The sequence below is a fragment of the Tamandua tetradactyla genome, chromosome 5 (genome assembly GCF_023851605.1).
Source record: "Tamandua tetradactyla isolate mTamTet1 chromosome 5, mTamTet1.pri, whole genome shotgun sequence".
In the NCBI taxonomy this organism is placed as follows: Eukaryota; Metazoa; Chordata; class Mammalia; order Pilosa; family Myrmecophagidae; genus Tamandua; species Tamandua tetradactyla.
The window spans coordinates 51450050-51594228 of NC_135331.1; the positions used below are offsets into that span (position 1 = coordinate 51450050).

The following is a 144179-nucleotide window of genomic DNA, read 5'->3' on the forward strand; positions in this document are numbered from 1 at the left end:
ATCCACAAGATCCCATGCCCTATTCAAGATTCCATGTAATCATGGTGTTCAAATAAACTGACCATACAAGTTAAATTAGGTAATGTGCTACCCAAAATATAAATTTTGCCCCAAATAAACATCTCCCCTTTTGTTCTCACACAGAAGTTGAAGTTTAAAATATGGACCATACCGTTCTTTACCCAACTTTCTGATTTACCTTAGTCCTATCCAGATCATCTTCCTTCATATCTTTAATCAAAGTCTGATCCCTTTTTTGACTTTTAAAGCTGTTCCTGCATGGGGTAATGCTGATTTTCATAGCTTCAAGAGCTCTAACTCTGCATCTCAGGTGTCATATAAATACCCGAGGTTTCTGGAAATGACCAGATTATATACAAACGACTAAGTATCTCAGATTTAGAAATAACAGTTACAACTCTGAATATAAGTGACTGCTGTAAGAGCTTACAATCTATGGCCTGTTCTATGGTATCAGGGGTTTCCCCACTGGTAAAGTTTAACAGCTCCATATTTTGTCTCCCATCCCTGGAATGACTTTTAAAAGGGGGAATGTATTAAGTTGCAAATTTACACTTCTAAGGTTGTGAAAATGTCAAAATTATGGCACCTACAAGAGGTTACCTACACTCAAGAAAGTCCAGTGAAGTTTGGGGTTTCTCTCTTAGCTGGGAGGGCTCATGGGGACTGTCTCCTGGCTTCATGTTTCATGCAGCTCTTCCAGGGCATTTTCTTTATGCATCTCCAGTGGGATCTGGCTGCGTGGGCTCTGTTGACTCTGGTGGCTCTAAAGCTTTTTTCCAAAATGGTTCTTCTTAAAGGGCCCCAGTAAGCAACCCCACCTTGAATGGGTGGAGACACATCTCCATGGGAACCAACTATATCAAAAGTTATCACCCACAATTGGGTGGGTCACATCTCCATGGAAACAGTAAAAAAACTCCCACCTGGCAATACAGAATGAGGGTTAAAGAACTTGGATTTTCTGCTGTATACAACAGATTCAAACTGGCACAGGCCCCAGCCTGATAGCCCATGCTCTCATCTTTTTTTTTTTACCAAGTTTGTATATTGAATTTAGTCCATATGAGTGAGGCATGACAATATTTAGTCTTTTTTCTTTCTGACATTTCACCTAGTTGCATGCCTCACAACTTCATTCCTTCTTGTGGCTGATCAGCAGTCCTCATTGTATGCATGCACCACAGTTCCCTCTTCCTTCCCTTAGTACTTGTACCTTTAAGCCACCTCCATCCATTGTGAATTGTGAACACTGCTGCCATAAACACCAGCATGCTAATGTCCATTCATGTCCCCACACTCAATTCCTCCAGGTATATATCACTTAATGAAGCCCTTGATCTTGAGGCTTGCTCTTATGAATTTTATTTATGTAGCGGAGAAGCTTCTCCTACCTAAGGTATGCCTAAGAATTACTTCCAGAGGACCTCTTTTGTTGCTCAGATGTGGACTCTCTCTCTATCTAAGTTCAACTCTGAAAGTGAAATCATTTCCCTCCCCCCTACATGGGACATGACCTCCAGGGGTGAAAATCTCCCTGGCAACATGGGGATATGACTCCCAGGGATGACCCTGACCCTGGCACCTTGAGATTGACAATGCCATCCTGACCAAAAGGGGGAAATAGAGTTGAGAGACTACACTGAGGCTATTCTTACAAAAGCTTCAGCTAGACATTGCTACCTATCATAGTTGCAAAACAACGACCAAAACCATTTCTGCCAACTCTAAAGAACACCTAAAGCTTTATGTGAGATTCTACAAAGGTTCCATGCACTAGGATTGCTTTCCAGAAAACTACAACCTTCAGATGGGTTCCTAGATCAGATAAATTCTGAAATGCCAGAGGGGCCAGCCTTTCCAGAACATCAATTATTTCCATCCCCCTACCCCATGTTATTGACAGCCCCTTTCAACATGAAAAAGTTAGAATGGGCATAGCCCTAATACCCCTAAAGAGTGAAAGATCAAAGAAGATGGTGTTGTTATACAGAGAAGGTAGGGTATAATAAATGAGTATGATTGCTAAATCATTATATTGATATTTCTTTCAGTCTCCAGTGTCTTGAGCAGCTAGTGATAAAAAGCTGAAAGTGTGGAATTGTAACCCATACCAAACTCTGAATGAAATCTTTTCTACAACTGATTGTTGCGGTATGTTTTGAAACTTATTCCTTTTTTGTGTATGTGTTATTTTTTACAAAAAAGAAAAAAAAGTTGATCGTGATGATGTATGCACAAATGATGATATTGTGAACCATTGATTGTACACTTTGGATGATTACATGGTATGTGAATATATAATATATATCAATAAAATGGCATTAAAAAAAAAAAGTCAATGCAAACAAATCCACAGCAGCAGAAAACATCTTTGTTTGTGAGAGGATGTATGGCATAAGGAGGCATGGGAAGAAGGCATTCTAAATTGGCACTAGGGAACTTGGAAGTGATTGATATGCTGACTAAATTGATTGTGGTGACGATCTTACAGGTGTATCCCTAAGTCAAAACTTATCAAATTGTACATCTTAAATACAGTCAAATCTCATTTTATTGTACTTTGCTTTATTGTGCTTCACAGATATTGCATTTTTTACAAATTGAAGGTTTGTAGCAACCTTGTGCCAAGAAAGTCTACTGGTGCCATTTTCCGTAAGTGAGTGTTTCCTTCGTGTCTCTGTGTCACATTTTAATTAAGATCTGTACATTGTTTTTTTTTTTTAGACCATAATGCTTTTCACACTTAATAGATTGCAGTATAGTGTAAACATAACTTTTATATGCACTGGAAAACCAAAAAATTCATGTGACTCACTGTTTTGTGTTATTTGTTTTATTTCAGTAGTCTGGAACGCAACCCGCAATATCTCTGAGATATGACTTGTATGTGCATTTCATTGTAAGTCAAATACACCTTAATAAAACTTTTTAAATTTTTTTTGCCACATTTCAGTTTAGTTAAAAACAATGGTTCTTCCAAACAATTTTTAAAGTTGTCCCTTTGTTTGGTCTCTACAGATTTTTAGTCCTATGACAATGGAGCACAGGAAGATGGGAAGAGTAAGGGTATGCCAGTCTTCTGTAAAGTGGTAGTGTGCAGTAAACCAGGCCTGTTTTCAGTATCCGTGAACTGATTTTCGCGAAACTATTTGCACATGAGTACCTCTCAGTCAATTTAAAAACTATACCTCAGTTTGAGGACCACAACTTTTAAAGCTCAGCCTGTTTAGATGTGAAGAATAGATTGGAAAATTGTAAGATGAAGCAGGAAGATCAGTTGGGAAGGGGCTGCAGTAATATAGGTAATAGAGGACGGTGCTTGAATTAAGGTAGCTATTATGATAATCAAGAGATATTTAGAGGGTAGAATTGATAAACTACATAGGGTTTATTAGAGGGTAGAACAGATAAACTAGAGGGTAAAGCTTGAGATGATTCCCAGATTTCTGACAGAGGTAACCAAGTGATGGTCGCACCAATGAGATGGGACACAGAAGTTTGGAAGAGAAAGAAAAGTTTTATTTTACACTTGTTGAGTTTAGACAACAACATGATACTGGACACCTAACTGAGGATGGAAAGTGCAGCGGATCTGGAGCTCAGAAGAGCTCCTGTAAAGAATGTCTGAAGCCAGTTCACCAGAATCACCAAGGGTACTTGTTAAAAATGCAGATTCCTGGCCCTATCCTAGGCCTACTTATCAAAAATCCATAGGAATAGCCTGGAAATCTGTAGTTAAAAAAAAGCGCCCCAGGGAAACAAAGGTGGAGTGTAAGATGAGTGAAAGTTGAGAGAGGAAATACTGAAGAAACTAGCACTTAAGTTTCATTCTAAAAACAGAAATAGAAACAAGCAAAGGCAATTAAGAAAAGAGGTGAAAAGATAACTGTAGAGTATATTATCAAAGAAGCCACGTTTACATTTAGTGATTAAAATCGTAACGTCTAGAATATATTTAAAGTAGTCATTATCTAATACAGACTGGACTTAGCCAATCCTTAACGCCGGTACATCACATTCCATTCCTGCTTAACGCTGAGGCAAGTTGAGACTCTCCTATTTGTTACCACCCTATTCTCTGGATTGTTCATTCATACTACCAAGAGAACATAGTATCCATGGCTTTGCAAAGTTCAAGCATCAAGTTTTCAGCTCAAAGAAAAGTAAGTCAAATACTTTATTTAAATTAGACCCAGTAAAGCCTTGAGCCTTTTGTTCCTGTAACTATTTTATTAATAAACTGTTATTTTCAGATTGGGTACCTCTTATCCCACTGTATCACGGGGGGCCCATTATATCACTGTCTCAGTATTTTCATTTGTAGAAAGGAGGATAAGAACATCAATACTACCTCACTACTTTGATGGAGTTGGTTAGAATTAAATTAATTTTTCGAAGGCAGGATTGATTGTCTCACTAGTTCCTTAACAATTGTGTCTAGAGTTTGACACACAGAGCATGAGTGCAGCGAATGGTAGCTGCATTATAATAACTGTTTGTTGAAATGTTTGTTAGCCCAAAAGCCGTTTTTAATTGCTATTATTTACAAACACATTCTACACTTTCCTTCCTCAATCCAGATTTAGACCCCCAAGTAACCAAATTTAAAGTAAACTTCTTGACTCAGGGCCAAGCGGTGGCTGAAGGAACTGCAGCTCTGTCCCCATATGCAATCTAAATAAAAAACATTATTTGCTGTACAAATAGCTTCACAACCAGTCCAGTGTACCGCTGCCAAACCCGTTCTTTTTAGTAATTTTGAGGGAGATGTAGAACTTTCGAGGGATCAAAGTGATCAGATCCCACGGTGACCTCCCATGACATGTGGCCACGAAACTCTCCAAAGTTGCCTTGGCCTTCCCCACGTCCGGAACCTAACATGAGACTGCGCCACCGGCTGAGAGCTCCCGCAGGCACTCAGCTCCTAGTAGGCCTCCTCTGCATTGCCACCGAAAGCCGCAACCCAGCAGGCTCACAGCTAACTCGCTCGGGCCTCAGCCACCAGCCCCTCCTCCCGAGGCGGAGGCGGGGCGGGAAAGGGCAGTTTCCGCCTCTCGGGCGGACCTCGGCGGCGGGGGCGGGCCTGGAGGGCGGGGCCTGGCGCCGCCAGTCCCGCCTTCGCGAAGGCGGGAGGGATCCGCGGCAGCTGCGGGAGACTGTCTGCGGCTCAGCTGCCAAGCGGAGCGGCCTCGGGCTCCTCCCAGTGGCCAGCCCCGGCGGAAGCAGGAGGTGGGGGTAGCTTGCGAGCTGCTGGTCTCTCCCGCGGCGTTGGGGCCCGCGTTTCGCGGCGGCTGCTCCATTCGGCGCTTCGCAGGCGGCCGGCTTTTTCTCGTGCCCGCCGGCTCCTCGACCAGGCCTCCCGCCTAGCCCCAGCGCACAGTGCCGACCCCGCCGGCGCTCTCCCGCCCCGTCTCAGACTCTCGTCGCCGCCGCCGCGGCTCCGGCCCCGGCCCCGATGGCTCTTTGCAACGGAGACTCCAAGGTCAGTCTCTGGCTTGGGGGGGTCCCTGTCTCGCCGCTTCCCGGCGGGGGCGAGGCTCTGGGGCAGGAGAGCCCCCGCGCGGGGCTCTCGCGACCCCTCCCCCCAGCCCGTCAGCGCAGCCCTGCGGCTCTGGCAGCGTCGCGTCGGAGAGTTCCCGGTCCGGGCCTGTGGCATGTTTTCTCCCCGGGAGTGGGTGCTTTGTTGATTCTGTCCGCGTGTCGGGGTTTCTGGCGCCCGCCGATCTCCGGGCTTCGGGGAGGGCGTCCTCTCCTCGCGGCCGCGCTGCTGGCCCCCGCCTCCCCCGCGCCTCAGTCGGGCGCGGAGCTGGGGGAGCGCGGCCCCAGGGTGGGGGTAGGGAGGCGAACGGATTTGCTTATGTGGCTGTGAGGGGAGCTTCCTCGGTCCCCACCCCGTGCCTCCCCGAGGCGGGGGACCTTTTGTGGAGACCGCGGGGCCCACCGCAGGCAGGGCAGGGTCGTGGGCCTCGCGTGGGGCGTTCGAGCGGTGCGGGGCTCTCACCTTCCCGCCACCCTGCTTCCCGCCTGCCGCTCGCCGAGGCCCGCTGGGTTGCCCCACGGCGGCCTTGGGGTCGGCGGCAGCTGGGCGAGCCGACGACACAGAGGGCGGCCTGAGTCGGCCCACCTCCCGGTCCGCCAGCCCCTCGCCAGGACCTGTGCCCGGCGCGTCCTCATTCTGCGCCCCTAGCTAGCCTTCTCCGAGGCAAAGGCTAGTAAGTAAAAGTGTGTCCAGGCCCGACCCCCATCCAGCCCACTCCCCATTTTTTTGTGCGGGGACCTGCACCCCCGCCGCGGGGACTCGTCTGTGGGACGCTCGCCGCTGCCACCGTGCCCGCAGGCGCGGGAGTCGGGAGTCCCCGGGTGCTGAAAAAGTTAACTTCACGTGCGGAGCGGGGAGATCTTGTTTGGGCCGCTGCTGCGTTTCTCGTCACCTCCAACTTAACTTTTTCCTTCCCTGGTCCGGCTAATTGGGCTTCGCTTTCACTTCTGCATTAACATTTTAGTTGGCCTCGTGTTCTACAGACCCTCGTAAAGACAGTTTTGTCAGGGGGAAACTGCACAGTGTTGACTTGGGATATACTTGAGCAAGATCCATCTCCTCCTGCATGTTGTTTATGGCCCGGGTTCAGGAAATCACTTAATTGAATTTCATTCGCCGGTGTGGAGTTTTACATTTCGGGTGGGAATTGGTGTTTTGTGTCAGTTAGTAGTAGTGCCTTATGCAGGCAGATTTTTAATATTCTCACACAAAGTTGGTGTCACATGTGATGGGTTCCTCAGTGTGAACGATTGTTTAGGATCTGGTAATCATTCAAAAATATTTGTTGAACAAATAAGTGAAGCTTATAAAGTATCTCTTTTAAACCAAGAAGACTAATGCTTAGACCAGTTGGCGCTTATTCTCACTATTATAAAGCTCAATGAAGACATTCAAACCTACAACTTCTGACCTCAGTGTTCAACTCTTTCCTGGACGCTATTTGACTTGCAAAGCATTTTTCTTCCCCCTTTAATTTTTGTAAAGCAGTTTTATTCACACACCAGGCTATACATCCAAAGTGTACAGTCAGTGGCTCTTGGTATAATCACAGCCTTTAATTTTGAGCTTTTCAGCTCGTTGGGAAAGATTCATCTTGGTGCTTTCTAGTAGCCATAGAGGAAGGTATGGTATTAGAAGCACTCAAACCTAATTTGCAGACTTTGAAAAATGAGTAGTACATTTGAGGTGAGTATTTTCATAAATTTAGGTGACAGCAGAAATTCATGATTCAGTTTTCAAACTACTTTGTCTCAGCATTATATAACAATTTTTTTCCTGGTTTTTTTTTTTTTGCTTTGGAATTTTAAGGAAAATTTTCATCAATTTGATGTATTTGAGCCTAAGGTGAATTACAATTGAATTATTTTTCTTTCACGGTCTTTTATGTTTTATAGCTTAACTAAGCATTAGATGTGGATCAAACTGGAAACATTTTCCAGGGGAATAATCCAGGAAATTAACATATCATCAAATCTGTGATTTTTGTGTATCCTAAGGTGAAAAAAAAAAACTTGACAATTCAACCCTAACATGCCATTGAGCATAAGAAACATTTCAAGTAAAGAGATGTTTAAATAGGAGGAAAAATTCATATTAAAATAAATGAAATAAGATTTTTTGAAGAGATCCACCTGGAAATTTGAGTGGGTGTCTGTTTTCCATAATTTAGCACTGAACCACCTTTGACCTGGGAATAAAATAAAATTTCTCAGACTTACTTTTTACCTTGATTGTGCTTTGACAGTTGTGTGTAAATTCTAATTCAGAAATTAAAGAAAGGGATGGTTTTGATTACTATTTCTGGTACATTTCAGTTCCATGGGATTCTCTAAAGCAGCATTTTTGCATGATAAAAATTAGAGACCTAAAAGCTTAAGCATTTGTACTATTTTCACTAGTTTTATACATAGTAGCATTTTAGAGCTGGAAAGGACTTTTGTGTGTTTTAACTCCCTAAACTGAAAAAATATAGCTGGGATTAGAGCCTGGCTTTTCTTTTTGTTTTGAGGCTGCTTTGGTCACCCATCCAAGGCAAATACTTGTTTTCTTACTTAAGGAACTCATTTAATATTATTTAGATAAAGAGCCCAGATGAGTACTGTTTCTTTAAAAAGTCTTATAACCTGTGTCAGAATTGTATTTGACATAGTAACTTTTTTCAGTTTTATTAAGGCAGCATTATCATAGCAATGTTCTTTAGATGATGTGTTAATTTTCCCAGGGTTTGCTTTTATCTAAGCCTCAGACTTCTTTTTTCTTTTTAGAAAAATTTTTTAATGTTTAATTTTTTAATTTCCATGATAACATAATATTTCCCATTTTAGGCAGTTCCATGTATACAGTTCAGTGGAAATGATATTACATTCATAATGTTGTACCACCATTACCACTATCCATTATGAAACCTTTTCAAAAATTACCCCAAACAGAAACTCTACACCTGCTAAGCACTAACTCCCTACTTTCTATTTCTATGCATGTGCCTATTCTGGTTATTTCATATCATTGAAATCATACCTAATCTGTTCTTCTGCATCTGTCTTATTTTGCTCAACATGATGTCTTCAAAGTTCATCCATATTGTAGCATGTATCAGAACTTCATTCTTTTTTCATTCATTTTTTTTCCATTGTATGTATATACCACTTTTTGTTTATTCATTCGTCTCTTGATGAACACTTGAGTTGTTTCCACCTTTTGGCTATTGTAAATAATGCTGCTATGAACCCTGGTATGCAAATTCTTATTGAGTCCCTGCTTTCATTTCTTTTGGGTATATACTTAGATGTGAAATTGTGGAGTCATATGGTAATTCTATACTTAGCTTTCTGAGAAACTGCCAAACTATTTTACCCAGTAGCCACACCAACAATGTACAGGGTTCCTATGTTTCTGCATCCTTGCCAACACTTATTTTCCATTGTTTTAATTCTAGGGGCGTGAAGTGGTTTTCTCATTGTGGTTTTGATTTTCATTTCCTTTATAGCTAATGATGTTGAGTTTCTTTACCTGTGTTTATTGGCTATTGTGTATCTTCTTTGGAGAAAATCTGTTTGCCCATTTTTTTTAAAAAATATTTTTATTGATGAAACAACATACAAACACAAACATTCTTAACATAAAAACATTCCATACAGGGCAGTGCGACAGTCACTCAGTGGCAGAATTCTCACTTGCCATGCCGGAGACCCGGGTTCGATTTCTGGTGCCTGCCTGTGGTAGTTAGATTCAGTTGTCAACTTGGCCAGGTGAAGGCACCTAGTTCTGTTGCTGTGGGCTTGAGCCAAAGGTATGTGAACCTCATCTGTTGCTGATTACATCTTCAGTCAGCTAGAAGGCGTGCCTGCTGCAATGAATGACGTTTGGCTTAATTGACTGGTGCTTAAATGAGAGAGTGCAATGTAGCACAGCCTAAGCAGCTCGGCATTCCTCATCTCAGCACTCACAGCTCAGCCTTTGGAGATGCAGAAAGAAATCACCCTGGGGAAAGTTGTTGGGACCCGGGGGCCTGGAGAGAAGGCCAGCAGAGACCATCCTGTGCCTTCCCACGTAAGAGAGAACCTCAGTGGAAAGTTAGCTGCCTTTCCTCTGAAGGACTAACGAAATAAATCCCCTTTTATTAAAAGCCAATCCGTCTCTGGGGGCGGGCCGCGGTGGCTCAGCGGGCAAAGTGCTTGCCTGCTATGCCGGAGGACCTCGGTTCGATTCCCGGCCCCAGCCCATGTAACAAAAACGGAGAAACAAAATACAATAAAAACAAGAAAATGTTTAAAAGATGTTTCCCTTTCTTCCTCCCTTCCTTCCTTCTATCCTTCCTTCCTTCTCTCTGTCTTTCCTTTAAAAAAAAAAAAAAAAAAAAAGCCAATCCGTCTCTGGTGTGTTGCATTCTGGCAGCTAGCAAACTAGAACACTGCCCATGTGAAAAAAAACAAAAAACAACATTCCATATATGGTGTGCAATTGATGGTTCACAATATCATCACATAGTTGTATTTTCATCACCATGATAATTTTTTAGAACATTTGCATCACTTCAGAAAAAGAAAAAACTGATACATACCATACCTGTTACCCCTCCCACTCATTGACTACTACCCAATATATTTTAACCTTTGTTCCGCCTATTCGTTTTTTAAATCCATATCTTTTACTCATCTATCCATACCCTAGGTAAGGGAAGCATCAAACACAAGGTTTTCTCAATCACCCAGTCACATTGTAAATATTACATCATTATACAGTCATCTTCAAGAAACAAGGCTACTGGAATACAGCTCTGGTTTCAGGTACTTCCCCATAGCCCCTCAAATACACCATAAACTGAAAAGGGATATCTATATAATAGGTAAGGAAACCTCCAGGATAATCTTTGACTGTTTGAAATTTCTCAGTCACTGACACTTTATTTTGTCTTATTTCTCTTTCCCCTTTTGGTCAAGGTTTCCTTAGTCCCTTGAGACTGGGTGCCAGCTCATCCCGGGATTTTTGTCCCACATTGCCAGGGATATTTACAACCCTAGGAGTCATGTCCTATGTAGGGGGGCGAGGGTAGTGGGTTCACTTGCTGTGTCTATGGCCCATTTTTTAAAATTAATTAATTTTTTATATATGATACATAACCACATGCAAACACAAGCATTCTTATTATATGATCATTGTCCTTGTTATATAATCAGTAACTCACACTATCATCACACAGTTGTATAGTCATCATCATGATCATTTCCTAGAACATCTACATCAATTCAGAAAAAGCAATAAAAAGAAAACAAGAAAATTCATACATACCATACCCCTTACCCTTCCCCGATCGCTAGTATTTCAATCTACTGAATTTATTTTAACATTTGTTCCTCCTGTTATTTATTATTAATCCATATGTTTTACTTGTCCGTTGATACGGTAGACAAAAGGAGCATCACACACAAGGCTCTCACAACCACACAGTCACACTGTGACAGCCATATCATCATAGAATTATCTTCAAGAAACATGGCCACCAGAACACAGCTCCACACTTTCAGGCAGTTCCCTCCAGCCTCTCTATTACAACTTGACTAACAAGGTTATATCTATTTAATGTGTAAGAATAACCTCCAGGATAATCTCTGGATTCTGTTTGAATTTCTCAGCCACTGACACTTTATTTTGTCTCATTTTGCTCTTCTCCCTTCTGATCGAGAAGATTTTCTCAATCCCTTGATGCTGTGTTCCAGCTCATTCTAGGATTTCTGTCCCATGTTGCCAGGAAGGTCCACACCCCTGGGAGTTGTGTCCCACTTAGAAAGGGGGAGGGTAGTGAATTTGCTTGCTGTGTCGGCTGAGAGAGAGAGTATTGCCCATTTTTAAATTGGATAGTTTCTCTTTTTGATGTTCAATTGTAAGAGTTCTTTATATATTCTAGAGACAAGACTTTTACGAGTTATATGATTTGCAAATCTTTTCTGCCATTCTGTGGATTGTCTTCATTTTCTTCATGGTGGCCTGTGAAGTACAAAGGCTTTTTTTTTGTACCAAGGCTCTTAATTTTGATGAAGTCCACAATTTATCTATTTTTTCTTTTGTTGTTATATCTGAGAAACCATTGCTTAATTCAAGATCATGAAGATTTGCATAATTGCCTATGTTTACTTTGATCTATTTTGAGTTCAGTTTTGTATATGGCTTGAGGTAAGGATCTTCATTCTTTTCCATGTGGCTGGCTATCTAGCACCATTTGTTGGAGAGACCATTCTTTATCCATTTAATGATCTTCGCATGCTTGTTGGAAATCAATTGAGCATAAATGTGAGTATTTATTTCTGGACTTTTCAGTTCTGATGCATAGGTCAGTATGCCTATCCTTATGCAAAACAAAAACACATTGTTTTGATCACTGTAGCTTTGTAGTTTGTCTTCCTCCCAACTCTTCCTAACCTGTTACTAGAATCAGCTTAATTTCTACAAAGAATCCAGGCATTGAATCTGTAGATCAATTTGAGAAGTAGTGTCATCTGAACAATATTAAACGTGGGAAATCTTCCCATCTATTTAAGTCTTCTTTAACTTCTTTCAACAATGTATTGTTAACTTTTCACATATATTTTACACTTACCTGAATGTTGTATTCTTTTTGATGCTACTATAAATGGAATTGCTTTATTTTCATTTTGAATTGTTTATTACAAGTATATAGAGATAAAATTGATTTTTGTATATTGATCTTGTATCCTGCAACCTTGCTGAACTCACATTTTTAGTTTAAAATAGATGATTAGATTTTGAGTGGATTCCTTATAAGTTTCTTTATATGCAAGATCATGTCATGTACAGTATTTTTTTTTTCCTTTCCTCTTAGGATGTCTTTTGTTTCATTTTCTTGCTGAATTGCCCTGGCTGATACCTCTAGTACAAAGTTGAAAAGAAGTGGCAAGAGCCGAAATCCTTGCTCCTGGTCTTAGTGGGGGAAGTGTTTAGTCTCTCACCATTAAGTATAGTGTTAGCTGTGAGTTTTCTGTAGATGCCTTTCATCAGGTTGAGGAAATTCCCTTATATTCATTACTAGTTTTCTGAGTATTTTTCGTCATGATGAAGTGTTAAATTTTTTCCAATGCTTTTTCTGTGTCTAATGAAATGATCATGAGGTTTTTGTCCTTTATTCTATTGATATGGTCTATTACAATAATTGGTTTTTGGATGTTAAACCAACCTTACATTCCTGAAATATGTTTCCCTTGTTCATGGTGGATAATCCTTTTTAATATTGCTAGATTTGATTTGCTGGTGTCTTATTGAGGAGTTTTCCATCTATATTTGTGTAGTAGTTTCCTTTTCTTATAATGGCTTTGTCTGATTTTGGTATCAGAACAATACTTGCCTCAGAATAAGTTGGAATTCACCTTTTACTATACTCACTTTACCTGATCAGTTTTTGGTGTGACACACTAAGTTATGTTTTGGTGGACCATGTTCATCTTGCTGCAATATTATAATGAATTGTGAAATACGTTCCTTCCAATTCCAGCATCTGATTGTGTGAAATAGGGCTCAAGGCTGAGAAGGTAACTATTTGTTAATGGTAGTTGGTACAGTTTGAGTAGGTAGAGGTTGAGTTAAGACTGAAAAATAAGAGTTCAGGCTAGTGAGTGACTAATTTATCCACTTTAAAAGATGGATTTAACCAGATTGACTTGTGGTTTTGTAATGGACTGGCTCTCAGATTTGGGTGAATGTTGGCTGTGTTATTGACACTATGGCAGTGTTTGACCATCCAGTGCACTCCTGAAAGCTGAGCCGTTTTCTGGGGTAACAGTTACTCATTGTGGCAGGGTCTTTCAGTTTATAGGGAGGGTGGTAGTTTGAAAAGCCCACTAATAGGTATTTTTGTTTTTATTGAGGTAAGATGTGTGTATAGTAAAATGCACAAATCTTTAAGTCTACAATTTAAGTTTTTGACAAATGTTTGTAACCATGTGACTACCATCTTAGTCAAGATCTAGAGCATTTTCATCACCCCAGAGTTCCTTCATGCCCTTAGGCAGTCAGTTCCTCTGCTTTCTCGGCCACAACCACAGCTTTGAGTTCTGTAATCATAGATTCAATTAGTCTCTTTTTGAATATTATATAAATAGAATCATACAGGAGTTCTGCCTTCTTTCACTCAACGTGATTTTGAGATCTATCCTTTTTGTTTTGTTCATCAGTAGTTTTTTTTAAGTTGTTAAGTGGTATTACAATGCATGCATATATCAGAATTTGTTAATCTATTCACCTGTTCATGACCATTTTGAACATTTGGTTTGTTACCAGTTTTTGTGAAACAAAAATTCTATTATTTTTCTTGGGCACACATTTAGTAGGGAAATACTGGGTCATAGGATAGCTCCTAATAAGGTTTTCAGTCTCACATTTACCACTGTGTGGAATAATTAGGCTGTGATAATAGGCTACTTGATACTTGAAGAGAGATAGTAAAAGAAACTTTTCTTTTAATATAATAGGACAAACTGCAAAGCTTTATCACAGTGGGCATGGGTATCGGGAATAGTGGCTAATTAGAGGTAATAATGCAGTCTTACATATAGAAATTTAAAAGCTTATACATAAGTAGAGATAATAGTGTAATGAGCCCTCATCCCTTTTATCATCCAGCTGTGCAATTATCAACGCGAGGTCAGTCTTATTTCATATATAGACCTCCTTACAACAAGTGGATTATTTTGACACAAATCCCAAAACATGTATTTTAAAGATGTTTTAAAGACATATTTAAAAAAAAACATAATCAAGTCTGTTATACTGTATCAAAATTTATTAGACTATCCTAAGAATGAATAATTCCTTAATACTATCTGTGCCTGTTTGAATCTGTTGTGTACCCCAGAAAAGCCGAGTTCTTTAATCCTTGTTCAATATTGCTGGGTGGGAGTTTTTTTTTTTTTATTGTTTCCATGGAGATGTGACCCATCCAATTGTGGGTGGTAACTTTTGTTTAGATGGTTTTCATGGAGTTGTGTCTCCACCCATTCAAGGTGGGGTTGCTTACTGGAGCCCTTTAAGAGGGAACCTGTGGTAGTTAGGTTCAGTTGTCAACTTGGCCAGGTGAAGGCACCTAGTTCTGTTGCGGTGGACATGAACCGATGGTACATGAACCTCATCTGTTGCTGATTACATCTGCAGTCGGCTGGGAGTGTACCTGCTGCAATGAATGACGTTTGACTTAACTGGCTGATGCGTAAATGAGAGGGATCAATGTAGCACAGCCCAAGCAGCTCAGCATACCTCATCTCAGCACTTGCAGCTCAGCCCAGGCCTTTGGAGATGCAGAAAGAACTCATCCCAGGGAAAGTTGTTGGAACCCAGAGGCCTGGAGAGAAGGCCAGCAGAGACCATCCTGTGCCTTGCCACGGAAGAAAGAGCCTCAGTTGAAAGTTAGCTGCCTTTCCTCTGAAGAACTAACAGAATAAATCCCCTTTTATTAAAAGCCAATCCAGACTTCTGAAGAAGATGGCGGCTTAGTAAGATGCGCGGGTCTTAATTCCTCCTTCAGAACAGCTACTAGGGAAGTAGAAACGGTACAGAACAGCTCCTGGAGCCACGGCAGAGACCAAGAAGACAGCATACCCCATTCTGGAACGGCTGACTGGCTGGGAGAACCCACTGCGGTGAGATCACCGAGGGGCGCGTGCTTCCCCGGGCCGGGGTGGCAGGTGGCCGCAGACCCTCCCTCCCTCCTTCCCGGGCCGGCTGGGAGAATTGGACAGGCGATCCCCTCAAGCCGCGGCGGCTGGCACCCCCCCCCCCACACGCGGCCCCCTGGACCAGCTGGGAGAATTGGATCGGCGATCCCCCAAGCCGCAGAGACCGGCGACCGGGGTCCCTTCCAAACACGTGACTTCCCGGGCCGGCTGGGAAATTTGGACAGGTGCTCCCCCAAGCCACGGAGGCCGGCGACCCTCCCCATGCGCAGATTCCCGACCGGCTGGGAGATTCGGATTGGCACTCCCCGAAGCCGCTTCGGCTGGCGGCCCTCCCCCACAGCGAGAGTTTTCCAAAGTTAAAGGAGCCACAGCATCTTTTACTGGTGGGAGCCGCAGACAGATGAGTGTCACGAGCACCGCCTACTGGGCAGGATAAGAAAAACAGAGCCCAGAGATTTCACAGAAAATCTTTCAACCTGCTGGGTCCCACACCCAGGGAAATCTAATTAAATGCCCAGATGCCAACAGAAAATAACGGATCACGCTCGGAAAATTGAAGATATGGCCCAGTCAAGGGAACAAACCAATAGTTCAAATGAGATACAGGAACTGAGACAACTAATGCTGAATATACGAACAGAAATGGAAAACCTCTTCAAAAACTAAATCAATAAATTGAGGGAGGACATGAAGAAGACATGGGCTGAACAAAAAGAAGAAATAGAAAAACTGAAAAAACAAATCACAGAACTTATGGGAGTGAAGGACAAAGTAGAAAAGATGGAAAAAAACAATGGATACCTACAATGGTAGATTTAAAGAGACAGAAGCTAGAATTAGTGAATTGGAGGATGGAACATCTGAATTCCAAAAAGAAACAGAAACTATCGGGAAAAGAATGGAAAAATTTGAGCAGGGGATCAGGGAACTGAATGAAGCGCACAAATATACGTGTTGTGGGTGTCCCAGAAGAAGAAGGGAAAAGGAGGAGAAAAACTAATGGAAGAAATTATCACTGAAAATTTCCCAACTCTTATGAAAGACCTAAAATTACAGATCCAAGAAGTGCAGCGCACCCCAAAGAGAATAGACCCAAATAGGCGTTCTCCAAGACACTTACTAGTTAGAATGTCAGAGGTCAAAGAGAAAGAGAGGATCTTGAAAGCAGCAAGAGAAAAACAATCGATCACATACAAGGGAAACACAATAAGACTATGTGTAGATTTCTCAGCAGAAACCATGGAAGCTAGAAGGCAGTGGGATGATATATTTAAATTACTAAAAGAGAAAAACTGCCAACCAAGACTCCTATATCCAGCAAAATTGTCCTTCAAAAATGAAGGAGAAATTAAAACATTTATAGACAAAAAGTCACTGAGAGAATTTGTGACCAAGAGACCAGCTCTGCAAGAAATACTAAAGGGAGCACTAGAGTCAGATACAAAAATACAGAAGAGAGAGACATGGAGAAGAGTGTAGAAAGAAGGAAAGTCAGATATGATATATATAATACAAAAGGCAAAATGGTAGAGGAAACTATTATCCAAACAGTAATAACACTAAATGTTAATGGACTGAATTCCCCAATCAAAAGACATAGACTGGCAGAATGGATTAAAAAACAGAATCCTTCTATATGCTGTCTACAGGAAACACATCTTAGACCCAAAGATAAATATAGGTTGAAAGTGAAAGGTTGGGAAAAGATATTTCATGCAAATAACAACCAGAAAAGAGCAGGAGTGGCTATACTAATATCCAACAAATTAGACTTCAAATGTAAAACAGTTAAAAGAGACAAAGAAGGACACTATCTACTAATAAAAGGAACGATTAAACAAGAAGACATAACAATCATAAATATTTACACACCGAACCAGAATTCCCCAAAATACGTGAGGAATACACTGCAAACACTGAAAAGGGAAATAGACACATATACCATAATAGTTGGAGACTTCAATTCACCACTCTCATCAATGGACAGAACATCTAGACACAGGATCAATAAAGAAATAGAGAATCTGAATATTACTATAAATGAGCTAGACTTAACAGACATTTATAGGACATTACATCCCACAACAGCAGGATACACCTTTTTTTCAAGTGCTCCGGGATCATTCTCAAAGATAGACCATATGCTGGGTCAGAAAGCAAGTCTTAACAAATTTAAAAAGATTGAAATCATACAAAACACTTTCTCAGATCATAAAGGAATGAAGTTGGAAATCAATAATAGGCAGAGTGCCAGAAAATTCACAAATACATGGAGGCTCAACAACACACTCTTAAACAACCAGTGGGTCAAAGAAGAAATTGCAAGAGAAATTAGTAAATACCTAGAGGCGAATGAAAATGAAAACACAACATATCAAAACTTATGGGACGCAGCAAAGGCAGTGCTAAGAGGGAAATTTATTGCCCTAAATGCCTATATCAGAAAAGAAGAAAAGGCAAAAATGCAGGAATTAACTGTCCACTTGGAAGAACTGGAGAAAGAACAGCAAACTAATCCCAAAGCAAGCAAAAGGAAAGAAATAACAAAGATTAGAGCAGAAATAAATGAAATTGAAAACATGAAAACAATAGAGAAAATCAATAAGACCAGAAGTTGGTTCTGTGAGAAAATCACCAAGATTGATGGGCCCTTAGCAAGATTGACAAAAAGAAGAAGAGAGAGGATGCAAATAAATAAGATCAGAAATGGAAGAGGAGACATAACTACTGACCTCACAGAAATAAAGGAGGGAATAACAGGATACTATGAACAACTTTACGCTAATAAATACAACAATTTAGATGAAATGGACGGATTCCTGGAAAGACATGAACAACCAACTTTGACTCAAGAAGAAATAGATGACCTCAACAAACCAATCACAAGTAAAGAGATTGAATTAGTCATTCAAAAGCTTCCTAAAAAGAAAAGTCCAGGACCAGACGACTTCACATGTGAATTCTATCAAACATTCCAGAAAGAATTAGTACCAACTCTCCTCAAATTCTTCAAAATAATCGAAGTGGAGGGAAAACTACCTAATTCATTCTATGAAGCCAACATCACCCTCATACCAAAACCAGGCAAAGATATTACAAAAAAAGAAAACTACAGAGCAATCTCTCTAATGAATATAGATGCAAAAATCCTCAATAAAATTCTAGCAAATCGTATCCAGCAACACATTAAAAGAATTATATATCATGACCAAGTAGGATTCATCCCAGGTATGCAAGGATGGTTCAACATAAAAAAATCAATTAATGTAATACACCACATCAACAAATCAAAGCAGAAAAATCACATGATCATCTCAATTGATGCAGAGAAGGCATTTGACAAGATTCAACATCCTTTCCTGTTGAAAACACTTCAAAAGATAGGAATACAAGGGAACTTCCTTAAAATGATAGAGGGAATGTATGAAAAGCCCACAGCTAATATCATCCTCAATGGGGAAAAATTGAAAACTTTCCCCCTAAGATCAGGAACAAGACAAGGATGTCCACTATCACCACTATTATTCAACATTGTGTTGGAAGTTCTAGCCAAAGCAATTAGACAAGAAAAATCCACAACAAAATTACTAGAGCTAATAAATGAGTACAGCAAAGTAGCAGGCTACAAGATCAACATTCAAAAATCTGTAGCTTTTCTATACACTAGTAATGAACAAGCTGAGGGGGAAATCAAGAAATGAATCCCATTTACAATCGCAACTAAAAGAATAAAATACCTAGGAATAAATTTAACCAAAGAGACAAAAAACCTATATAAAGAAAACTACAAAAAATTGCTAAAAGGAATCACAGAAGACCTAAATAGATGGAAGGGCATACCGTGTTCATGGATTGGAAGACTAAATATAATTAAAATGTCAATCCTACCTAAACTGATCTACAGATTCAATGCAATACCAATCAAAATCCCAACAACTTATTTTTTGGAATTAGAAAAACCAATAAGCAAATTTATCTGGAAGGACAGGTTGCCCCGAATTGCTAAAAACATCTTGAGGAAAAAAAACGAAGCTGGAGGTCTCGCGATGCTGGACTTTAAGGCATATTATGAAGCCACAGTGGTCAAAACAGCATGGTATTGGCATAAAGATAGATATATCGACCAATGGAATCGAATAGAGTGCTCAGATATAGACCCTCTCATCTATGGACATTTGATCTTTGATAAGGCAGTCAAGCCAACTCACCTGGGACAGAACAGTCTCTTCAATAAATGGTGCCTAGAGAACTGGATATCCATATGTAAAAGAATGAAAGAAGACCCGTATCTCACACCTTATGCAAAAGTTAACTCAAAATGGATCTAAGATCTAAACATTAGGTCTAAGACCATAAAACAGTTAGAGGAAAATGTAGGGAGATATCTTATGAATCTTACAACTGGAGGCGGTTTTATGGACCTTAAACCTAAAACAAGAGCACTGCAGAAAGAAATAAATAAATGGGAGCGCCTCAAATTAAATACTTTTGTCCATCAAAGAACTTCATCAAGAAAGTAGAAAGACAGCCTACACAATGGGAGATAATATTTGGAAATGACATATCAGATAAAGGTCTAGTATCCAGAATTTATAAAGAGATTGTTCAACTCAACAACAAAAAGACAGCCAACCCAATTACAAAATGGGAAAAAGACTTGAACAGACACCTACCAGAAGAGGAAATACGGATGGCCAAGAGGCACATGAAGAGATATGCTCAATGTCCCTGGCCATTAGAGAAATGCAAATCAAAACCACAATGAGATATCATCTCACACCCACCAGAATGGCCATTATCAACAAAACAGAAAATGACAAGTGCTGGAGAGGATGCGAAGAAAGAGGCACACTTATCCACTGTTGATGGGGATGTCAAATGGTGCAACCACTGTGGAAGGCACTTTGGCGGTTCCTCAAAAAGTTGAATATAGAATTGCCATACGACCCAGCAATACCATTGCTAGGTATCTACTCAAAGGACTTAAGGGCAAAGACACAAACGGACATTTGCACACCAATGTTTATAGCAGCATTATTTACAATTGCAAAGAGATGGAAACAGCCTAAATGTCCATCAACAGAAGAATGGCTAAACAAACTGTGGTATATACATACGATGGGATATTATGCAGCTTTAAGACAAGATAAACTTATGAAGCATGTAATAACATGGATGGACCTAGAGAATATTATGCTGAGTGAGTCCCGCCAAAAACTAAAGGACAAATACTGTATGGTCCCACCGATGTGAACGGACATTCGAGAATAAACTTGAAATATGTCATTGGTAACAGAGTCCAGCAGGAGTTAGAAACAGGATAAGATAATGGGTAATTGAAGCTGAAGGGATACAGACTGTGCAACAGGACTAGATACAAAAACTCAAAAATGGACAGCACCATAATACCTAATTGTAAAGTAATCATGTTAAAACACTGAATGAAGCTGCATCTGAGCTATAGGGTTGTTTTTTTTTTTGCTATTATTACTACTTTTATTTCTTTTCTCTATATTAACATTTTATATCTTTTTCTGTTGTGTTGCTTGTTCCTCTAAACCGATGCAGATGTACTAAGAAACGATGATCATGCATCTATGTGATGCTGTTAAGAATTACTGAGTGCATATGTAGAATGGCATGATTTCTAAATGTTGTGTTAATTTCTTTTTTTTTTCTTTCCGTTAATTAAAAAAAAAAAATTTGGTGGTCTATTTCTGCTCTCTCGATTTAATTCCACCGATCAATTCTTCTGTCTTTGTGCCAGTATCATGTTGTTTTGACCACCATGACCACCCACTTCGTTCTTTTTTAGGATGCTTTTAGCTGTTTGGGATCTCTTTGCCTTCCAGTGAATTTGGTAAGTAGTTTTTCCAAATCTTCAAAGTAGGCTGTTGGAATTTCGATTGATATTGCATTGAATCTGTAGATCTGTTTGGGTAGAATTGGCATCTTAACTGCATTTAACCTTCCTATCCATGAGCAGTAAATGTCTTTCCACCTATTTAAATCTTTTTTTTTATTTCTTTTAGCAGTGTTTGTAGTTTTCTGTGCACAAGTCCTTTACATGCCTAGTTAAGTTCATTCCTAGATACTTGATTCTTTTAGTTGTGATTTTGAAAGTTTTTTTTTCCTTAATTGGTTCCTCTGTTAGGTCATTACTTGTGTATAGAAACATTACTGATCTTTGCACATTAATTTTATATCCTGCCAGCTTACTGAATTTATTTATTAGCTCAGGTAATTGTGTTGTAGATTTCTCAGGATTTTCCAAGTACAGTATCATGTCATCTGCAAATAATGAAATTTTATTTCTTCATTTCCAATTTGGATGCCTTTTATTTATTTTTCCTGCCTGATTGCTCTCGCTAGAAGTTCTAGTACAAATGTTCAATAATAGTGGTGACTGTAGGCCTTCTTGTCTTGTTCCTCAATCTTAGCGGGAAAACTTTCAGTCTCTCTCCACTAAGTACAATTCTGGCAATGAATTTTTCATATATGCTCTTTATTTATATTGAGGAAGTTACCTTTACCTTTTTTTTTTTTTTTGGCTTAAACAAAGGAAAGTTATTGGTTCATGGATTTGAGGCTAAGGGCCAAAATCAAAGCAACAGCAAGACAATGCTTTCTCTCCAAAGTTTGTAACATTCTGGTGTTGGCTTGCCAGCAATCCTTAGGGTCCCTTGCTTTTCACTTGACAAGGTCCTCTCCTTTCCCTTCCAGGTTCCCTTGACTTCTAGCTTCTGGGTCCCATCTGTGGCTTTCTCTCTGTGTATGAATTTATTCTTCTTATAAAGGACATCAGCAATCCGGATTAAGACCCAAACTCATTGAGTTGAGCCATATAAGGAGGAAAATGGCAGGCATAATTTTACTAGGTTGTTGTGATTTGAAGTTGTATGTATGTCAGAAGAGCATATTCTTTAAATCTAATCCATTTCTATGGGTGTAGACCCATTGCAAGTAGGTGATTCCTACCTTTTGAAGTGTTTTATCAGAAAAGGATGTTGAATTTTGTTGAATGCTTTTTCAGCATCAATCGAAATGATCAGTTGATTTTTCCATTTCGATTTGTTAATGAGCTATATTACATTAATTGATTTCTTGTGTTGAACCATCCTTGCATTCCTGGTATAAACCTCACTTTGTCATGGTGTATAATTCTTTTAATGTATTGTTGGATTCAATTTGCTAGTATTTTGTTGAGAATTTTTATATCTATGTTCATTAAGGAGATTGACCTGTAGTTTTCCTTTCTTGTAGCGTCTTTACCTGGTTTTGGTATTAAAGTGTGGTAGCATCATAAGATAAGTTAGGTAATGTTCCTTTTTCTTCAATTTTTTGGAAAAGTTTGAACAGGATTGGTGTTAGTTCTTTTTGGAATATTTGATAAAATTCCACTTCACGCCATTTGGGCTTTTCTTTGTAGGAAGGTTTTTTGATGAATGTTTGGATCTCTTTACTTGTGATTGGTTTGTTGAGATCTTCTGTTTCTTCTTGAGTCAGCGTAACTTGTTCTCATGTTTCCAGGAATTTGTCCATTTCATTTAAGTTGTGTAATTTCTTGGCATATAGTTGTTCATAGTATCCTCTTATGGTTTTTTTAAAACTTCTTTGGGGTCTGTGGTAATGACCCCCCCTCTCATTTCTGATTTTGTTCATTTGCATCCTCTTTCTTTTTTTGTTTGTCAGCCTTCCTAGTGGTCCATTGATTTTATTTTGTCAAAGAACCAAGTTTTGGTTTATTGATTCTTTTCTTTTGTTCTCCTGTTTATTTAACTCTGCTTTAATCTTTGTTATTTCTCTTCTTCTGTTTGCTTTGGGTTTAGTGTGCTGTTCTTTCTCAAGTTACCCCAGGTGAGCAGTCAAGTCCTTGATTTTTGCTCTCCTTTTTTTAATGTAGGCATTTAGGACAATAAACTTCCTTCTCAGCACAGCCTTTCCAATTTGGTCGCCTTTTATTTTTCTATCCTGCCTGATTACTCTCACTAGAACTTCTAGTACAATGTTCTGATAAATTCTGATATGTCATGTTCTCATTTTCATTTGTCTCCACATAGTTACCGATTTTTCTAGCAATTTCTTCTTTGACCCACTGCTTGTTTAAGAGTATGTTATTTAATCTCCATATACTTGTGAAAGTTCTCATTCTTTCATGATTATTGATTCATAGTGTCATTCCATTGTTATCAGAGAAAGTGCTTTGCATAATTTCAGTGTTTTTAAATTTATGACTATATAGTGACCATCTATTTTGGCTGATATTAGTAATGCTGCTCCTGCTTTCTTTTGGATATAACATGAGTGGCACATCTTTTTCCGTCATTCCACCTTCAATCTATTTATGTCCTTGGATCTAAGGTGAGTATCTTGTAAGCAGCATATAGCTGGATTTTATTTATTAATCCATTCTGCCAGTCTGTATCTTCTAATTGGTAAAGTTAGTCCATTAACATCAAAGTTATTACTGTAAAGACATTTCTGGAATTCACCATCATGTCCTTTGGATTTTATTTGTCAGATCTGTGTATTCTTTTCCCTCTTTATCTTTTATCCATGATGTTATTCTTACTGGTACTTTTCAATTCTGTGCCCTCCTCCAGACCTGTTTCCTGTCTTTTTTTTTTTTTCTTTTTTCAGCCTGCAGAACTCTCTTTAGTATTTCTTGTAGGATTGGTCTCTTGTTGACAGATTCTTTCAGTATTTGTTCATCTATGAAAAAAGTTTAATCTCTCCCTCACTTTTGAAGGACAGCTTGGCTGGGTTCAGAATTCTTGGCTGGAGGATCTTAAATATATCATACCACTGCCTTCTCATCTCTGTAGTGCCAATTGAGTAGTCCAAACTCAGCCTTAGTGGTTTCCCTTAAATGTAGTAGATTGTTTTTCTCTTGCCACTTTCAGGATTTTCCGCTTCTCTTCAACATTTGACAGACTGATTAGTATTTGTCTTGGGGAAGGCCTATTTGGATTTATTCTATTCGGAGTTCTTTGGGCTTCTTTGATTTGTGTATTTATGTCCTTTTTAAGGGTTGGAAAGTTTCCCCCCATTATGTCCTGAACTAATCTTCCTAGCCCTTTACTCTTCTCTTCCCCCTCTGGGACATGATGATTCTTAATATTTGTACACTTTGCTTTGTCCATCATTTTCCTGATATGCAACTAAAAATTTTCCATCTTTTTTTCCATTTTTTATTTTACATGTTCAGAATCAGTTTTGCTGTCCTCTTGTTCTCTTATTTTTTATTCTGCCTCTTCACATTTGCTATTGTGTGTCTCTAGTATATTTTTGATTTGGTATACAGCATCTTTAATCTCTGTGACACCTGTAATTTTACCATTTATTCTTCCACATTCCTCTTTTTTGCTCTTCGTGTGTCTTCTTTATCTCCCCTATGTCATTAACTATCCCACTGATTTTATTTAGTAGAGGTGTATGAGCATCTCTGATTAGTTGTTCCAAAATCTGTGTCTCCTCAGGTGGTTTTATTTTGTCATTAGGCTGGGCTGTATTTGTCTGCATCTTATTATACTCAGTGATCTTCTGCTGCCTCAAGACAAATGAATATCTTGATAAGGTTACTTTGGAAGTTGATTTTCTTCAGTGACATAAAGTAGGTCAGGGACGCTATGCTTGTGCCTGTGAGTATGGGGTGCATGTCACTGGGTTGTAAAGGTGTGGTGTGGGGGCTATTGGGGTGAGGTGCAGTTCAAGCAGGCCTTGGAGCACAGGAGCATAGGACATGGTGGGAGGCAGATGATGGGGCTGTAGGATACACAGGGACTTGTGTGCAGGCAGGATGTGGGTGGGTGTGTTGAGCATGGGGGTTGTAGGTTCCACTGTAGGGTACAGGGCACAGAGGACGGGGAACAAGGAGGGCAGGGTGTGGGTGTGTGGACAGGGGGAGGGTCCAGGGAGCTGGTATGCAGATGCGCGAGTATGTAGGGGTGGGACACAGGCATGGGGGTTGTGGAACATGGGTCAGGGGTGGATGATGTTGGATGGGCAGGGCCCTGGTGCAAGTGCACAGGTGCAGTGAGTTGGGGCACAGGTGCATGTGTGTGCAGGGCAGGGGCTATGTAGCATAGATGTATGCTTGAGCACTTGCCGGGTGTGGGAGTCAGGTCCTTGTGCCTGGGGGTGGGGCAAGATATGCCCATGTTTGGGGCATGGGATTGGTGTGCCAGGGTCAAGACGTCAGTGCATGGATATGTGGGTGCCTAGTAGGGAGATTATGGCTATGCACGTGTGTGGGACTGGGGGGTGAGCTGCCGGAATGTGATATACCAGAACTGGAATGACTTTAAGAAAGGGAATTTATTAAATTGCAAGTTTACAGTTTTGAGGCTGTGAAAATGTCCAAATTAAGGCAAGACTATAAAAATAAAAATGTCCAAATTAAAGCATCCAGAGAAAGATACCTTGGTTCAGGAAGGCCAGTGATGTTCGGAATTTCTCTTTCAACTGGAAAGTCACATGGTGACAGCTTTCTCTCCAGGCTTCTTCAGTGGCTTTCACAGGGCTCTGTCCATTCTGTTGGCTCTATTGGTTCTGGTGGCTCTGAAGCTTTTTCCAAAATGGTTTCCTCTTAAAGGGCTCGGGTAAGCAACCCCACCTTGAATGAGTTGGGGTACATGTCCATGGAAACCGTCTAGTCAGTAATTATCATCTATAATTGGGTGGGTCATATCTCCATGGAAACAATAAAAAAAATTTCACCCAGTAATATTGAATGAGGATTAAAGGACATGGGTTTTCTGGGATACAAAATAGCTTCAAACTGGCACAGTTGTTACAATGATACTGTGGTTATGCAGGAGAATGTCTGTAGGAAGTTAGGCTGAAATGTTTCTTTGAAGGTGAAATATCTACAATTTACTTAAGTCTTTATAGATAGAAATAAAACAGATGTGGCAAAAAGTTACAAATATTGGACTTAGCTGAAGAGTTGTGCTCATTGTATCATTCATTGTACCAGTTTTTCTGCAGGTTTGAAAATTTTCAAAGTTAAAAAATGTAAGGGAGAGTAGAACATGCATGTGATTAAAGTCACAGAGGTAGAGAATCTATATGATAGTTCTGACTCAAAATTCATTCGGTATGATATGCAAGATGATGGTCTCATGAAAAATCATCAGTGACATCAGTATCTTAAAAGTAGTTGAGTATTATATTATTTCTCTAGGATTGATGTGAGATAGGTATTGTCAAACTTCCAGTGAGCCCTCATCTAATTAAAGGGTTATGGTTAGTTGAGTATCCCAGATCAAAGTTTAGTAGTGCTTGAATTCTATTTCTAAAATCGTGTTTGTGGTATAATAGTACTTTTCTCAATAATAGGACATTATTTTACTCATGTAAGCAAACTTTCTTAAGTAATAAAGCTTACCTTTTTTAAGTACCAAAATATTTTTTAAAATGACCTTGAAGGCAATATCCAAACTACATTGCATGTTTCCTCTATTTCTTTCTGTAGTGTTAATTGTTGGTGGGAACAGGGTGGAGGTGGGGGGACTTTGAAAAGATTTGTTTCATCTTCCCTTTGCTTCTGTGTTCGTGGTAAGTGACTTAATAGCTGAGCCTCATTTTCCTCATCTGTAAAATAGATATACCTGTTGTTATGAACAAAAAAATCTATGAAGCATGTGAAATAAAAGGTGTGAAATAAAGGTTAGTTTTCTTCTCTTGCCTTATTTAAAAAAAAAAATTTTTTTTTTGTAAAACAAAGGCAGAAAGCTACCCAGAAAATGTATAGTTTAGTGAAGTACTTCTTGTCTTCTTTTTATCCCAAATGTCCAAAGGTTTTCTTGAAGTCTGATTTTTTTTTAGATATGTCTTATATAGTTGGTTATTTGAGTTCATGCTCTAATTTTGATTCATGTTCTTTTATGCCTTGTGTAGTTTTCTTAATATCTTAAGATAGCTTATGGAAAAAGAATACATTCCAGTTTTCAGTATGTCTTTCTGGTTTCCTCTCTTATAAAGACATTATTCTCTTTTTTGTTTTAGTAACTTTGTATGGGATTTGGCGTTCATATTTTAAAATTTCTTTTTATGTGAATTTTGTTTTCCTAAACTTTTAGAAAGAAGCTTGGTTCAGATTGCTTTTTTTTTTTTTTTTTTTTTTTTTTAACTTTATAGGACTCCCTCTTCCGTTGTTAAAAACATGGCAGAGGTGTTTGGGAGGGTCCAATTGTGGCTTAGTGAGGTGTGAAATTTAGTTCATCCTCCAGAGCAGCTAGTAAATAGCCAGGAACAGTACAGAACAACTGCTGGGGCCACATCAGTGACAGGACACACAGTGTACATCAGTATGGACAAGCTGGACCAGGTGAGATCCCACCCAGAACCATGAGTCCCCCAACTCGTGGCGGCCAGTGCCCCTCTCCCACAGGCTGGTTCCCAGAAGGAAAGGAAAGAGACTTTACTAACATCAAGAGGCTGATCTCAACCAAGCTCCAGTTGTGGGATTAATTAATAAATTCTGACTACTAAAAATAGACTCCCAGTTCACCTAAACCTTGAATAAAAGCTGAGGTTGATGATTTTGCCCCGACATAGAGGGGACAGGGCTGACAGGAAAAATAAAAAACAACAACAACAACAAAAAAACCCTAAAAAACAGGTTTTTTTGGATCGGCCAGCACAAAATACTTGAAATAGTCTGGGCCCTGAAGGAGAGGAGTGGGCACACAGGACCTGAAGATACATAGAGCAACAGACCAGTTTAAACTCAAGAATGGCAAACCCAAGGAATGAGGATTCTGCTCTGAAAAGAATTTTTTTTCTTTACTTTTTTTGACTGTGTTTCTATGGCTTGACTGCTCTTTGGATACAACTGCAAGGCTTCTCAGGCTGCAACTGCCCCAGGCAAATGTGGAATTAAGCTTGTCTCAGAGACAAAGGGGTTGGTCAAGTGAAAGGAAGTAATTCCCTAGAAGCTGTGCCTTCCCCGGGAGAGGGGTGAGGCCCAGCTCAGGTGGAATCTCTCCCCCAAGGAATTCAGACCATAGGGTCTGGAAAACTGAAGCACTGAAGTGTTTAAAGCCAGCTTACAACCTCTCCTCTGTCTCAACCACTCCTCCAGCAGGGAGAGTCTGCTGAAGTTAAAGGTACCATATTACTTTAGGCTGGTGGGACCCGCAGGCAGATAAATGCCACATACTGGGCAGAACAGGAAAAGCAGAGTCTAGAGCCTTCAGGGGAAAAAGTCTTTCAACCCGCTGGATCTCACACTCAGGGAAAACTGATGCAGGTGACTCTTTCCTCCTGAGAGGAGGACAGTCTGATCTGGGAAAATCTGACAAGGGTCTATAATACCTAAGTAGACCCTCCTCAGGGGGGGGAAAAAGGCACCATAGAGAAGGGCAAGAAACAATAAAACAAGAACTGAAAAATTCTGATCTGTTAAACAAAACCTATGCTAGAGGTCTAGAATAAGCTGAACTGAATGTCAGAACGGATAGACAACAAAGTCGTCAAGCAAGAAAATCCTAGGTTAAAAAGTGAAAACAATCTCCAGAATAAACTAATTAAGGAAATTAAATGTATAGATGCCAGCAAAAAATAACGAATCATACCAGCAAAATTGAAGATATGGCCCAGTCAAAGGAAGAAACCCGCAATTCAAATGAGATACAGGAGTTGAAACAATTAATTTTGGATGTTGGAATAGATGTGGAAAATCTCATAAAAAATCAGTGAATTGAGGGAGGATATAAAGAAGGCACGGGATGAACAAAAAGAAGAAATCGAAAATCTGAAAAAATCACAGAAATTATGGGAATGAAAAGCAAAGCAAAGAAATGAAAAAAGCAATGGAAACCTACGATGTTAGATTTCAGGAGGTAGATGATAAGTGAACTGGAGGACAGGACATCTGAAATCTGACAAGCAAAAGAAAATATAAAAGAATGAAAAAATATGAGCAGGGACTCAGGGACATGAATGGCAACATGAAGCGCATGAATGTACATGTTGTGGGTGTCCCAGAAAGAGAAGAGAAGGGAAAGGAAAAGGAGGAGAAAAACTAATGGAGGAAATTATCACTAAAAATTTCCCAACTCTTATGAAAGACTTAAAGTTACAGATCCAAGAAGTGCAGCATACCCCAAACAGAATAGATCCAAATAGATGTACTCCAAAACACTTACTAATGAGAACAAAAAGAGAGAGAGAGAATTTTGAAAGCAGCAAGAGAAGAGCAATCTATCACATACAAAGGAAGCCTATAAGACTCTGCATAGATTTCTCAGCAGAAACCATGGAGGTGAGAAGACAGTAGTATGATATATTTAAGACACTAAAAGAGACACCTGCCAGCCAAGAATTCTATATCGAGCAGAAGTGTCCTTCAGAAATGGGGAAATTAAAACATTTTCAGCCAAAAAAATCACTGAGAGAATTTGTCACCATGAGACTAGCTCTGCAAGAAATACTATGGGAGCAGTAGAGAAAGATAGGAAAAGAAAGCAGAGAAGTGTGGAGAAGAGTGTAGAAATGAAGGCTATCAGTAAAGGTAAAAAGAAGAAAAATTAGATATGACATATAAAATCCAAAAGGCAAAATGGTAGGAGAAAGTACTGCCCTTAAGGTAATAACACTAAATATTAATGGACCAAACTCCCCAATCAAAAGATATAGACTGGCAGAATGGATTAAAAACAGGACCCATCTATATGCTGTCTACAGGAGATGCATTTTAGACCTAAGGATAAGCATAAGTTGAAAGTGAAAGGTTGGGAAAAGATATTTCATTCAAACAACAATCAGAAAAGAGCAGGAGTAGCTGTACTAATATCCAACAAATTAGACTTCAAATGTAAAACAAAAGAGACAAAGAAGGACTGTATGTATTAATAAAAGGAGCAATTCAACAAGAAGATATAACAATCATAAATATTTATGCACTGAGCCAGAGTGCTCCAAAATACATGAGGAAAACACTCAAAAGAGAAATAGACACATCACCGTAATAGTTGGAGACTTCAATTCTCCACTCTCATCAGTGGACAGAACAACTAGACAGAGGATCAATAAAGAAGCAGAGAATATGAATAATACAATAAACAAACTAGACTTAACAGACACTTATGGAACATTACACTCCACAACAGCAGGATACACCTTTTTCTCAAGTGCTCATGGATCATTCTCAAGGATAGACCATATGCTGGGCCACAAAGCCAGTCTCAGTGAATTTAAAAAGATTGAAATCATGCAAAACACTTTCTCAGATCATAAATGAATAAAGTTGGAAATCAATGATAGGCAGAGGGCCAGAAAATTCACAAATATGTGGAAGCTCAAAAACATGCTCTTAAACAACCAGTGGGTCAAGGAAGAAATTACAAGAGAAATTAGTAAATATCTCAATGCAAATGACAGTGAAAACAGGACATATCAAAATTTATGGCATGCAGTGAAGGCAGTGCTAAGAGGTAAATTTATCACCCTAAATGCCTATGTCAAAAAAGAAGAAAGAGCAAAAATCAAGAAATTAACTGTCTGCTTGGAAAACCTAGAGAAGGAACATCAAACTAACTCCAGAGAAGCAAAAGGAAAGAAATAGTAAAGATTAGAGCAGAAATAAATGAAATTGAAAACATGAAAGCAGTTGAGAAAGTGAACAAAACCAGAAGTTGGTTCTATGTGAAAATCGATAAGATTGATGAACCCTTAGCAAGGTTGATGAAAAAAAGACGAGAGAGGATGAAAATAAATAAAATCAGAAATGGCAGAGGAGACATAACCACTGACTCAGCAGAAATAAAGGAGGTAATGAAAGAATACTATGAACAACTTGATTCTAATAAACTAGACAACTTAGATGAAATGGACTACTCCCTAGGGAGGCATGAACAACCAGCATTGACTCGAGATGAAATAGATGACCTCAACAAATCAGTCGCAAGTAAAGAAATTGAATTAGTCATTAAGATGCTCCCAAAAGTGAAATGTCTAGGAACAGTTAGCTTCACATGTGAGTTCTACAAACATTCAAGAAGGAATTAGTACTAATCCTGCTCAAACGCTTCAAAAAAATTGAAGAGGAGGGAAAGCTACCTAACTCATTCAGTGAAGCCAACATCACCCTCATAACAAAGCCAGGCAAAGATATTACAAGAAAAGAAAACTACAGACCCTCTCTCTAATGAATATAGATGCAAAAATCCTCAACAAAATCTTGCAAATCGAATCCAGCAGCATATTAAAAGAGTTATACACCATGACCAAGTAGAATTCATCCCAGGTATGCAAGGATGGTTCAGCATAAGAAAATCAATTAATGTAACACACCATATCAACAGATCAAAGCAGAAAAACCACATGCTCATCTCGATTGATGCAGAAAAGGTACTTACAAAATTCAGTATCCTTTCTTGTTGAAAACTCTTCAAAGAATAAGAATAGAAGGGAACTTCCTCAACGTGATAAAGGCATTATATGAAAAACCCACAGGTAACATTATCCTCAATGGGGAAAAACTGAAAACTTTCCCCCTAAGATCAGGAACAAGACAAGGATGTCCACTATCATTGTTGTCATTGAATATTGTGTTGGGAGTTCTAGCCAGAGCAATTAGACAAGAAAAAGAAATACAAGGCATCAAAATTGGAAAGGAAGAAGTAAAACTCACACTGTTTGCAGATGATATGATACTATATGTTGAAAACCCCGAAAAATCAACAGCAAACCTACTATAGCTAATAAATGAATACAGCAAAGTGGCAGGTTAAAAGATCAACACTCAAAAATCTGTGGTGTTTCTCTATACTAATAATGAGCAATCTGAGAGGGAAATCAAGATTGAAATTCCATTTAAAACTGCAACAAAAGAATAAAATATTTAGGAGTAAATTTAAGGATATAAAAGACCTATACAAAGAAAACTACAAGAAATTGCTAAAAGAAATCACAGACAACCTAAATAAATGGAAGGATATACTGTATTCATAGATGGAGAGACTAAACATAGTTAAGATGTCAATTCAGTCTAAATTGATTTACAGATTCAATGCACTATCAATTAAAATCCCAAGAACTTACTTTTCAGGAATAAACCAATAACCGAATTTATCTGGAAGGGCAGGGTGCCTCAAATAGCTAAAAGTATCCTGAGAAAGAAAAATGAAGTTGGAGGTCTCACACTACTTGACTTTAAAGCATATTATGAAGCTACAATGGTCAAAACAGCATGGTACTGGCAGAAAGATAGATATACTGACCAATGAAATCAAATAGAGTGTTCAGATATAGACCTTCTCATCTATGGACTACTGATCTTTGATAAGGCAGTCAAGCCAACTCTTCTGGGACAGAACAGTCTCTTTAATAAATGGTACTTGGAGAACTGGATATCCACATGCAAAAGAATGAAAGAGGATCCATGTCTCAAACCCTATACAAAAATTAACTCAAAATGGATCAAAGACCTAAACATTAGATCTAAGACCATAAAACTTTTAGAAGAAAATGTAAGGAAATAGCTTATTAATTTTGTAATAGGAGATAATTTCGTAGATCTTACACCCAAGGCATGAGCATTGAAGAAAGAAAGAAAGAAATAGGAACTCCTCAAAATTAAATACCTTTGTGCATCAAAGAACTTCATCAAGAAAGTAAAAAGACAGCCTGCACAATGGGAGACAATATTTCCAAATGATATAGCAGATAAGGGTGTATTATCCAGAATATATAAAGAGATTATTCAACTCAACAACAAGAAGACAAACAGCCCAATCACAAAATGAACAAAAGACACGAATGGACACTTCTCAGAAGAGGAAATGCAAATGGCCAAAAGGCACATGAAAAGATGCTCAACTTTCCTGGCTATTAGGGAAATGCAAATCAAAACCACAGTGAGATATCCTCTCACACCCACCAGAATGTCCATTATCAAAAAAACAGAAAACAACAAATGCTGGAAAGGATGTGGAGAAAGAGACACACCTATCCACTGTGGCTGAAAATGTAAAATGGTACAAGTGCTACGGAAGGCAGTTTGGCGGTTCCTCAGGAAGCTAGGTATAGAATTGCCATATGACCCGGCAATACCATTGCTAGGTATCTATCAGAGGACAAGAGGGCAAGGACAGAAATGGACATTTGCACACCAGTGTGTATAGCAGCATTATTTACAGTTGCCAAGAGATGGAAACAGCCCAAATGTCCATCAATAGATGAGTGGCTAAACAAGCTGTGGTATATACATACGATGGAATGTTACACAGCTGTAAAATACAATAAAGTCATGAAGCATGTAACAATATGGATGGACCTTGAGGACATTATGCTGAGTGAGATTAGCCAGAAACAAAAGGACAAATACTGTATGGTCTCACTAATAACTAACATTGATGAATGAACTTGGATAATTTCAGTTAAGAACAGAGGTCATCAGAAGATAGAAATAGGGTAGATATTCGGTGATTGAAGCTGAAGGGATACAGGTTGTGCATCAGGAATGTTTGTAAAAATTCAGAAATCGATATAGCCAAGTACTACTCATTTGTAGCACAATAATGTTAGTACACTGAATGAAGCTGAATGTGAGAATGGTAGAGGAAGGAGGGCTGTGGGCACAAATGAAACCATAAGGAAAGATAGATGATGAAGACTGAGATGGTATAATCTAGGAATGCCTAGAGTGTATAATGATAGTGACTAAATGTCTAAATTAAAAAATGTTTTGTACGAGAAAGAACAGAGGAATGTCAGTATTGCAGGGCGTTTAAAATAGATGATAATTCATATTTTAAAACTTTAATTTACGTGTGAGACAAAAACAAAAAATGTTTATTTGGTACAAAATTTATATTTTGAGTAGTGCATTTCCTAATATAACTTATTTGGGCAGTTTAATTGAATACTGTAAGCACATGGAACCCTGAATAGGGCATGAAAGTTTGTAGGTTTGTCCAGCGTGATGCCCCAATAAATCCTAGAGTGATTTGAACAGTGAATGAAAAAGTATTTGTCAAATCCCCTTCAGGAAACGTCAAGAAACGGGGAGAATTCAACATCCCCATTTGGAGAATACCTGATATTTTCATAAGCAAGAGGACAACCAAATCAGTAGGTCTAGCCTTCAGTCTTGGGGTTTGTTCATATGAAACTTATACCCACAAAGGATAGGCTACTTAAAGTTAAGCCTGCTTAAAATTAGACCTAAGAGTCACCCCCAGAGAACCTGTTTTGTTGTTCAGATGTGGCCTCTCTCTTTCTCAGCGAACGCAGCAAGCAGACTCACTGCCCTTTCCCTCTCTACATGAGACATGAGCCCCAGGGGTGTAAACCTCCCTGACAAGGTGGGACAGAAATCCTAGAATGAGCTGGAACTCAGCATCAGGGGATTGAGAAAACCTTGACCGAAAGGGGGAAGAGAGAAGTGAGACAAAATAAAGTGTCAGTGTCTGAGACATTTCAGACAGAGTCAAGAAGTTTTCTTGGAGGTTATTCTTATGCATTATATAGCTATTCCCTTTTTAGTTTAAGGTGTATTAGGCTAGAGGGAAGTGCCTGAAACAGTAGAGCTGTGTTCCAGTAGTCATGTTTCTTGAAGATGATTGTATAATGATACAGCTTTTACAATGTAAATGTGATTGTGAAAACCTTGTGTCTGATGCTCCTTTTATCTACATTATGGACAAATGAATAAAACATATGGATTAAAATAAATAATTTGGGGAAGAAATGTTAAAATAAAAAAGTGTATATTGGGTAGATGGAAATACTAGTGGTCAATGAGAAGGAGGAATAGTGAGTATGACATGTATGAGCTTTTTCTTTTTATTTCTTTTTCTGGAGTGATGCAAATGTTTTACGAAATGATCATGGTGATGAATATACAACTGTGATGATATTGGGAGCCATGTCATCATATATGGAACGTCTGTATGTTCCAAGAATGTATGTGCTTGTACATTATTCTATCAATAAAAATTAAAGAAAAACAAACAAAAAACATGACAGCTTGTTTTCGGGGTTTCCTGACTCACGCCTCTTCCTTTATATTACCCTGGCTCTTCTCTTTCCTTCTCCATTATCGTGTAGTGTTTAATTTCTATTCTGCTTCCTGCAGTTGCTTCTCATTGTGGGGCCTGCCCTCAAAGAGAGCTTCTCTGGGTTAGAGGGTGTATGGGGACTAAAGCCACTCTTCACCTGTAGGCCTCAGCCATTGCAGCTCTTGTTCTCAAACTCTAATGGCTATTTTGGAATTCTCTTATTCTCAGATCCCTAACTCCAGGTTTTGTGACTATGGTGGTTTGTTCCCACCCACTTGTATTTTGGCGTTCTGTTATATATAATACATGTCTTTGGGTTTTTGGTTTTGTTATCTAGTTGTCAGAGATTATGTGGAGAGTCAGGATTCAGGAGTATCCAAAAACAATGCTTATCACAATCTTTCCGAATCTGCCATATCCTCTTCTTGCCCTATTCTTAAATTGGGTGCTGAATATGGTTTAAATTTTTCTTGGTAGTCTTTTCTTGATTTCCCAAGAGATAGCTTTATTAACATCATTTACTTTATTATGATGACCTCAGGATAGGGGAGGGGTATTAGCCTTAAACCTTTAGACTTTTATCTTTACCTTTACTTTTTAATAGATTTTATAAATAGATTTAATAGATTTTCTGTCTTGTGATGTTGACTTTCATTTGTCACTACTATTGATGTGACTGTCTAATTGCATTATCTTCTCTCATTAGGGTAGTGTTTTGGCTTGCTAATGCTGTCAGTACATAATATACCAGAAATGTATTGGCTTTTACAAAGGGGATTTCTTAGACTACAAATTTACAGTGCTAGGACCATGAAAATGTCCAAATTAAGGCATCAACAAGCGGATACCTTCACTCAAGAAAGGCCCATCACGTCTGGGCTTTCTCTGTCACATGGGAAGGCACATGGCCATGTCGACTGGCCTTTTTCTCCTGGGTTGATTTCAGAAATAGCCCTCTCAGCTCCAGTGGGTCCTTCTGGCTTCTCTTGGGGCATTTTTCCTTCTTAGCTCTCTGAACTCTGGTCTGTCTTAAAGGATCCCGCAAGCTGATTAATATCCACCCTAAATGGATGAAGTCACAGCTCTGTGGAAACAACCTAATGAAAAGGTCCCATCCTACAATAGGTCTGCTCCCACAAGATTGAATTAAAAGAACATAGCTTTTCTGGGGTACATAACGGTTTCAAACTGTTCTACATTTTATTAGCAGGTAGTTTTGCTAATCTTTCGACAGTTTAGCCGCATTATTGTCATTGTCCTATGTGGAAAGTTTCTACTACTTGGAAGTCTAATTATCAAACCTTACAACTCTGTTTGAAGTAGGAGTAAATAAATTAAGGCTTTGAGGGAAAGGAACTTTGCTTTTATTTTTGGGGGACTTTTTCTTTCCCTTGAGTTTTTGAAAGTATGTGCTGGAGAGACATGAGGCAGGGGTTTGCAGGGTGTCCTCAATGACCTTAGCTATCGTATGGTTGAATCTTTAAAAGAATTGTTATAGTATGAAAGTTTCTTTTAAAATGCCTTTATTTGAGTAAAAATAATTGATTTAAAGAAAGACAGGCAGTCTTCACTTTGCAGAATGGTACAATGACTGCAGCTGAGACAGCGCAGGGCAGTCTTCATGGGAAACTAAATGGTTTTGTGGCTCTTAAGAACTTTGTTAAAACATTAAAAACTCTTTCTCCCAGTTATAAAAGCACAGGGAAATGAACAAAAAAAACGAAAACTACTTTTTATTTAGTACTTAAAACATTGGAAGCATTAGGAGAAAATTTTTATAGATTACTACAGAACAAAAGCTGTGACTCATTTTATGTCATGAACTATAAGTTAAAGTGATCAGGTTTTTTTGAAATATTCCTTGTAGCATTTTAAGTTCAACAGAAAACTTGAAGAACCAAATTAAGAGAGCTATAGTTCATTACATAAATGTTACTTGTTATCACATTGTTCACAGCAGTTTTTGAAAAAATAAGCACCAATCATTGTTGTAAAGAACAATTTTATCTAAAAGGAATGAAAAGTGTTCAATACAAGGCTTTTAATTTACACGACAAGCAGTAAATACACTGTATGAAAACATCCTGCACACTGTTACTTTTGTACATCTAATGTACTGAACAGTGAACTGCCATGCATGTAATTGTACTTTTTTTTTTTTTTTCAAGAAACCAGTTTGAATCCCACCAATGGCTTGGTACTTTAACAAAGACCACAAACAGTACGAAACCAACAAAACGCCAAGAAGGAAACATCTAGCAAAAAAATAAAAAAGCCATAGATCATTGCTGGTGCTGGTAGCATATACTAGAACATGTTATTATGCTGGTACTATGATTTATTTTAAATTTTTGTTTAGTCATGTATTAAAGAGCCAGGGGATACTCTAATAGTTAAAAATAATTGTGTGGCCACATTATTATTGACATTGTCCTGTGTGGAAAGTTTCTACTACTGTACAGTTTTGCTTGAGCCTTTATTTTACAACAGGGCTTTACCTCTAATTCAGAATTGCATGTAAGGAGGCTATTTAAAAAGTACAAATCAGACTGAAGAAGAGTCAGTACACTGTACACTTTTTACACTATTATGCTGATAAGTGAAGAGACAAGAGAGGTGCTGCTACTAAAATGTTTCGGTTGAGAAATAATCAACTGGAATTTTTTACTTCTTTAAAAAGTTATCCTGGGTCAAGTTCAGACCAAGAATTCATGCATTAAACCTCAAAGACTGATCTTCTCTTCTCCAGGAGGAAATGTCTGTATCTATGGAGTCTTTCCCAACTATTAGCCTCGATCGCTTAGCTGGAGGAAGAAGAATGAAATCATCTTCGAAGTCATCTTCCTCGTCCTCGCCCCCTGAGGACGAGTCCTCTGTGCTTTCCTCCTCATAGTGGCTATAGTCATCAACTTCCATCTGAGACTCCAGAAGGAGAGAGTGTCACTATAGCACACTCAAGACCCTCTGCACAGGACCCCTACTTTCCTCATCCTACTTTAGCTGGATTTTTAATTTTGTAGAACTAGTGTCTGTGCCTGAGTTAAATCCATTATTAAGCCTTGCCGCAGGGAGATTATTATCATTTTCTTGGTCTTTATTTAACTTGATGCTTATTTTTGAAGAGTTCATTCCATCCTTTTCTTGGTCATTTGTCTTGCTGCTGCTATCATGACGCCTAGAGAGTCAATTTAGGAATTCCAAAATTATTTTGTAGGATTAACTGTACGTCTGTCTTGTGATCGCCTTTTCTTTTTACTTTTTAAAGTTCTGAAGTTGTCTTTTGTTTTGAAGCTATTCGATGTAACAACTGAACAGCCAACAGGCAAAGGGACACAGTCTGTATAGCCACAGGCACGTCCCCCCCCCCCCCCCATGCCACAGTGCTCACCCTGCTCAGAACGTGAGCCCCTCAAATCTGGCACCACACCATCCCTTCCAGGGGAAGTGTGCACCAGAGCAGATTCTTCTATCTTTGCAAACTGTTTCATAAGTTTTCCCTGTTGTGACTTTTTTTTTGACCTGCCATCGTCACTCTTATGATGCTTTGCTTCCCCCTTTTGTGCAGTTTCATGAGCCAGTTCTTCTTCCAGCACCGCAGCATTTGAGTGCTGGCCACTGTCTGAATGAGATGCCGTCAGGTTTTTATAAAAGCTTTCTAATGTACTTGGTTGAAGCTTAATGTCAGAGGCTTCCTTCAAATTCATTCTTGCCCCCATTGACCCCCTGGTTGTGTATGTGCAGGGTGAGCCCACACCAGGCAGATGAGCACCTTTCACAGAATGCTGTGTGTTCTCTTGCTGCATGTCTAGTTAAACACCCACTAGCAACTGCAACTTGTACTGGCCCCTTTGGCTCCTTATCTTTTTTAATGGGCAAATTTTTATACAGAACTACTTTGGGCTGTTTGAGTTTTCTTGAAGTATCCTTTTGCCCCAGCTTTTTGCAATGATTTCTTAATTTTATTTTGAAAGTAAAGGCTTTGCAGTCTTTTTCATTTTCTTTGGTACCCTGGAATTATTTATATGAGTTAAGTTAGTTGAGGTAGAGTTGGAAGAAGCTGGAATTCTTGACATAGACTGTCTGTTAATGTTCTGCTCTTGGTGTTTTTTTTTTACAATTGAAGATTTTGGTTAGAAGTTGGCCTTGTCCCTTCAGTGACTGCCTGATGCCAACAATCAAATTGTATTGTTTTTTTTCCTGAGTGGTATCTTCATCAGTGTTAGAGCTGACAGATTGTTTGAATTTTTGTTGTTGTCACCTAACTTTTTAAGCCTATTTAAACGTTTATCAGTTTCTCTTGAGTCTATATTTGCTATTAATAACAGGAACAGGCACAGACAGTCCCACTCTGGATTTAAAAGCACCAGTTCCCCAACTTTCACAAGTGTTATGTTTGCAGAACTCATTATTTTCTCCAAAGAATCCATCTCCATAATAGCAAGAAATTTCTTCTCCAGGCTCAATATCTCTCAAAGCCTTCACACATGCTGTAGCTCGACCAGTTGATGCAAGTTCACGATTAGGTCTGCATTCATGATTTATAAACGCAGCTGGACCAAGCCTGAATTGAGCTTAGTTTTTCCTTGTGGAATACATGACATTGAAGTCATATTTTCCATGTCTAAGTAGCATGTTCTCCTCAATTTCTGAAAGTTTGGCAATACAACCCACCAGTAATTCTGTTTTGTCATTTCTTTTCCACTCTTTTGTTACAACTATTTTGCCTCCACTTTGTTCTGATGAATAATGAGTATCTATTACAAGGCAGTGTTTCAAATCCACTGTCAGTTGCAAACATAAATAAATATATGTTCCTTGAATAATCTCTTGCTTTTTTTTTGTTAAGAAAATAGTGCTGCGTCCATTCGCCTGAAGTCAAACATTTGAAGTCTTTGTCCAAATGTTCATCTTTCTTAAAACGTTCAATTACTTCTTTTAGTTCTTCTTGTCTTCCTTTAATAATAAAGGAAGGTTTTAATAAAACCCTGAAATTTCACAGGGTTGTTTTGAAGAAAATTGTCAAATTTTGAAAAATACCTTGAGGTCTTTGAAGTAAAGGCGCTACTAGTCATATTGTCTGTTTGAAACCCTAAATAGGGATCAAGAATCAAACTGGGGTGGGCCATGGTGGCTCAGCAGGCAGAGTTCCTGCCTGCCATGCCAGAGACCCGGGTTCGATTCCCGGTGCCTGCCCATGAAAAAAAAAATCAAACTGATTGCAAGGTCATTATTTTCACAGTATTCCTTGGCAGGTATTTCAGAAGATGGTACATATTGACTCTGTCCCTCGAATCCTGAATGACCATTACATCTGTTTGACCTCCTCTTAGGTGCACGTTTGCTAGTCTTCAGGGCGTCTTTTCCCATGTGCTGTGATTTTGATTGGTTTTGCTGATGGTCATTAGAGGACTTGCTTCCTTTCTCCTGTCATTCACCACCATGTTCTTGGATTCTCCCAACCACTTCATATCCACAGACAGCCTGCCCTGGTGCATAGCTTAGGGAGTAATTTCAGTGTTCTCGCATGTACTTTTCTGGCCACTGGTCTGCAGATGAATGTGTGACAATTCCTCTCTAATTGCCTTATTATGGAAAATATTTCTTAAGAAAACATTAGTATGTATTATAATAAAGGGTTTTATAGCAAAGACATTTCATATCTTCAGCTCTCTCATTATTTCAAAAATAAAGATTTTAGCTGATCTGGTTCCTAAGGGAAATTCTCCACCTCACAGGCAAGCGTGGGGATCTGAAGGCATCTGCTGGATGTGGGGCCCCACGTCCTGGGTCCAATGAGCCACTGGGTGCTGCCCTGAAACAGTAGTAGGAGATGAAAAGGAGTCCACACGGCCACCCAGTGGCAGAGGGACACCCATGGGCCCATAGCCACCTTTCGTCCAGCCAGACTGTCTAGTGTCGTTCCATCTTCATCCTTTTTGTCACAACCTTTTACCAATGAATTTGCCTTCATTAAGTACCTCTGGCTGCATGCCTAAAGTCTCAAACATTGGCACTGTCAGCATCCCCACAGTCAGCTCTCTCTTCTTTTTAACCTTCAATTTGAATTTGACTTCAAGCATTAACATTTTTCATTTTTTTGCTGCACTTTCATCTTTGTTGACCAATTAATTCCCTCTTTGGATTGTCCATTTTTTGTAAAATGTTATGTGGGTTTATCACTGGAAAACAAAGAGGGAACAGAACTTTTGCTGTTTGTTGTGCAGTGATCATTTACCAATAGACTTTGAAAGAAGGGGCATGTTTGGTTTCTGATCATCATGCTTATCTGTTATGTACGTAGTAATTTGTGCCCTGGAGAGCTGGCAGTAAAGTTTGTACTTTTGAAGTTGGTCATAGTTAATATATGGTAACTGAAATTCAAGCCTTGTTTAGGGACTGGACATGATTTAGTTAGTTAGCTAAATCACGGTTTACACCAGGATAACTGATCTGTGCATGTCAGAGCTGTGCAAAGCATTAACTCTGTCTGCAATGTAAACAACAACAACAACAAAAAACAGGTTGTATTTGGATTTAGTAAAAACTGTGAAGGTGATAATGGGACTGAGTCTAAGAAATTTACACAATAATATAGTAGTCTTTCAAAACTGCTTTGACTAGTCTTTTAAAATAATAGATTACTTAAAGGAGAGTGAGTGTGTGTGTACTAAGACTACGGGAAGAAGTCTGAAAGAAGAACGTTACGGTTTTTCTTGCACTGGTAATGTTATTTAGGCTACTGCTTATTTCTATGATTTGATTTTTCTAGATTGCTGAATGTTTTTATGATTAAAACCTTCATTTTTGTGATCTGAATAATCCTATCTGGCCATTTATTAGATCTTTTTCACAGACTGTTATCTGTAGTGGGCTGTGATTGTTGTTTTTCCATTACTGCCACAGAAGTAGGAGTTGTGTTGATGGCAAAGTCTGCATTTATTTTTAGCAGATAAATGGGAAAGGGAGCATGCTTTTTTATGTGACCTATTTTACAACTGGATGGAAGAAACAAAAATGCATTTTCATTGTAAACATTTAGAAAATATTGAAGTGTATAAAGAAAGAAAGTAAAATCACCTGTTTCATCTCTTGAATATAACCTCTGTTAATATTTTGGTTAATATCCATTTATACTTTTTAATATATGCACACACACTCTTACATTTTTACCAAAATATGTTAAAATGAGATCATTTTATACATGCTTGCTCAAAGTCAATTTCCAGGGTATACACAACTTTTTAAAGCTTTTTATTGTATAAAATTTAAAATATACAAAGGTAGAGACTAGACTAATACAGTAAACACGATGTACCTATAACCCATCTTCAGTGATTTCAGTAGATGGCTAATCTTGTTTTACCTGTACCCACCTGGTCCCTCTTAAGTTTATTTCAAAGCCTATTTCAGGTAAATATTTCAGTACATATAATTAAAATTTTATGTTTTGCAAAATTGCTTTCCAGGAAAGTGCTATCAGTGTATACTTGACAGAGATAAGATTTCTATCTTGGTGGTTTGGGTTATATGTGTACATATCATATTCCTCAGGTAATGTGAAAAATCCTAATAAAGCAAATTTGGACATGCTTATACTCCAGCAATAAAACTTTGTTTCTTCTTTAGCACTTCCCTCATAAGAAGCTGTGACTGTTACATAGGGTCCTCAATGGGACACTTTTGATATTGAGAGGGAGAACTATTAATAATGCCAGAATAACAGTTACAAACTGGGGGTGTATTTTGGCAAAAGTGGGTTGTATGTTCAACCTACTCTTGGATAATGCACAAAATTCATTATGCATAAAATAATTACATCATATAATGAATAAATGATAGTTTTTAAGTTTTTATGTTTATGTGTGACTGTATGTGGATATGTACTAAACTTTTCCCTTTAAAAGAAATGTTTTGAATTGTCAACTCAGAAAGTTCTAAGTTAACAGTTTTCATTTCTGTGTGTTTCTGGAACTGATAGTGATTTGCTGTTTTTTTTTTTTTTTAAGTAGCACTTGTTCTCATAATTAAGAAAGCATTTGTCTTAATATTTGCAGCTGGAGAATGCTGGAGGAGACCTTAAGGATGGCCGCCACCACTATGAAGGAGCTGTTGTCATTTTGGATGCTGGTGCTCAGTATGGAAAAGTCATAGACCGAAGAGTGAGGGAGCTGTTTGTGCAATCTGAAATCTTCCCTTTGGAAACACCAGCATTTGCCATCAAAGAGCAAGGATTCCGGTAGGCTTTTCAATAGTGTTTTTTTTGAAGCACTTGAGCTTAGATTTTGGGATATTTTATTAGTAACTTGTTTGAGCACTGAATTTTTTTATGAAGAGATAGGGGATGGTTTTATGAGAACTTTCCTATGGCTCTGATTTTTAAAAAAAATACAGGAAAAATTTATACTTCTCAGTTAAAAAGATTAATTTTAAATGCACATTATAAGAACTTGATATTTGAATGTTTTATGTATAATAGGATTTGTGGCTCAGAGTTGGATATAGTTTTTATGGTCATTCACTTATTTATCACAAAGCACTCAATCAAGGGAAAATATGCAGGAACCTGGCTAACCTACTCAAAGGAGAAGAATTCTCTGTAAGATGAGTCTCTTTTGCTTCGTTTCTAAAGGGACTTCAATTTTTAAACTATGAAAATAGTTCTTTAACGTTAATACTTACTTTTATAGTCTCTATCCTTAGAACTACTCAGGATAACAACCAGCGTATAGTTTTTTCCTCTGACAGCTATTTTTGGTTAATGCTGTGCCTTTTCTCATGAAATAAATGTTCTTTCTTTATTAAAAGTGTTTTCTAGAAGCAGACAACTTCAGTTTGTCCTTAATTGGCTCTTAAACCTTAATATTAAACATGCTGTGCTTCTCCCCAAATTTATTTTTTTTCCCAAGAGGAAAATGGGCAGAAAGACTTTTAAAGACTTCATAGACATGTACATGTTAACCTGTGATTTCTTGGTTTTGAAATATAGTGAATTTGGAAATCAGAAAAGGAAACTAAATGAATAGGGTAGCCAGATATTTGGCAATAGAAGTCTGATTGTTTTTCCTATCATCTGATCATAAACAGTTTTTATTTCTATTATGCCTGGAACTTCTTTCTGTATTAGGGGAATAAAAGCTTTTATTACTATAGTCCTTTCTGCTCAGATATCCATTTGACTACCCTTTTTCTAGAATACTTACTAGTTTTGAGAGGTGAGAGACACTTTATCTGTTTTTAGAACCTAATCGGCCTGATACGTAAAATTGGTTTCTGGAGTATTTTATGGAATATTGGGCCTTGTAATTCTAAGTATCAAAATAGCAGGATGGAAATAGAAGACTCAGAAAGAGTGATTAGCTCTTCTCAAGATTTGTTGAGATATGAATTTTCATATTGGTTTAGGTACTACTTCAGTTTTATTCTTAAGTCTGTCACATTTTCTTATATAGCCTTAGCTTATGTAGTAGATAAATGAAGAATACTGGACCTTTTTAAAACTAAATGTAACATTCTGAAAGTCTAGAGGTTTGCTATTAAATGTACATTTGCTATTAAGTGTATCTTCTGCATTTTATAAGGAACTAGATTACAGATCAATCCTAAGAGTTAACTCCCTACCCTTTTAGAATTATCTTAAAGTTGTTATATTAATCATTTCAGTATGTAGTAGGAGATAGGCTAACAAATATATTGTGTACTGTATCTTATGTTACCTATACAAATTTCAAAGGGTGAAATTTTGGAGCTTTCTAAAAATAATATATATTTTTTTAATGCCCTAACATTCTGAGTAATTTTTATGATTTTGACTTTTTTTTGTAATTTTGACTTTTGTTATATTATTCTTTTGGGTGTATTATAAGCTGGCAATATACTTTGTATATTTTTACATGGTAGGCAGCCACTAATTAAAAAGTGAATTTGTATTCCGAATTTGTTAAATTTTGTTAGATCTTGGAATGTGTTTTCTTTTAGAAATATAGTATCAATCAGGAGTCCTGCAAACTCGAGCTTAAATTGATTTTGAGGTTACCTTAAATTGAGTAAAGGGCTACAGTATGCCTGCATTGTGTGAGTGGAGATGAATGGCAAACTAGAGAGCGTGTGCAGTCTGAAAGTACAAGCTTCTACAGTTCCACTTACTTGTAGTTAAGCCGAAGTAAAGGCCAATGTTGCCAAATATTTTTTTCCTAAAGAAATTTCAGAAATCTTAATTTTTGTGTGAAATTTCTAATATTAAAAAGTTTAAAACTATTTGTGTGTATGCTGAGATCTAAGCAAGATGCACCAGTGGCCAGGTGAGAGAAAGGCCTCAGGTTTGCAGCTTCTTTTATAGTACCCATAGAATGCTCTGTAAATTGTGATGCAGCTAAGTTATATTACTGGCTTGAGTTCTGAGAGCAGGGCATCAGGGGCAAAATTGTTGTTAGCTTCCTTTCCTAGGACTCAGAGAAAACTCTTGGTGGTATTGGGCAGGTTTTAAAAAGGTAAAGTTAGGGGATCTATACTTCGTATTCTGCCATCTTTTGATATAGATGATTTTGCCTGAGCCATGTGGACCTTCCATAATAACTTCAGTTGTCATTCTGTGCCTTCTTTACATAGTTTCCTGCATTCCCCAAAAGGCCTGTGTTCTCTCTTTCCCTTTAGAATCCCCACTTCCTTCACTGATGAAGAAAACTATTGAAATGAATTCATACTAACCTTCACAGATACATTTTTATGTATTTGGAAGTTTGTACTTACTATAAAGTGAATGTTAAAATTGAAAGACTTCCACACATTTCAGTAAAGTAGAATAAAAATTACCTATATAGGAGGATATTAATTAGTTGGATAGATTCCGGATCTGCTAAAAGGTACCAAAAATAAAGCAGAATCTCTGAATCTATATACATTGAGTCTTCTTCAGTGGAATAAGGGGTAGGGTATGATGGACTTTGTATAAAAGTCACTGGTTAGAGATTCCTCATTAATACTCTTCCTTAAATCCATAGTGCTATTATCATCTCTGGAGGACCTAATTCTGTCTATGCAGAAGATGCCCCGTGGTTTGATCCAGCAATATTTACTATTGGCAAGCCTGTCCTTGGAATTTGCTATGGCATGCAGGTACTTCCATGAATTTTCTTTGAAAGTTTGCTTAATTTTATTCTGTTTGTGACTCATACTCTATTAATGCTTTTTTGTATTTGGGAAATTGAGGATATTTAATTGGCAGAGAAAATTTATGTATATTATAACTGCTACACTAATGTGGCATAACTGACCTGATGGGAAATCTATTCTCAAAAAATAACCATACTACCTCATACAATAAAACACTATCTTTTTAAAACCTTGGACAATCAAGTTTACATAGAAGTTATAGAAATAGTACATAGGGCTACCAAATACCTTTACCAATTCCTGAATTGTATCATTTGAGAATAAGTTGCAGATGTGAGGGCCTATTTGTTACTAGTTGTATTTCCTAAGTACAGGTATAGTCTGCTATGTAACCACAGTACAAGCCTTCACAATCAGGAAGTTGATGCTGATTCACTGTTGGCATTTAATCCAAAGACTCCTTTCAAATTTCGCCGTTTGTCTTATTTAATGTCTCATATAGGTCCAGGATCCCATCCAGTACTTTGTTGCATCTAGTTGTCATTATGTCTCTTTAGATTTCTTCCATCTGGAACACTCTCTCAGTCTTTCCTTTTTTCTCATGACCTTGACAGTTTTTTTTTGAAGTGCAGGCCAGTTACTTTGTAGAATGTCCCTCAGTTTTGGTTTGTCTGATGTTTCCTCAGTGTTAGATTCAGGTTATACATTTTTGACAGTGCCATAGAATTGACACTGTGTGCTTCTCAGAGCATCTCATCTGGAGGCACACAGTGTCCATTTATGTCCTGAAGGTGGTGCTAACTTTGATCTTTTAGTTAAGAGAATGTCTGCGAGGTGTTTCCACTGAAGCGTTAATGAGTATGCATATCTTGGAGTTGTATCAAAGGCAAAAATAAATAGGAACTAATTAAGGTCTTGAGATAAGGCTCTTTTCTTTGAGCTAAATGTTTAGAAATTAATTTTGGCTGCTTCAGTGCTTTTTTGGTTACTTTATATCAAAATAGTTTAGATTTACTCAATAAGTAGAATATTATTGAGTAAGATGAAAGATAATATTGAGCCGGTAACATGCTAGATTCTCACTTATCAAAGAATGACTTTATTCAGTAAATCCTATTAATTAAGGAAGTAGGAATGTAAATAAATGCATTTTGATACAAGTTACCACTGATGGTTGTAAGCACAATGATTTTCTAGTTAAGACATACATATATATAAATATTTTTTGACATGGGCAGACACCTGGAATCGGACCCAGGTCTCCACGTGGTGGGCGAGAATTCTGCCACTGAGCCACGGTCGCACTGCCCAAGACATATTTTTAACAATGTGTCTAATTTGACCAGATCACCTGAAAATTTAATTTGCTGAATTAGTATTTCCCAAATTATAATTCATTGAAACATTATTGGATTTTCTAGTACCAGAGACATGATATTTATTTTATTCAATATTTTCTGCTGTGATGGAATAACCCAAGTAATATAGATAACTACTGATTCACTTGTTTACTTTATAAATTGTCTTGATCTTTTTTCTTTTGCCCACCTTTTGGCTTTTTAGTATATACTAAACAAAAAGGGAGGACATGGTCAGGATAGAGACCCTAATTTGACCAAAATTGAATTAGTGTTAATTAAAATATCATTTTAAATTTTCTCGTGATTTTCTCATCTTCCTTGATTACTGAGAATTACCTGTTAATTTTCAGTTTCTTATATATATGCCCCATAGTTGAGTTGTCTGAACAGATCAATGAATTTTCATCTTGTAGTTGTCTCTTAAGCTTTAGGTGGAGGACGAAAATATAAATTAATGTTCACATAATAATGTGATTGTTTTTATTATTCCTATTCTTGATACAAGAATATTACATTAGAAATCACTGATCTGACACACCTATACCAGACTTGATTTCCTGCTAATTGTTTGTTATGGTTTTCCACTTTGATTTAGAGGAAATATTGATCACTAAAAATAAGGTAAAGTACAAAGTACAAAATCTATAATAGACATTTTTTTCTGTGGGTGATAAGCATTTTAGAATAAAGGCTTTTTTTCACGTTTTAATGTTCTATGAAAAGCCTAAATGGTGACTATGAGTTTGACTGGAATAATAACTTCATCTGAACACTTACTTTTAGATTTCCCACTCAGTATCCTAATGCCTTTACTTCCTTAGAAGAGCTGGATCCCATTGAATTGAGTGTTTTATAAAACTGGCTGACTTTTTCTTTTCCCCCAGTGTGTTTTTGCCTGATAATCTGATGCATTTATGTAATTTATTGATCTCTCATGCCAGATTAGTCAGTCTTAATATATAGCACACTTGTAATTAATTTAAACGGTTTTTTATATATTGAGAAGCATTATAGCATTCTGTAAAGAAGAGTCTGGCAAGATATTTCCTTAGGACCCATTTATAGTGTGAAATAATTCTGGGAAATATCTTGTTAATTGAAGTGATGGTGGCTGAACATGTTTCCCCATTATGCCTGCCCCCCATGTAATTGTAAGGCCTTATTTTTCTGTTATTCAGTGTGAATATTTTTTTGTATGCTGTGTGGTGGGGGTCACATTTCATTCTTTTTCCATGTGAGTATTCCCTTATTGCAGCACCACTTGCTGAATTTTTGTTTGTTTGTTTGCTTGTTTGCTTGTTTGGAAAGTGCATGGGCTGGAAATTGAACCCAGGTCTCCCATGTGGCAGGTGAGAATTCTACCATTGAACTACCCTTGCACCTCAGTACGAATTTTATGATTGCAAAAATCAGGGCTGCTTATGTTAAATGCACAAAATATTTTGCCTTTACATCATCTGAACTTTCATAGTAGGATATTGGAATAGACCAAACTTGGCCTTTTGGTCAGAAATTGTTATCCTTCCATAAAATATTGATGTAGATGATGTCATCTAACTAAAAGGCTGTTTGTAAAGGCCTGTCACCCCTTAGTGACTTTTAGTTGGGTAATATTAACACCAAAGTCTAACTCTCATGTGTACCCCTTTCCTTGAATGGTGCTCTGAAATATTAGTGTTACCAGATGAAGGCCATGGATTCTTCTGCCCAGTGTGCTCAATTAGCAATTCCTGAGACACTGGAGTTTCAAAGAGAGAAAGAGTTTATCATTATGCACGTAGTAAGAGAGCAGATGTCCTAACAACCCAAAATCTGTTCCCCCAGCTGCAGCAATTTGGGTAGTTTTATTAGTGAAAAGGTAGGGAAGGTTTAGGATAATGAGCACCGTGGTTCCAGATGATGTAATTAGAGGTGATCTGATTATGGAGCATGCACAGATTGATTCCGTGCTTAGTCACAGAACATAGGAGAGAAAATGGTGAAATGAGGTAAAGGTGACTTGTAGGTTAAAGTCTAAGCTACTGCGCATGTCAGGTGGGCCCACTTAGGTGAAATCCAGTCTAGGTCATCAAGATAATTTTGGACTTGGGGTGGGTTAGTTATGGGCAGATCCAAGACCCTTCATTAACAAACACTAGGGGGCTGTCTTTAGTGATTACAAGACTCTAAAGTTGAAAAACTGGATAACTAGGTACAACAGATGGAGGTTAGTCACAAGTTTTTTATAATCACAGGAATGGAAGATAAAGACTATACAACCATTATCAGAGATCAAGGCAGCTGATTACAATTCAGAGATTTCAGGTATTTCCTTGTCTACTCCAATATACCAGAAAGCAGCAAGGAATATTTATATCAAAATCATCCTTTAAATCCTGATTTCTTGGTTACATTATTAGTTTTCAATCTGTAATGTAGCTCTTTTTACCACAAAATAGACTTTTCTGTCAGATCCTTTCTAATTGCTTCATGGTAATTCTTTGCTGAGAGAGGAGTTCGTCCTGTTCATTGCTGCCTTTATTTCTATTACCCATGTACTCACCCCCTTCCCCAGCAGAACTTTTGAAACTCCTTTTATACCCTTTTCTATTCATATTCCTCTCTTTTCCCATCAGGGGTAACCACTTTCCTGAATTTTATTATTCATCTCTTTTTGTTTTCTTTTTAACTTTATATATATGTTTAGATCCCTAAATAATATATTTAGTTTTACCCATTGACCTTTATATAAATGAAATCATACTACGTGTATTATTGTTACTATTTTTTTGCATGAGCAGGCACCGGGAAACAAACCCAGGTCTCCGGCATGGCAGGTGAGAACTCTGCCCATTGAGCCACTATTGCCTGCCCTGCACATATTCTCTTTATTCAACATGTTTTTTGAGATCCACTCATATTATTACATGTAACTAAGTTATTTTCATTATTGACTGTGTTGTTTGAATATAGGATAAATTAATCATCAGTTCTACTGTGTTAATGTTGCTGGTCTTTCTCTAGGTTTTCGCTGTTATAGACAATTCTGCCATGGACATTTTTGTACTTATCTCCAAGTGTACAGACACAAAGTTTTCTCTAGGATAACCAAGAATGGAAATGCTGGGTCATTATGCATGTCTTCAGTTTCACTAGATAATGATAATTTCCTCCCTAATTTGTATTCCCAGACCAGTATATACAAATTCCTTCCGCTCTATATCCCTGTAAACCCTTGGTGTGGTCACATTTTTTGTGTGTTTGCCTGTCTGGGAAGGCGTTAAATGGGATTACACTGTAGCCTTAATTTTCATTTTCCTCAGTATTGTATGATTTGTATGTTTATTTACCATTCGTGTCTGCTTGTTGTAAAAGCCTGTTTATGACTTATGCCCATTTTTCTATTGAATTTTTAAAATTGTGTTATGAGAGTTCTTTATAGACACTGGATACTGAACTTTTGCCAGTCATGTATTTTGCAGAAGAAGGACTAGAAGGTTCTAGTTGTGACTTGTTTCTTCACTCTTTATGGTTTTTCTTGGTTTCTTTTTACATTCCCACAGGTTTTGTCAAATTATTTTTATTAACAGACTTTCCTCCCTGTTGTAGTTTGGTAAAGCTGCCAGAATGCAACACACCAGAAATGGATCAGCTTTTAATAAGGGGATTTATTTAGTTACAAATTCATAGCTCTTCAGAGGAAAGGTAGCTGGCTTTCATCTGGGTTTCTCTGTCACATGGAAAGGCACACAGTGAACATCTGCTGAGCTTCCCTCTTTTGCTTCTGGGTTCAGATGGCTTTTCCCGGGGTGATTCCTTTTGCATCTCTAAACATCTGGGTCTGAGCTCTGAGTGCTGAGATGAGGTATGCTGAATTGCTTGGACTGTGCTGTGCCTGAGCTCTCTTCTGAGAGCTGCTTTCCTCTCTTTTAAGCCTCCAACTAATTAAATTAAATGTCACTCATTGTGGAAGGCTCTCTCCTTAAGTCAAAATAGAATATTAAACCAAAAATTTAGTAAGAAATTAAGTTGTTTTATTTTATTATATATGAAGTTTTCCCCTCCTCCCCCAAACACACACTTAGCTGGCTGTTCAATTCTTTGCCGCTTCAACCTGAGTAACATAACATAGCCAGGAACCAAAAGTAAGCACAAAAGCATTCTGAGAAATTGAGATAGCTTCAGGTTTTACTGCAAGCTATTACTTTGTAGAGGCCTTCATTTATATTATTTTTGGACTCTTAATTTGTGTGGCATTCCCACAGCTTGATCTTTTAACTGTTTTCTTAATTAAGAAACAAGTGCACGAGATTCATTGAGGATAAAGAAGAAATCATTCATATCTCATTCAATAAATTGAAATGACTGATCAAGCCACATAATTTGCTAGGCTGTGAAGAGATCTGAAGACATGGGAAAGGAGGAAAGAAAGTAGTCTATTGTGGCAATAGTACTAGTTTAGAGTGGCTGAAGTGGTGAATGAGGGGAAAGGTGAGAGGTGAAACTAAAACTTATACAGGGGCCACATAATGAAATTCTTGTGTTTGCTATGAGAGACTTGGACTGTGTCTTGAAGACTAGGGTTCAGCAAACTATGGCAAAATCTGGCCTGCTGCCTGTCTTTGTATGACTTGAACCTAAGAATGAGTTTTGTATTTTCAAATGCTGGGGCAAAAAATTTTTAATGATCTTTTGTGATGTGAAAATTATACAAAATTCAAATTTCAGTGCCCATAGATAAAGTTTATTGGAACACAGCCATGCCCATTCCTTTAAGTATTGTTTATGGTTGCTTTTCTGCTACAATGGCAGAGTTCAACAGCTGTCACAGTGACAGTATGACCATCAAAAGCTAAGATGTTTACTTCCTTGCCCTTTACAGAAAATGTTTGCCAGTTCTTGCTGTGGATGTTAAGAGAGCCACTGAAGAATTTAATCATGACTAACACAATCTTATTTGCATGTTAGCACCTAGTATTGGTAGATCTCTTGAATATCAGCTGGAAGATGGGCCAAACTAGAAGCAAGGGGACTGATTAGATTGCAGCAGTGTTTCCTGAATTGTATGTTAATAGATGTACTGCAGAAAATGTCTCTGTCTTTAGTTTGGGAAATACAGAGTTAACCAAAGGTTAGCAATTTTTTTTACTGCTGGACTTATCCAAACTTTATTTAGTGGAAAGATGAATTGTAAATGTCTAAGAGGAGAACGTGGAGGGCTACATTTTGTTGATGGTTTTAAAGAATATGCCACCATTAAAAGAATGAACAGTAATTAACTATCTCACCCTCTCTCTGTGTGTGCTTTTCTTCTGGGTGCTTAGTTAACCTGCATCATGCATTGTTATAGTACATATCTCATTACACATGTTATGGGACAAGCATACCAAGCTGAGTTGAAGTGATTATGTCAATGTAGATTTAATGTTTGCAAAAATCTCATGTGTATTTATTCGGGGGTTTTGGGGCATATGTAAATGATGAATAAGAAAATAAAATTATTGACAAAAAGAGGAACTGAATGAAGACACTATTTGAAAAAGAAGGCTGTAAGAATATAGAATTTGAGCAAATAAGCTTAATTGAAAGGCCAGGGTTTTTTTTTTTTTTTGCTTATCGTGTATCCACAGCACAGCCTACTGCAGGCTTTCAGGCTTTCAAACTTTTCCTTTGGGGCCAAAGATTAAATAGCTTGGAGAAATTTATACCTGTCTACTCTTAGTATCAAAGCTCTTTTTGTTTACTTTAGCCTTTTCTAAGGTTTTAAAAGCTCATAATGCCATTTAAAATGCTTTTCAGTTAAGCTCAGACCTAAGTATTAAATAAATCTCTAGTTTTAGCAGAAGAATTAAAGTATACTCAATGTAAAATCTGCCAATGGTTATCAGAAATTAATTTTAGATCAAATTTCTAATCCATTTTTGTTTTATAACCAGGCTTCCCTGATATCTATATAACTATATTTAATAATACTAAGTTATCTACATTTATCTAAGTCCTTTTGATTTGGGGGCAGAAACATATCATAAGTATTTTAGAAACAAGGAATATAAATTATTAAATCAGCATAACAAAATGACTAAGTATTTTTTTATTTATATTAACATCAATTTGTTCTCTCTTTGAACAGATGATGAATAAGGTATTTGGAGGTACTGTGCACAAAAAAAGTGTTAGAGAAGATGGAGTCTTCAACATTAGTGTGGATAACACTTGCTCTTTATTCAGGTATTATAGATATTTTTAGATAAACAAGAACATTAGTGGATTAAGTAATAACTTAACTTAAAGTTGGTACTATTCTTCATACTTGAAAGTTCTATAATCCGTAGACAAAATTAAGGCCACAGGAGATGATACAGGAATAATGATCGTATTTGCCTTCCAGTTGAATGTCATGGTGGTGGAAGATGGTAGTAGGAATGAAGAGAGCACTTACGAAATAACTTGAAAGCACCTGTACAGCTCTGGAACCCTGTTTGGCATTGCATATTGTGATGCCAACATTTTTAGTTTTCCCTTTTCATTCTTTGGTGCCGAGTATGATACCATACATTAGAGTGCCAAATGTGACAAATAGTTAATGTCTTAACCTGTCAACTCTACTATATATATATATGTAAATACTCTTCCCCCATAGCCCCTTTCTTGCTGAATACTTAAAGAGCCATCCAATTATTGAACTCATCACTAAGTATTTAGTGTATTTCTTTCTTTCTCACCTCTGTGTTGAGGCAGAGAAATGCACTTTGCCATGTGATCTTTCTCAAATAATGAATGTATTATATGTTTAAGATGCTGAAAGATCAGAAAATATATTTTAGTCACTTGGTTTCTTTATGTGAGAATTTTCATGCTTTGTGTAAAGCCCTTTTTAGTGTACTATTGTATGTTATTCTTTTTTAATGAAAATTTCATTTTTATTTTAAAATCACATTTTCCCCTACCTGCATGAAGTTTATGAAATGCAGGCTGAAGCATTTGTGGGTAAATAATATTACTTTTTATTATCATTTCTTTAAACTGTGCTATTTTTAGTTATAGGTTTTTTTTATTTATTTAATCTTTTTTTTTTTTTTTACATGGGTAGGCACCGGGAAGCGTATTTAGTATTTTTATTGACAAATCTTTACACACAAACATTCCATACATGGTGTGTAGTCAGTGACTCACAATATCATCACACAGTTGTGTATTCATCACCATGATCATTTTTTAGAAGATTTTGTGTCACTCCAGAAAGAGAAATAAAAAGAAAAAAACTCATGCATGCCATACCCCTTACCCCTCCATCTCACTGACTAATAGTATTTCCATCTACCTAATATATTTTACCCCTTATCTCACATATTATTTATTTATTTTTATCCATATATATATATATATTTTGTGTGTGTGTGTGTGTGTGCTTATGGCTGGGTCACATTCCATTGCTTTTCCATACAAGTATCCTGTTATTGCAGCACCATTTTCTTGAATTTTTGTTTGCTTGTTTTGTTTGGGGGAAGTGCATGGACCATAAATTCCAGGTCTCCTGCATGGCAGGTGAGAATCTACCATTGAACTACCCTTGTATCCCCTATCCATATATTTTTACTCGGTCCATACCTTGGATATCAGACACAAGGTTTTCACAATCACCCAGTCCCATTGTACATGATATATCTTTATATACAATTGTCTTCAGGAATCTAGGCTACTGGAACACAGCTCAACAGTTTCAGGTACCCTCCAGCCACTCTAACACACCATAAACTAAAAAGGGATATCTAAATAATGCATCATAATAACCTCTAGAATCACCCCTTGATTCTGTTTGAAATCTCTCAGCCATTGGAACTATTTTGTCTCATATTTCTCTTCCCCCTTTTGGGCAAGAAGGCTTTCTCAATCCCTTGATGTTGGGTCCCAGCTCATCTGGGATTTCTGTCCCACATTGCCAGGGAGATTTACACCCCTAGTATTCATATCCCATGTAGCTGGGAGGGCAGTGAGTTCACCTGCCAAGTTGGCTTAGAGAGAGAGAGAGGCCACATCTGAGCAATAAAAGAGGTTCTCTAGGGGTGAATCTTAGGCTTAATTCTAAGTAGACCTACCCTATCCATTGCAGAAATAAGTTTCATGGGGGCAAACCCCAAGATCAGGGGCTTGGCCTGTTGATTTGGTTATCCCCATTGCTTGTGAGAATGTCAGAAATTCTCCAAATGGGGAAGTTGAGGATTTCCTCCTTTCTCCCCAGCCCCCCAAGGGGACTTTGTGAATACTTGTTTGTTCACTGTGCAAATTGCTTTGGGATATATCGGGACATCACACTAACCTGGACAGACCAAAAATATCTCATGCCCTATTCAATATTCCATGTACTTATGGTGTTCAGGTAAACTGATCATACAGTTAAATTAGTTAACATACTACCCAAACTATGAATTTTGCATGCAATAAACATCTCTCCCTTTAGTCTCACACAGAAATTGAAGTTTTAAAATATGGATCACCTTCATTCATATCTCTGGTCTGTCTGATCCCTTTTCAACTTTTTGGTTTATTTTAAAAACATATATATACATATATATGTATATATATGTTTTTACATGGGCAGGCACCAGGAATCAAACCTGGGTCTACGGTATGGCAGGCTAGAACTCTGCCATTGAGCCACTGTTGCCCGCCCAATAATGTATATTTTTAAAGGCTTCATTGACTTGTGCTCAAATTCTTCATGAATAGTTTGCTCCAAATTAGACAGATTAGAAATTTGAAAATTCAAGTCTTGAACTTATTTTTATCTGAAGTGAAGATATAATCCTTCCTCAAAACCCAACTACTGGCTGTGGTAGGCTCTTGAGGAAAGGCAAAAGTAAGTTGATCTGTCTTTAAAGATTCTTATGTTTTAAAAGGAAGATGAATTAAAAAAAATCAAGATTGCTAGAAATAATTTGATCAACTGAAGGTACTCATTGCCAACTTCATTTGAAATTCAATGCTCATTTCAAGTCATGCTGAATGATGTTACTTACATTCATCTTTATTTCCAGTGACTAGTCTTTGGAACTGCATCAGGCATCTTGCTGGTGGTTAAGGAAGGCATATGATTTTACAAGAAGCTTGAGAAGTAAAGATTTAGTTAAAATTTAAAATTTTTGTCTGTATTTCTAGCTCTAAAAATCTACGACTCATTCAGAATAACAGGGAGAACACCAACAACATATCCCTAAACCATCCTTTTGGCTTTAATGTGCCTTATCATCTTGCTTTATTTTTAATTTAATCTAATATTCCTTAGTGTTTAATATCTAGTCCTCATTTAGATTTTCCCCTAATGTAAAAAATATCTTTTTTTTTATGATTGATTTGTTTGAGTCAAGATCCAGAAAATGTCCACATATTGCATTTGGTTAATGTTAACTTATGTTTGTTTTAATCTGTAATATCTTTCCTCCTCCTTTTTTTTTTTTTCATGGGCAGACAGCATGGCAGGTGGGAATTCTGCCACTGAGCCACCATTGCACCGCTCTCCTCCTCCTCCTTTCTTAAATGCCATTACTTTCTTGGGCATTTGAGTTTCACATTACTCCTAGGTTGCCATTGCTCTAGACTTTTTTAGTGGACAGAGTTTTAAAAAAAATGTGTTCTTTTATAAAGAGAAAGCAAAATCATTAGCACATATTATTTTCAATTTAAATGAAAGATTTTAGGTTTTTACCTTATTCCTTTTTTATCTCCTTACTTTTAAGCCAAAAATCTTGATTTCTAGTTACGTTATGAATTGTTTTAACCTAAAATACATGTAGCTAGACTATACATACCATAGCTGCAAAATAATATCAGTAATAGTATTATTACTACTAATATAACTACTCAGTAGAGGAATAATGTTGAAATTATTGTTTTAAAGTCTCTTGGAATAATTTCTTTCTCTGTGTGTGTGGTTATACCGCCAATTTCACATAGTGTTCCGGTTTTCAATTTTTATGGATTTCCTTTTCAGCGATTTTATTCTTTCATTTGCTTTATTTTTTATAACAGACAGAATGAACTTAAGTTCTAACAGTGTTACACTGTTATATACCTTTATCTAATTTCTTGATTTATTCATGTGACAAGCATGTATTTCTAAAGCAAAAGAACTCATTAACCATGACTTTAAGATTTCTGTGTGGCACTTTTATTTTTTGCATGTGTAGGGGCCTTCAGAAGGAAGAAATTGTTTTGCTTACACATGGAGACAGTGTAGACAAAGTAGCTGATGGATTCAAGGTTGTGGCACGTTCTGGAAACATCGTAGCAGGTGAGGATTCTAAAAATTTTGTGTATTGTACTTTTAAAAAAAAAAATTATCTGAGAGTGTAAGCGTATGTTTTGGAATGAGGTACTGTTTTTGAGTTTCCTTATTTTTTGAAAATGTTGTAAAGGTGGTAGAATCAACCTAATTATATAAATGGAATTTAATATTAGGTGGATTTTTCAGAACTCACTATTTTACTTTTTCAGAACTATTTTACTCTGAAATACTTTTAAAATATTCATCTTAATATAAGTTGATTTTTTTTTTTCTTTGGTGCATGGTCTGGGAATTGAACCTGGGTTTCCTGCCTGGAAGGCAAGCATTCTGCCACTGAACCACCCATACACCCTTAATATAAGTTTTTTAAACATAAAATAAAGCTATACTTTTACAACTCAGGAAAAATTTGAGAACAGTCTGTCTTCCTTCCATGCTATATTCATAGTTGCCTGCTTTTTGTGCCTTAGTGCATTTCTCTGAACTAGGGGTTTGCAAACTGTGGCCTGCAGGTCAAATCCAGCCTATGGTCTGTTTTTTATGTTCTGGGACTAAAAATAGTTTTTACATTATTAAAGAGTTATAAAAAAAGACATGTAGTACTCAAAACCTAAAATATTTACTATATTGCCCTTTACAGAAACTTTGCCAACTCCTCAACTAATTTGGTTCCCTACCTTTTTTTATCACTTTCCTATCACATTTAAAAAAATTTTATTAATAAAATCAATCAACATACAATATGGACATGCTTTTTTTCCTCACATAGTTGTATATTCATTATCATGATCATTTCTTAGAATATTTGCATCAATTCAGAAAAAGAAATAAAAAGAAAACAAAAAAATTCATACATACCATACCCCTTACCCCTCCCTTTCATTGATCCCAAGCATTTCAATCTACTAAATTTATTTTAACATTTGTTCCCCCTATTATTTATTTATTTTTAATCCATATGTTTTAATCATCTATCCATAAGGTAGATACAAGAAGCATCCAGACACAAGGTTTTCATAAGCACACAGTCACATTGCAAAAGTTGTATCATTATTCAATCATCTTCAAGAAACATGGCTACAGGAACACAGCTCTGCGTTTTCAGGCAGTTCTCGCCAACCTCTCTGTTACACCTTAATTAAAAAGGTGGTATCTATTTAATGTGTGAGAATAACCTCCAGGATAACCTCTCAGCTCTGTTAGGAATCTCTCAGCCATTGAACCCTACCTTTTTTAGGAAGAAAAATTGATTTTCTGGCAGCCTAAAGTTTTGGTTTGCTTACTTGAATGACTGTAAATGTAAATAATCAGTAATAGTTCTGGGAATCAGGAAAAGAAGAATTAGGATTTATCAATAAAAATTCCTTTGTTCAAGATGCCTTATGCAAATAAGTTGAAAGGCATTTACTACGAATAAACTAAATTGATAAACTGCTTCTTGTTACTTAATGAAATTTATCAAGAGTAATTTTCGTATGGAAAGGTTTTTGTTTCATATGAAAATCAGTAGCAGTAATTCATTCAGCAAATATTTGAGTACCTACTGTGTGCTAGGTAGCAAAGATACAATAATGAGCAAAATAGACCAACTCTCTGTTCAACATTCTAGATGTACATGGCCAGACAATACACAAGCAAATACAGAATATGGCAGATGTCAGGGTTTAAGCACATTGGCAAAGCAAATGGGCAAAAAGGAAAGGTATTGCGGTTGTATATTTGGTTAGGAATGTTGCTAATTTTTATATAGACTATTCAGGGAGCAAATTCCTAGAAGATGAAATTGGGCCTGAAGGCAGTAAATGGCTGACCCCATTGAATATTTGGGGAAAGAGCCTTTTAGAAATAGTAAATAAGTACAGAGCTCCTGGGATGGACCATATTTGAAGAATAGTAAGGAGACAGCTGTGGTTCTAGCAGTGTAAGCAAGGATGGGGAACATGGTAGAAGCTGAGGTCAGAGAGGTAATTGGAGTTCAGAACATAGAGACTTTGTGCCGGTGTAAAAACCTTGGCTTTACATGTAGTGAGGTGGACCTTTGAACCAAAGTGAGATATAGTTCAGTATCATCTTTGCTACAGTGAGGAGAAAAAAGACAGTCAAAGGTAGAAGCTAAAAGACTAGCTAGGAATCTATTGCAGTAAACAGGAGAGAAACAGTGGTGTCTTGGACCAGAGTGATAGAATTGGAAAGGTAAAGAATGATCAGATTCTGATATGTTTTGAAGGGAGAGACAAATAATTTACTGTTGGGTTAGAGGTGGAGTAAGAGAGAGGAGAATGAAGTTCTAACTCCCAACTTTTTGGCCCGAGCAACCAGAAGGATAAGATTTCTTTTTACCTGATGGGAAAGACTGTAGGAGTTGGGGTTTGCATACTAAATTTGAGATTCCTTAGTTGACAGTGAAATGTAGGTGTCAAGTAGGCAATTGTATGTATGAATCTACACTTTAGAGGAGAAAACTGGACTAGAAGTCTAAATTTGGGGTTTTAACAGCCAGTAAGTGGAATTTAAGGCCATGAGAGTATGAAATTACTTAGTGTGTAGACAAGAGATTTGATAGCCAAATACTGGGCCATTCCATGTGTAAAGGTGGGTGAGATGCAGAGGAGCCAGCAAAGAGGATTCAGAAGAAGCAACCAGTGAAATAAAAGTGAACCAAGTACAGAAAGTATGGGATACTCTGGTGTAGTAGAATGAGTATGAGTTTGGGAGCTTGCCAGGTCTGCTATAGCTGCTTAATTAGCTGCTAGTTTAGGCAAGTTTCTTAATATCTCAGAACCATAAAATAGAGATACTGCAGCACCTGTGTAAAATATTTAGCTTGACATTTGCTGCTTAGTAGATAATAATTGTCAGAAACACTTTATTCATGTCCATGGAATTATATTTGTGGTTAATAGTAACCAGGAAAAATTACTTAGAATATTCTGACAGGTGTGATTTATGAGATTCTTCTTATATATAAAATTGGTAGCTAACAAGCTATGCATTGCATGTGAAAGCCATGTGGGGCCTGACAACCAAAGTTGGATCATCATTACAGTAAATAGACAAGATAATTGAAACAGCCTGAATGGAAAAGTGAGGTTATTATGAAGTAATCTCTGTGCAGCATTTATTGTGCTGTTTTGTAGCTCATTAAGTACTGTATAAAGAAAGACTTTTATAAAGAAAGATTCTGACAATCTTTATAAAACAAACTTTATTTGTGTTGTGTATATTTTTTCCCTGTGACCAGAAATCTACCAAACTGTTTCAATTTTAATGGGGGGGGTGTAAAATTGCGAGGAATTAATTGACAGTATTGGCTGAGTATAACATGAAAAAAATTAATTTGTGACTTTTTTTCTCTAAAGGTATAGCAAATGAATCTAAAAAATTATATGGAGTGCAATTCCACCCTGAAGTTGGCCTTACAGAAAATGGAAAAGTAATACTGAAGAATTTCCTCTATGATATAGCTGGGTGCAGTGGGACCTTCACTGTGCAGAATAGAGAACTTGAGTGCATTCGAGAGATCAAAGAAAGCATAGGAACATCAAAAGTTTTGGTAAATAATTTTCATGTGGAGGTTTACAGAGACTTACGTCAATAATATAGAACTGGAGCAGGATTCCTCAACACAGCCCTTAAATGTTATCTGGGTTAACGTATACCTTCTGAGGAGTACTGTTTCAGAGTATTTTTTTAGTTACTAGACATACCTTTGATACAAACAGTGCTTTTAGGTAACAGTTTAGACAGATAGTTTTTAGTTTCTTTTTTGCTCATTCTGCTCAGTTTGATTTTTCTTTGCATTTCACTCTGTAGGTTTTACTCAGTGGTGGAGTAGATTCAACAGTTTGCACGGCCTTGCTGAATCGTGCTTTGAATCAAGATCAAGTCATTGCTGTGCACATTGATAATGGCTTTATGAGAAAACGAGAGAGCCAGTCTGTAGAAGAGGCCCTCAAAAAGCTTGGAATTCAGGTCAAAGGTATTGATGAATTCCAGAAAAGTTCATTTACATGGCAGCAGTTGTTTAATCAAATCCAGCCTTATACTTTAAGTGAGCACATTGCCTTAACCAATTACAATTTTCCTCAAAGGTCAAGGTTGAAAGTGTTTTTTATTTTTATGTTATACTTACTTTGGGTTCAAGAGAGTTCCTAACATAAATTTTAAAACTCTTGATTACTGCTGCTGTACTTAAGTCAATAAATTACCATTTTCCATCTTCCACTTTGTTCTCTTCTAGTTATTTTTTCTCTTCCTATTATTTTTTCACACTCTGCTCCATAGTATTATTTATACATAAGGATGCCCAAGTCTTCTTATTACTGATTTGGATGTAAAGATTATTTTGCAAACAGAAAGGTTTACACAGAGAGGGGGGTGGGGGAAAACTATTCACTTTTTTTTTTTTTTTAAGTTCACTTAGTAAACTTTTTAAGCTTTTGTATTTGTGGATATCTTTGTACTTTTTAAATAGAATATGTAATCAATAGTTATAGTGAAAAGAGGTCAGTAATTTAATGATGAAAATTGTGCATGTTATTGAATTAATTGGAATTGATACCATAAAGCTGAATAAAGAGTATAGAAGACTTACGGTTAAATGTGAAGTGAGCATGAATCTATTCCTCTAGTAGGAAAGGGATAAAACAAATGTAATGGCCCAAGAATAAGGAGTAGATGAGATAATAGCAAACTAATGGTTTCAGTGAAATGGAAGGTGGAAGATGGATAAAGTGACTTTTCTCTGATAAGCTGATGAAGGTTAAATTTTAGAGCCCCCAATTCTTCCCAAGTTCTGAGAAGGTCCCTAGCATTGAGTTCACATGGTCATATGCTTTTGTGAAATTTGCAAGTAAGTTATTTTAATGTGCAATTGATTTAAGTTCGCTGTCTCTTACTACTTACTCTGGCTTGCCCTCTGCTGGGTGGTGTTGGAGTTGTGTGGGCGTTTCTGGATCTGTCTAAGAGAGAATTGAGTTGGGGATACAAAAAGTTTGGATTTCATGATATATGTGATTTGCAGACATTTCTATGTACAGTTAAGTTACTGTTATCGATCGCAGTATACTCTGTGGTTTTTTAACGACCTAATTTGTTATTCTTTTCCTTGAAGGGTGCCTCTTAATTGTAAAAATTTCAGGCCCCACAAAATACTTGCATCTGTTTCTGGTAAATGACATAGTAGAAAGTAGAGGAAATGGAAACTGCATGGCAGGGCATCTAACAAAAAGCAAATGAATTTGTGCTGCAGACTTCTGAGAAACTCAGGAGATTTGAGGCAGTGGTTTGTGTGTGTATGTGTGTGTCAGGGGGAGTCATGCATGTATGGAGGACCTAAAACAGAGAAGCAGATCCTTTTCCATAACATAGGAGCAAACTGCTGCTCTGTCTTCCTGGTAGATGACAGCAGGTTTATTCTCTAGAGAGACTAGACAAGGGAGGGCCTAGATTTGGGTCTATCAGTACCAGGCAGGTGTTGAGGACGGGGTAAGGTTCTACATTAGGAATGATAGGATTAAGTAAAAATGTACATACTGAATGATTATCCACCCATACCCCCCCACTCCCCACTCCTCCTTCCCCACACGCTACTTTGATTCAACTGCCAGAATACTGATAGGCAGGAGATTTGAGGCATTCTCCTCTGGGATAATTGACCAATTTAAGAGAAATACCTAAACATTTGTGGAGGTGTGTCAATCAAACAGCCAGCTGCCTTATTTTACAGTGAAGCCCACCCGTTGTTAAGCCTTATGTTCTAGTTTTCTAGTTCCTGGAATACAATATACCAGAAATGGAACAGCTTTTAAAAGGGGAATTTAATAAATTTCTAGTTTACAGTTGTGAGGCTGTAGAAATGTTCTAATTAAAGCAAGTCTGTAGAAATGCCTGATCTAAGGCATCCAGGGAAAAATACCTTGATTCAGGAAGGCCGATGAGATTCAGGGTTTCTCTCCCAACAGGAAAGGTACATGGTGAACTTGGCGACATCTGCTAGCTTTCCTCCCAGCCTCTTGTTCATGACGCTCCCCTGGGGACATATTCCTTCTTCATCTCCAAAGGTCTCTGGCAGTGGCGTGGGCTCTGTGCTTCGTGGCTTTCGTCATTCTCTGCTCTTTCAGAATCTCAAGCCTTTTCCAAAATGCTTCCTCTTTTAAAGGATTCCAGTAAAGTAATCAAGACCCACCTGGAATGGGTGGAGACACATCTCCATCTAATCAAGTTTAATACCCACAATTGATCGAATCACAGTTCTGTGGAGATGATCTGATCTAGCCTCCAACGTATAGTGCTCGATGGGGATTAGAAGAAATGGCTGCATTTACAAAATGGGATTAGGATTAAAATATAGCTTTTCTGGGGTACATAAATCCTTTCACACTGACATACTACCAAATTAAACTCTTAGTTCAGCACCTTGCTCTTAAATATAAAAGAACATCAAAGATTGCTAGTATGTTCATAAATATCAGTACTTTACGAAACTAATCAATATGCAATTCTGAGGACTTTGATTCCCTGTGTACCAACCAGTGCTTTTGACCCTTCAGGTCATGCTTCTTGTTGTGACTTTTGCTTATTGCTCTTGTAGAGCAGTGAACACAAAAAAAAGCAGCCAGTGTAATTTGTGATATCATGGCTGTAGATCATTACAGGCCCAGGATTTTCAAAAGAGCAAATGTTTTGAAAGCTCCAGTACGGAACTCTATTAATCATAACTTACTGTTCAGGAATATGTAGGCGAACTTGGGAGAGATCAAATAATCTATTTAGGTTTTCCTTCTGTAGTTTGACTTAACGCGTTTTAAAAAATCCTCTGTTAATTTCAAGCATATGCTTTCCCCTTCCCCCAGTGATAAATGCTGCTCATTCTTTCTACAATGGAACAACAACTCTTCCAATATCAGATGAAGACAGGACCCCAAGAAAAAGGATTAGCAAAACGTTAAATATGACTACAAGTCCTGAGGAGAAAAGAAAAATCATTGGGGATACTTTTGTTAAGGTGGCTTTCTTTCTAATATCCTTATGTCTGTTATTTTTTATATGAATTTTAGTATTTGGTTTTCCTTGTCATTATATCAAATGATCAAATTTTCTGACTTATTTTGATTCTTATTTGGCAAAGAATTTTACTGTATTTTGTTATTAAACTGGCCATTAGAAACTATTGTGTTTTCAAAAAATGTGTTTCTAGGCTATTGTTTTAACTGTTTAAAAACAGGGATTTGCAGAAAGTTGAAGCTGATAAAGTTTAAAGTCCTTCCTGCTCTTTTATCTTGAAAGAGCTTTACAAGGTCTCCTTGTTGCCCAAAGCTGGACAGTAAGATTAGAAAACTGACTGGGATTAGAAAAGGATGTGGTTTATGTGTAGCATTATAGTCCACATGCACAGAGCCTAGGTCTGCTTCAGGTTATATGAACCAAAGAATGGAGTTTGGTGCCACTGAAGACCAGATCACATCAAAAACATTTCTAGAGTAGGTTCAAAGATGCATGGGTTTTCTAAAGAGTGGGAGAAAGATCAAAGATGATGGTGGAGTTCTACAGAGAAGGTAAAGTTTAACAAATGAGTATGAGTGCTGAATCATTATACTGATATTTCTTTTAGCCTCCGGTAGCTTTAAAATTGTGGAATTATAATCCATACCAAACTCTGAAATCTGTTCTACAACTAATTGTTGTGATGTACTTAGAAATTTATCGCTTTCATGTATGTATGTTCTTTAAAGAGAGGGAGTATAACAGAGAGGTTAGGATTTAATAAATTAGTGTGACTGCTGAATCATTATATTAATAGTTGTGTTGGTCTCCAGTGTCTTGGAGTAACGTGTAGAAAAAATGTAAAATCGTGGAACTATAATCCATACCAAACTTTAAAATCTGTCCTGTAACTGCTTGTTAAAATGTACTTGGAAATTTATTGCTTTTTTGTATATAAGTCATATTTCACAATAAAAAAAAAAGACGCCTGGGTTTTAAGATAAAAAAAAAATAAAAACGGGGATTTGCAATTGACATTGGACTTTAATTCTTTGGGCATCTCAGTGGCTAGATTTAAAACCCTTTAATTGCAAAAGCGCTCTGAGAAATTTAGCTGAAAGTATAAAATGTTGCTGTCTTTTTCTAAGATTTGTCTGTTGAAAGGCTGTTTTGCTCCCCTTCGTTATAGATTGCTAATGAAGTAATTGGAGAAATGAACCTGAAACCAGAGGAGGTTTTCCTTGCCCAAGGTACTTTACGGCCTGATTTAATTGAAAGTGCATCCCTTGTTGCAAGTGGCAAAGCTGAACTCATCAAGACCCATCATAATGACACAGAGCTTATCAGAAAATTGAGAGAAGAGGTAAAAATTTATGAGATTTTTTTCATATAGTAGATACATGGAGAGTTTCCTTCCCTCATTTCCTTCTTACAGCTTTACACATACATAATATTCACAAGGTTGTGCAACTATCACCACAATCTAAATTGGAGCATTTTTGTTACCCTGAAAGGAAACCTCATTGACAATCACTCCTTGTTCTACAAACCCCCTCAGACCCCTTTCTCCCCACCCCCTCCTTAAGTTACTGCTAACTGCTAATCTATTTTCTATTTCTATAGATTGCTTATTCTGAACATTTTACATTAAGCTTACCATACAGTATGTGCTCTTTTGTGACTGGCTTCTTTCATTTAGCATAATGTTTTCAGGGTTCATCCGTGTTGTAGCATGTATCAGTACTTCATTTTTATGGCCAAATGGTATTCTGTTATATGTCTATACCACATTTTTTATCCATTCATCAAGTAATAGACATTTAGGTTGTTACCACTTTTGGGTTATTAGGAGTAATGCTGCTGTGAACATTTGTTGCAAGTTTTTTGGATGTACTCATTTCTTTTGGGTATATATCTAGAAATGGAATTGCTGGATCACATGGTAACTGTATGCTGAACATTCTGATGAACTGCCAAACTGCAAAATAGCTAACCATTTTATATTTCTCCCAACAGTGTACAAGGGTTCCAATTTCTCCACATCCATGTCAACATGTATTACTAGCTGTCTTTTTGTTTTAATTACCATGGTGGATAAGAAAGTAGTATTGCATGGTGGTTTGGTTTGCATTTCCCCTGTGGCTTAGTGATACTGAGCATCTTTTCTTGTGATTGTTAGCCAAGTGTATATCTTCCTTGGAGAAATAGCTCTTCAAATCCTTTGCCCATTTTTTAATTGGCTTGTTTATTTTTAATTGATTTGTAAGGGTTCTTTATACATTTTGGATTCAAGCCCCTTATCAGATAGATGATTTACAAATATTTTCTTCCATTCCGTGGCTTATCTTTTCACTTTATTGAAGATATCATTTGAAGAGTTTTAATTTTTAAACACTAATATGATATTTTCTAATTGCCTTGTATTCTGATGGGATCTAGATCAGAGGTGATGGAGATAGATTTACCCTCATCTATTTCTATTTAAAAGGTTTATATTTAAATTTTTTTTTGTGGGGGTGAGGTTGGGGGTGCATGGGCCAGGAATTGAACACAGGTCTCCTGCATGGCTGGAGAGCATTCGACCACTGAAGCATTAAATAGTATTTTAAAGAGCAATAAGAAGACCACTAAAATATTCATCTACTTCTTCATAACTACATAGGGGGAATTTTAAAAATTTTTAAACAGATCCCATGTATAATACCTTACTGCTTTTTCCAATTTTATCGTACTGGAAATTGCTTTTAGTATTCTTATATTTCTTATGAAATACTGTATATCTTTGAATTAACTTCTCAGGATGTTCTGATGTTATAGTGGCTATGTTTATATTTTGGCAATTACTGATTTTTATTTTTAAAAAAGCTGTTTAGTTGAAGCAGTCATAGTCGTTTTGTTTTGTTTTTAATTCAAGGAAAAAGAAAACAGAATAAAGCCAGTAATGTATTATTCTAACTTTATTATGTTATGTTGGTTGATAATTTGTATTGATTTGTTTTTCCCCCCTTGTAGGGAAAAGTAATAGAACCTTTGAAAGATTTTCATAAAGATGAAGTGAGAATTTTAGGCAGAGAACTTGGACTTCCAGAAGAGTTAGTTTCCAGGCATCCATTTCCAGGTAAAGAATAGAATTGAATTCTGTTTGATTTGTTATTAGATCTTCCTGTTGAAGAAAAATCAGTTTAGATGATTTTGAAGCAACTTGTCATCTCAGGGAATATGTGACTTGAGAGAAAGAAAAGAATAGATGAGGAATAAACAAATTCTTTTGAATTCCTACTGTACATACTTTATTTTATTAAGTACTTATTTTCGTAGTATTTTAGGTAAATGTTATACTATCCCTGGGGTTCTGGTATATAGTGTTATCATCAGATGAGAAAACCAAGGCACAGAAATATATATATATATATATTTTTTTTAACATGGGCAGGCACCGGTAATCGAACCTGGGTCCTCTGGCATTGCAGACAAGCATTCCTGCCTGCTGAGCCACCGTGGCCCTCCCAGCACAGAAATATTTTAATAATATTGCCATACAATTCTTAATGATAGAGTTAGGATTTATATGTTCCTTCTACCATACCATGATGCATTTCATGGAAGAAGTGGGTATAAAGACTATTCTCTTAACTTCTTATCCTATGGCTGACTTGTCTAAATGGATGACCCACTTACTTGTTAATGCTATATGTAACCATTTCATGAAGAAAAAGAGAATACTCAACTTGAATAGTCATTTGCTCTCATATGGAAAAAATTAAATAGAGATCATAGTTGTTTAAAGTTAGGACTGAGAATCTTAACATGTTTTTATTACTGGTTCTTGAGCTTACTCAAGTCTTATACTTTATTTTCTAGTTCTCTATGTTAGTGATTATGTGATGAGTTGAGAGAATGATCTGATTAAATTAAAAAACATAGTAATAGTGATGCTTCTTGCATACTTTTTATATGCCAGACACTCTGCTAAACACTTTAAATGTATTGTCTTATTTGATTATCACAGTGTAAACTACTATACTGTTTTACATATGATGAAGCTTAGGCACAGCAACTAATTTGCCAGAAGTTAACGCAGTTTAGAATTCTAGCCCCAATAATCTCACCTCCTAAATTGTACTCTTAAGCACCATATACTGCCTTCATAAACAATATTATACATGTACAGCCTCTGTGTGGTTAACATTTGTCTTATCCATAAATTTCAGAACTATCTGTGTAAGATGTTTATCCGCTAAACTGTGTGCTGGCAGAGGATGAGTTCTGAATGTAATGGAGGAAGGCCAAGTGGTTTTTGGGTCCTAGCTCATCATTTCAGCTAGACTCACTTGATTTTATTTTACATATCAGGTTTTCTTCATGTCGCATTTCATTGGCCAAAAGGGTTTTGCTGCTTTAAAGAAGAATTATATAAACTACTTAGCTTAAAGTAGCTAAAGATAATGAATGAGTCTGAGAAATTAATGGGCATGGCTTAAGGTTTTGTCTGTGATCCAGGCATCTCAAGTGATATTTTAAATTATAGTAGTAAATATGTCTTTTTTGCTTTTCTTCAATACATGCGTACCTTTTACCCTTATTCTTTTAGTGTCTGGTAAAATAGAAATGCCAGTCTACATGTTTTGAAATGAAAAAAATCCTTGCATTATTTGTTTGATCATTTCTTTTTCTTAAATAGCATACTACTTTTACGAAAATGGTAGCTGAAGCTGGATGACAAATATAAAGTGGTTCATTATACTGTCCTCCTTACTTTTGTGTGTGTTTGAAAATTTCCTTAATAAAATTAAAAAAAAAATAAACTAACATGCATGTCGTGATTTAAAAATAATTTATTTGTAAATTCTGTGACACTTGATACATAGACTATTAAAATAGGAGCTAGAAATCATTGATATAGATAGAATTAATGCATTCTGAAAGAAATTATGAGTTAGATAAGAAACTAATACTACATTTAAAATTAAACTATTTTAAAAACTCAACTATGAAAGCAGATGGATTTTACTTGTTAGAAGGATTTTATATTTTGAAAGTGTCAGCATTTTAATATTAGATTTTTATACTGAATATAAAATTTACATTAAATCCTGTTGTTACTTTTGTCTTTAGGTCCTGGTCTGGCAATCAGAGTTATATGTGCTGAAGACCCTTATATTTGTAAGGACTTTCCTGAAACCAACAATATTTTGAAAATAGTAGCAGATTTTTCTGCAAGTGTTAAGAAGGTAATAATTTGCATTGAACTTATACATCCTAGGAGCTTTAAATAGACATAGTTGACCATTCTGAAGAATTGAATGGATTCTTTTTTTACTCCAGTACTTAAATTGAATGTATTTTTGTTTTACTCCAGTACTTATATTGAATGTATTAGGATTTTATTATTTGAAATTTCAGAATAATTTAACTATGGACATGACTATGAAGAAAGTATGAAATCTTTTATATAGACTCTTAAATGACAACATCTCTTTCTAGCTGTGTAACAGACTGGATATCCTAAATCCCTAAAAACACTAGATTACTAGATATAAAGTATTAAAAAAAACCTTTAATAAATTTTGCTAGGAATTTAGGGAAATCCTTTGAGCCAGGAAAGAATTAGAAGCTTTAGTTCAATAAGCTAAAGTTGTCTGCTGCTGTGGGGACAACTGCTAATTCCGTGAGGTCTAGAGTTTTGTTTTTAACAATACCATTCATACCCACGTGTCTGAATATGAGACCTTGGATCCATGAAGAACTGGGAGTTGAATCAGCGGTCTTTACCATCTTGGCTAAAAATTGATGATGAGTGGAAAAATGTTCTTTAGATTTGGGCCTCAAATCATAATCTCTGTGATCTGAAAATCCACAAAGTAAAAATTTTAATTTTAAGTGGACCTTGGTTGGCATAGTGTCCAGGAGTTAGGCAGGAAGTAATGTAAATCTTATTAATAATAAGACTAAGGTATAAGAAATGATCAAAGATGTCAGGCAGATGTGGAACTTAATCTAGAAGCTAAATTCTAGAAATGAAAATAATAATTGAAATTTTAACAGCCAGAGAGAGCATCAGTGAACTTGAAAACAGATATAATAAATTTTCCAGTTATTGGGACAAAGCTCCAAAGAGAAAACATGGATTGAACAGGGTAAGCAATGTGAGCAACAGTTTGATTTACTTTAAGATATTCCAGAGGAGACAATATACAAAATACTTGATTTTATCCAGACTGGTGAGAGATGTGATGCCTCAGATTAAGACAAAAAAAAAAAACGCATCCCCAACAGGCTAAAGGAAAAAGAATTCAGTACCTGTGTGCTGACATTGTGAAACTGCAGACTGTCAAAAATAATGCAGCCACAGGGAAAAGATCAATGACCTACAAAGGATAGACTATTATATTGAAAGCGTCAGTAAAAGCAAGACTTCAGGTGTCAAGAGAAAATTATTGTCAAGTGTAATTAGATTTCTGACTAAACTGTCTTTTAAGAACTAGGGCAAAATAACAATTTTAATATAAAAAGAATTTAGCAGCATCAGTTCCTTACTTAAGTAACTAAAAGCAGTGGTTCTCAACTCTAGCTGTGTATTCAAATCATCTGTGGAGCTTTTGAAGTAGACTATGCCTAAGCACCATCTCCCTACAAATTGCTATTTTACTGGTCTGGGATTGGACCTGAGCATCCCAGGTAATTCAAGTGCTAGTGTTGAGGGCTACTATTTTAAAGGATTGACTTTAGGAGAAGCGAAAGAATCCCAGGAAGAAGGTCTGAGATAGAAGAATAGATGATAAGCAAAGAAAGAGTAAAATTGAAACAAACATGGACGGTATAAAATAATAAAAATAATGATTTTTAATTTTTGATGTTGGCTAAAAAATAGCAAGATATAGCTAGAATAGCATGTAAAGCACTGTTTTAGTTTTTCAGCTGCTAAAACAAATATATTGAATTATGGGTTTGCTGAAACAATAAGAATTTATTGACCCACATTTTTTTAAAGCTTTTTTTTAACATGGGCAGGCACCGGGAATCGAACCCGGGTCATCTGGCATCGCAGGCAAGCATTCCTGCCTGCTGAACCACCGTGGCCTGCCCTAAAGCTTTTTTTTTTTAATTGTAAAATACAACTTTTATACAAAGCAAAGAAAGAAAAAAGCAATAGTTTTCAAAGCACACTTTACCTGGTAGTTACAGAACAGATCCCAGAGTTTGTCATGGGGTACCATTCTGCTATCTCAGATTTTTCCTTCTAGCAGCTCCAAATCAGTGTAGGCAAGAAGGAATATTAATGAAGTGATTCAACAGTCATACTCACTGTTAATTCCATTTTCTCTGTTATACCTTCTCCTTCTCTTTTAATCCTTCTCCCAGTCTATAGGGATCTTTGGACAATGCCTGTGCTGACTTTTTCATATCGAGAAGGGGTATCAACAACAAAGGATAAGAAATTGTAATTGATTGATAATCTTGGAGAGGCTGGTCCCTCTTAGTTTCAGAATATATCTGACCTAGAAAGCCTCCGTTAATTATAGGTTCCAGGAAGGCATGAAACCCCCATAGTATTTCAGTTTGAGTCCCTCCGTGTTCTTAAGAGTCAGTGGGAGTCATGTTGATTGGGATTTAGCAAACCATGGCAATTAGCACTATCTAACTGAAGCTTGTATAAGAGTAGCCTCTTAATTCCATTTAATCTCTCCTGGCCACTGATGTCGTATTCTATTACACTTCTTTTTTCTCTTTTGGTCCAGAACACATTGCTGATCCCATGGTACCAGAGCCAGACTCATCCTGGGAGTCACCACATGGTCAGGGAGATTTATACCCCTGAATGGCTTGTCACGCGTAGTGGGGAGGGCAGCGATTTTCCTTGCAGAATTGGACTAAGAGAGAGAGTCCACATCTGAGCAACAAAGAGGCTTCCTGGAAGCAATTCTTAGTTCTCTTATGGGTAGTCTTAGGTTCTCTCCTGCAGAAATAAATTTCATAAGAGCAAGCCTCAAAATCCAGGCTTGGCCTATTTTCTTGGGAGTCCCCCAGTTGTTGAGATGGAAAAGTTTAATAGTTCCATGTATATATATATTTTTACCCCCTCCTCTTCCTTCGGACCCTCAAGGAACTCTACCAAAATTTTTCTTTTTTAATTTTTTAAACACTTTTTTTTTAACTTTTTAACTTTTAGAAAAATATAGTAACGAACAGACACAAACATTCTTTTTTTTTTTTTTTTATGAATTAACGGAAAAAAAGAAATTAACCCAACATTTAGAAATCATACCATTCTACATATGCAATCAGTAATTCTTAACATCATTACATAGATGCATGATCATCATTTCTTAGTACATTTGCATCGGTTTAGAAGAAATAGCAACACAACAGAAAAAGATATAGAATGTTAATATAGAGAAAAAAATAAAAGTAATAATAATAGTAAAAAAAAAAAACACAAAAACCTATAGCTCACATGCAGCTTCATTCAGTGTTTTAACATGATTACTTTACAATTAGGTATTATTGTGCTGTCCATTTTCGGGTTTTTGTATCTAGTCCTGTTGCACAGTCTGTATACCTTCAGCTCCAATTACCCATTATCTTACCCTGTTTCTAACTCCTGCTGGACTCTGTTACCAATGACATACTCCAAGTTTATTCTTGAATGTCGGTTCACATCAGTGGGACCATACAGTATTTGTCCTTTAGTTTTTGGCTAGACTCACTCAGCATAATGTTCTCTAGGTCCATCCATGTTATTACATGCTTCATAAGTTTATCCTGTCTTAAAGCTGCATAATATCCCATCGTATGTATATACCACAGTTTGTTTAGCCACTCGTCTGTTGATGGACATTTTGGCTGTTTCCATCTCTTTGCAATTGTAAATAATGCTGCTATAAACATTGGTGTGCAAATGTCCGTTTGTGTCTTTGCCCTTAAGTCCTTTGAGTAGATACCTAGCAATGGTATTGCTGGGTCGTATGGCAATTCTATATTCAGTTTTTTGAGGAACCGCCAAACTGCCTTCCACAGTGGTTGCACCATTTGACATTCCCACCAACAGTGGATAAGTGTGCCTCTTTCTCCGCATCCTCTCCAGCCCTTGTCATTTTCTGTTTTGTTGATAATGGCCATTCTGGTGGGTGTGAGATGATATATCATTGTGGTTTTGATTTGCATTTCTCTAATGGCCAAGTATATTGAGCATCTCTTCATGTGCCTTTTGGCCATTTGTATTTCCTCTTCTGAGAGGTGTCTGTTCAAGTCTTTTTCCCATTTTGTAATTGGGTTGGCTGTCTTTTTATTGTTGAGTTGAACAATCTCTTTATAAATTCTGGATACTAGACCTTTATCTGATATGTCGTTTCCAAATATTGTCTCCCATTGTGTATGCTGTCTTTCTACTTTCTTGATGAAGTTCTTTGATGCACAAAAGTGTTTAATTTTGAGGAGCTCCCATTTATTTATTTCCTTCTTCAGTGCTCTTGCTTTAAGTTTAAGGTACATAAAACCGCCTCCAATTGTAAGTTTCATGAGATATCTCCCTACATTTTCCTCTAACTGTTTTATGGTCTTAGACCTAATGTTTAGATCTTTGATCCATTTTGAGTTAACTTTTGTGTAGGGTGTGAGATATGGGTCTTCTTTCATTCTTTTGCATATGGATATCCAGTTCTCTAGGCACCATTTATTGAAGAGACTGTTCTGTCCCAGGTGAGTTGGCTTGACTGCCTTATCAAAGATCAAATGTCCATAGATGAGAGGGTCTATATCTGAGCACTCTATTCGATTCCATTGGTCGATATATCTATCTTTATGCCACTACCATGCTGTTTTGACCACTGTGGCTTCATAATATGCCTGAAAGTCCGGCATCGCGAGACCTCCAGCTTCGTTTTTTTTCCTCAAGATGTTTTTAGCAATTCGGGGCACCCTGCCCTTCCAGATAAATTTGCTTGTTGGTTTTTCTAATTCTGAAAAATAAGTTGTTGGGATTTTGATTGGTATTGCATTGAATCTGTAGATGAGTTTAGGTAGGATTGACATCTTAATTATATTTAGTCTTCCAATCCATGAACACGGTATGCCCTTCCATCTATTTAGGTCTTCTGTGATTTCTTTTAACAGTTTTTTATAGTTTTCTTTATATAGGTTTTTTGTCTCTTTAGTTAAATTTATTCCTAGATATTTTATTCTTTTAGTTGCGATTGTAAATGGGATTCGTTTCTTGATTTCCCCCTCAGCTTGTTCATTACTAGTGTATAGAAATGCTACAGATTTTTGAATGTTGATCTTGTAGACTGCTACTTTGCTGTACTCATTTATTAGCTCTAGTAGTTTTGTTGTGGATTTTCGACGTATAGTATCATATCATCTGCAAACAGTGATAGTTTTACTTCTTCCTTTCCAATTTTGATGCCTTGTATTTCTTTTTCTTGTCTAATTGCTCTGGCTAGAACCTCCAACACAATGTTGAATAATAGCGGTGATAGTGGACATCCTTGTCTTGTTCCTGATCTTAGGGGGAAAGTTTTCAATTTTTCCCCAATGAGGATGATATTACCTGTGGGTTTTTCATATATTCCCTCTATCGTTTTAAGGAAGTTCCCTTGTATTCCTACTTTTGAAGTGTTTTCAACAGGAAAGGATGTTGAATCTTGTCAAATGCCTTCTCTGCATCAATTGAGATGATCATGTGATTTTTCTGCTTTGATTTGTTGATGTGGTGTATTACATTAATTGATTTTCTTATGTTGAACCATCCGTGCATACCTGGGGTGAATCCTACTTGGTCATGATGTATAATTCTTTTAATGTGTTGTTGGATACGATTTGCTAGAATTTTATTGAGGATTTTTGCATCTGTATTCATTAGAGAGATTGGTGTGTAGTTTTCTTTTTTTGTAATATCTTTGCCTGGTTTTGGTACGAGGGTGATGTTGGCTTCATAGAATGAATTAGGTAGTTTTCCCTCCACTTCGAATTTTTTGAAGAGTTTGAGGAGAGTTGGTACTAATTCTTTCTGGAATGTTTGATAGAATTCACATGTGAAGTCGTCTGGTCCTGGACTTTTCTTTTTAGGAAGCTTTTGAATGACTAATTCAATTTCTTTACTTGTGATTGGTTTGTTGAGGTCATCTATTTCTTCTTGAGTCAAAGTTGGTTGTTCATGTCTTTCCAGGAACCTGTCCATTTCATCTAAATTGTTGTATTTATTAGCGTAAAGTTGTTCATAGTATCCTGTTATTACTTCCTTTATTTCTGTGAGGTCAGCAGTTATGTCTCCTCTTCCATTTCTGATCTTATTTATTTGCATCCTCTCTCTTCATCTTTTTGTCAATCTTGCTAAGGGCCCATCAATCTTATTGATTTTCTCATAGAACCAACTTCTGGTCTTAATTGATTTTCTCTATTGTTTTCATGTTTTCAATTTCATTTATTTCTGCTCTGATCTTTGTTATTTCTTTCCTTTTTTTTTGCTTTGGGATTAGTTTGCTGTTCTTTCTCCAGTTCTTCCAAGTGGACAGTTAATTCCTGCATTTTTGCCTTTTCTTCTTTTCTGATATAGGCATTTAGGGCAATAAATTTCCCTCTTAGCCCTGCCTTTGCTGTGTCCCATAAGTTTTGATATGTTGTGTTTTCATTTTCATTCGCCTCGAGGTATTTGCTAATTTCTCTTGCAATTTCTTCTTTGACCCACTCGTTGTTTAAGAGTGTGTTGTTGAGCCTCCACGTATTTGTGAATTTTCTGGCACTCCACCTATTATTGATTTCCAACTTCATTCCTTTATGATCCGAGAAAGTGTTGTGTATGATTTCAGTCTTTTTAAATTTGTTAAGACTTGCTTTCTGACCCAGCATATGGTCTATCTTTGAGAATGATCCCTGAGCACTTGAGAAAAAGGTGTATCCTGCTGTTGTGGGATGTGATGTCCTATAAATGTCTGTTAGGTCTAGCTCATTTATAGTAATATTCAGATTCTCTATTTCTTTATTGATCCTCTGTCAAGATGTTCTGTCCATTGATGAGAGTCGTGAATTGAAGTCTCCAACTATTATGGTGTATGTGTCTATTTCCCTTTTCAGTGTTTGCGGTGTATTCCTCACGTATTTTGGGACATTCTGGTTCGGTGCATAAATATTTATGATTGTTATGTCTTCTTGTTTAATTGTTCCTTTTATTAGTAGATAGTGTCCTTCTTTGTCTCTTTTAACTGTTTTACATTTGAAGTCTAATTTGTTGGATATTAGTATAGCCACTCCTGCTCTTTTCTGGTTGTTATTTGCTTGAAATATCTTTTCCCAACCTTTCACTTTCAACCTATGTTTATCTTTGGGTCTAAGATGTGTTTCCTGTAGACAGCATATGGAAGGATCCTGTTTTTTAATCCATTCTGCCAGCCTATGTCTTTTGATTGGGGAATTCAGTCCATTAACATTTATTGTTATTACTGTTTGAATAATATTTTCCTCTAACATTTTGCCTTTTGTGTTATATATATCATATCTGACTTTCCTTCTTTCTACACTCTTCTCCATACCTCTCTCTTCTGTCTTTTCGTATCTGACTCTAATGCTCCCTTTAGTATTTCTTGCAGAGCTGGTCTCTTGGTCACAAATTCTCTCAGTGACTTTTTGTCTGAGAATGTTTTAATTTCTCCCTCATTTTAGAAGGACAATTTTGCTGTATGTAGGAGTCTTGGTTGGCAGTTTTTCTCTTTTAGTATTTAAATATATCATCCCACTGTCTTCTAGCCTCCATGGTATCTGCTGAGAAATCTACATATAGTCTTATTGGGTTTCCCTTGTATGTGATGGATTGTTTTTCTCTTGCTTCTTTCAAGATCCTCTCTTTCTCTTTGACCTCTGACATTCTAACTAGTAAGTGTCTTGGAGAACGCCTATTTGGGTCTAATCTCTTTGGGGTGCCCTGCACTTCTTGGATCTGTAATTTTAGGTCTTTCATAAGAGTTGGGAAATTTTCAGTGATAATTTCTTCCATTAGTTTTTCTCCTCCTTTTCCCTTCTCTTCTCCTTCTGGGACACCCACAACGCGTATATTTGTGTGGTTCATATTGTCCTTGACTTCCCTGATACCCTGTTCAAATTTTTCCATTCTTTTCCCGATAGTTTCTGTTTCTTTTTGGAATTCAGATGTTCCATCCCCCAAATCACTAATTCTGTCTTCTGTCTCTTTACATCTATCATTGTAGGCATCCATTGTTTTTTCCATCTTTTCTACTTTATCCTTCACTTCCATAAGCTCTGTGATTTGTTTTTTCAGTTTTTCTATTTCTTCTTTTTGTTCAGCCCATGTCTTCTTCATGTCCTCCCTCAATTTATCGATTTCGTTTTTGAAGAGGTTTTCCATTTCTGTTCGTATATTCAGCATTAGTTGTCTCAGCACCTGTATCTCATTTGAACTATTGGTTTGTTCCTTTGACTGGACCATATTTTCAATTTTCTGAGCGTGATCCATTATCTTCTGCTGGCGTCTGGGCATTTAGTCAGATTTCCCTGGGTGTTGGACCCAATAGGTTGAAAGATTTTTCTGTGAAATCTCTGGGTTCTGTTTTTCTTATCCTGCCCAGTAGGTGGCGCTCGTGGCACACGTTTGTCTGCGGGTCCCACCAGTAAAAGGTGCTGTGGGTCCTTTAACTTTGTAAAACTCTCACTGTGGGGGAGGTTCGCCAGCCGAAGCGGCTTGGAAGAGTGCCAGCCTGCCCGGGGTCTGAATGCGGGGCGGGTCGCCGGCCACTGCAGCCCGGGAGAGCTCCCGTCCTAATTTCCTAGTCAGCCCGGGGCGCCAAGCGTGGCGGGAGGGCGCCAGCCGCCACGACCCAGGAGAGTGCACCGTTCCCAGCCGGACGGGGCAGTCACGTGTTTGGAAGGGACCCCCCAGGTCACCGTTCTCCGCGGCCTGGGGATTTCCGATTCAATTCTCTCAGTTGGTCCGGGGGGCTGCGCGTTGTGGGGGCGCCAGCCTCCGCGACTTGAGGGGACCGCCTGCCCAATTCTGCCAGCTGGCCCGGGAAGGAGGAAGGGAGGGACTCCGGCCGCTTGCCACCCCGCCCGGGAAAGCCCGCGCCCCTTGGCGATCTCACCGGAGCGGGTTCTCTCAGCCAGTCAGCCGTTCCAGGATGGGGTATGCTGTCTTTTTGATCTCTGTCGTGGCTCCGGGAGCTGTTCTCTATCATTTCTACTCCCCTAGTAGCTTTTCTGGAGGAGGAGCTAAGATCTGCGTGTCTTACTAAGCCGCCATCTTCTCAGGAAGTCCAAACATTCTTAATATATGATCATTCCATTCTGCATATCTAATCAGTAATTCACAATATTATCACATAGTTGCACATTCATCATCATGATCATTTCTTAGAACGTTTGCATCAATTCAGAAAAAGAAATGAAAAGACAACAGAAATAAATTCATACATACAATACCCCTTACTACTCCCCCTCACCGACCACTGGCATTTCAGGCTACTAAATTTATTTCAACATTTGCTCCCCCCATTATTTATTTTTTATGCCATATGTTTTATTCGTATGTTGGTAAGGCAGATAAAAGGAGCATCAGCACAAGGCTCCCACAATCACACAGTCACACTGTGAAAGCCATATCATCATACAATCATCTTCAAGAAACATGGCCACTGGAACACAGCTCCACATTTTCAGGCAGTTCCCTCCAGCCTCTCCGTTACTTCTTGACTAACAAGGTGATTTCTATCCAATGTGTAAGGACAACCTCTCAGCTCTGCCCAGCAACTGACACTCTACCTTGTCTCATTTCGCTCCCCCCCACCCCTGGTTGAGAAGGTTTTCTCAATCCCTTGAATCCCAGCTCATCCTAGGATCCCTGCCCCACGCTGCCAGGAAGGTTCTCACCCCTGGGAGTCATGTCCCACGTAGATAGGGAAAGGGCGGTGAGTTCACTTGTTTTGTCAGCTAGAGAGAAAGGCCACATCTGAGCAACTAAGAGGCTCTCTTGGGGGTGACTTTTTGTTTTTTATTCATCGTCATGATCACTTCCCAGATCTGCGTCAGTCCAGAAAAAGCAACAAGAAGAAAACTGAAAAAAATTCATAATACCATATCCCTCCCCCTCCCCCCCACCGACCACCACCAAATTTCAATCCACCAAATTTATTTTAACACTTGTTCCCCCCATTATCTATTCATTTTCAATCCACATGCTCCACCGATCTGCTAATAAAGTAGACAAAAGGAGCATCAAACACAAGCCTCCCTCAACCACACAGTCACACCGCGACCGCCGCATCATCATACAACCATCTTCAAGAAACAGCCACTGGAGCACAGCTCCACATCTCCAGGCAGTTCCCTCCAGCCTCTCCACTGCACCCCAACCAAACAGGTGACATCTATTTAATACACAAGAATAACCTCCAGGACAACCTCTCGACTCTGTTTAGAATCTCTCAGCCATTGGCACTTTATTTTGTCTCATTTTGCTCTTCCTCCTTTTGGTCGAGAAAATTTTCTCAATCCCTTAATGCCGAGTTCCAACTCATTCCAGGACCTCTGTCTCACGTTGCCAGGAAGGTTCATATCCCTGGGAGTCATGTCCCACATAGAGAAGGGTAGGACAGCGAGTTTGCTTGCTGTGTTGACTGAGAGAGGGAGGCCACATCTGAGCAACAGAAGAGATTCTCTTGGGGGTGACTCATAGGCCTAATTTTAAGTAGGCTTGACCTATTCTTTGTGGAATTAAATTTCTTATGAACAAACCCCAAGATTGTGTACTCAGCCTATTGCTTTGGTTATCCCCACTGTTTGTGAGAATATCAAGAATTCTCTACTTGGGGAAGTTGAATTTTCCCCCTTTTTCACCATTCCCCCAAGGGGACTTCACAAATACTGTTTTATTCACTGTTCATATCACTCTGGAATCTACTGGGGCATCACTCTGGACAAGCCTACGGAAATCTTATGCCCTACTCAAGGTTCCATGTACTTATTCTACCAGTACTTTTTAATTATCACCCTACCATAATCTGAGATGTATCCTGGTATTATCTTAAACTATACAGAATTACAAGGCCTCATTCCCATTCTGGACTCCAGGAGTTTGAGTTGTTGAATGAGCTATCCAGAGAGGTTGATTTAGATTGTGTTAAAGGAAATTTAGGTTCTAGACAGTAAACCTCCCTGCCTTTCGTCTCATAAAGTAGGTAAAGGTGTAGAGTACATATCTTTTACCCTGCATTCTAATTTATCTTAGACCTAGCCAGATTGATTTAGTTCTAATCTCTGATAACTCAGTTTTGAGGTGAGAAGTCCAAAATTGAGGTGTCATCAAGGCTATGCTTTCTTTCCAAAGACTGGCATTCTGGGATTCACAGTTGGTGATCTTTGGTCCTTGGCTTTTCTGTCACATGGCAGTGCACTTACATGGTGGCCTCTCCTGGCTCCACTCTGATTTATTCTGCTTAAAAGGACTACAGTAATCCAGATTAAAACCCAGCCTGAATTCAATAGGGCTGCACTTAACTGAAGTAACACCTTGAAGAGATTTTACCTACACTGGGTCCACACCGCAAGAACATGTCTAATCTGGAGTACCTAATTCAATCCACTCTAGACACAAAAGGGATTGGTGGGAGTTAAAGCACTCAAAAATACTTGTATTGTTTGCCTTGAGGACAGACAGACTGATATCTTTTTTGTTACATATGCACTTAAGGGGCATATTAACACAAAAGAATAGAAATAGAGGGTTTAAATTCAAAACCAATAAAGGGGAAAAATGAGCTGGGGGAAATCAACAATTCAAAAGTGAAGAAAGGATAAAGAATATAAAAAGTAGGACAAATAGAAAGTACAGAATAAGATGGTAGAATGAAATTTACCATTGACCCATAATTAATTAAGAGGGCTAACCTCTCTAGTTAAGACTATCAAACTAGATTAAAAATAAAATCTGACTATAGTCTGTTTACCAGAGACAGTCCTAATACTAGGGATAGGAAGAATAGAAAAATAGGTACCAGGGGATAACGAACTAAAACGGAAAGTGGGTGAAACTATATTAATTTCAAACAAAGTTGACTTCATGGCAAAAAGTATTAGAGATAAGGGGAAGATTTGATTCAGGTGAGGTGTCACAGTGGTGGCAAGAGTGTTAAGACCTTGATGTATATAAATCTCATCTGTATTTCTCATTCTGAGGTTTTATGAGTTTTTCACAGCCTACCCCTCATAAGTGAATTTCTAGTATATATAGTGCTCACAAATAAGTAGATACCAAATATAATCTACTATAAACCAGTAAGTAATACGTAGAGTGAATGTCTCATTTTTTTTAAACCTTAGGAAATGTTTCCTTGTTTTTTTAGCCACATACACTGTTGCAGAGAGTCAAAGCCTGTACGACGGAGGAAGATCAGGAAAAGCTGATGCAAATTACAAGTCTTCATTCACTGAATGCCTTCTTGCTGCCAATTAAAACTGTGGGTGTGCAGGTGAGTTATTTGGGTTTGTTGACCTGTGATACAACTTTCAGCAGTTTGCTCTTTCTGACGATATTGGAACAGAAACGACTGGTTATGGAAGTGGCTCATGAAGGAAAATGATATATGAAGGTATATACAGCAAGACTAGAAAAATAAAAAGGCAGTATTTTTATTGTTTCTAGAGTGAGTGTAGCTGTTGGAAATAAATGTTCAGGCTGAGATTTTGTAATTTAGCAACGTCTTTCTGCTTTAACCAAAAGTGAAAATTAAAGGAACCACTTACTATAGGGTTGGCATGCTTATGTCTTCTTTGAGGGGTGGTACCAAGAAATCATGCCCCATACTTTAGGCTTTAGAAGTCTAACTGTAAGAAGGCTGTCAGATGAATATATTATACCATTTAGGTCTTGTTCTCAGGTTGTGTATTTCCCATACCAGTGTTCTGTTTCTAGTCAACATGTCCTCACTCTCTTCTAGCTGTGATGATATGTAACTGACAATTTTTGTATTTGTTGTTGTGCCTTTCTAATTATAAAAGCATATGAGAATAATATAGTTCTTACTTCAAAAATGCTGTTCATAAAATGATTACTTAAGTTCTCTTTTATTTAAGTGATCCTCAAATGAGTGCATGGGAAAAAAGCTATGGAGCGTGCGGAAGGGGAAAGTTTCTTTTCTGATGTTTAGAGCCTGCAGTTAAGTGAAGACTAGAAACAAATAGGTATAAGTAGATCTGTTATAGAGAACTTCCAACTCTGTTTGCTTATTCAGGCATGGAGCTGAACTGAAGTAGATCCCCACCTCCCTTTTTTTTTTTAGTTTTTAAGCAGTTTTATTGTGATATATTGACAAACCATACAATCCATGCAAAAGCTACAATCGGAAGTATTTACTATATTCACAGAATAGTACGTTCATAACAATCAATTTTAGAACATTTTATTACTCCAAAAAGAAAAACCCCATATCCTTAAGCAGCCACCTCTCAATCCCTCTATCCTTCCCCATCCCTAATAACCACTAGCCTGTATCTGTCTCTGTAGATTTATTTACATTTACATTTACATTTTACATAAATGGAATCATAATCAGTATTACTTTGTGTCTGGTTTCTTTCACTTGGAATTTTAAAAATTTTTTTAGAGAATTTTAAAGAATCGTTAGAGGTTTACAAAAAAGTACAATGTTCCCGTATACCATATCCTTACTTACCTCCCTTTTTAGTGAAATGTTATAATGACTCTTAGAAATAGATGTCTGAGATAATATAATTAATTGTTGGATAAGTAATTTCTTTTTTAAAAATGAAACTTATTCAGTCTGCGCTACTCTTCCCACCAAAATAAAAGGTTTTTTTTTTGTTAGATACTTAACTTACTTCTAGTTTTGATGCAGAGACTATTCCAAGCCTAGATAAAAATTATGTTTTGGTTAAGATAACAGTGAGGTTTATTTTCATAATACTGAAGTAAACTATGCTTGCGAAGAAAAAAACATCAAAATGGTCTATGCTGAAGAAGTAATTCTCTCTATTCCTACTCTCCAGGTATATTTTACATCTGTCCTTCCAGAAACATTTACTTTGTAAGGAAAAAAAAGAAGCACGGAGTTTTGAAGCACCTTATTCTTCACTTTTGTTTCTTTTAACTGAGAATTATTAGCATTTTTTGTTTGTTTCCATGCCATTATAAGTAGACTATTCTTTTTAACCACTGCATCATATTCCATGTGTGGCTATACCACTTTTTTTAAAACATTTTTTATGGTGAAATATGACATAAATACAGAGAAGTGTTAAATTTCAAAATACAGTTGAATAAGTAATTATACAGTGAAATTTATACCATTATTATTATTATTTTCACTTTTGTGAAAAATAACATACAAAAAAACAAAAAAATTTCAAAACACATCACACCAATTAGTTGTAGAGCAGATTTCAGAGTTTGTTATGGGTTACAGTTCCATATCATTATTTTTTAAACCATTCCTCTATTGATGTACATTTAAAGTGTTTTCAGTTTTTTACCATTTATAGGCATTTTAGTAAAGAATATCTCGTTTCTTTATGCATTTACCCATTTATTTCTGTAGGGTGACTTCCTGGATTAAAGATAAAGATCATAAACCTTTTAACTTTGATAAAATTTATCAAATTAGCATTCAAATACTCTGAATTCCCAAATTCTCAATACCTGACATCTTGGGTATTAGGTAGTTAAATCTAATGAATCTGTGACTTTTTATTTATTTTTTAAAAAGCAAATTACTTGAATTAAACAGTAAGACAAGGCAAAAGGAAATCTGTATTATTACCAGTTTTAGTTACATCTTTTTAAATTGAATTTTAAGCTCATTTTTTACAAGTTGATAAGCTATTATGAATTTTTTTTTTTTTTTTTTTTTTGTAATACATGGGCAGGCACTGGGATTCGAACCCGGGCCTCCAGCATGGCAGGCAAGAGCTCTGCCACTGAGCCACTTGTTGCCTGCCCTATGAAATTGTTTTATAATCTACCACTTAAGAATACTTTATCCACCCAATAAACATGCCAAATCAAGTATGCTAGCTATCTTCATTCAGGCAGGTAATTGGAGTGAAACCCTTATAGGCCTCTGATATATGTTGAATGAATTTTTGAAATTACCATGACATTTTCTTTATTATGCAGGATTTAATTAAAGACTTTAACTTGGGATTTATTCATATCATTAGTGAAATATCCAAGGCATATGTTTATTCAAACAGTATGGTCCTGTTCAAAAAAAACACAAAAAATTACTCTTGATGGTGTCACCATGCATAAAATATTTTCTAGCCCATCTTTTGCCTTCTTTAAAACCATTAGAAATAACTGTTTGTATTTCTGTTTTCAGGGTGACTGTCGTTCTTACAGTTATGTGTGTGGAATCTCCAGTAAAGATGAACCTGACTGGGAATCTCTTATTTTTCTGGCTAGACTTATACCTCGAATGTGTCACAACATTAACAGGTGTGTGAATGGTAGGAGGTGAGGTGTAATGGAAGGATGCGGTTTTTAAGGTCTTCCCATTAAGGAGAGACCAAAAGGCTAAATTGTAGATAGAGGTAGATGATAGTAAATAGGAGTAAAGAACTCTGTTTGCAGTTCACATTTGTACATAGGCCAAAGTTGGGAAGATATTTATATCTTGTTTTTTGCTTTTTCTTCACCATGCAGACATCAATTTATTTAAATAAAAACATTCTATTTAAAGGAGAAATAGAAAGGATTTTTATTTTAGTATAAAATTCTAAAGGCAGCTTTAAACAGTGGTTTATACCAGCCATTGATTTTATGGTAGCATGTTTGATTCCAAAAGAAAAATAGAAAAAAAATTTGTGAACAGGTTATAGAATTACCAATAGGAACTTGTTTAATTTAAGAATAATTCCAAGGAAAATCAAAGAAACAGGCATATGCCAGGTGTTAAAATAACTACATTAAACGTGTAATTTACATTGAATTTAGTTTTTTTTATTCAGTTTTTCCTTTAATTTTACATTCATTTCTGTTGGATGTATCAACAACCGATTTATAAATATTTGTAATACTCAATTGCATTGCCTCATATACGCTTCAGAAATCTCACTTGTTCAGTACCAGATTGCGAAATAAATGTTCTTATTTTGCAATTGATCACTTTCTTCTTTTTTCTTAATGGTTGTTAGACAATCAATAAGTAAAATGAATTACTTGAGGTTTCAGTATATTCAAATTTGCTGCAGAAACTAGAAACCCAAGCACTGATGTTAGCATAAGCAGGGTCTGTGTAGTTCTATAACTCTTGTGGGTGTGTTTTAGAAATGAGGTGTCGCAGGGAAGTCAAGGGTTTGCTGATGGCAATGTGACCATTATTCAGGTTATTCACATGAGCTGAAGGCTTATTCAGGTGAGCCTAAGGCCCCAAAATATAGAAGCATCTTTAATACACTGAAGAAAAGTGAATTATTATGCCCTAAATAATGGTAAATTTGTAATTGCCTGTATAGAATGGTGATAATTTTCTTGATTAAAACGATAATTATAATTCATCTTCTGAAGAATGCTATTACCTAAGTAAACTGTAGGTAATACAGAAACTTTCCTTTCCCTGAGTTTGACTCTACTGCTTTCACCAGATAACTAGTGTATTTTTCATTTCACATCATACTTACAGTTCATCTCTCTTTCTTTTTATTTTTATTTTGCCAAAAAGTACTAATCCTTCCTTAAAATTGATCTTTATCCTTTTACAAGCTGGTTTCTTTGCTGGTCTTTTCATTTTTTCTTTTTTTCGTTCCATCCCTTCTTTCTTTCCCAGAAAAGAAAAAAATCATGCATTTAACAGCCACCAAAGAGAAAACTAGATGTTTTAATTTGAATCTAGTAAAAAAAAAAAAAAGAGACCTGATAGACTAGGTTTTTGCCAGGGTCCTTTTTGGAAATTAAAATAATTTTTTCCATTTTTGTCAATGTTTTTCCCCTAATTTGGATTGCAAGATCTTTACAGAGGAAGGGACTGTTGCAATTTTACTATTCTATACAATGTGGAGGACTACCTGTTCCTGTATTCCTTAGTGATCATTCTTGTTTGTAAAGAATAATAAGGCAAAAAAGAAAGGTTCATGGCATTCTCCTACCTAATTACTTTCTCCTTCAGGGATTTTTAAAAAATGAGACCTAGGAAGAATATTGTTTAGGAGAAGTGTGACTTTCTTTCTGTGCATGGGAATAAAACGTTCCTGCTACATAATATTTAGAGCGAGGCATTGAAATAGGTTGGCAGTGGTGGTTTTGATCTGATACTGCTTTCTTTTTTATGTTTTACTCTTCAAGTAAATATTTAAGAAGACAAATATTAAACTTCACCATTGTCACATGTTTGCATGGGTGCTTGAATGCATGCATGCCATATCCTTTTTTTGTTTTGTTTTTAAACTTTGAGATAGTAGTTGCCAGATGAGATTTATTTTCTTTGCTGAAGACATACAGGGCCATCTAAAAGAGACAGTTGCCTGCTTCTGGAATTGGGGTTGAAACGACCGGATGGCGCTCATATTTCTACCCTGACCATCTCTTGTTTTCTGGGTGAGAGTTGTGAAACAGGTCTTTTTGAACCAGTGGCAAGATACGCTTAAGTTAGATTTGCTGTAATTGTCTGATCCTAATTTCCTTAATTTAGGTTCTCAACTGTTCTTTTATTATTACTTGCAGTGTATCTTCATGTCTTTCAAATAAATATGTACTTAAAGCCATACTGAATCGTGCTTTTTAGAAGGAAGTGGTGATATACCAAGTCCTATATCAGTGGCTTTTATTTTATATTTATTTTTTTAATTAATTTTTTTGTTAGAGGAATTGTAGGCTTATAGAAATATGCATAAATATATAAAATACTCAGTTTTCCCATGTACCACCCTATTATTAACACCTTATATTAGTGTGGTAAATTTATTACAATTCATGAAAGAAGATCTTTATAAGTATACTATTAACTATGTAGTCCATCATTTACAGTAGGGTTAATTGTTTTGTACGATCTTATGTTTTATGTTTTTTTCCTTTTAGTTTTTATTCTGCTAACATATATACGCCTTAAAATTTCACTTTGAAACCACAATCACGTATATCATTTAGTGCTGTTAATTATATTCACAATGTTTTGCTACCATCACCATCACACATTAACAAAACTTTTCAGTCAACCCAAATAGAAATTCTGTACAGTTCAAACAATAACTTTTCATTCCATACCCCAGTCCAGCCCCTGGTAACCTGAATTCTAGATTTTGACCTAATGTGTTTCCTTATTCTAATTATTTCATATCAGTGAGATCAGACAATATTTGTCCTTTGTGTCTGGATTATTTTACACAGTGTCGTCAGCATTCATCCATGTTGTCACATGAATTCATTAATTAGATCTTCATTCCCTTTTAATGCTGAATAAAATTCCATTGTATGAATGTACCTCATTTTGTTTATTCATTGTTTGATGGACACATGGGTTGCCTCCATCTTTTGGCAATAGCGAATAATGCTGCTATGAACATCGGTGTGTACATATCTGTTTGAGTCCCTTCTTTCAGTTCTTTGGGATGTATACCTAAAAGTAAGAATGCCGGGTCATACAGTAGTTCCATACTTAGCTTTCTGTGGAACTGCAAAATTGTCTTCCACTGTGCCTGCACTATTTTACATTCCACCTGTAATAAATGAGCTTTCCTATTTCTCCACATCCTCTCTAACATTGTTATTTTCTGCTTTTTTTTTTTTTAATATTAGCCATTCTGGTGGGTGTAAAACAGCATTTCATTGTGGATTTGATTTGCATTTTCTTAATAGTTAATTATGTTAAACATCTTTGCATGTGTTTTTTAGTCATTTGTATATCCTCTTTGGAGAAATGTGCTTGTCTTTTGCCCATGTTTTCATTGGGCTGTTTGTCTTTTTATTGTTTTTGTAGGGTTTCTTTATATAATCTGTGTATTAAGCCCTTATTGAATATATGGTTTTCAAATATTTTCTCCCATTGATAGGTTGTATCTTCACTTTCATGATAAAGTTTTTTGATGTACAAAAATTTTTAATTTTGATGAGGTCCCATTTATCTATTTTTTCTTTTGTTGCTGATGCTTTGGGGTGTAAAGTCTAATAAAAGATCCTGAAGATATTTCACTATGTTTTCTTCTAGAAGTTTTATAGTCCTAGTTCTTATATTTATGTCTTTGACCCATTTTGAGTTAATTTTTGTATATGGTATGAGACAGGGATTCTTGTTCATTCTTTTTCACATGGATATCCAGTTCTCCCAACATCATTTTTTGGAGAGACTGTTTTTAACCACTTAAAAGTGGACTTGGCGGGCGGGTCATGGTGGCTCAGCAGGCAAGAATGCTTGCCTGCTATGTCAGAGGACCTGGGTTCGATTCCCAGTGCCTGCCCATGTTAAAAAAAAAAAAAAAGTGGACTTGGCAACGTTGTCAAAAATCAGTTGGATATAGATGTGAGGGTCTGTTTCTGAACTCTCAATTTGCTTCCATTAGTCTGTATATCTATTCTTGTACCAAACCATGCTGTTTTGACTACTTACTATAGCTTTAAAATAAGTTCTAAAGTCAGGAAGTGTGAGTTCTCCAACTTTATTCTTCTTATTAAAAATGGTTTTGGCTGTTCAGGGCTCTTTACCCTTTCAAAGAAATTTGACGGTTAGCTCTTACATTTCTGTTAAATAGGCTGTTGATGTGGCTGGTCGGGGATGCAAATCTCCTACCTGATTGTGAATGGTTTTTTTTTCTTCCTTTGTTTCAGCACTTCTGGAGTCCTTCTCCAGCTGTTGTTATACTCCAGAGACTGGAGAATAAAAGGAATTTGTCCTTTTATTAGGTTTTTTTTGAGGGGAGCCTTTTTTTTTTAACCAAAAATAAAGACTAAGGTTATACTTTATTCTCTGTAGATGCAAACAATTTTGTCCATTTTAACTTAAAAAAAGGCAGAAAGACAAAATATAAATTTTTAGTACAAGGATTAAAACAATATAATTTTCAAAGTTGTTTTGTTTGTTTAATGTTTGTATGTTTTTCTTGCAAAAACCTACAAAAGGGAGAGAAAGATGTCTGCAGGCTAATTTAAACAATATGAGAGAAGGATTAATCATTAAATATTAAGAAGTTTAGCTTACTGAATTAGGGAAAATGTTACTGAAGCATTTCAGTTCAGTTTTCTAACAAATATTTTAAACATTTTGTACACTACCAAAAGATTTAGATATGAAAATCAAGTCATAACCTCCTGAACAGACTAAATGCGAGTTACTTTTAAACTGAAGTTAGAAGTGAAAAAATCTATAAATGTGAAAACATCTCCATTTTTTACAGCAATCTAAAGATAATTCCTAAGAGTCCTTAAAGTTTTTTCAATAGAAAGGAACTATGACAAATGTCTTGCTTAAATTGCAGGTAACTTTTGAAACTGGACTTCTCAATCTGTAGATAGAAGCAAGTGGCATTGATGGCATTGTTCCGATTTTGGAGAGCCTCTTTAGAACTGCTTAGAAAGCTCAGCAGTGGCCTTCTTTAAGGCAGTATCCTTAGGGGAGGCTTTTCTAGGGGACATCTTATGTCACCATGTTGATGATGTCACTCCTCATTGTCATTTTTAGTTAAGTGGAAATGAGACTCTCTCTTGGAATCCCTATTCTCCAAAGTGAAAAAATGATTGGTTTAGTAAGTTTGGGAAATTTACTGTGGCCTCATCTTGGCGATTTCCAGTGCTTATTAGTATATTACAGTTTTTGAAGTCTTGTTGCAAAGAAATCTGTTTATTTCTCCAAATTAATGTGAGAGGAGGATTGTGATAATTCCATATATCTTTGCACATTCTGAGATACCAGTATTCCAGAGGACACACACTTTGAGGAAATTTCACAGAGCATAGATTGTACCATCATCTTAAATCCTGTTTTCCCCATTTCAGAAGTTGAAATAGGTAGGAGAGGGGCCTAAGAATAAGTGAAATAGTGTTAGTCTCTCTTTGTTTTTTTAAGTATTTTTAGTGATAAAACAGCATACAAACATGCAAACATTCTTAACATACAAACATTCCATACATAGTATACAATCAACAGCTCACAATATCATCACATAGTTTTGATAATCATTTTTTGAAACATTTGCATCACTCCAGAAAAAGAAAAAAGAAAAAACTCATACATGCCTTACCCCTTACCCCTCCCTTTAATTGACTACTAGTACTTCCATCTAGCCAATTTATTTTAATCTATGTTCCTCCTGTTATTTATTTTTATCCATATTTTTTACTCATTTGTCCATACCCTAGATAAAAGGAGCATCAGACACAAGATTTTCACAGTCACAGTCACATGAAACAATGTTATTCTATGTGCCTTGCTTCTCATATTACAGTGTGACTTCTCTGTCATTTTTACCTCCTATCTAGAGTTGTCTATATATTTGGACCACCAGTTAAAGAACCTCCCACAGATGTTACACCTACTTTCTTGACAACAGGAGTGCTCAGTACTTTACGACAAGCTGATTTTGAGGCCCATAATATTCTCAGGGAGTCAGGTAAGTTGCTTATTTTGTTTGTCAGTGTGTGGTGTAACTAGTTTTACGAAACTTGATATTAAGATTTTAAGCAGAGGAATGCAGCTTTTAATTTTTAGATGCTTTCATCTTTATTATTTTAATTCTATGGATGGTTCCATGATCCTGACTTCTGAATAATAGTTATTCTACTCCTTGCCTTTTTTGAAGATACGCATTAATATATGTTGCATGCACTTTGGGAAGGATGGTTCTGGTTCTATGATTATAGTATATTCACACATTCACAAACACTATATTCAAGCATAGGTAGGTATTTCTTGATCTGCATCCCCTCCTCTATCACATCTAGCACTTCCCTTTTCTCTACCTTAAAATGCTTTGCAAGCTAAGCTATACCTGAGAAAGGCCACATGGAATACAGTTACTTCTGTCTTTTGCTTTTATTTGTGTTTCTGTGCATGGAACTATCTTCAAGCAGAAAGCTTTAGCATTTAGTTTGTCATTTTGAGAGTTGGTGCTACCATACTCTTGCTTCTGGTCCCAATAGAGAACAGCCTATTATTATTATTTTTAGGGAATAGCGAGGAGATAAAAGGTGGTATCTCAGATCAGGAAAACTTTTTTTTTTAATCCTAATCCACTTTTTGCAGCCCTGAAAGTGGGGAGGCGACTCTGACTTGTTTCTGCTCTTGACCTTTGGGAGAATGGCTAGGAAGTAAGCTACCCAAACAGGAGTATCTGGTGAAGAATTTGGTTCATTTCAATGAGGCCTGTCATCTCACGAGCCTTTCTTTGGTCAGGAATGCTACTATGGTTCAGAAAACTTCTCTCCTTTCTTTATTTCACCCTATCCAGTAAGCCCCTAGGTTCTTTATTATCATCCCTCTCCCCTCTATTTCATCAAAGACCATAGATTTATGTTTTAATGTGTTTCTGTTTCCACTTCTCCCTCATCCCCTATCTCCACTTCTTCAACTAATAGTACTGTGGGGTTTTATACCTTTTATTTTGATATTGAGTGCTCCTTGATGTATGCAGACTTCTGTTGCTTGAGTACCATAGTCATAGCTTAAAATATTTCAAGAACATACTTTCTCTTCCCTTCCTCTTTGCTGTTCTAGGTTGGGATTCAGAATGGTGACTTCTTTATAACCTGATGCATACGGATATTATCAGAAAGCACACCCATCTTTTTCACTTTCTTATACTTCCCCAAAACTCAGCCACTTCTGAAGTGAAAAATGAGCTTTGAAGGCATTGCTTTCTAGTAACATATTAAGACTATAAGCAGAGCATCCTCTCATCCTCCCAGAGCCTGTCTGGAAAGACCAAAGAGGATACTCTGCATTTTACAGAACTTGTAAAACACAGGAACTTCTACCATTTTATCTGTACTACCCCTTCTCCACTTTCTAATCCCCACCCCACACAAATACATACAGTAACTGTCTGTACATTGTTGGAAAAAATGTTTGATGAGCGATCTGTGTAATTTATGTCATTCATTGTTTTATACAGCCATATTGTGAAAAGTCAGTCTGTAAGGTAGTGAGAATTCCTTGACAGTATGGTGCATTTCCTTTCTACAGTGTTTAAGAAAAGATTCTGTCTATATTAGTTGTGATGATTATAATTTCATCTCCATCACATTTTAATGTTTATTGAAGTTTAAAGGATCTAGGAAAGCTTACCTTTTAAAAAACATATAAAGTTAAGCATACTCTTTTTCCTTCCTTTAAAAATATAATAGTTTTCCCATATAATTATTTGTTAAAATTTCCAGCAGAATCTTGCTATGCCCTGAGATATAATAAAGGCATGACTCTTATAAATTGAATGGCTCATAAGTGAGCCACTTCAGACCTGTGGCTGAGAATTTGCTTACAGTAGTGACTGTGTGTATATGTATCTATCTTTATGTATGACAGCACTGTAACATACCACTGCAGTGGTCAAACTCTGTTATTTGTATTTGTGATAGAATGCTATTGGAACAGCTGAAAACAATGCATGATAACAGTCCTAAATTGTATGTGTGCACATGTGATAGTCTAGATATTGTCTAGGAGGATTTAATTGAACTGGGTTAGAATGCTTTTCTCTGTTGTTTGATTGGTAGCTACATGTTGACTCCCTTTCTCTAGGGTATGCTGGGAAAATCAGCCAGATGCCAGTGATTTTGACACCTTTACATTTTGATCGGGACCCACTTCAAAAACAGCCTTCATGCCAGAGATCTGTAGTTATTCGAACCTTTATTACCAGTGACTTCATGACTGGTATACCTGCAACACCTGGCAATGAAATCCCTGTAGAGGTAATTTAAATATTTTTTCCTAGTGTGTATATTCAAGATCTTATATATTTTATATAGTGAGTGGAATAGGCTTGTGATAATGTTGATATTTATGGAGTTGGTTTTCTGTTTGTAAGATAGGGTCTTATTTTGTATCTCCACATACTTGTTTATTTCATTGCAGCAGAAAAAAGGCCTAAATTTAATATATCCCTTTAAATATCTTACTACTCTGTGGAGAGTAACCAATTATAATCTATATTTTTATCAAATCCTGCCAACTCTATTCTATAAAAAGGACTCCCAAAATAAAGAATAAAACCCTAGGAATGAAAGAGAGTTTATTAGAAATAAGGATGATATTTGATGTCATTATGTCCAAACACCCATGAATTGCTGTATGTTCTGCCTACTGCCAATTACAGTTTTGACTACCATCTGCCCCTTTTTCTACTGTCCTGCTACCAGAGTGTTCCAAAGGAGCTATCTCCATAATAGCAAATGAAAACCAAAGTCAGGCTTAATTGGGTTACTGCTGCAGTACTCTGATGGATGATGCAAGACTCGTCCTGGTTTGGAGAATGTGACTTAGAGTCTGTTTTCCCTTTAGCTCAAAGTAGCCACATCTCTGTCCAGTCAACTGAGCAGCCCTTCCTTTCCTCTTGTATACTTCACAATGCTTATTAGACAGTGCACTTCGTGCCACCTTGGTGACCTCAGATAACTTGAGAAGCATTGGCTTAAACCCATAAAATCACATTCTTGGATGAAACAATGTCAAATTCCTATAAAAGTTCTAAGCAGTTACTCTTCTTTTTCTGCATATAACTTGTTGTGGGCCAGTAACCAGCACAGCTCAGAGACTAGTACTTGTTTGCAGACCCCACTTTGAATAATACTGAGATTAAGGTACCAGTATCTATTATAGAGGGAGGTAGGTTCACTACTTAAATAATCAGAGACCATCCCACTTATATAGAGGATAATAGTGAAAATATTTCACATTTTAATTTTAAATTGCAAGCTCAATAAGACTGTTTGACATGCAGTGGTTTCTAGCTCTTCTATTTATAATCTTTGTTTTATAACAGGTGGTGTTAAAGATGGTCACTGAGATTAAGAAGATTCCTGGTATTTCTCGAATTATGTATGACTTAACATCAAAGCCCCCAGGAACTACTGAGTGGGAGTAATAAATTTCTTGTTCTGTCTATTAAAGCACCGTGTGCAGTTTAAATTGATTAGAAACCATTCCCAGTATTGACATGCAGTACTGTGAAAAGAGTCACTGGAGCTGCTACATCACATCTGAGTTCTCTACAGGAAAAAATCTGCTGTTTAAGATGAGTTGGGGATAACTGAAAGGGACTGAAGAGTCTGTACTGGTAAATGATCAAGGCACCTTTGCCTACACTGAAACACTGAAGCTACTTTTGCCTCTGCCTCGCTATTCTTTATGTGTAGATTCACTGTTGCTATTCTTGTCTCTATTCTATGAAGATATATGAAGGTGGATGAGTTTGAGGGTAGTAATGGGCTTCAGTTCCCTTGACAGTTTCTCAAAATTGTTGGAAACACCCATTATAAATCAGAAGTGACTTAGTGTGCATATCTTTTGGAGAATCTGAATTTCCCTGAACATAACCTTATTCCTCCAAAGGGTTGGGAGGGTAAACATAACATATACTCAGATTAAGAAATAGGTGGGCTGTTGCAGCTAGTTTTTCACCTGGAGAATGTAAGCTACCTTAAGATGGAAAATCACCAGGAATTTGTACTTTAGTGTTTAATGATCTCACAGCTATGAGAGGAAGGAACTCGGAGTAGTCTTAGTTTAACATGTTTTCAAACCATGTTCCGCATAGCAGCTGTGTTGCTCACTGTCAGTTTACTCATAGTAAGAAGCCTTATCTTCCGAGGCTTATGTTACCAGCTTCCACGGCCTTGCAGAAAAAGTTTGTTTTTTCTCAAGAAATGAGAGACTGTTTAAATAATGTCTCTGGAGTAGCCCACGTAAAGTTCAAGAGGAGAGTTCTTTGTTTTTGTTTTTGTTTTTTTTTTTTAAGAGGAAGCAGGCAGGAAATTTATTAAGCACACATAATGCAGGCACTCTTGCAAAGACAGGTGAGGAATAGCAAGAGGCAGTAGGCACTGTGAGGCCATTTGCTTTTGTAGATTAGCTTTGCTTAACCCCTCCCCATTCCTTCTTTGGGGCTTTCTCTATCCCTCCCTGGGGAGAGAAGAGGAGAGTTTTAATCTCTTGTTTAGCTAGTCAGAGGAGCAGCTCTGAGATCATAAGCCATCATCATGCCCACAGTTTACAAGTGGAAAAGAGAATGTGCTTATAGCATCTAATAAAGAGTTCTAAAATGAACTTTAGATGTACTCTTTAGATAGATTTATTACTCATTGCTCACAAGACTGTGACCAGTCTTGGTACTTGCAAGATATTTGCCAAACTTTGAAGTCCTTTTTACGAACTGTAAGAGTCAAGAACAGGTCACGGACTTATTGCCATTGCCGTCAGTGTCAAACATGATTTCTAATATTCATTTAAGCCCTGTAAAAATAGATAGTAGTAGATTTAACTTCTGTAGCCATTCTTCTCTCAGTATTTTAGATAAGTTAAGAATATTACTATTTTTTACCAATTCCATCTCAGGTTGCTGTCTCTTATCTAATTATCAAGGTCTTTTCTACTAAATAGGTACACAATCTTGTTGGCTATTCATTGTTAGATAGACAACAAAAAGATGCATGGCAGAGCTCTTCTTTTCATTCTGGCTGGCCCAGAGAACAAGAAAACTGTGCTGCTGGACTAGCAAGGGAAGGAAAGGGTTTCTATTGTAATGATTATCTGTACCCAAGACAAAGGAGTGTTTGACTTCTACAAAGCTTGAAGAGTTCATTCTCTCTCCTCGTGAGAACATACTCATAATGGATTTTTGGAAAGTGGAAGAGTTAATCATCTGGCAACAGATTTAGAGTCATATTATTTTAGAGTTGGATTAGACAACCTATAAAAGGCTTACAAATGATAAACGTTTCTTAATACATATATGTGTTTATGTGAAAAAATTCCTCTTATAGTCAAAGTAGTTTATGGGGATTTTGCATTAAAGCAAATATATAAAGGAATCTAGGAAGAGTATATGGTAAGAATGATGTTTTTATTCCTAGGGAGCGCTATTCCATTGAGATGGTTCATGTAAAAAGGATTAAGTGGTGATACAAGTTTTGGAATTGATGCATATCTGTCCTTAGTCTTGGAGATTCATGGTATACATTACATTAAAAAACTCTGAGAAATTTTTTGCTTAGCCTACTGTTTTCTTGAAATTTGTCCATTAAGATTCCTTTTTACATAATCCTTTTTTAATACTGTGAAAATAGGTTGTCCAAAATATACCTTGACATACTAAAGTAAAAAAAAAAACAAATTAGATTTTTTGGAATTAGAAATTTCCTGATGTTTAATACCCCGTTTTCCATTTGCAAAGTACTTTCTTGCTTGGCACCGTACAGCATCACTCTGTATCCTCATAGTATTTCATCTGAGCAGCTGAGAAAAATTAAGGTTGCCAATCCCACTTTACAGTTCAAGAAACAGGCTCAAATTAGTAATGGTTAGTTACTTAATGAGTTTCAGAATTAAATGACAGGTTTCCTTACGATTGTTCTTTCATTAAAAGTATTCTAGCAGTTAAAATTATGTAAATTTATGGGATGATTATTTTTATCCGTGGCTGGTATGATGGCTACTTGGCTAATAATATTCAGCATTGTTTGTCCTTGGCAAATCATGACATCATTGCCGTTGCTCACCACATACCTGGGTTACCTCTGTAACTAATTAAGTATATGTTTTTCTTTGTGCCTTTTAGAAAGAATGAAGAAGACTCAGTGAAAACATGGGTTATTCCTAAGGTTGGCAGGAGCAAAAGAATGTCCAAGAACCAAATGCTTGGTCCCTTCTTAACTGATAACTTTGCAGTTGTCTTCTCTGTTAGAAATAGCATAATTTTTTGGCATAATTTCTGGGGCAGGTCTTTAGGGTTACACTGTTTTTCTGATTCCTCCTTAATCTTGAGATAGCTATCATGTACAGCCAAACAGCATCATAAATTTTTGTTTCCTGACTGTATGTGGGCTTCCTTCCTTTTTTTACTGAATAACTTGGCTTTAATATCTAGAGTCTGAGGGCATTCAGATTGAATAGCTAGAACTGTCCATCTTTGGTGCTTTGCCTTGCTATTAAACAGTTGTGTGACTTGGTCAAGTCATCTGAATTCTCTGTTTCTGTCTCTTTATCCGTAGGAGGAGGCAATTGGATTACATTTCCAACATGAAATCTATATCTAAATTCTTGTAAGTAGCAAGATGAAGCATAATAGGAGACTGGATGGAGAAACTGGATAATTTCCTTTTTTTTTTTTTTCCAAGTCCTTTTAACATCAGATATGACCCAGTCAAAGTTAAACATCAAAATACATTCTAAAATAAAATATTACCTTTTTTTAAAGCTGATCACCAAGTTTTGACCAGTTGAGAATCTTTCCTCTGGTGTGGCTATGATGCTCTCTAACGCCCATCAGCGCACTCCTGTTGGCAATCTTTTATTGCATGTTTTTAGAAAAACCAACAGAGAATATGCTTTGGCTTTGAGACTAATGAAAGGTCTAACATCATCAGTTATACAGTTAATTGTTCACAGTACTACAGCTAGAATTAAGGCTCTCTTATTCCTCATGAATATATAATACTTTAAGGCCCTTTAATGCAAGGCTTAAAAAGAAAGTATATAATTGACATCGGAGATAAATGTACTTCTGAAGTGTTAATCATGTCAAAGTGAGTGATTAGTTTCTGGAGATAGCACTATCTTTCAGAAATTCTCTGATACTTTCGTGCTCAATGTTATACCCCATTTCTTCTTTTCCCACTATTGCCCCTTTCCCTTCCCTCCCATACACAGAATGTTCATTGAGGTATGGTGAGGATGGGCCTTAGCTCTTACTTCAGTGGATATGCTTTTCATTGGCTCAAACCAGTAAATATTGGGGAACTGAATACAAGTTGGATATTTCTGTCTCTTGTCCTTGCTGAGATGGTTTGGCCACAAAGATGACAGAGGGAACAGGAGTATCCTTTTTACTACTATTGGGTCTGGACAGCAGTAATGATGGCAGCATTGGCTCTTATATTCCTGAACATTTTATTTAATGGCAAGTGAAGATACTTGGCATCCCCCAAAGAGCACCAAGGTGCCAACTCTCAACCCTAGTCTTACATTGAAGAGACCCAGATATGCCACCCAATCTTAACCTTTTTGTCAGTGATTATCAACTCTGGATGCCTTTATATTACCTGAGGAGTCAAAAAATATAATACCCAGACCCAACAATTAAATCAGTAATTTAGAATCTGGGGATGAGACCCAGGCATGGGCAGTTTTAAACTCCCCCACATAATTCCGATATACAGTGAGCATTGGGAGCCACTGTTTCATATTCTCAGCTGGATAAAGATGATATTGAGGACATATCTGGCCTATCTGGTTATTGCTTAAAATCTTTGTCAAACTTATAGATGAGAGAAGCAGGCCATAGAGACTGTCTTGACAGAGGTCTTAGAGCTAAATTAGTTCAGAACCAGGTACCAGACCCTGGAACTGATTCTGGCTATACCTAGATTCAGTTCAGATGTTCTAAGGGCCTGTTAGGCAACATTTAGGACAGTTGATAAAATGTTGCCCCTGTTGAGATCTGTGTGACAACTGCACAGACTTCTTTTTTTCAATTGCTTTTTAAATGTTTTATTTGGAAATACTTTCAAACTTGCAGGGCAGTTACAAAAATAATACGAACTCCATACAGAAAATTCCAGCATACTCCTATCCCCCACACACCCAGATTCATCTATTTTAACATTTTGCCACATTTGTTATATCGTTCTATCTGTCCATCAGTTAATCCATCTATCAGTCTGTTTTCTGAACCCTTGAGTGTAGGTTGTATACATTATGCTTATTGAATACTTACTGGTGCCTCGTACATTTCCTAAGAACAAGGGTATTCACTTATGTAACGATATCAAGCACAGTTACCAACTTCAAGAAACTTAACTTTGATATAAAGCTTACTATTTATATATCAAATTTTTCCCTATGTCCTAATAATATCCTTTTGAGCCTTCCCCTTGCTAGGTCATGTCCCAAATCATGTATTGACTTCAACTATCATTGTTTCTTAGTTGCATTTATTTATTTATTTTAATTGTGAGACTATATATACAACATAAACTTTCCTGTCTCAATCACTTTTAAACATATCATTCAGTGGGATTAGTTGCATTCACCATGTTGTGGTACTCTCATCACCTCCTATTCCTAAAACCTCATATCCTCAGACAGAAACGCTACATTCATTTTTCGTTAACTCCCCATTCCCCCTATCCCCATGCCTGGCAGCCGGAACTCTTATTTGTCTCTGTGAGCATGTATTTTCTCCAATATTTTCTTTGTGGTTACCCTGGGGCTTATATTTAACGTCCTAAATCTGTAAGTTTCATTTACATTGATGCCACCTTAACTTCGATAGTATACATGAACTGTTCCTTTACCCCTCCATTTCTCCATCTTTAAGATGTTCTTGTCACAAATTATGTGTTTATACATAATGGGTTCAAAACCACTGATGTAGCATTGCATTTTGTACATTTGTCTTTTAGATCCTATAGGAAATAAAAAGTAAAGTTACAAACCAAAAATACAGGACTGCTGGCATTTATATTTACTCCTATCATTATCTTTACTGGAGATCTTTATTTCTTCACCCAGCTTTGATCTTTTTTCCTTTCACCTGCAGAACTCTCTTTAGCATCTGTTATTACACTAATCTAGTGATGATGAAGCCCCTCAGCTTTTGTTCATCTTGGAATATATTAACCATGCCCTCATTTTTGAAACATAGTTTTGCTGGATATAGAATTCTTTGTTGGCAGGTTTTTTTTGCTTTCAACACTGTAAGTATGTTATCCCCACTGCCTTTTGCCTCTATGGTTTCTAGAGAAATCTGGCACATAATTTTATTGAGACTCCTTCTATGAGTCATATGTGGGTGACATGTTGCTTCTCTCTTGAGGCTTTCAGAATTCTTTATCTATGGCATTTGCTGGTTTGGTTATAATATGATACAGTTTGATTATAATTTATTTGGGTTTATCCTGTTTGGAGTTTTTTTTAATAGGTTGGGGAAAAATGGGAAGTTTCAACCATTATTTCTTTGAATGTTCTCTCTGCCACCTTTTCTCTTTCTTCTTCTGGGAGTCCCACAATTCATATAAAGATACATTTGCTGGTGTCCTGCAGGTTCTTCAGGCTCTGTTCAGTTTTCTTCAGTCTTCCTTCTCAGTCTAAATGATTTCAGTTGTCTTATCTGTATACTCTCTGATTCTTTCTTTCAGCTCCAATCTGCTGTTGAATCCTTGTAAGGACTCCTTAAATTTCTTTTACTATATTCTTCAGCTCTGTTTGATTCGTTTTCATAATTTCTATCTCTCTATTGATGTTCTCGTGTTCATCTGTTGTTTTCCTGGTTTCCTTTAGTTTTTTGTTCATGATTTCCTTTGGCTCTTTGAACATATTTAGGACCATTTTTTAAAAGTCTTTGTCTGGAATGACCCAGGTCTGGTCTTCTGCTTGGGCCATCATTTTCTTCTTCTTTGTATGTTTTGTAATTTTTTGTTGAAACTTGGACATTCTGATATTTCAATGTTTTTTTGCTGAAATTTTGATTTTAAGGTTACTTAACCTATATCCAACTTGTGTTATGACAGAGTTTTCCTAAAATGATGGGAGCTGATAGAAGAAAAAAAAAGAAGGGAGGGGACCCACCTTTCTCAGTCTTAAAAAGTGAGTGCTTTTTTCAGGGCTTATTATACAATAAATTTAGGGAATAGCTCCAGGCTGAAGCATAGTGACTGTTTTAGTTTGCTAAGACTGCCAGCTTGCAATGTACCAGAGATGGACTGGCTTTCATGAGGGGATTTATTTAGTTACAAATTTACAGTTTCTCAGAGGAAGGGCAGCTCGTTTTCATCTGAATTTCTCTGTCACATGGAAAAGCACATAGTAGTGTCTGCTGGCCTTCCCTCCTGGCTTCTGGGTTCAAACAGCTTTCCTTGGGGCAGTTCTTTTCTGCAACTCCAAATGTCTGGCTCTGAGCTCCTGCTCTGTCTTCTGATCTCTCTCTTTTAAGCCTCTAGCTAATAAAATTAAGCTTCACTCATTGCAGAAGGCGTTCCCCTTAGCCAACAGCAGATGTAATCAGCCATAGATGAATTTTACATGCTGATGATTTAAGTCCGCAGCCACAAAACAACTGGGCACCATCAACTAGCCAAGTTGACACCTGAACCTAACAACTACAGGGCCCATCCTCCACCCTAATCCTTCCTGCACATACCTCTCTTCTTGGGCATGCACATGTAACCCTGGGAATTACCCTGTTTACAAAAGACTGTCTCATGTTTCCTAGGAAGCAATTTCTTCATGGTCTTGGGCACTGCACTGTATGTCTTACAGTCAGCAATGCCTTGCAGCGGGCAGCCACTTGATTCCTCTCTTGCAGCATTCTGAAGGAGAGCTTGCTGAGCTGCCTTCACACAGGATGAATTCTGGGACAGTGAGTTCTTCAGGCCACAGCCAGGTAGATTAGGGCAGACATAAATGCTCCCAGTATATTAATGAGGGTTACTCTGTTCCCTTTGAAATTGAGACTAGGTACCTGAACTTGAAGCCCAGTTGGCTGCATGCTGAGCTGGTGAGGATTGGAGTAGGGGCCAGGCAGGGTGCTTTTAAGTAGTCTTTTTCTTGATCTGGCACTCATCCTGTTGCTACAGTTATTTAACTTTTCTGGTCCTTTGAAGATGCTGTTCTTTTCAGTACTTGCTGGTTGTTCATAGCCTTGTAGCATCTCACTTTGTCATCTTGATCTGGGTGGGGCCTGTCTTTCCTACTCCTGCTTTTCCTTTAAAGAGGAGAAATCCATCCATATTCTGCATCCACCTCTCTAAATCTGACTGTAGCTACATCATGAAACTGAGGCTGAGCGATTATAGTAACTCACAAATGTTTCTTGAGCTATCTCATTTGGGCTTCATTTTCCAGAGAGTTAGAGGTTGCCTACCTTTGAGCAGCACCATCTTAATTTTATCATTAGCAGCTTTATCCACTGGTGGACCCTGTGGTAGCTTTTGACCTTGGTAATTAGTGAAAGAACTAGCAAAATCATGGGACTTTGGGGGAATTTTATTATTTCTTGGGTATATTAATCTCCATAGCTCCAAAATTCTCTGAGTTGTCCCAGAGACCTGCATCTTTGAGTTTTCTAACTAGAATACATGCCTTTGGAGAGTATGGATTTTTAGGTGAGTAATTTCCAGTCTAAATCTACCATGACCATTGTCCAAACCTTATATATTGAATGAAAAAGTGAATGTAATCTTTTGAACAGATTTTTAAGAAGAAATATTTTATTAATTGGAGTAAGTACTGTAATTGTTGTGGAATCACTATATAATTGTTCGTGGTATTCTGAAAAGTATTTTATGTGGTTTGTGGCAATAGAATTTGCATAAAATAGCTTTGCTATTGAAATGATGAATTCTTTTTTGTCTTCAGTGTACCTCATAAAGGAGAAATGACCCTCTTAATTTGTTATTCAGCTTCAGTGTTCATAACAGAGTCATAGATGCAGGAGCAAAGAGGGCAGATACTGTCAGGATGTGGATAATATGAAATTTCATATTATATCAGGGGCCTCTGGAAAGTAAGCTTAATCTATTTCCCTTATATATATAGGAGGGCATCAGGGTTTTGTATACTGTATTGTTAGTGGATGTAAAAGACAAAAACTAGGTAACTTTTTAGATTAGCTAAAGGCATATGTATTTCCAAAATTAGAGTAAAACAAGAAACAAATCCAGCATATATATCTGCAAATTTATTTTTTACTTCTTCCATATTTATTTATATTTGGTTAGATCTATTCCACAAAAAAGGCATAACTTAGCTTTATTAATTTGATCAGTAAGTTAGATCCTTTTTTATTGTTTGAAACTGTTTTCAGAGTTGACTAAACCCATTGAAGTAAATGCTTGTATTAGTGAGTTATCTATATGAAGTTATCTTTATAGAGTAATTCTACTGTGTTCAGAAACTGAATTCAGTAATTACTCTCAGGTGGCCACATTGCTATGGTATGTTTCCTTTCATATCAATAACTTGATCTGGCCTTATGTTATATAAAAAGATTGGGTATGCCATTCAACTATATTTTGAAAAGTTTTTATTATTAAGCTTTTCAGTATTTTTGGGGGGCTGGGGTGGGAAGTGCATGGTCCAGGAATCGAACCCGAGTCTCCTGCATGGAAGGCAGGCATTCTACCACTGAACCACTTGTGCACCCCTTCAGTATTTTTTTAAAGCAGTTTTATTGAGATATATTCACATACCATATAGTCCACCTGAAATATACAATCAGTGACTTTTAGTATAGCCACAGAGTTGTGCTATTCATCACTACAATCAACCTTGGAACATTTTTATTACTCCAGAAAGAAAAACCCCATATCCTTAGCAGTTATCTCTCAATCCCTCTATCTTTCCCCAGCCCTACATCACCACTAATCTGTCTCTATAAATACATTTATATTTATATTTTATTTTAATGGAATCATACAATATGTAGTACTTTGTATCAGTTTATTTCACTTAGCATTATATTTTTTAACTTTTGCTTATTTATTTATTTTAATTAGAGAGGTTTTTTTTTTTTAACAAATAAGCCATGTTAAAAATACAGCATTATTGTGTATTGCCCCCTTATTATTTGACACTGCATTTGTGTGGTACCTTTGTTACAGTTGATGCAAGAATGCTAAAATATTATAGTTAACTATAGTCCATGGTTTACATTAGGTGTATTTTTCCCATATTCCATCCTATTATTAACACCCTGTAATAGTGTTGTACATTTGCTATAGTTCATGAAAGAACATTCTTAAATTTGTACTATTAACCACAGCCCATTGTCCACAACAGGGGTTACTGTGTTATATAGTCCATGATTTAACCACCTAGTAGTGGTATTCCTAGGTCTTTCATTAATTCTATATTTCCTAAGGAGCTGTCAGGCTGTCATCCGTGGTAGCTGCACCATTTACATTCCTATCAGCAGTGAATGGGTGTTCTTATTTGTCTGCATCTTCTCCACCACTTTTAGTTTTTTTTAGTTAACAGCCATTCCAGTGGGTGTGAAATGATATTGTGGTTTTGATTAGCAATTCCCTAAAAGCTAGTGATGTTGAGCATTTTTTCATGTACTTTTTAGCCATTTGTATTTCCTCTTTGGAAAAATGTCTAGTTGAGTCTTTTACCCATTAAAAAATTTTTTTTCTTGAGAAATATCCACACATATAGTTCAACCATATTATACAATCAGTGACTCACAGTATCATCACGTGGTTGTGTATTATTCACCATGATCATTTTTTTTAATTGAGAAATCTTCATGCACATACATTCTATACATGGTGGACAATCAATGGCTCACAATATCACCACATAGTTGTGTGTTTATCACCATGACCATTTTTAGAACATTTGCATCACTCCAGAAAAAGAACTCATACATCCTGTGCGCCTTACTACTCCCTCTCACTTACCCACAGTATTTTAATCTACCAATTTTTACACTTTATCTCCCCCTATTATTTATTTCTTATCCTTTTTTTATTCATCTGTCCATACATTGGATAAAAGAATCAGACACAAGGTTTTCACAATCACACAGTCATATTGTAAAAGCTTCGTAGTTATATAGTCTTCTTTAAGAATCAAGGCTACTGGAATGCAGTTCAACAGTTTCAGGTACTTGCCTCTAGCCAATATACCATAAACTGAAAAGGGATAGCTATTTAATGCATAAGGATAACCTCCCGACTCAGAAATCTCTAAGTCACTGAAACTATTTTGCCTCATTTCTCTTTTCCCCCTTTTGGTCAAGAAGGCTTTCTCTTTCCCATGATGCCAGGTCTTGACTCATACCCCGGAGTCAGGTCCCATGTTGCCAGGGAAATTTATACCCCTGGGGGTCATGTCCCATGTAGGGGGAAGGGCAGTGAGTTCACCTGCTAGGTTGGCTTAGAGAGGACATGTCTGAGCAACAAAAGAGGCTGCTCTCTGGAAGTGACTCTTGGGCATAGGCTTAGCCTCTCCTTTATAGGCATAAGCTTCATAGAGGTGAGCCCCAGGATTGAGGGCTCAACCTATTCAATTGGTTGTCCCCACTGCTTGTGAGAATATCAGAAATTCCCCAGATGGAGAAGTTGAGTATTTCCTCCTTTCTCCCCAGTCCCCCAAGGGGACTTTGCAAATACTTTTTTTATTCTCTGCCCAAATTACGCTGGGGTATATCGGGTATCACACTAACCTGTACAAACCAACAAGACCTCACACCCTATTCAAGATTCCATGTAATTATGGTGTTCAAGTAAACTGACCATATGAGTTAGATGATGGGCTGCCCAAAATATAAATTTTGCATCGAATAAATATCTTTCCCTTTGATCTTGCACAGAGGTTGAAGTTTAAAAATATGGGCCATATCATCCTTTTACCCAGTATTCTGATTTACTTTAGTCCTATTCAAATCAACATCATTCATATCTCTACTTGAAGTCTGATCACTTTTTCAGCTTTTTTAACAGTTGCTGAATGGGAAGATGCTGACTTTCTTAGCTTCAGTGCCATAACTCTGAGTCTCAGGTATTACATAAATACCCGAAGTTTCTGGGAATGACCAGGTTATATACAAATAGCTCAGATACAAATTCTAGAGCAGAATCTAGAAATATCTGTTACAACTCCTAAGTGACTGCTATAAAAACTTACAATCTACAAACCTTTACAGTACATCCCAATATGATAACCCATGCTTCGACTTCAATTCTGTTGAGTTTGTGTATCATAGTCCATATGAGTGAGGCATGATAATATTTGTCTGTTTCTGACATTTCATTCAGCATATTGTCCTTAAATTTCATACACCTAGTTGATTGCCTTAGAACTCCATTCCTTTTGCAGCCACTCAGTTTACATTCCATTGTATGTAAACAGCAGAGTTCCCCCTTCCATTCCTCAGTTTGTACTCGTAGGCTACCTCCATTCATTGTGAATCTCTTATACTAGCCATAAACACCAGTGTGGAAATGTCCATTTGTGTTCCCACTCTCAATTCCTCTAGGTATATACCTAGCGATGGAGTTGCAGGATCATATTGCATCCCCACCCCTAGCCACCTGTGGAACCACCACACTGCCCGGTGGAGAGCCTGCACCTCTCACCTTCCCAATCAACAGTGAATACATACATCTCTTTCCCACATATTCTCTAGCACTGATTTCTCTCATTCAGTCCAACCTAAGTAAATAAACCTGTCTTCGCCCCATAATCTCCATGAAGACATTTCCTTTTCTTCTGCATAGAATCCATACCCCTCCTCCATGCCTCCCTCTTGTTGACATTTAGTTTTGGCATAATGCCTTTGTTACATTCAGTGGAAGCATATTACAGTGTTACTGTTGACTATAGACCTTGGTTTGCATTGAGTGTATCTTTTCCTGTATACCATCTATTTTCAACCACTTGCAATATTGGTATACATATGTTCTCCCTCATGCAAAAACATTTTTATATTTGTACATTTAATCATAGCCTTGTGCACTCGAGGCATTCCTAAGTTATGCTGTCTCAGACTTGATCCTCTATCTTTTCTTCTGGTTTCATGCATGCCCCCAGCCCTTCTTCCTCAACCATACTCATATTCAGCTTCATTTAGTGTAGTTATATTATTGTGCTACCATTAGGTTGTATTATGTTATCCATTTCTGAATTTTTACAATCAGTCCTGTTGCACAATCTGTATTTTACCAATTTAAAAATTGGGTTGTCTTTTTATTGACTTGTAAGAATTCTTTATATATTCTGGGTATTCAACCTTTATCACATATATGGTTTTCAAATATTTTCTCCCATTGAGTAGGTTGCCTTTTTATTTTCTTAGCAAAATCTTTTGAACTTCTGAGGAGATCCCATTTATTTGTTTCTTCTTTCGTTGCTAGTGCTTTGAGTGTAAAGTCTAAGAAACCATTGCCTACCACAAGATCTTGAAGGTGCTTCCCTACATTTTCTAGGCATTTTATGCTCCTGGCTCTTATATTTAAGTCTTTGATCCATTTTGTGTTAGTTTTTGTATAATTGTGACATAGAGATCTTTTTTCATTCTTTTGTATGTTGATAGCCAGTTTTCCCCAGCATCACTTGTTAAAGAGACTATTCTATCCCAGATGAGTGGACTTGGCAACCTTGTTGAATATCAGTTGTTTATTGATGTGAGGGTTTAATTCATTTCAATTCCATTGATCAATATATCTATCTTTATGCTAGTACCATGCTGTTTTGACCACTATAGCTTTATAGAATCCTTTAAAGTCAGAAAGTATGTGTTCTCCAACTTCATTCTTCTTTTTCAAGTTGTTTTTGTCTATTTGGAGCCCCTTTCATTTCCAAATAATTTGATAAATGGCTTTTCCATTTCTGCAAAGTAGGCTGTTGGAATTTTGATTGGGATTGTATTAAATCTGTTAGTTTGGGTAGAATTGAAATCTTAACAACACCAATTCATGAACATGGAATGCCCTTCCATTTAAGTCTTCTTTAATTTCTTTCAACAGTGTTTTATATTTTTCTATGTATAAATCCTCCACATCCTTGGTTAAATTTATTCCTAGTTATTTGATTCTTTTAATTACTATTGTAAATGGAATTTTTTGCTTGATTTCCTCCTTGGATTTCTCATTACTAGTTTATAGAAATGCGACTAATTTTTGCTTGCTAATCTTGTATCCATCCCACCATTTTGCTGAATTCATTTATTATCCTTAGTAGCTTTGTTGTAGATTTTTCAGGACTTTTTAGGTATTTGGATCATATCATCTGCAAATAGTGAAAAATTTACTTCTTCCTTTCCAGTTTTGATGCATTTTATTTCTTTTTCTTGCCTAATTACCCTAGTTGGAATTTCTAGCACAATGTTGAATAACAGTGGTGGCATTGGGCATCCTTGTCCTGTTCCCAGAGGGAAAGCTTTCAGTCTTTCACCATTGAGGATGATGTTAGCTATGGGTTTTTCATTTATGTCCTTTATCATGTTGAGGAAGTTTCCTTCTGCTCCTATCTTTCAAGGTGTTTTTATCAAAAAGAAACTGGATTTTGTTAGGTTTCTTTTCTACATCTATCCAGATGATAATGTTGTTTTCCTCTTTAATTTGATGTGATGTATTACCTTAATTGATTTTGTTGTGTCAAACCACCCTTGCATAATTGAGATAAAACCCACTTTATGATGGTATGTAATTCTTTTATTGTGCTCTTAGATTCGATTTGCCAGTATTTTGTTGAGGAATTTGCATCTATATTCATAAAAGATATTGTTTTGTAATTTTCTTTTCTTGTAGTATCTTTATCTGTCTTTGTATTTGGGTAATGTTGTCTTCATAAAATATTAGGTAAATGTTCCTTCCTCTTCAGTTGTTTGGACGAGTTTGAGCAGATTGGTATTAAATCTTTTTGGAATGCATGGTACAATTCACCTATGAAGGCATCTAGTCCTGGGCTTTTCTTTTTTGGGCAGTTTTTGATGACAGATTCAATCCCTTTACTTGTAATTGGTCTATTGAGGTCCTCTCTGTCTTGTAGAGACAGTGTAAGTTGTCATGTGTTTCTAGAAATTTGTCCATTTCATCTAAGTATCTAAATTGTTGGCATACAGTTATTAATAGTATCCTTTTTGGCCCTTTTTATTTCTTTGGAGTCATGGTAATGTCCCCCTTACATATCTCATTTTATTTATTGCATCTTCTCCCTTTTTTTCTTTTTCAATTTGGCTAAGGGTTTGCCAATTATATCGAAGTAGCTGTCATAAGTTAGCTTGTGAGGAATTGCAGAATAAAATGTTTAGGCATTGGTTTCCATAAAATGTCTAGTGGTGAGAGAGAACACCTCAAGTTGACATGACATTTAAGCACTTTAAATTGCCCCTGGAATTAGAGCTGAGTCTTAGAAGTAGGTAGAGATGGAAAGTATGTGAATATTCTGGATTGGTGGAGGTCAGAAGGAGCCAGAATTGAATTAACTTTGATCAGCCTGGGTCATTTGGAAAGACAGGATTAGAGAGTTCTGGCAAAATTGTGGAGAGCTGTGTTTCAGCCAAGGGATTGAATTGTGTCCAGTTGGGCCACTACTGGATGATTGAAAAGATCTAAAGGATCTCTGCACTGTGGCAGAAATGCAGCTACTCTGCAGGCTAGTGGTACCAGCTTGTTTCCCATGCTGTAGATAATATCTCCATTAGAAACCATGGTGCTATTTGTATGGAGACTGGGTCAAGTGGCATGGCTTGTATTTGAGAAAAGGCTTTAATGTGGCTTTAGAGGCCCGCCACGGCCTAGATCTTACCCACTGATTCAGTCTCACTTGCTTTCTGCAGTCAGGTTGATCCACTTACAGATCTCCTCATCCCCTTTGCTGTTTCACTTCTGAGCCCCCACTGCTCCCCTGCCTGGAGTGCCAGCCACAGGACCTTCATGCCCCCTTCTGCAAACATCAAGTCAAACTTCAAGACTTACCATGAAGGTCTCCTCTATGAAAACTTCCTAGTCCATCCTCATGACTGTAGAATTGACTATTCCTTTCCAAGCTTTCACTACACATGGAACAATTCTGTAATTTTAGTTTAATTATTTGTTTGTATTTCTTAACTCAGACTGCAAACTTCTTGATCTTTGGGATCTTCAAGATCCCAAAGCCTGGTTCATAAAAGATAGAATCTAGATGAATGAATGAGCATATTTCCAATGAGGTATTGGTGCTCAAAATTCATTATTTTTAAAGGAGTTTCAGCTTTTTGAAAAGATCTACAAGAAGAGGACAAGGCTTATTTCAAAGGAATAAATGTCTAATAGAATTCCAAGTGTGAAGCTAATCTCAGAGAGATAATCTACCCTGCACCCTTGCCTCCACAACACAGATCACCAAAAAGGAAGCCAGTTATATTTTTCCTTATGTTAGTTTCAGCCTTTTGTGTAATAGCTCCAAGTATGATACCGTGAGTTTTTTTTTTTAATTCTCGGCAGTCTTTGTTTTGCAAATTGCTTTCAGATTGTAAATTAAATCATGATTGCTTGGAGAATAGCATTCAATTATTGGAAATTTGTTCAGTCCTACATTCTTATGAGGTTGGGTTGTCAAGGGCCTTCCTGTCTTGTTAAACAGCCACCAGAGAATTAAAGAAGTGGAGTGATAGCACTGACTTCAGGCGGTCGAAACAATTCCTGTAGTGCTTAGACTGGTCAATTCGTCGTTCAGGTTTCATTTGGAAACTGTTCACTTTAATTCGTCTCTGGATATCTTGACAATAAATACACCTTATCATAAAGATAAGCAAATTTTTAAAAAGAAGGTAAGGCAATTAAATCTCTTGTTTACAGTATTATTTTTCATCTTTTGTTGCAGTGAAGGAACACTGTATAGTTCATACCTCACAAAAGTAAAGAAGTATTGTGTTTATCTTAAGAGATTTCTGAGTACTGTTATGCTGCTGAGTGGCCTGGTATATGTGTGGCAGTCTGACAACATTTATTTTATGGATTAATAGTAAAAAGAAGAGAAATTTATTTTCTGTCATAATAATTACTTTAAACATTTTACACTTACGGTTATTCTGTAAGGGGAGAAGGTATATGTAACTTGGCATTTATCATCTTCCAAATTAACATGACTTCATTCATGACAGTAATCATTGATTGAACATCTGTTCTGTGCCCGGCACTATGTTAGACTCCATAGAGAACAAGGCTTTGAGCCTGAAGGAGATCATGTCGTGCCTGAGTCCTCTGGCTCCCTCACACTCCACTCATATATTCATTTATATATATATATATATTTTAGAGCAGTTGTAGGTTTTCAGAGGAGTCATAAAGAAAGTACAGAGTTCCTATGTATCCACCTCTCACATGCATGATATTTCCTGTTATTATTTTGCATTAGTGGGGTACCTTTGTTACAATTGATGAAATAATATTATAATTATATTATTAATTATAGCCCATAGTTTACATTAAGATTTTCTCTGTTGTACAGTTTTATATATTTGTTTTTTTGAATTTTTCTGATGACTTATATATATAGCCTAAAATTTCCCATTTCATTCACTTTCAAATATACAGTTCAGTGGTAGTAATCGCATTTATAAGGTTGTGCCTCCATCACTACCATCACCCCAAACAGAAACTCTGTACTAATTAAATGTTTACTCCCCATTCTCTAACCCCATTCAGCCCTTGTTAACCTATATTCTAATTTCTGTCTTTATGAATTTGCATATATACTAATTTTATATAGGTGGAGACCATATAATATTTGACCTTTGTGTCCAGCTTATTTCAGTCAGTATGATGTTATCAAGGTTCATCTATGCCGTGGCATGCATCAGAACTTCATTCATTTCTTAGGGCCAAATAATTTTTTTTTTGAATATATTTTGTTTATCTGTTCATCTATTGTTGGGTACTTGATTATATACCTCCTTTTAGCAATTGTGAATAATGCTATTATGAACATTGGTGTGCAAATGTCTGTTCAAGTCCCTTCTTTCAGTTCTTTTAGGTGCATATCTGGAAGTGGGATTTCTGTGTCTTAGGTAGCTCTATACTTAGCTTTCTAAGAAAGCAGCAAACTATCTTCCACAGCGGCTATAACTTTTTACATTCCCACCAACAATGTACAAGCATTTTTATTTCTCCACAACCTCTCCAACACTTGTAATTTTCTCATTATTTTTTTTTGTTTTAAATAGTAGCCATTCTGGGTGTGAAATGGTATCTCATTGTGAATTTAATTTTTCCCCCTGATGTCTAATGATGTTGAGCATCTTTTCATATATTCATTTCATATGTCTATTGGCTAATTGCTTATTTTTAGAGAAATTTCTAAAGTTACATCTTTATTCAAGTCTTTTGCCCATTTAAAAATTGAGTTGTGTTTTTTTTGTTAAGTTGTAAGAGTTCCTGAAATATTCTGGATATTAAAGCCTTTATCAGATATGTGATTCCCAAATATCTCTTGTTCTTATTTTTGCTTTTAATTGTCTATTTCATTTGTCTCTGGTCTAATCTTATTTCCTTCCTTCTTCTCACTTTAGCTTAGTTTGCTCTTTTTTTTCTAATTCCTCCAGGTGTGAGGTGAGTTCTTTTATTTGAGATCTATTTTTATTTTAAAAATTAGAGCTATAAATTTCCTTCTGAGCACTCTCTTCACTGTGCCTCATAATTTTTGGTATGTTTTCATTTTCATTTGCATAATGGTATTTTCTGATTTCCCTTGTGATTTCTTTTTTGACTCATTTATTCTTATTGAGAATACACACACATACATTCTGTACATGGTTCACAATCAATGGCTCACTTATGTATTTATCACCATGATCATTTTTTCAAACATTTGCATCACTCCAGAAAAAGAAATAAAAAGAAAAAAAAACACTCATGCATACCATACCCCTTACCACTCCCTCTCATTAACCACTAGTATTTCCATTTACTCAATTTATTTTCCCCTTTGTCCCCCATTATTTATTTATTTTATCCATGTTTTTTTTTTTACTCATCTGTACATACCTTAATAAAAGGAGCATCAGACATAAGGTTTTCACAATCACATAGTCACATTGTAAAAGTTGTATCTTTATACAATCAAGAATTCTTTAAGAATCAAAGCAACTGGAACACAGCTCAGCAGTTTCAGGTACTTTCCTCCAGCCACTGCAATAATATAAACTAAGAAGGGATATCTATATAATGCATAAGAATGACCTCCAGGATAATCTCTCGACTCTTAAATCTCTCAGCTACTGAAACTTTATTTTGTCTCATTTCTCTCTCCCCCACCCCCCATTTTTTTTTAACATAGGCAGACCTTGGGAATCGAACCCGGGTCCTTTGTCATGGAAGGCAAGCATTCTTGCCTGCTGAGCCACCGTGGCTGGGCCTCTTCCCCCTTTTGTCAAGAAGGCTTTCTCAGTCCCTTGATGCCGGGTCCTGGCTCATCTGGGATTTCTGTTCTATGTTGCCAGAGAGATTTACACACCTGGGAATCATGTCCCATATAGGAGAGAGGGCAATGAGTTCACTTGCCAAGTTGGCTTAGAGAGAGAAGTCACATCTGAGCAACAAAAGAGGCTTGCTGGGGTGACTCTTGGGCCTAATTTTAAGTAGGCTTAGCCTATCCTTTGCAGGAATAAGCTTCATAGGCATGAACCCCAAGATTGAAGGCTCAGCCTGTTGATTTGGTTGTCCCCCCTGCTTGTGAGAATATCAGAAGGTCTCCAAATGAGGAAGTTGGATATTTCCTCCTTTCTCGCCTTTCCCCAAGGGGACTTTGCAAATCTTTCTTTATTCACTGCTGAAATTACTCTAGGATTTATTGGAACATCACACTAACCTGGACAAAGCAACAAAATCTCACACCCTATTCAAGATTCCATGTACTTATCGTTTTCAAGTAAACTGATCATACAAGTTAAATTAGGAAATGCACTACCCCAAATATAAATTTTGCATGCAATAACATTCTTCCCTTTAGTCTCATACAGAAGTTGAAGTTTTGAGATATAGACGATATCATTCTTTACCCTATATTCTGATTTACCTTAGCCCTGTCCAGATCAGCCTCATTCATATCTGTAGTTGAAGTTTGATCACTTTTTCAACTTTTTAAAGTTTCTGTATGGGGTACTGCTGACTTTCATAGCTTTAGAGCTCTAACTGAGTCTTGGATGTCACATAAGTGCCCTAAGTTTCTGGGAACAACCCGATTATAAACAACAGCTCAGTATTTCAAAATTTAGAAGTAACAGTTACACCACCAGAATATATGTGACTGCTGTAAGAGCTTACAATCACCAAGACTGTGTTCTTTAATCTCCATATAATTGTGGAGTTTCTAGTTCTTCTCTGTTATTGATTTCTAGCTTCATTCCATTGTGGTCAGAGAAGGTGCTTTGAGTAATTTCAGTCTTTTCAAATGTCCTGAGATTTGTTTTGTTACCTAACATGGTCTATCGTGGAAAATTATCCAAGTACACTCAAGAAGAATGTGAATTCTGCTGTTTTTGCATACAGTGTTCTATGTATATCTGTTGGGTCTACTTCATTTATCATGTTATTCAAGTTCTTTTTTTCCTTACTGATCATCTGTCTAGATTTTCTAACCATTTCTGAAAGTGGTATATTAAAGTCTCCCAGTTATTATTGTAGAGGTGTTTATTTCTCCCTTCAGTTTTGCTAATGTTTGCCTCATGTATTTTGAGACACTGAGAATAGGATAATTATGTTTATGATTATTATACGTTCTTGGTGGATTGACACTTTCCTTATATAGTGCCTTCTTTGTCTCAACTTAAAGTCTCCCTTTTCTGAGATTAGTATAGCTACCCCACCTCTCCTGTGGTTAATATTGGCATGAATTTTTTTTTCCATCCTTTCATTTTCAACCTATTTGTGTCTTTTGATTGGAGAGTTTAATCCATTTATATTCAGTGTAATTACTGATAAGATAGGGCTTCAGCCATTTTGTCATTTGCTTCTAATACATCTTACATCTTTTTGTCCTTTTTCCTTTATTGCTGCCTTCTTTTATGTATAGTTGATCTTTTGTGATGTAACTGATTGATGCCTTTTTCGTTTTTGTATATGTTATAAATACTTTGTGAGTTACCTTGGGATTTGCATTCAACCTAAGTCTGTAACTTACTGGTCTGAAATAATACCAATCTAATTTCAAATGCATACAGTCTGCTCCTATGCTCCCTCTGTTTCCTCTTTTTATGTTTTGTCACACATTACTTCTTTATATTTTGCATGTCCATGATGTAGAAATATGCATATGATTGTTTCTTATTCATTTGTATTCTAAATATTATAGGAAATAAAGAATAGAGTTAAATACTGAGGATACCTGACTGTTGGGTTTGACATTTACCCATGTGGTTACCTTTGCTGAAGATCTTCCTTTCTTCAGACTGCTTCAAGCTACTGTCTCCTGTCCTTTCCCATCAAACTGAAGAACTTCCTTTAGCATTTCTTCTAGAACAGATCTCTTGGTGACACACTCTTTGTTTTTATTTATCTGTGACTGGCTTGATTTCCCTCATTTATGAAGGGCAGTTTTGCTGGACATAGAATTCTTTGCTGGCAGTTTTTCTCTTTCAGTACCTGAAATATGTCAAATTTCTTTCCTTTCTGATTTTTTATGAGAAATCAGCACTTAGTCTTATTGAAGATCCCTTGTATGTTACAAACCTCTTTTCTCTTGCTGCTTTCAGAATTCTCTCTTTATCTTTGGCATTTGACGTTTTGATTAGTATGTGTCTTGGAATAGGTCTCTTAGGGTTATCCTGTCGGGAGTTCATTGCACTTTTTGGACTGTAAATTCATGTCTTCTGTCAGATTTGGGAAGTTTTTGGCCATTACTTCCTCAAGTACTCTTAGTGCCCCTTTTTCTTTCTCCTCTCCTTCTGGGATCCCCATAATGCATATGTTGATAAGCTTCATGTTGACCCACAGGTCCCTTAGACTCTGCTCACTTTTTTTTCATTCTTTTTTCTATTTGCTCTTCAGACTGTGTGATTCTGATGTTCCTGTATTCTAGTTTGCTGATTCTTCTGCCTGTTCAGATATGCTATTGAATGCTTCTCATATATTTTTTTTTTTTGAAGATGGAACATAACACTATTTTTTTTTTGTTTTTTTTTATTTTTTTATTAACGGAAAGAAAAAAAAAAGAAATTAACACAGCATTTAGAAATCATACCGTTCTACATATGCACTCAGTAATTCTTAACATCATCACATAGATGCATGATCATCGTTTCTTAGTACATTTGCATCGGTTTAGAGGAACAAGCAACACAACAGAAAAAGATATAAAATGTTAATATAGAGAAAAGAAATAAAAGTAGTAATAATAGTAAAAAAAACAACAACAAACAAATAAACAAGCAAACAAAAACAAAAAAAAACCCTATAGCTCAGTGCAGCTTCATTCAGTGTTTTAACATGATTACTTTACAATTAGGTATTATTGTGCTGTCCATTTTTGAGTTTTTGTATCTAGTCCTGTTGCACAGTCTGTATCCCTTCAGGTTCAATTGCCCATTGTCTTAACCCTGTTTCTAACTCCTGCTGGACTCTGTTACCAATGACATATTTCAAGTTTATTCTCGAATGTCCGTTCACATCAGTGGGACCATATAGTATTTGTCCTTTAGTTTTTGGCTGGACACACTCAGCATAATATTCTCTAGGTCAATCCATGTTATTACATGGTTCATAAGTTTATCTTGTCTTAAAGCTGCATAATATTCCATCTTATGTATATACCACAGTTTGTTTAGCCATTCTTCTGTTGATGGACATTTTGGCTGTTTCCATCTCTTTGCAATTGTAAATAACGCTGCTATAAACATTGGTGTGCAAATGTCCGTTTGTGTCTTTGCCCTTAAGTCCTTTGAGTAGATACCTAGCAATGGTATTGCTGGGTCATATGGCAATTCTATATTCAGGTTTTTGAGGAACCGCCAAACTGCCTTCCACAGTGGTTGCACCATTTGACATTCCCACCAACAGTGGATAAGTGTGCCTCTTTCTCCGCATCCTCTCCAGCACTTGTCATTTTCTGTTTTGTTGATAATGGCCATTCTGGTGGGTGTGAGATGATATCTCATTGTGGTTTTGATTTGCATTTCTCTAATGGCCAGGGACATTGAGCATCTCTTCATGTGCCTCTTGGCCATCCGTATTTCCTCTTCTGGTAGGTGTCTGTTCAAGTCTTTTTCCCATTTTGTAATTGGGTTGGCTGTCTTTTGTTGTTGAGTTGAACAATCTCTTTATAAATTCTGGATACTAGACCTTTATCTGATATGTCATTTCCAAATATTATCTCCCATTGTGTAGGCTGTCTTTCTACTTTCTTGATGAAGTTCTTTGATGCACAAAAGTGTTTAATTTTGAGGAGCTCCCATTTATTGATTTCTTTCTTCAGTGCTCTTGCTTTAGGTTTAAGGTCCATAAAACCGCCTCCAGTTGTAAGATTCGTAAGATATCTCCCTACATTTTCCTCTAACTGTTTTATGGTCTTAGACCTAATGTTTAGATCTTTGATCCATTTTGAGTTAATTTTTGTATAAGGTGTGAGATACGGGTCTTCTTTCATTCTTTTACTTATGGATATCCAGTTCTCTAGGCACCATTTATTGAAGAGACTGTTCTGTCCCAGGTGAGTTGGCTTGACTGCCTTATCAAAGATCAAATGTCCATAGATGAGAGGGTCTATATCTGAGCACTCTATTCGATTCCATTGGTCGATATATCTATCTTTATGCCAATACCATGCTGTTTTGACCACTGTGGCTTCATAATATGCCTTACAGTCCGGCATCGCTAGACCTCCAGCTTCGTTTTTTTTCCTCCAGATGTTTTTAGCAATTCGGGGCAACCTGCCCTTCCAGATAAATTTGCTTATTGGTTTTTCTATTTCTGAAAAATAAGTTGTTGGGATTTTGATTGGTATTGCATTGAATCTGTAGATGAGTTTAGGTAGGATTGACATCTTAATTATATTTAGTCTTCCAATCCATGAACACGGTATGCCCTTCCATCTATTTAGGTCTTCTGTGATTTCTTTTAGCAGTTTTTTGTAGTTTTCTTTATATAGGTTTTTTGTCTCTTTGGTTAAATTTATTCCTAGGTATTTTATTCTTTTAGTTGCGATTGTAAATGGGATTCGTTTCTTGATTTCCGCCTCAGCTTGTTCATTACTAGTGTATAGAAAAGCTACAGATTTTTGAATGTTGATCTTGTAGCCTGCTATTTTGCTGTACTCATTTATTAGCTCTAGTAATTTTGTTGTGGATTTTTCTGGGTTTTCTACGTATAGTATCATATCGTCTGCAAACAGTGATAGTTTTACTTCTTCCTTTCCAATTTTGATGCCTTGTATTTCTTTTTCTTGCCTAATTGCTCTGGCTAGAACTTCCAACACAATGTTGAATAATAGTGGTGATAGTGGACATCCTTGTCTTGTTCCTGATCTTAGGGGGAAAGTTTTCAATTTTTCCCCATTGAGGATGATATTACCTGTGGGTTTTTCATATATTCCCTCTATCATTTTAAGGAAGTTCCCTTGTATTCCTATCTTTTGAAGTGTTTTCAACAGGAAAGGATGTTGAATCTTGTCGAATGCCTTCTCTGCATCAATTGAGGTGATCATGTGATTTTTCTGCTTTGATTTGTTGATATGGTGTATTACATTAATTGATTTTCTTATGTTGAACCATCCTTGCATACCTGGGATGAATCCTACTTGGTCATGATGTATAATTCTTTTAATGTGTTGTTGGATACGATTTGCTAGAATTTTATTGAGGATTTTTGCATCTGTATTCATTAGAGAGGTTGGTCTGTAGTTTTCTTTTTTTGTAATATCTTTGCCTGGTTTTGGTATGAGGGTGATGTTGGCTTCATAGAATGAATTAGGTAGTTTTCCCTCCACTTCGATTATTTTGAAGAATTTGAGGAGAGTTGGTACTAATTCTTTCTGGAATGTTTGATAGAATTCACATGTGAAGTCGTCTGGTCCTGGACTTTTCTTTTTAGGAAGCTTTTGAATGACTAATTCAATCTCTTTACTTGTGATTGGTTTGTTGAGGTCATCTATTTCTTCTTGAGTCAAAGTTGGTTGTTCATGTCTTTCCAGGAATCCGTCCATTTCATCTAAATTGTTGTATTTATTAGCGTAAAGTTGTTCATAGTATCCTGTTATTCCCTCCTTTATTTCTGTGAGGTCAGTAGTTATGTCTCCTCTTCCATTTCTGATCTTATTTATTTGCATCCTCTCTCTTCTTCTTTTTGTCAATCTTGCTAAGGGCCCATCAATCTTATTGATTTTCTCATAGAACCAACTTCTGGTCTTATTGATTTTCTCTATTGTTTTCATGTTTTCAATTTCATTTATTTCTGCTCTAATCTTTGTTATTTCTTTCCTTTTGCTTGCTTTGGGATTAGTTTGCTGTTCTTTCTCCAGTTCTTCCAAGTGGACAGTTAATTCCTGCATTTTTGCCTTTTCTTCTTTTCTGATAAAGGCATTTAGGGCAATAAATTTCCCTCTTAGCACTGCCTTTGCTGTGTCCCATAAGTTTTGATATGTTGTGTCTTCATTTTCATTTGCCTCTAGGTATTTACTAATTTCTCTTGCAATTTCTTCTTTGACCCACTCGTTGTTTAAGAGTGTGTTGTTGAGTCTCCATGTATTTATGAATTTTCTGGCACTCCGCCTATTATTGATTTCCAACTTCATTCCTTTATGATCCGAGAAAGTGTTGTGTATGATTTCAATCTTTTTAAATTTGTTAAGACTTGCTTTGTGACCCAGCATATGGTCTATCTTTGAGAATGATCCCGGAGCACTTGAGAAAAAGGTGTATCCTGCTGTTGTGGGATGTAATGTCCTATAAATGTCTGTTAAGTCAAGCTCATTTATAGTAATATTCAGATTCTCTATTTCTTTATTGATCCTCTGTCAAGATGTTCTGTCCATTGATGAGAGTGGTGAATTGAAGTCTCCAACTATTATGGTATATGTGTCTATTTCCCTTTTCAGTGATTGCAGTGTATTCCTCACGTATTTTGGGGCATTCTGGTTCGGTGCGTAAATATTTATGATTGTTATGTCCTCTTGCTTAATTGTTCCTTCTCATATATTTTTAATCTCTATTTTGTGTTTTTCATCCCTAGAAGTTCTGTTATGTTTTCTTTTTAACTTTTTAAATTCTGCCTTTTGTTCCTGCATGATCTTCTTGATATCTTTTCATTCTATATCCATGTTTTCCTTCAGCTTATTGAACTCATTTAAGAGATTTGACTGAACGTTTTTGATTACTTGTTCTAGTATTGTGCTTCATCTGTTGTTTTAATTTTTGTTTCTTTCTGTGACTTGTGATCTTTTATTGATGTCTGGGCATTTGATTATTTTAATGTGCTAACTCTGGAAGTCAGTTTCTTACTCCTGCCTGAGGTTTTAGTGTAGATTAGCTGTATGTTAAGGCTCTTATTCAATGCTAGGTCTGATTTATACTGAACCTTAAGAGCAGCCCACAGTTAATCATTTGGTTTTCCTCAGATGTTTCTGTGCATGTGTTTTGCCATGGATGACTGCAGTAACTTTGCAGACTCCTCCCTTGGAAGAATTCCTTTCCTCTGTTCCTCCTCTGAGAATCCTGAGCTGTGTTCTCTGTTTTTATACAGATTTTTCTCTCTAGCAGCTGTGATTTGCTTAATTCCTTTCCTGTGCTCTGGATTGCCTTTTAACACCAGCTTTCAGATCTTAGCCCACACTGACATGGAGCAGCTTAGCTTACCTTTTCCATGCAGCTTTTCTGTTTCTGGTAGCTTCCAAGTTAAGGGATCCTGACCCACAGAGTCAGGAGGGGGTCATTGTTCAGAGAAACCCAATTTTAAATTTAGGTTTATCAGCCATTAGGTTCCAGGGAGTATGCACAGCTTGCCCAAAGTTCCATTGTAGATTGCTCTAGTTTCAGGGAGCTGCATTGAATGCACACACAGAAATTGCTGGGATGTAAGTGGCCTTGGGTTGCCATGCCTGAATGTCCATGAGATTCTAAACTGCTGCTGTGAATGGATCTGTGGTCAGTGACATTGGCAGGAGGTGTCCATGCTAGAGAGCCACCTCTATGTATCTCAAACTGTTTAGATTCAAGCATGGAGGTAGATTCCAGACTGGCAAATTCGCCTCGCTGCTCTCCTACCTTTCTTAGGTATATTTTCTCCCCACCTCAATTCAGTGTTTGTAGAGTTGTTCTCCAGTCTTGATAGTCTGCCAGAGTTTCAAGAGAATTGAATCTGCCATTTTATTTAGTTGACTCTAAAGCAAAACTTTCCTCAGGATATGTTATACCACCATCTTGATGATGTCACCTCTGTTTGTTTTAAATCACTATTTCTCCTTCAGTAATATCTCTTTAGTCTGTCCCTTTACATTCCCAGTTGCTTCCACAGTTCAGCTTCTCGGTGGTCTCTGATCTGTCTTTTTTGCATTGACATCCTAGGAGTTTTCTCAGCCCCCAATTATATCCATCTCCAGATAGCATCACCATTTCAAAATCTAGATCATGGACTCATAGAAAGTTCTGGTCACCTCCTTCCCTTTGCTTCTCTTTACACATCAGTAATCTCCAGCTGTCCCCAGAATAGAACCCAGATTGCTTTATCTGGCAATTAACTATTTGTACAGCTTCATCTTCTAAGATCTTATTCTCCAGTCACTGGATCCTCTTAAACTCTAGTAGGCTTCTCTCTGCTCCATGTATGTGTCCAGGCTGTACCTTCTGACCCAAATTCGATGTTTAGCTCGCTTATGCTTCAGGGTCCAGCTGAAAAGTCACTTCCTCATAGAAGCCTTCCTTAGTTCCTCTGAGTCAGAGCAATTTCCTTTGTGAAAGGAGAGAATGGGTTTTAAATATCCCATTGACACCTATACTAGTACCTGGCTTATAACTGGTGCTCAGCAAATACTTAATGAATGTTATGTTTGCACTTGATACATGTTTTTAATATATTTGCCTTTGGGTCTCTTAGTTTTCACTGACTACCAATATCAGTCTTAAAAGGCAAGTGGACTATTGTCATCCAAATTTACAGGCATTAGGTAAGGAAGACCAATGCTGGTTTGTACATGGCAAGCAGGTCACCAGAGTAGAAGTAATGTGGAATATGGAATCAGAGTTTCCTTGAGATTGTTTCTCCAGCTTCATCAGTTACCAGCTGTGTGATCTTGGATAAGTTACCAAATCTTTCTGAGTGTTTTTCTTCACTTGTGATGATAATAGTACATACTGCCTATTAAAATTAGTCTGGGAATTAACGTAATACTTCATTTTAGGTGAAATACTTAATACAATGATGGCACAGTGCAGGTATTCAGTCAATGGTAGTCGTTTATGCATTGTCTACTCCACCTACAGCCTCTGTTCTCAGTAGTCCAATTTTGTTCATATGACGCTACATATTCTGAGCTACAACTGACAAGGACAGACAAAGGCAGCCTGTCCATAGACTAGTAAGTAACCTGAGTCACAGTCTGGCATAAAGGACTTTGCCCAGGTAGGAATGGTCATAATTTCCTGCCTTAGGGATTTAAACTAAGGTTTGTCTAACGGACTATGTTAAAGTATGGGAACTAAAAATGTAAGGCAAATTAGAGTTGGGCCCTGACAGCCATGTTGTCCCTATGTAAGCAGGAAAAACTGGTCAAGTGAGAGTAGAAGAGATGCAGAAAGGAGTAGGGATGCTGAGATAAGGTAGGGGGTGAGGCAGGGAGATAGAGAGATAGAGAAGGCAGCCTCTGTTTTCAGTAATTTTTAGAAGGTATAGGTAGCCCTGCTTCTTGCCACCAGAAGATGGAGGAGGCATATTGTGTATATGTGGGCTTTGGTGTTCCCACCTCTCCTCCTTGGGACTGTGATAGTCCAACTAATCAGGCTCAAGCAGAGTGCAGAGTTGGTGCTCAAGCGGAGTGCAGAGTTGGTGCAACAGGGAATTACTGAGAAATCTGTCTGCAGTGTGATCTGCAGCTCTACTGTCCCTGGACTCCGGGTCCCTTTGGCATAGTAAAAGCATGGCAGAGCAGTGTTTGTTCTGTCTGTGAGGTTCGAATTTGGTCACTTGGAGTTCCAGGATACTGGGCACTGGGGTGGTAGATCCCCATCATGATTCCTATGATGGATAGGATCTTGGCATTGGGACCCAGAATAAGCAAGCCAGAAACCAGGGATTTGTAAGTTGCACAGTTTATAACACATGTGAAATGAACACAGTGAACTGCAGGTGTTGCAGCCTTGAGCAACAGAATTAAAATCTTAATTCAGTTTTACTGTTTAAGCAGTGAAACTCTGGGCTAATAAAATCCACCATAATTTAACAGTTCAGAGACAATTTTAAGGTTTACCTAAGAGTCCTCTGTACAACATGAGTTAAGTACCCCCTGAATCTTCCCCATCTCCCCACACACAACCAGAGGGAGGAACAAAACGTTATCAGCTGCATTTCTGATTCTGCCTGTAGAAGAATTCTGATTTTAACTGATTCCTTTTCCTCTTAATCCTTTAGTACCAGAAGTCAGCTTGCCCCAATTTAAAATATATTTGCAACCAAGGCCTGGAAAGATAATGATGTGAAGTTAGTCTTTCTTTGTTTTAAACAATTATCATTTAGCATTTTTTCAGGAAGTTTTGGCTTCTAGGAAAAACAAAAATGTACAGATCCGTGGGTGCAGCCTATTGGAGTTCATATAATGTTACTTATTCCAATTACAGTTTGAGTTAAGTTGAAAATGCTTTTTGATATCTGACCATCCCTCTGCTATATATTCTATATAAGCCTAATTATTTACACTCTCTGTTCCAGTTGGTTAGTCTGGACCTGAGTAGAGAGCTCCCATCTTGGGATTCTCTTTTGGTAGCACTGACCACTACGCCAAATTGTCTCTCTGCCCTGAAAATCCTAATGGTCAGGAAAAGACGGCCCACCCCATACACCACCATGTTGAAAGCAAGCACCTCTTTTCATTGGTCAGTCTTGTCTATATCGTAGGTCACTGTGGTATCATTTCAAGCCTCTGTTAAGCCTAGTTTAAAATTAAGAAGCCCATTCTGCTTCCTTTAAAGCAGGATCAGAGTCCTTTTAGCCCATGCAACCACCACTTGTAAGATTGTTTCCTCCTTTAAGCTAATCCTAGGTACTGATTTTTGAATCTGAGATCTGTTTTTAAAGCAAAGTATCACTGTTTGAATGCTTGAAGAAAATACATTTAGAGCCTTTAAAAGCTAATTCATTTGTTAATTTATTCAGCCAACATTTGAATGTCCACTGCATGACATCCTGTCAGAGGGTACATGCTATCAGCTTGATTATCACTAGGGATGTTAATTATTTTATCACCTAGCCGAGGTAATATTTGCTATTTCACTGTAAAGTTGCTTTTCCCCTCCTTTCTATACTCAGCTATTTGGGAGCAAGGGATGGGTTAGGGGGTGGGAGGAAGTAGTGGAAGGCAAAAGCACATACATGAATTATTTAGACAAAGAGATATTTATCTCTTGTCTCCATTTATTTATACTGTCATTTATATCAGTATGGAATCATAGATCTTTTTTCTTTTTTTTTTTTTTGTTGCGTGGTCCAGGAATCAAACCCGGGTCTCCCACATGAAAGGCAGGCATTATTAAATCTGTATTACCTATTTTGTTGTCCACATTATTCCAGGTTTGACCATTGGAGCTCTTTCATGTTGGCTCCTGTATCCCTTTGAAATCTACCCCCCTCCCTTGTTTTTTTTAGGACTTCACTTTCTGGCATTACAAGAAGCTCCAGGCTCATCTTGTCTTACCTGCCCAAGGCCTAGAATCAGACATTTCTCCTAGGAGCCCTGGCTTCTTTTATCTGAAAAGGGTATTAGAAACCAAACTCTGAGTGCTGGGTATGTTTATTGCTACTTGGGTATTAGTCACTGCTTCTAGGTCCTGCCAGTGGGTAAAGCTGGGAAATATGTGTATGTATATTAGCCTATGTAAATACACATCTGTAATATTTCAGTATCTAGCTAGCTGTACATATCTTAAGCTAAAGATGACTTTTAAGTAAGATGACTTATAAGTACATATACTGTAAAATAAAGACACCTCAAGAAAGGTTTAATATGTTCAATACTATGGCTTCTTAGCACAGAATAGGACTGTTTGTTCATAAGTGGAAATACACAGTTCTAAAGAATGCTTTACTTGAAATAATCCATCTATTTCACATTAAACCACAAATGCACTCTGTCCCTCCCTCCCCATTAGAAGGCAACTCCAACCACATCATGGGGCTTCTGTTCTTAGGGTCTCTGGTCAGTGTCAATTTTCTTCTAGGTACAAGTTCTCAAAGTCTGGTCACCTGAGGAAACAGCATATTGGTTACATGAATTAAAGCACATCCATGTAATGGATCATTAAAATTGATGGTATAGAAAATTGTAATCACAAAAAAATATTACTAGTATATTAAGGGGGGAAGTTTACAAAATGTGCTAAATGAAACAATTTCTGGAAAAATATGCATATGGAAAAAACTAAGTATATTCACTAAAATGTTATCAGTGAGTTATCTGAAGGTGAGGGATTAGAGAGGATTCTAATTTTTTTCTTTGTTTATTTGAATTTTCTGGGTATCCTATTGTAAGTACAATACTTTTGTATTGTAGGGGAATAAAAATCCTTCCCCATATTAGATACTCCTGAGAGGAAGACCAAACAATACTTTAATAATTAGAGTATAATTTTGCTTAACCACTACCTGAAGAGACCAGGAATAGGAATTTTAATTTAAATTATGTATTAAAAGTGGTTTTTAGAAGCAGGAAGACATAGAAAGAACAAGCCTTAATAAAAGCAAAACTGTTAGATACTTGCCAAGGAAATTCCTGAAAACCCAAGAAAAAGTGAAAAAAGTACAGAAAAACAGTTGTCTATCAAGAAGGCTCCAACCTTGTAGTTTGGCCTGATACCCTTGTTGGACTCGGTGTTCTGTTTTAACAGTTTTATTCATACACCATACAGTCCATCTAAAGTGTTAATTAGTAGCCCTTGGTATACTCACAGAGTGGACTGGGTGTTTTTTTTTTTTTTTAATTAATAAAACCAATCAACACACAATAAGAACATTTTTTTTCATCACATAGTTGTATATTCATCATCATGATCATTTCTTAGAATGTTTGCATCAATTCAGAAAAAGAAATACAAAGAAAACAGAAAACAATTCATACATACCAAACCCCTTACCCCTCCCTTTCATTGATCCTAGCATTTCAATCTACTAGAATTATTTTAACATTTGCTCCCCCTATTATTTATTTTTAATCCATATGTTTTACTCATCTGTCCATAAAGTAGATATAAGAAGCATCAGACACAAGTTTTCACTATCACACAGTCACATTGTGAAAGCTATATCATACAGTCATTATCAAGAAACATGGCTACTGGAACACAGCTCTATGTTTTCACGTCGTTCCCTCCAGCCTCTGTTATGCCTTAACTAAAAAACGTGATATCTGTTTAATGCTTCAGAATAACCTGCAGGATAACCTCTCGACTCTTGTTTGGAATCTCTCAGCCATTGACACTTTATTTTGTCTCATTTCTCTCTTTCCCCTTTCAATTGAGAAGGTTTTCTCAATCCCTTGATGCTGAGTCTCAGCTCATTCTAGGATTTCAGTCCCATATTGCCAGGAAGGTCCACACCCCTGGCAATCACTGGACTGGGTGTTTTAAACTAAGTATGCCTAATGAATCTGGGCACCTTTTGTGGTGAAATGAGCTCCATGTGACTTAAATTAATATAAGTCCATAACCAGAAGCCAGATGAAAATGGGGTCTGGGTTAGAATGGAAAAAAAAAAAAACATGAATTATCTGCCTATGGAAGGCATGGCTCAGTCTCCAGGGAACTTGAATATCTATTCTATAGAAAATAAACAGTGATTTTCAAAAGGTGCACATGAGGAGTTGGGTATTGGGGGACTTACTCATAATAATGTACTTTGACATGCATTGTTTTATCTTTGATTTGTTTATTTTTTTGACTTTTAATGTTGAGTGACTGTTGCTAATTAATATGAAATTAATAATTACCTTACCAGAGAGTTTGTTTGGAAAATTCACCCAAATTTATTTAAGCCTGGGAAAAACGTTTTCTAGCTCAAATATTAAATTTTGTCATCAGACAAGAGAGAAGGAAGGAAGGAAAGGGAAGCTTTCATAATCTCTCAAAAATTATTTTTAAAATGTCTTAATTTCTTCTTCTGGCCCTCCTGACTTCTTCAGGTTTTATATTCATGATGAGATTTTAAATCAAGATTTACATGAAGATTTAAATATATTTTTCTATATCATAAATTTTAACAGAGCGCTCATTAAGAACAAGTGCTGGAAAACTTGTAGACTAGAAAAACAGGCGTTGGATAGAGCTTTTAGGTCTTATCTCATCTCCATTGTTCTTTGGAATAAACTGGGAAGGTTAGATGAACCAGTAGAGGCCAATTATAAAGGAGATAAAACATGACTAAGTGGCTCCACCAGGCAGAAGATATGTGGCCTCAGACTAAGTTACGTGACCTCCTATAACCCCACAACAACTCTGTGAAATAAATGGGTTCTCTTATCATCCCCAGTTCACAGATGAGGAACAGGCCCTGAGTGCAGAGCCCATAGAGCAGAGCCTTGGCTTCAGAAAATTCTATATAAATGTTGGTTAAATACATTACATACGTTAAAAGGGGGGACTGAAAAACTTAGTAAGTCAGTTGAGACCATATCTTGTTATGACATTGTCTGTGTGTCAGAATCAGAGTTCTGATTCTCTCAGCTTCTGAGGAATAAAAAATAATGCCAATTTATTGGTTTTAGATTATAATAATTCATATCCTCAGCTGCTACTTGACCACAGTATACCACACATTCTTAATAAATACATTCTTTTTTCATTTTTAATACAATTTTATTGAGATTTATTTCATGTGCCATATGAAAAGTGTATAGTCAGTGGCTCACAGTATCATAATAGAGCTGTGCATTCACCACCACAATTTTTGAACATTTTCATTACTCCAAAAAAATGCATATAAAAAAAAAAAAATGAAAACACCCCAAATACCCATACCCCATACCCCCTATTATTTATTTTTTTCTTCATTTTATTACTTGTGTTTCTATACACTGGCTAAAGGGAATGTCAGTCACAAGGTTTTCACAATTACGCAATAGTACTGTGAATACTATATAGTGATACACTCATTTTCAGGAATTGAGTCTACTGGATTGCAGTTCAACAGTTCAGGTATTTCCATCTAGCTATTCTAATACACTAAAAGCTACGAAGGGATATCTATATAATGCATAAGAATAAGCTCCAGAATGACTTCTCAACTCTATTTGAAATCTTTCAGTCAGTGAAACTTCGTTTCATTTCTCTTCTTCCTTTTGGTCAAGAAGGCTTTCTCGATACCACGATGCCAGATCCAGGCTCATCCCTGGGAGTCGTCCCACATTGGTAGGGAGATTTACACCCCTGGGAGTAGCGGGGGAGAGCGGTGAGCTTTTCTGCAGATCTGTGACTTCAAGAGGCCACATCTGAGCACAAAAGTTCTCTTGGTGTGACTCAGGCATAATTATAAGTAAGCTTAACTTCTCATTTGCAGGAGTAAGTTTCATAAGGGCAAGCCCCAAGATCAAGAGCGTAAAGCCTATTAAATTGGTGGTCCCCAATGCTTGCAAGAATATCAAGAATTCCCCAGGTGGGGAAGTTTAATTTTTTTTCCCAGTCCTTCAAGGGGACTTTGCAAATACTTTTTTATTTTCTGTCCAGATTACTCTGGGATGTAAATACATTCTTAAAAAAAATGTCGTTTGGAGAGAGGAGAGGATAAACTATCCCCTAAATCTGATCTTGGATTAATATGAATTGGCCCAGGTGTGGTAGATAAATGTAATGTACATTCCAAAGTATTTTGTTAGCAATATTCTAGAATTAGAGGATTGCCAGAGAAGGATATTCTATGAAATTCAACCTCTGATTCCTATAATTTGTGAAGCCATTTTCTCTAGTCCACAGAGCTATTTTTTTCCATGGAAAATAGGGGATCTGAGGAATGGTTTTACCTCCATATTTTAAGTAGTAATTTTTAGCTTTGGCAAATTTACTGATATTTTTCTAATTTCAAGAGCTGAGATGATTTATTTTAGAAAGTGTATTGATATGTATATAATTAGTACTTAGCTTTAGAAAATGGTCAAGTTTTGTCTGTCTCCTCCTTTCTCCCTCACTATTCTTCCCTATTTCTCTTGGAGAAATAATCTATTTTAAAAATTACTCCTGTGTATTTATTGAAAAGTATGTTTCTTGGTCCTAATTCTCTTGGGATATTTGATAATTCTCTTTGTAATGAAGGAAAACTGTTTATTAAGTTGACTTTATTACACATACCCTTTTTAAGTTTATGTAATGATTCACAGACACATAAATCCTTGAATTATTTAAAGATGATCATGATAGAAATGTTACTAATACAAGATATGAAAAAACCTCGTGTTCCATCCATAGGAAAATGGTCAAATAAAATGGGTTCATGCCTAATCCAGTATACTTTGTAGCTGTTCAAAAGAATGAGAACTCTATGTGCTGATAAGAGAAACTCATATATAAAACAATCATTTGTATTTGAAAAATGCATATATAATTATGTAAATGCATGAAGAAAGAACTGTAAAATATCTAAAGTAGCTACTTTTTAAGTTACAGGTAAGTTAGTAGAGAAGGGAGGGGAATTGCAATTTCAACATTTAACTCTATTCTTCTGGTATATTAGAAACTTGCAAGAGAATAAATTATTTTATTACTTATATTTTGGTATTAGTATTTTTTAAGTCTATACTAGGGATAAAATGTTCCTTACATTTTATGTAGAGGGTGAGAAAATTCCAAGACTGAGGAGAAGTTTGCCTACCTTTTGAAATCCTTTTTCCCACTCTTGTTTCTGAGCAGTGTTTTGGTACATATGACATCCTCTTGTGGTTTGTAGATTCTGAAGGTTACTCATTATGCTATTCTACCTTAAAAGAGCACTTTCAACATTTCCTCAGAAGTCTTTTGGAAGATGAGCATCAATCAATCAATATATAACAAATGTATTTACATATAAGCTGGTAATGCTAAAAAAGATGAACTTCCTTCAATCCATTTTCAAATTCCATGTAAAAATGTTTACTTGAGGTTGCTCCAGGATGGAGCTTGGTGATGCTCTAAACAGCCCAGTCCAACCCAAAATATATGTACAGTATGAAATCTCTTCTGTATCCTACACTCTGCAGTTTTTGAGAGCTTTTAAACTTCCCTATGTCTAAAGGCATTTGGACAGCAGCATCTTTCCTTCTTTTTAAAGTATTTGAATTGACAAATCTTCATGCACATACATTCCATACATGGTTGTTCTAGTTTGCTAGCTGCTGGAATGCAATATACCAGAAACGGAATGGCTTTTAAAAAGGGGAATTAAATAAGTTGCAAGTTAACAGTTTTTAGGCTGTGGAAATGTCCCAATTAAAAGAAGTCTATAGAAATGTCCAATCTAAGGCATCCAGGGAAAGATACCTTGATTCAAGAAGGCCGATAAAGTTCAGAGTTTCTCCCTCAAGTGGAAAGTCACGTGGTGAATGGTCAGGGTTTCTATCTCATCTGGAAAGGCACATGGCAAACACAGCGTCATCTGCTAGCTTCCTCTCCAACTCCCCGGGAGGCTTTTTCTATCTTCATCTCCCAAAGTGGCTGGTGGACTCTCTGCTTCGTGGTTCTGTGGCATACTGAAGCTTCCTCCAAAATACTTCTTTTATAGGCTTCCAGTAAACTAATTAAGACCCATGTAGAATGGGTGGAGACACATCTCCATCTAATCAAGTTTAATATTCATGCTTGAATGAGACATCTCCATGGAGATAACCTAATCAAGTTTCAACCTATAGTACTGAATTAGAAGAAACCATTGCTCTCACAAGATTGTTTAGGGTTAAAACATTACTTTTTTAGGGTACATAAATCCTTTCAAACCAGCACAATGGTGTACAATCAGTAGCTCACTGTATCATCACATAGTTGATCACATCACTATGATCATTTTTTAGACATTTGCATCACCCCAGAAAAACCAAAAGAAAAAGCTCATACACCCCATACCCCTTACCCCTCTCTCTCACTGGCCACTAGTATTGCAATCTTTTCAGTTGGTTTTTACCCCTTATCCCCACCCCCCATTGTTTATTTATTTTTTATCCTTTTTTTAAAAAAATTCATTTATCCATACCCTGGATAAAAAAAGCATCAGATTCATGATTTTCACACTCACATGGTCACATTATAAAAGCTCTGTAGTTATACAATCATCTTCAAGAATCAAGGCTACTGGAACACAGTTCAACAGTTTCAGGTACTTCCCTCCAGCCACTCCAATACACCATCAACTAAAAAGGGATATCTATATCATGCATAAAAATAACTTCCAGAATAACCTCTCAACTCTGTTTAAAATCACTCTGCCACTGAGACATAATTTTGTCTCATTTCTCTCTTCTGTCTTTTGGTCAAGAAGTCTTTCTCATTCCCATGATGCTGGGTCCTGACTCATCCCTTGAGTCCTGTCTCATGTTGCCAGGGAAATTCACACCCCTGGGAGTCAGTCCCAAGTAATGGGGAGGGAAGAGAATTCTCCTGCCGAGTTGGCTTAGAGAGAGAGGCCACATCTGAGCAACAAAGATGTTCTCTGGGGGTGACTCTTCGGCATAAAGTAGGTTTAGCTTCTCTTTGCAAAAATAAGTTTCAAAGGGCAAACCCCAAGATTGAGGGCTCAGCCTATTGGTGGTCTCATGACATTTTTGATACAACTTAGTCTTTACATGAATCTACAATTTTTCTTCTCTCCCTAAATCTACATTTCTTTTTTATTCTCGATAACTACATCAATTCTATGTTTCAGATTTCCTTTTTCTATGTTGACAAACTTTTGGTCTGTCTCACCCTTTTATTTGTTAAACTTTTTGTAAACTATAACATCAGACCTCATGGGAAATTGCATCATCTGACTACCCCCAGGACAGGGCCCACTGATCCAACAGTTTTAAGAAACTAGTTCTTTACTAATCTTGTATTTATGAATCCAAATGGGTCATTTAAGTTTTGTTCTAATACAGCTTCTCTCTAGGCTCCTTGATAGGCACTTTAGAGCTTTCCCAATTACCATCAACAAAGAAACCAATATTTTCAGTGGTCCAGTTCCTCACCCATTATGAACACTAACTAGCTAGTCCCTATAAATAATTTACCATTCAAATTTTGCATTATTATTTGACTCCAGCCTCCTCATTAATTGCCTAAAGCTCTTCCAATTTCTATCACCATTTCCTCACTCAATGTGGATACTCCTTGGCTTTCCCTATTAACCAAAATTGGTCAACCAAACCTTGTCCTACCACAATTTCACTCTAGACTCCTCCATAATCTGTCTTACATTCCTCTAATTATGATCAGCAGGAATACTAACTTTTACAGGGTCCAGTCCTCACAGCTGTGGGCCCCACCTGGCTTTCTGGATTCAAGCATACTGTTATAAAGCAGCAACTCCAAAACCCAATTATCAGTTTCCTAATTAAGATCCTAATTTCCTAATTACTGTAGATTTAAAAAAATCAGCAATCTCTATTTTGTCTACCACCCCAATAGAACATATGACTAGGGAGCTCACCAGAGATAAGCCCGCTCTTTTCAGTCCCAAAGCCTGAAGTGTCCCTCGTGTCTACATCTTCCAGGCTTCTGAACAGGAGTCAAAGAACTTCCTGACTGGGTTTTCAGAGCTTCCAGGCAGCAGTTCAAGAATTCCCATCTGGGTTTTTCTGGTTTCCAGGCAAGAATGCTAAGACTGACTGTTAAGGTTTTCAGAGACTTCAGGCAGGATCCCCTGTCAGAATTTCCAGGGAGTTCTGGCAGGGGGCACTTGGGAGCAGATGCTCATTCATCAGGGAAGCTCTTAGCAGCTGTAGTCCTTAGCCAACTGGCTCATTTAATTCATTCAGCAGACATTTAAGGGGACCCTACACAAGACAATGTATGAGGCATGTTATTAGTCCCAAACCCTTCATAGTACCTCCTGGGAAAACACTATCCTTGAAAAGTTGGTTTCCAACACGTGGGCCTGTCTCCAGTTCCCACAGGTGCAACGTTTTTTCCTGGCTACTGGATTCTAGCAGACACCACAGCTCTGTATTCTACTTTTACTTTTGCATGGTCAGTGGTAACTCCTAGCAGATTTCCTGACAGCAGTCCCAGGCCACATTCCTTCAGAGAGTTTATTCAGCCTATTCTTGGGTGGTCTTAGGGGAAAAATGATTCTGTAAGTTTCCCTTTAACTGTTGAACTGTTATGGTTCTCTGATTCAGGAGAAAAGATCCCCAGGCTATCCTTCCACCTTGGGAACTATCATATTCCTAAAGATGTGCTCCAGGGTCCACAGAGCAGGGCTCAAGAAAATAATCATGGAATTATGGAATCGGTGGAGATATCCAAAGTATAGGAATCTAGAGGTCATCCAGGCAATCACCAGTTCTACTTAGCTCCACCTACTAGGCTTACTTATTTCCCACCTGATTTTTCTGTCCTGGGTATAGAATCCTGCTACTAGCCATCTAAAGTGAGTGGATCCTTTGAAAGGACACCCTGTTATCCAAAGCCACTCTTCAATATGCTCATGTGAAGACAAGTTTCTTATGTAGTGCTAAAATTTTAAAAAGCGAAATACAAAATTTTGTTTACCCTAGCATAATGCCTGAAAAAAAAAACCATGTATGCTTGTGGACTAGATCTGGAAGAGAATACAAACACTGAAACACACTTTTTGGTGTGTTATGAAGGTGGTTTTGTGAGTGGTTTTCTTTGTACTTTTTTCTGGTTATGATTTTTCATTATACAAAATTTTTCACAACCTAGTAAAAAAAAAAGAAACTAAAGTGAAAATAACTGGGAGAAGGAATTGGAGTGGAATGGAAGGGAAGTTAGGAGAAATGTGGGAACGTTAGGAGAAACATGGGGACAATCTTCTGGGGAAGGCACAGCCTCCAGACAAGCTTAATTCTGCCCATGCCTGGGAAAGCTGGAGCCTGAGAAGCCCTGCAGCTGTATCCAAAGGGCAGTCAAGTCATAGAAACACAGCCACAGAAAAGAAAAAAATTCCTTTTCAGAGCAGGACCCCAGTTCCTTGGGTTTGCCAATCAAGAGCTTAAGTTGGTATGTTGCTCTGTATCTCCAGGTGCTAGGTGTCCCATCCTTTCTTTCAAGGCCCAGACCCTTTCAAGTATTTTGTGCTGTCTGATCCAAGAGACCTCTGGGTTTTTGTTTTTGTTTTTGTTTTCTTTTTCTTTCAGCCCTGCCCCCTCTGCACCAGGGCAAAAATCAGCAACCTCAGCTTTTACTCGAGGGTCAGCTGAGCTGGGTCCTCTTTTTAGTTATCAGAATTTGTTAAGTAATTCCACAATTGGAGCTTGGTTGTGCTCAGCCCTTAATGCTAGTCAAGTCTCTTTCCTATCCTCTCTTGGAAGCAGCCTGTAGGGGAGGGGTGCTGGCTGCCACGGCTTGGGGAACTCACAGTTCTTGGTGGGCTCACAGCCGGTCCAGCTTGTCCACACTGGGGTATGCTGTGTGTCTAGTCACTGCTGTGATCCCAACAGTTGTCCTGTTCTGTTCCTGACTATTTACTAGCTTCTCTGGAGGATGAACTAAATCCAGCTCCTCACTAAGCCACCATCTTGGTTCCCACTATCTAATTGGTTTTCTGTTTCTCTTTTCTGTATATATATTTTGATATATCTTTGTAATTACGATGGAGATTTCATTTAACATCTTGAATCCATAACAATCTAGCTTAAATCGCCCCTTAATGAATTTTTTTTCAGTTTTCTTACCCATACTTTCTGTTGGTTCTTTTTGAAAAATTTTATCTCATCACTGAAATTCTCCCTTTGTTCATTGTAGTAATTTAAAGCTGTTATATACTCCAGAAATGGCCAAGTTATTTTAATCCATTCCTGTGGGTGCAGACCTATAGTGGGTGGGACTTTTTAATTGGGTTATTTTAATTGAGATGTGACCCTCCCCATTCAAAGTGGGTCTTAATCTACTTACTGGAGTCCTTTATAAGAGGAAAAAACACATACAGAAGCTAAAAGAGATAAATTAAAAGAATCTCACAGAGAAAAATCACAAAGAGAAGTTCACAGAAAAAGCTACAGAGAAGCCAGAAGCTAAAGCAATGAAACCTACAAAAGAAGGATGAGTAGACATCACCTTGTGCTTTCCATGTGACAGAGGCACCCCAGAAGCCAGAAGCCTGCTTCAGGGTTCAGGTATCATCCTATTGATGCTATGAGCTGGATATTTTCCTGGCCTAAAAACTGGGAATTGTGAATTAGTAAATCCCCATTGTAAAGGCCAGCCTATTTCTGGAATATTGCATTTCAGTAGCTTTAGCGAAGTGGAACATTCCTCAGAGATGGTTTCTATCATTTTATTCTGTTCCTTTAAATCAGCTATCCTTTCCTGTTTTGTAGTATACTTTGTGATTTCTTTTGTTGAAATCTAGACATTTTAACATTTTAATATGTTAACTGTAAATCAGATTCTTTACTTCCTCAGGACTGGCTGGGTTTTGTTTTTTTGATTATTGAAGACTATAGTAGTCTATTCATTTAGTGATTTTTCCAAGCTATGTTTAATGCAATTTTATTGGGATGTATTCACATACCATATAATCATCCAAAGTGCACAATCAATGGTGCACAATATCGTCATATAGTTGTACAGTCATCACCACAAATACTTTTTAAACATTTTCATTACTCCTAAAAATAAAAATAAAAAATAGCACCCAAAACATCCCATACCCTTTATCCCCCCATTATTAATTTATTTTTTCTTTATTTTATTACTCTCTGTCCATACTCTGAATAAAGGTAGTGTCAGTCACAAGGTTTTCACAATCACATGGTCACACCATGAAAGCTACATGTTATACAATCACCTTCAGGAATCAAGGCTACTGGATTACAGCTCAGCAATTTCAGTTACTTCCTTCTAGCTATTCTGATACACTAAAAGCTAAAAAGAAATATCTATATGATGCATAAGAATAACCTCCAGAATGACTTCTTAACTCTATTTGAAATCTCTCAGCCACTGAAACTTTATTTTGTTTCATTTCTCTTCCCCTTTTTGGTGAAGAAGGCTTTCTCAAAACCATGATGCCATGTATAGGCAAATCCCTGGGAGTCATGTCCCACATTGCCAGGGAGGTTTGCATCCCAGGGAGTCATAGCCCATAAAACGGGTAGGATGGTGAGTTTAGTTTCTGAATTGGCTTAGAGAGAGAGGCCACAACTGAGCAACAAAAGAGGTTCTCATAGGCACAGTCATAAGTAAGCTTAACTTCTCCTTTGCAGGAATAAGTTTCATAAGGGCAAGGCCCAAAACTGAGAGTTTGGCTTATGAAATTGGTAGTCCTCAATGCTGTGAGAATATCAGGAATTCCCCAGGTGGGGAACTTTTAACATTTCTACAATTTTTACCCAGTCCCTCAAGGAGACTTTGCTAATACTTTTACTCTTCTGCCCAGATTACTCTGGGCTGTATCGGGGCATCACACTAACCCATACCAACCAATAAGTTCTCACTCCCTATTCAAGATTCCATGTAATTATAATGTTCAAATAAAGTGACCATTCAAGTTAAATTTGATAGTGTGCTACAGAAAAAATAAATTTTATATAGGGGCCAAGATGGTGGCTTAGCGAGGTGTGGGACTTAGTTCGTCCTCCAGAGTAGCTAGTAAATAGCCAGAAACAGTACAGAACAACTGCTGGGGCCATGTCAGTGACCAGACACACAGCGTACCCCAGGCTGGACAAGCTAGATGGCTGTGAGTCCACCCAGAACCATGAGTTCCCTAAGTCGTGGTGGCCGGCACCTTTCCCCCACAGGCTGCTTTCCAGAGGGGATAGGAAAGAGACTTTACCAGCAGCAGGGCTGAGCACAAACAAGCCCCAAAGTGGAATTAATTAACAAATTCTGACTACCAAAAATAGGCCCCCAGCTCAGCTGAACCTCGAGTAAAAGCGGAGGTGACTGGTTTTTTGCCTCAGCACAGAGGGGGCAGGGCTGACAGAAAAAGTAGAAAAAAACAAAGCAGAGGGTTTTTGGATTGGATAGCACATAATACTTGAAAGGGTCTGGTCCCTGAAGTAAAGGAGGGGGCACATAGGACGTGGAGATATACAAAGCAACATACCAACTTAAACTCTTCATTGGCAAACCCAAGGAATGGGGGTCCTGCTCTGAAAAGGATTTTTCTTTTCCTTTTTTTGTGGCTGTGTTTCTACAGCTTGACTACTCTGTAGATACAGTAGGAGGGCTTCTCAGGCTCCAACTGCCCCATAGGCAGAATTAAGCTTGTTTGAGTGTCTGGAGCCTGTGCCTTCCCCAACAGAGGGGTGGGGCCCAGCCCAGGTGGATTCCCTCCCTCAAGGAATTCAGACCCCAGGGTCTGGGAAAGTGAAGATATTAAACTGACTCTACAACCTCTCCTCTTTCTCAACCATGCCCCCAGCAAGGAGAGTCTGTTGAAGTTAAAGGTACCACATCACCTTATGCTGGTGGGACCTTCAGGTAGAAAAGCACCACACACTGGGCAGGATAAGAAAAACATAGAGTCCATAGGCTTCATAGGAAATCTTTTGAACCTGCTGGACCTCACCATCAGAGAAAACTGATGCAGGTGTTTCTTTCCTCCTGAGAGGAGGCCTGTTTAGTCTGGGAAAATCTGGCTGGGGTCTATAATACCTATAGACCCTCCTAAAAAGGGGAAAAAAAGGCACCACACAGCCAGGGCAAGAAACAAGAAAACAAGAACTGAAAAATTCTGATCTGTTAAACAAAACTTAAGCTAGAGGTCTAGAATAAGCTGAACTGAATGTCAAAGAACAGATATACAAACAAAGTCATCCAGCAAAAAAATTCTAGGTAAAAAGTGAAAGCAATCTCCAGAATAAACTAATTACGGTAATTAAATGCCTAGACACCAGCAAAAAATAACTGAATCGTATTAGGAAAATTGAAGATATGGCCCAGACAAAAGGACAAACCAACAATTCAAATGAGATACAAGAGTTGAAGCAATTAATTCAGAATGTTCAAACAGACATGGAAAATCTCATCAAAAATCAAATCGGTGAATTGAGGGAGGATATAAAGAAGGCAAGGAATGAACAAAAAAGGATAAATCGAAAGTCTGAAAAAACATCATGGAACTTATGGGAATGAAAGGCACAGTAGAGGAGATGAAAAAACAATGGAAACCTACAATGTCAGATCTCAATAGGCAGAAGATAGGATTAGTTAACTGAAGGATAGAACATCTGAAATCCAACAAGCTAAAGAAAATATAGGGAAAGGAATGGAAAAATATGAGCAGGGACTCAAGGAATTAAATAAGAACATGAAGCACATGAATATACATGTTGTAGGTGTCCAAGAAGGAGAAAAGAAGGGAAAAGGAGGAGAAAAACTAATGGAGGAAATTATCACTGAAATTTCCCAACTCTTATGAAAGACTTAAAATTACAGATCTAAGAAGTTCAGCATACCCCAAACAGAATAGATCCAAATAGTCATACTCCAAGACACTTACTAATCATAAAGTAATGTCAAAGAGAAAGAGAGAATCCTGGAAGCAGCAAGAGAAAAGCAATCAATCACATACAAGGGAAGCCCAATAAGACTATGCATAGATTTCTCAGCAGACACCATGGAGGAAAGGAGACAGTGGTATGATATATATAAGATACTAAAAGAGAAAAACTGCTGACCAAGAATTCTATACCCAGCAAAATTGTCCTTCAAAAATGAGGGAGGTGCTCGGGCTCGGAGAGGAAGGCACGCAGGCTCCGAGCAGGGCGGCAGCATTGACGGCGGCGAGCGGGCGGCTGCCGGGGGCCATGTGGACCGGCGGCTGCCGGCCGAACGGCTATTAGGGGAGTAGAAACGATACAGAACAGCTCCCGGAGCCACGATAGAGATAAAAAAGAGAGCATACCCCATCCTGGAACGGCTGACTGGCTGGGAGGACCCGCTCCAGTGAGATCGCCGAGGGGTGCGGGCTTCCCCGGGTGGGGCGGCAAGCGGCCGGTGTCCCTCCCCTCCTCCTTCCCAGGCCAGCTGGCAGAATTGGGCAGGCGGTCCCCTCAAGCCGTGGCGGCTGGCGCCCCCAACACGTGCGGCTCCCCGGACCAACTGGGAGAATTGGATCGGAAATCCCCAGGCCACGGAGAACAGTGACCGGGGGGGTCCCTTCCAAACACGTGACTCCCCGGTCCGGCTGGGAACAGTGCACTCTCCCGGGTGTACTAGGGAGCTGGCGCCCTCCCGCCATGCTTGGTGCCCCGGGCCGACTAGGAAATTCGGACGGGCGCTCTCCTGGGCTGCAGCGGCCAGCGACCCTCTCCGCGTTCGGACCCCCGGGCCGGCTGGGCCTCTTCCAAGCCGCTTCGGCTGGCGAATCTCCCCCACGGCGAGAGTTTTCCAAAGTTAAAGGACCCACAGCACCTTTTACTGGTGGGACCCGCAGACAAACGTGTGCCACGAGTGCCACCTACTGGGAAGGATAAGAAAAACAGAACCCAGAGATTTCACAGAAAAATCTTTCAACCTGTTGGGTCCAACACCCAGGGAAATCTGACTAAATGCCGAGACACCAGCAGAAGATAATGGATCATGCTCAGAAAATTGAAAATATGGCCCAGTCAAAGGAACAAACCAATAGTTCAAATGAGATACAGGAGCTGGGACAACTAATGCTGAATATACGAACAGAAATGGAAAACCTCTTCAAAAACGAAATCAATAAATTGAGGGAGGACATGAAGAAGACATGGGCTGAACATAAAGAAGAAATAGAAAAACTGAAAAAACAAATCACAGAACTTATGGAAGTGAAGGATAAAGTAGAAAGATGGAAAAAATAATGGATACCTACAATGATAGATTTAGAGAGACAGAAGATAGAATTAGTGATTTGGAGGATGGAACATCTGAATTCCAAAAAGAAACAGAAACTATCGGGAAAAGAATGGAAAAATTTGAACAGGGTATCAGGGAAGTCAAGGACAATATGAACCGCACAAATATACGTGTTGTGGGTGTCCCAGAAGGAGAAGAGAAGGGAAAAGGAGGAGAAAAACTAATGGAAGAAATTATCACTGAAAATTTCCCAACGCTTATGAAAGACCTAAAATTACAGATCCAAGAACTACAGCGCACCCCAAAGAGATTAGACCCAAATAGGCGTTCTCCAAGACACTTACTAGTTAGAATGTCAGAGGTCAAAGAGAAAGAGAGGATCTTGAAAGCAGCAAGAGAAAAACAATCTGTCACATACAAGGGAAACCCAATAAGACTATGTGTAGATTTCTCAGCAGAAACCATGGAGGCTAGAAGACAGTGGGATGATATATTTAAATTACTAAAAGAGAAAAACTGCCAACCAAGACTCCTATATCCAGCAAAATTCTCCTTCAAAAATGAGGGAGAAATTAAAACATTCTCAGACAAAAAGTCACTGAGAGAATTTGTGACCAAGAGACCAGCTCTGCAAGAAATACTAAAGGGAGCACTAGAGTCAGATACGAAAAGACAGAAGAGAGAGGTATGGAGTAAAGTGTAGAAAGAAGGAAAGTCAGATATGATATATATAATACAAAAGGCAAAATGTTAGAGGAAAATATTATTCAAACAGTAATAACACTAAGTGTTAATGGACTGAATTCCCCAATCAAAAGACATAGACTGGCAGAATGGATTAAAAAACAGGATCCTTGTATATGTTGTCTACAGGAAACACCTCGTAGACCCAAAGATAAACATAGGTTGAAAGTGAAAGGTTGGGAAAAGATATTTCATGCAAATAACAACCAGAAAAGAGTAGGAGTGGCTATACTAATATCCAACAAATTAGACTTCAAATGTAAAACAGTTAAAAGAGACAAAGAAGGACACTATCTACTAATAAAAGGAACGATTAAACAAGAAGACATAACAATCATAAATATTTATGCACCGAACCAGAATGCCCCAAAATACATGAGGAATACACTGCAAACACTGACAAGGGAAATAGACACATATACCATAATAGCTGGAGACTTCAATTCACCACTCTCATCAATGGACAGAACATCTAGACAGAGGATCAATAAAGAAATAGAGAATCTGAATATTACTATAAATGAGCTAGACCTAACAGACATTTATAGGACATCACATCCCACAACAGCAGGATACACCTTTTTCTCAAGTGCTCAGGGATCATTCTCAAAGATAGACCATGTGCTGGGTCACAAAGCAAGTCTCAACAAATTTAAAAAGATTGAAATCATACACAACACTTTCTCGGATCATAAAGGAATGAAGTTGGAAATCAATAATAGGCGGAGTGCCAGAAAATTCACAAATACGTGGAGGCTCAACAACACACACTTAAACAACGAGTGGGTCAAGGAAGAAATTGCAAGAGAAATTAGTAAATATCTCAAGGCGAATAAAAACGAAAACACAACATATCAAAACTTATGGGACACAGCAAAGGCAGTGCTAAGAGGGAAATTTATTGCCCTAAATGCCTATATCAGAAAAGAAGAAAGGCAAAAATGCAGGAATTAACTGTCCACTTGGAAGAACTGGAGAAAGAACAGCAAACTAATCCCAAAGCTAGCAAAAGGAAAGAAATAACAAAGATTAGAGCAGAAATAAATGAAATTGAAAACATGAAAACAATAGAGAAAATCAATAAGACCAGAAGTTGGTTCTATGAGAAAATCAATAAGATTGATGGGCCCTTAGCAAGATTGACAATAAGAAGAGAGAGGATGCAAATAAATAAGATCAGAAATGGAAGAGGAGACATAACTACTGACCTCACAGAAATAAAGGAGGTAATAACAGGATACTATGAACAACTTTATGCTAATAAATACAACAATTTAGATGAAATGGACGGGTTCCTGGAAAGACATGAACAACCAACTTTGACTCAAGAAGAAATAGATGACCTCAACAAACCAATCACAAGTAAAGAAATTGAATTAGTCATTCAAAAGCTTCCTAAAAAGAAAAGTCCAGGACCAGATGGCTTCACATGTGAATTCTATCAAACATTCCAGAAAGAATTAGTACCAACTCTCCTCAAACTCTTCAACATAATCGAAGTGGAGGGAAAACTACCTAATTCATTCTATGAAGCTAACATCACCCTCATACCAAAACCAGGCAAAGATATTACAAAAAAAGAAAACTACAGACCAATCTCTCTAATGAATATAGATGCAAAAATCCTCAATAAAATTCTAGCAAATCGTATCCAACAAAACATTAAAAGAATTATACATCATGATCAAGTAGGATTCATCCCAGGTATGCAAGGATGGTTCAACATAAGAAAATCAATTAATGTAATACACCGTATCAACAAATCAAAGCAGAAAAATCACATGATCACCTCAATTGATGCAGAGAAGGCATTCGACAAGATTCAACATCCTTTCCTGTTGAAAACACTTCAAAAAATAGGAATACAAGGGAACTTCCTTAAAATGATAGAGGGAATATATGAAAAACCCACAGCTAATATCATCCTCAATGGGCAAAAACTTTCCCCCTAAGACCAGGAACAAGACAAGGATGTCCATTATCACTGCTATTATTCAACATTGTGTTGGAGGTTCTAGCCAGAGCAATTAGACAAGAAAAAGAAATACAAGGCATCAAAATTGAAAAGGAAGAAGTAAAACTATCACTGTTTGCAGACGGTATGATACTATACGTCGAAAACCCGGAAAAATCCACAACAAAACTACTAGATCTAATAAATGAGTACAGCAAAGTAGCAGGTTACAAGATCAACATTCAAAAATCTGTAGCATTTCTATACACTAGTAATGAACAAGCTGAGGGGGAAATCAAGAAACGAATCCCATTTACAATTGCAACTAAAAGAATAAAATACCTAGGAATAAATTTAACTAAAGAGACAAAAAACCTATATAAAGAAAACTACAAAAAACTGTTAAGAGAAATCACAGAAGACCTAAATAGATGGAAGGGCATACCGTGTTCATGGATTGGAAGACTAAATATAGTTAAGATGTCAATCCTACCTAAATTGATTTACAGATTCAATGCAATACCAATCAAAATCCCAACAACTTATTTTTCAGAAATAGAAAAACCAATAAGCAAATTTATCTGGAAGGGCAGGGTGTCCCAAATTGCTAAAAACATCTTGAGGAAAAGAAACGAAGCTGGAGGTCTCGCGCTGCCGGACTTTAAGGCATATTATGAAGCCACGGTGTTCAAAACAGCATGGTAGTGGCATAAAGATAGATATATCGACCAATGAAATTGAATAGAGTGCTCAGATATAGACCCTCTCATCTATGGACATTTGATCTTTGA

The 144179-nt window shown here is 37.2% G+C and overlaps 1 protein-coding gene and 1 pseudogene across 4 annotated transcripts; one reads left to right on the forward strand and one right to left on the reverse strand.

Moving 5' to 3' along the window:
- The first annotated feature begins 4064 nt into the window (after positions 1 to 4064).
- GMPS (guanine monophosphate synthase) lies at positions 4065 to 95016 on the forward strand. 4 transcript variants are annotated; one of them, XM_077160848.1, is made up of 17 exons: positions 4108 to 4187; positions 21059 to 21103; positions 43307 to 43488; positions 46250 to 46364; positions 53832 to 53929; positions 57886 to 57989; positions 61343 to 61536; positions 61797 to 61962; positions 64838 to 64989; positions 66157 to 66330; positions 67980 to 68085; positions 70083 to 70198; positions 82313 to 82438; positions 85307 to 85422; positions 91390 to 91520; positions 93647 to 93819; positions 94890 to 95016. In XM_077160848.1, exons 1-17 carry the CDS (start codon positions 4143 to 4145, stop codon positions 94989 to 94991), a joined length of 2145 nt encoding a protein of 714 aa, XP_077016963.1. In that variant the 5' UTR covers positions 4108 to 4142; the 3' UTR covers positions 94992 to 95016. The 4 variants fall into 4 exon arrangements, with proteins under 4 accessions (XP_077016964.1, XP_077016963.1, XP_077016966.1 ...); XM_077160851.1 differs by lacking the exon at positions 21059 to 21103 and adding an exon at positions 37421 to 37580 and having other exon boundaries at positions 4139 to 4187; XM_077160849.1 differs by lacking the exon at positions 21059 to 21103 and having other exon boundaries at positions 4065 to 4187.
- Positions 37962 to 40720, reverse strand: LOC143684151 (histone-lysine N-methyltransferase KMT5B-like; annotated as a pseudogene).
- Positions 95017 to 144179: the final 49163 nt, after the last annotated feature.

Coding starts and splice junctions, on each gene's coding strand:
- GMPS (XM_077160848.1), top strand. CDS start 4,143: ATGGCTTTGCAAAGTTCAAGCATCAAGTTTTCAGCTCAAAGAAAA. Junction 43,489..46,249: donor ATCAAAGAGCAAGGATTCCG/GTAGGCTTTTCA, acceptor TTAAATCCATAG/TGCTATTATCATCTCTGGAG. Junction 66,331..67,979: donor TCAGAAAATTGAGAGAAGAG/GTAAAAATTTAT, acceptor CCCCCCTTGTAG/GGAAAAGTAATAGAACCTTT.